This window comes from Achroia grisella, unplaced genomic scaffold (assembly GCF_030625045.1).
Source record: "Achroia grisella isolate CSIRO2021 unplaced genomic scaffold, CSIRO_AGI_Agris_v1 utg971, whole genome shotgun sequence".
NCBI lineage: Eukaryota > Metazoa > Arthropoda > Insecta > Lepidoptera > Pyralidae > Achroia > Achroia grisella.
In genome coordinates this window covers 46754-190932 of record NW_026713077.1, presented here as the reverse complement: position 1 = coordinate 190932, position 144179 = coordinate 46754, and the positions used below count along the sequence as shown (strand labels likewise).

The 144179-nt window shown below is 31.7% G+C and overlaps 7 protein-coding genes, 1 long non-coding RNA gene, 1 other non-coding gene and 1 pseudogene across 9 annotated transcripts; 6 read left to right on the top strand and 4 right to left on the bottom strand.

Annotated features, from left to right (window-relative positions):
- Positions 1 to 21273: 21273 nt before the first annotated feature.
- On the bottom strand, positions 21274 to 21346 carry Trnav-aac (transfer RNA valine (anticodon AAC)). The gene has a single exon. It is a non-coding gene; the product is annotated as a tRNA-Val (tRNA).
- Positions 21347 to 23304: 1958 nt separating this feature from the next.
- On the top strand, positions 23305 to 23745 carry LOC131854192 (uncharacterized; the record flags this gene model as incomplete). Its single annotated transcript, XM_059205320.1, has 1 exon — positions 23305 to 23745. A coding segment is annotated over exon 1 (441 nt), but the record flags the coding sequence as incomplete, so codon positions are not given.
- A 6736-nt stretch (positions 23746 to 30481) lies between these two features.
- On the top strand, positions 30482 to 33375 carry LOC131854247 (uncharacterized). The gene is made up of 4 exons (XM_059205378.1): positions 30482 to 30714; positions 31223 to 31318; positions 31889 to 32045; positions 33142 to 33375. The coding sequence occupies exons 1-4, from the start codon at positions 30649 to 30651 to the stop codon at positions 33303 to 33305; spliced, it is 483 nt and encodes a 160-aa protein (XP_059061361.1). The 5' UTR covers positions 30482 to 30648; the 3' UTR covers positions 33306 to 33375.
- Positions 33376 to 69328: 35953 nt separating this feature from the next.
- On the top strand, positions 69329 to 69790 carry LOC131854191 (uncharacterized; the record flags this gene model as incomplete). The annotated part of the gene is made up of 1 exon (XM_059205319.1): positions 69329 to 69790. A coding segment is annotated over exon 1 (462 nt), but the record flags the coding sequence as incomplete, so codon positions are not given.
- Positions 69791 to 72725: 2935 nt separating this feature from the next.
- Positions 72726 to 73187, top strand: LOC131854190 (uncharacterized; the record flags this gene model as incomplete). The annotated part of the gene is made up of 2 exons (XM_059205318.1): positions 72726 to 72909; positions 73066 to 73187. Coding segments are annotated over exons 1-2 (306 nt in total), but the record flags the coding sequence as incomplete, so codon positions are not given.
- Positions 73188 to 74110: 923 nt separating this feature from the next.
- LOC131854235 (uncharacterized) lies at positions 74111 to 75484 on the bottom strand. The gene is made up of 2 exons (XM_059205368.1): positions 74241 to 75484; positions 74111 to 74157 (listed from the first exon to the last, which is right to left on the bottom strand). The coding sequence occupies exon 1, from the start codon at positions 75373 to 75375 to the stop codon at positions 74515 to 74517; it is 861 nt and encodes a 286-aa protein (XP_059061351.1). The 5' UTR covers positions 75376 to 75484; the 3' UTR covers positions 74111 to 74157; positions 74241 to 74514.
- Positions 75485 to 78539: 3055 nt separating this feature from the next.
- On the bottom strand, positions 78540 to 79096 carry LOC131854237 (uncharacterized). Its single transcript, XR_009358025.1, has 2 exons — positions 78896 to 79096; positions 78540 to 78812 (listed from the first exon to the last, which is right to left on the bottom strand). It is a non-coding gene; the product is annotated as an uncharacterized LOC131854237 (long non-coding RNA).
- Positions 79097 to 79358: 262 nt separating this feature from the next.
- On the top strand, positions 79359 to 80716 carry LOC131854188 (uncharacterized; annotated as a pseudogene).
- Positions 80717 to 91705: 10989 nt separating this feature from the next.
- LOC131854220 (uncharacterized) lies at positions 91706 to 112894 on the top strand. The gene is made up of 12 exons (XM_059205352.1): positions 91706 to 91941; positions 93108 to 93295; positions 95627 to 95717; positions 99221 to 99334; positions 100881 to 100984; positions 102982 to 103175; positions 104630 to 104750; positions 106579 to 106714; positions 108027 to 108672; positions 110336 to 110467; positions 111525 to 111706; positions 112705 to 112894. The coding sequence occupies exons 1-12, from the start codon at positions 91813 to 91815 to the stop codon at positions 112885 to 112887; spliced, it is 2220 nt and encodes a 739-aa protein (XP_059061335.1). The 5' UTR covers positions 91706 to 91812; the 3' UTR covers positions 112888 to 112894.
- An 11370-nt stretch (positions 112895 to 124264) lies between these two features.
- LOC131854187 (uncharacterized) lies at positions 124265 to 132008 on the bottom strand. The gene is made up of 4 exons (XM_059205317.1): positions 131858 to 132008; positions 126623 to 126712; positions 125659 to 125812; positions 124265 to 124473 (listed from the first exon to the last, which is right to left on the bottom strand). The coding sequence occupies exons 2-4, from the start codon at positions 126656 to 126658 to the stop codon at positions 124265 to 124267; spliced, it is 399 nt and encodes a 132-aa protein (XP_059061300.1). The 5' UTR covers positions 126659 to 126712; positions 131858 to 132008.
- Between the last annotated feature and the right edge of the window lie 12171 nt (positions 132009 to 144179).

Genomic DNA, 144179 nt, shown 5'->3' with positions numbered 1-144179 from the left:
AGACAAAAATTGTTCATATGCATGTAGTAAAAAACGGTTATTTCAATATTATAAACAGATACTTCAATTTTATTTATATGTATAGATAATATAATCTTTTTATTAATACGTGAAGCACAAACTTTATAGAGTTAAGTAGAGTTTTCAACAACGGGGTTGCAAACTCTATGCTTATTCATTATTTTTGTACCAAATTTTGAATGTATTTTCTTTACAGTTTTTAAAATTGACATATTTTGACACTTTTGCATTGTGACTGTTTGTACCTTCATTATAAGTATATATCATTTTCTATCCATTGTTTAACCAATCGTCTATTCTTTCTATCGCCCACACCCCATTTATACGAAAATTGCGCGGTCGGAGGAAAATGAAATTTCGCACACTTATAGTTTACATAGAGGAGTGCGGAATGCAAACATATATTTTTTAATTATATATTACTTTGAATAAAAAAAAACATTACGCACACTACCCTGTACTCGACACACACACATTATATCTACTCTTTAGTTTATTATAAAATTCTGGTCAAGTTTGAGTAGATTAATATTATTTTTCTTTAATATTAAAATTCAAATTCAAAATATCTTTATTCATGTAGGTCTATTACAGACTCTTATGATATATCAAATCTACCGTCAGTTCGGAATGATATCGAGATGAGAAGAACTGACAAGAAACTCAGCTTGTATTTTTTTCAAATAATAGTGGAATATGTTTATAATATACACAGTCATTAAAATTCAAATTTGGGAGAATAGAGTGACCAATGTCTATGACCAATCGAGGCCTATGTCCAGCAGTGGACGTCTTCCGGGCTGCGATGATGATGATGATGATGAGTGACCACCAGCATATGCTATCGCAAAGAACAAAAAATTTAATCAGTGTTCACAACCTGAACAGACCAGTCCCCACAAGCAGCACCCGTTCACGAGTATATCATTTATATATAGTCTTACTGAATGTCAAATATAATCATTATATTTATTTTTGAAAGTACAGTCTTCAACAACAGAACCTTAATAAGGTTCAAGCATATAATTTAAATTAATGACCACTGGGCGATCACTAGTTTTTATAAATTTATGTTTATCAGTTATAATAATAATAGTAAGAACACAATGGCGAGCTGATACTGTACATACTGTACCTGTACTTTCTTCTACGGGTATTGTACCCAAAACACTTCAATATAGTCTGCAAATATTAAATATTCATCCTTCCAAAACATATCTCCTACAGAAAGCTACAATATTAAATACATGTCGCATAACCAGAAAATTCTTAACCTCCTCAACAATATCTTCACCCAGCACAACCTCTCCCACACTTGGCCAAGGCCCGTGTAGGTGAGTATTACCTTATTTTAAATCTATAAAAGAAGAGAAAAAAAAGGAAAAAAGAATAATAATAATATTTATTCATGATACACATTTACATTTTAATTTACTGTAGTTCTACACTAGGCTCGCAGGCCTGTATTGTAGAGACTGGAGTGACTTATTATTGTGTACATTTTACATGTTTACCCTTTGTATTAATAGCTATTTGAAAAATGGAACTTGTGTGTAAAATGTAGGGAATACATTTGTGGATGTATAATCGAAAAGGTGAGTTATGAGTTGACAATTTCTTTCTTTATTTTATTTTTATATATGAATATAAATGTGATAGTTTATTTATAGTCTATTTTAGTTTTAGACTGATCTTAATCAGGAAAATAACAATATAAAATCGGGGTTCAACAACAAAGACTGTCGATGGGGTTTCATAACAGCTAAACGTGAATCCGTCATAAGGCTCCAAATCTCTCTTGGCGGAACAACCAAGCATTTTATATCACTATAAAAGGTTATATATCAACCGTATAACACAAAACAATACGCACTTTAAAAATATAGATTGAGATCATATTGTTGCATACGTTAAAATTGTTACATACGACTTTTTACGACTACAATTTATCTTTCGACAAAGTTCCATCTGAACTTTAATAATTCAATGCAAATTCAGTTTTACAACATGTAACACGAAGGTAGGAATTCGAACGAGGAGTTTTGTATCAGATGGAACGGTGTGACAGTAAATTGTTTGCCCTACAACAGAAAGTGAAAGTATGCCCGCGCAGTCAAGGGGCAGGCTGGTGGGGATACCACGAGCTGAATGTAAACTTGATGTTGGTTCTTTGATGACCCGATCCACGTACCATTCATCATAAAGTATTATTAAATATATATGTATTATAATGTTAATTATTATTCCAAGATACATATATATAATGTAAATTAAATACATATCTATATATGTATCTTGAAATAATAATTGAAATAATAATATTGTATCTTCACGATTATTATCCAAATGTGGTCATTATCAACTCACTTAACATGTTCATATTTCAATGTGCATATCCCGTCTAACCTAAGAACCTCGGTAATTACGGTATTTCTGTAAGCTAGAAGTAATTTTTTATTCATTTTAATTCCGGTAAGTTACCGGAATTAAAATTAATATTATTTATATAAGAATATTGACCGATATTATATATATCTTACAAATTATATATTGGTATCTTAAGGACTTACCTATAGTTTGAATATTTACCATCGCACCGCTGGCCATCGACGGGAATTCATGCCCACATGCTGGAACCTAAGTGGTCTCGGACAGTGCGGTTTCAGAGGAGCTACCTCCCGTGTATACTTACATTGTGGAATGAACTACTTGCCGAGGTTTTCTCCCAAGACTTCAGCATGGGGTTATCCAAGAAGGATTAAGGTTTCTTAAGGGTCGGCAACGCGCCATAGGTAACGGAAACCGTTTACCATCAGATGGGCCGTATGCTTGTTTGCCACTGTCGTAATATAAATAAATTGAATAAAGTAATAAATACCAATACAAGTGCCATGCGAATCATTACATTATTTCGATCAATCTTCTGGCCCATTCCAACGGGCTATTGAAATTATGAAGTTCAAACCTGTAGTGATGCCTTCAAACTAAAGTTCTATATCAGAGAGGATTCGTTATCTTTAAAATCCTTGTGTGGGTTCGGAGTGCCCTCTGCACTTGTCCCTATTTTCGTGGTGAAGTTGTAGTATGTGAGATATGGCCTTTAAACCGGATCAGCTTACGAAACAAGCTAGAGCTTGTTGACTTGTAGCATTAGAAATAATAAAAATATCCCTGGATTCACACAGCGCCATCAAATCCCAAGCTGAACTTGTAGATTTTTTGTAAATACATACATAATATACATAGAATAGAAAACAGACAAACAACCATACTTATGAATACAAAATATTTGTACCATACGAGGAATCGAACCCGCTACCGTCAGAAGTAAAGCAGTGTGCTAAACCGCTTTTTTATGATAAACAAAATGCAGTTGTAATTTTTTATAATAATAATTATAAATTGTTTTTATTTAAGATTGGCCATGCATAAAGAGTAGGTACACAAAAATGATGTTGAATTTAATATTAATTAACAAAGTTAACTGCTAAATGGTTGATTTGTATTCGATAAAATGCAAATATATTGAAACTAATGCAAATCTATGTCTGGATGAAAGTAAAACCTGATTGTAAGATGGCAGATTTCCCAATGGATTTTAATAGAATGTTGGGTACTAACTGACCCTCGAAACTTCATCTGCACACTTACTTGACATTTATCATTATATTTTCCCCAATTTATATAATATCTTTTTAAATTATAGCCTATTTGTTATATATACATATGTTTAAGCTATACAACAAAGTTAATAGATTAAACATATGCATATATTTTGATGAAAGTTCAGTACTTTTTGCGTGAAAGACTAACAAACATCCATTCATCCATACTCATAAATTTTTGCGTTCATAATATTAGTAAGATATTATATACATATGTCATTCGACGAAAAACTATTTTTCTTTATTACATGCTAGTATTACATCTATATGTTTTTTAAATATAACACAGCCAATGATATTCATTAATAAAAATAACTTGGCAGAAAAGACGACTGTCCACCTGATGGTGAGTGGTAATGTATTATACAAAACCGCCGCTTTCAGAGGACTAAGTAATAATGATATCATAAGATATAATATAAATTTATATATAAGTTTCATGTTAATTTTTTTATGTAAGCGAAATAGAAGCTGGTCCCGTCTGACGGTAAGTGTTACCATTTACCATCGTTGCCGTCGCCTAAATAATACTCAGAACAGCATCCAACAGTCAAAAACTTTTTTTTTACATTATGTAATTAAATTAAACTAAAACATTCTAAATCATAGTACTAGGCAAGCATAATATGTTAGAAACATTTCTTTTGACTACCAACTTGGGAACAGTCCCACGAGATCTGTGATCAAGCCATTGTTATTGGAAACCAAGCTTTTTACATTTAAATGCAGCCTTGCACTGTGGTAATAGTTTTTACCACAGTATATTTATGTGACATTTCATTTCAATTGGAATGCATTTTCAATGTTAATTCTATGAAGTATTAAATATATTGCGAACAAGTGATTCGGGTCTTCTTTGCTCGGGTAGAATGCCAAAAAAGAATTGTAATAAATTTCTAGTTCTTTTGTGTCATTTTAGGGTTAAGTTCGAATCAAATCTAAAATAATTTATTCATGTAGGATATTTTAGCGTTTTATGAACGTCTGTTCAGTTAGGCTAATTACACTAAAATAAATATAAAATCGGTTTAGTAGAAGTCAAATATCAAAAATCAATAACTTTAAATTTTTAATTTTAATTGTAATATATTTTAATAACTTAATTTTAAATCAAAGATTTAAATAAAAAATGATTCGAAAGATCGAATAGTCGAAATGTGTGGAGCTCATAAATAACATTATTGTAGAAAATAATAATTACAATAAACCAGTACAATTTACACAGTGCCACCTAGACCTAAGCCAAGAATAGCAAGTGTTATGGATACTGGACAACTGGTAGAATATCTATTAGTTGTCTAGTAACCATAACATAGGCTCTGCTTGGCTTAAGTATATTACTTAAAGATTATTATAAAAGACATCCAAATAATACTCATGACTACAAATACTATATTTGTACGGTGCGAAGAATCAGACCCGCGACCGTTGTAGTTGAAGCGGTGTGCTAAACCACTAGATCGTCGGCCGACAACAATATCTAGTTTATATAATGTGTAATTTACCTCTTTATATTATATTAATATTTATGAATATTGATGGTGCAACACCATTCCGTTCCATGGTACACATAGTGACATTCACCTCAACATAGAATTGTAAATACAAGCGGAAACAAATGAAGACACCACACCATTACCAGTCAAGGATACAGTTTACTTCCTGAAAGGAAAAAAAATATAATTTCATGATAAACATAGTAAATAATTGATACTTAATTGTTGAACAGTTATTGTCTGTAAACATTCGTTTTTAATCGTAAATTTTTATCTTCTAGCAGTTACACTTAGATGGTCTTATATATAACTAGTGAGCCGTCCCGGCTTCGCACGCATGCATTACAAATCTTTGAATTTCTCGGCCAGTTCCATACTATAACACGCATGTATTATACATATAGACCTTACTCTTGAATTGCTTTATTCATTGCTGAAAACTGCATTAAAATCGATCGCAAATAGACAACGGGAGCGACTTTGTTTTATACTATGCAAAGACTAACAATTCGCCCCGGTTATACTCATGTGTAAGTATTGTTGGGGTCTATAATGTCTATTGTTATAAAAGACCAAAACATTACTATTATAATTAAATACCTTCAGCCAACTAGTATCCCACCACATTGCTACCAACTGACAATTTTATTTATTCAAAATAACATATAAACTAATATTTGACAAACTTTGAAGTGAGAGAAAGTTAGAGATAGATATTTTATCATGTTTTCGAGGGTGCTACTCCTCAACACACCCTCGACATCACGTCACGATGATAAAGCGTCATACCATGCACCATATAAATCACTGACATAACTCTCATAAAACAAAACCTAATCGAAAACAAAATCGAATACCTAATTCGATTTCGATTGACGTCTCGATTATTCGATTTTTATTTATAGAATAAACGTCACTATTACAATCGTATTTACATACATATTAATGAAGAGAGAAACTCAATTCCTAAATATAGAAGATCGCGTTACGTGACCGCGCTAGTGACACGATAGTTTAATTATACACCGATATAGGAAGAACATTGTTTCAAGACGGTTAGAGATCCTTGATAGTTATGCTATCCTAGTATTAATCTAGTGATCAACTCAAAAATATTGGAAGGAACGTCTGTATCTGATCTGCAGGTCTTCTATGAAAGAATAAAGAAGCAAAGAAGAGAATTTTAGTGTGACAATAACACACATAAGTTCGTTAAGACATAAATTTATAAAATAACAATACATAATTATATAATTGGCAATACTATACGTTATTAATTGGCAATATGGACCTGTGAGAGTATGAGAGTGGGACTACCTCCGTATAAAGTACTAAAATGTTTGTTATCAGTGTTTTTTTTAATTGACCATGATATGGTGCACCAGTAGAGGATGATAAGATGAGAATGAGATCAAGTCAGTTAGCCCATCGTTATGAAATCACATGAGATCGACCTGACATGGTGGATTACTAGCATTGGTCTTAGCCCCGATTACTAACAATACCCTTCCCTTGTTATCAGTGTTTCCATCACCGGAAATTTAATATAGTTATATTATTTACTAGCTTTTCTCGCGACTAAGTCCGCGTAGAATATAACTACTTTTCTTAAATGAAAGTAGCCTAAGTTACTCTATATTACATCAGCTACCTGCCAAAAAAAGTCCTGTCAAAATTGGTCCAGCCATTTCAGAGATTAGCCGGAAGAAACAGACAGACAAAAATTGTAAAATATGTTATTTTAGTGTATGTACCATATTTATATGCATATGCATGTAGTAAAAACTGTTATTTCAATATTTTTACATATGTACATAGATAAATATATTTTTTTATATGTATAATATAGATATATATAGTTTTTTACCACAAAATACCGCTCTATATGGCAATGAATCACAGCAAATTATAGATTTTATCATCACAGCCTCCTATTACATAGATTGATGGCGGTTGATCACTCACTAATGATGAAAAGATCATTGTCTCTTACGTCAGAAGTATCCTTAGACCTTGGCAATGATTAATCTGATTATCACAATTATGAAAATAAGGACAGATTACACTTAGATTATAGAATGAACTACCTGCCGAGGTTTTCTCACAAGACTACAGCGTGGGGTTTTTCAAGAAGAATGTGTTAAGGTTTCTTTAGGGTCGGCAACGCGCACGTGATCCCTGGTGTCTCAGGCATCCATAGGCTACGGTAACCGCTTACTACTTACTACGGTTATCATTTCTGAGATTTAAAGTATTATGCCTTAATTCTGTGATTTTACTGCCTTATCTCAACTTCCAACTAAAGTACATGTTACAAAGTAAGACGCTTTGTAGGGAAGGGAGAAGCTTTATCACGTGGGCTGTCAATTACAAGCGGGTGAAGCCACGGGCACAGCTAGTCTAGCCTAAAAATCATTACCGCATAAACAAAACAAAACCATAAACAAGTATTTTGTTTCTTTTTATCAAATATGAATAATGTAATAGTGCACGTTTCGTACATGCATAAAGAATTTAAAAAAGGAACAAAACGAATCGAAGAGAGAGAAAGTACGCTCCGGGATGATGGATGAGGCAGGATATCACTTTCAAAATTATTCAGCTGACTGTGTTGTTACGGTCGATCGAATTTATTAATTTTTGCTGCCTCGCTGACTGGCCATACACAAATTAAAAAAAGTTATGTATTTATTAAAAAAAAAAGAAAAACTAATACATTTTTATACACGTACTTCTTTTTAAATTTGTATTTAGAATTTTAGAATAGAAATAAGCGTGTTGTATTATTTATCCGTAATACTAATTAAAAAATTTAATAACTTTTTAATAATTAAAAATAAAGTATTCTATAAATATTCCAAATCACTACAATCAGAAAATTACGCTTCAATAACAGAATAAATTTGAAAATACTACAAAAATAAATGTAAAATTTCTTTTTAATTATTTTTATCTTACACAGATTTAACAACAACAGTAAAAATTATCTTCTATTTAAATATTTCAGTATATTAAAGCAAAAACAAAATTAGGCAAGCGAGCATGTAAATTTTCTTGCAAGTGTTGCGACTAGAGACATTTCTTATTCATATTTTTTTCTTAATCATTAATATTTCGACTGGTAAAATTTACTTTGTCGAAGCCTTAGGCTGTTTTTCTGAACTGAAGGCATTGCACTTCCCCCCGCTGTCGCCCTGTGAGGAAAGGGGGAGGGGAGTGATGCGCGGAGCGAGCATTCCACTATCGCTTTTCGAGCTTTCTTCCGCCTCCTCCAGCCTTGAAAATTTGGAACAAAATATTCCACAGAGATGTCAATACGAAAACATTTTTATTTTCAAATATTTTATTTTTCATTTATAAATAAATAATGTTTTCGTAGTTTGTTTCTGTTTTGTTATTTATTTTCTGTTTTAATATTTATAAAAACTAAAACGTTCCTGGAAGAATAGTATTTTCTTTAAAATTTCTAAAAGATTAATAAAGATAAAACAGATTTATTAAACATTTGATGTTTCTATGATTAAATAGAAAATTATTGTACTTACTGAATTAATTATTATATATTTTTAAATGTTTATAGTATTTATAATATTATAAATGAGGCAATAAAAAGTAATAAATGTTTATCTGTTTCTTATAAAAACAATTGGATCAAGTATTCATAACACTTGATTATTATTATTATGAATACTGAATTCATTAATTACAGAGTTAATTTATAATTTACAGTGGCCTTTAATAATGAGAATGACCAAATTATAAAACTATATACTATAGTAAAATTTATAATAAAGACAATAACTAAAATAAACTCATTTGAAGGAGTGGACGTGAGACGTGAAGGCTTCTTAACTTCTCAAACTTGTAAAAATTAACAATATTTAGTATGTACGAATATGTTTATACACATTTATACATCATACGCTCAATAATAAATAAATATTACCAACTTTCGATAATCGACTTTAATGTCAAAAACTTAATTATATCTTTTGAGTTAAAACAGTTCATTATTAGGCGATATTTGTATCTGAGAATAACTCTTCACCATCTTAAAAGTGACTAATATAGTCAATAATTAAATTAAAAAATACAAACAGTACCGATCAATGCATGCGCTGTTCTATCCAAAAGTGAATGAACTAAATAAGCGAGATGCTCCCAAACTCGTACTTTCTCCGAGGTTAAGGCCCTACGGACGTAGGCTCTTGCCCTTAGGACGATGCACTTATCTGCACCATAAAAAAAGAATGATAGAAACAATAAAATGCATATACGTTTATTACCTTACCAGTCATAAATTATTTATACTACTACTGTTACTCGCAGCTTTGTTTGCATAGATTCTCAGCCCTTATTTCGCCATTAATACTAAACTAAAATGGTAGTTTAAAAAGTCGTCTGCCTCATCTCAGTCTCATCTATTTCAGCCGCGAAACAGCTTGCTTTGTAAGCTGTATTTCAATTGTAGAGTGCAGATTAGACAGAGGAATTTCAAAATAGGCTGCATGACATCGTATTCCTCTGCAATGACGCATGAGTGGCATCTACATGTGAGTCACATGATACCGTGATGTCCGTAGTGCTGTTCATGTACAACCGACGTTAGCGATTACCATCAGATGGATCTTGTTTACCATTCAATTACATAAAAAAACACAAACCCTCTTCCAAATTGTTCTGATGTAAGATACCAATACATTCTAAATTTCATTAAACTCCGTACAGACTTCAACTGTGAAAAGAAATAAATAAATCGACAGACAGACAGACTTTCGTGTTAATAGTATTAGTATGTAATATAAATTTAACAAGAAAGCTTCCTCCCGCGTCCCTCTCCCTCTCCTTCCTTCAGATTGTGGAATGACCTGGCGAAGTTTCCTCGTGAGACTACAGCATGGGGTTTTTCAAGAAGGGGTATATTAAGGTTTCTTATGGGTCGGCAACGAGCAGGTGACACACCTGGTGTTTCATACGTCTATAGGCAACCGTAACCTTTTATCATCAGATGGGCGGTACGATTGTTGGCCATTATCATAGTTAAAAAAAATCGAAAAAGATTTTGTAAAACCAGTTCAAAACCCAATTCAGCCACTAAGAAGTTTGCTTAATAAGCAATGTTTCAGTTTGAACCGCGGAGTATGACTGTAATATTACGGATTATAAAAATACTAGATGTGCTCGCGACTTCGTCCGCGTAAATAGTCGATACTGCCATATGAGCTTTCATTTCCCCTTTCAACCCCTTACAACCCTTTATTCGGATTAAAAAGTAGCCTATGTCCTTCCTCAGGTTCTAGACTATCTGTGTAACAAATTAAATTTAAATCGGTTCAATAGTTTTGACGTGAAAGCGAGACCGACAGACAGACAGAGTTACTTTTGCATTTATAATATTAGTAACATTTTAGTTCTCCGGAATGGCAACACATTGTTTTTTATCGATGATAGATAATGATTTGATACATCCGCCTTCGCTGACGGTACACGCTGGCACCAGTGGAGGACGATAAGATGAACATGAGGTCAGGTCAGTTAGCACATATTGGTAAATGGCAATTTACCAATATGGCTTCCAAGGGGAATCGCGAACCTAACATAGTGTAAAACTGAGAGACTGACCTGACCTCACGCATATCTTGTCATCCTCCATTGGTGTCCCGCCAGCGTAAACGGTTGGCGCTATTGTTATTGTCCTGGGTAATAATAATATAAAACGATGATGATCACATAAAAAAAAACAGAAAATGAAGCCATATATTGAAGCAAAAGCAAAGCAATTGTTAGATATATGGCTAGTGTCTTTTCAATCCTAGTTCTTAAATTACCCTCTTGGTACTGATAAGTTATAAAATAAGGTAAGTAACAAAATATGTGTTTTAGGGAAACTTAGTGCTTACTTAGTTTTCCAAGTAACTTGAGAGGAGGCTGTGCAGCGGCCGTTGACCCAGCGGCCTTGCACGTGCTGGCTGTACACACACAGGACATATTCGACGGCGTCGGTGGGTTAGCGATTTAGCACACTGCCTAACTTTTGATCGCGGGTTCGATTTCTCACAGAATGCATTGGTCTGGTGTTTTATTTTTGTATCAAAAAATATATTACTATATTTATGTCTGTCTGTTGTCTAGTACCCATAACACAAGCGATGTCTACCTGGGGACTAGATATTATTATTATATATTTGACCGACATGATTGGAGAGAATTAAAATAATGGGATCGTGTGAAGGTCAGCCTAATATGTCATATGATTAGCATTCCATACCATTCTTAACTTTAAGCATCTTAATATCATCCTCATTTCCCTCCTCTCACATAATTATAGTCCCATATCCTTCTACTCGTCTACGATTGACATTCTTCTGAGCTAAATAAACTACAAAAACATGTCTAATTCTCAAATATGTATAACTATGTATGTATAAATAATATATAAACATGTACCTATTGTAAGTAGATAAGAGAGAACTACGGGCCTGTACACAAACTCCGACAGGAGTTTTGCAGGATAGTAGAATAATAACATGTAAAATTTGAAAAGTAAAGCTATTTATCTATCTATCTATCTATATCTCCGCAAAATAACGGCTGTTCTCATTACCATTATTCATATTTTGTTGAACATATCTCTTGACTGGGTTTCGCTTGCGGATAACAGTGGCTTTTGTTTATTATAAGCGAATTTTGTTGCTGCAAGGGCAATTTGCTCACTGGTAAAGCGATTTAATTATTAGTTTTAGGGTTCTATGGTCTGGCATGTATTTATCGTTCCTACAAGTTCCTAAATTTCGAAGAAATAAATAGTAAAGTGCGAGTTTGTCGTGCGTGTGTACTGCGCTATGCTTTACATAGTACGTTGACACTCGTCTATGCAGTTTCGGTGATGAACCGGGCATAGCTGAGGAATGGAGCGGAAGGAGAGAAATTTTAGCGTAGATTATTTTTTATTTTGGGTTTTGGGGTATTGTCATCTGACAATTATTTTTTTTTATTTATTTATTTATTTAATTCAGGCTACATGGCCCATATTATAAATACCTTATAGATTAAAATACATAAGAAATAATAATAAAATATGTAAAATAAAATTGTCTCTATGGTCACGGCACTGACGACGGCAATCTGCCACGGTAGCGCCGATAGACCACCCCCTTCGCCCAGTAATCCTCCTTCATGAAGGTGGGCAGCATATTGGTGGGGACCAGGGTCACGAACGCTTTGAAGCTCGCGTTGTGGCTCGATTCCAACTGCGTCACCCTCAATGTCAGCTTGCTATTGGGCTAAGACCTGTTATACTGTATAGATCTATTGTTCTCGCCCTTTTTCAAAGTTCACTACATAGACCGGTGAGGGACAAGAATTGAAGGATATTATTAGGAGCGATGCTTTTTATCTCCTTAAGATAGAGGAGTGTAAACTTTCCAAAGGAGATATTTCGTTGATGCATGATAGGGCTATAACCACATAGGATGTGTAGTGGCGTTTCCTCTTTTGGTAAGCAACATCTGCAGATAGCGTTGATAAGATATTAAACCTTAATAGAATAGATTAGAAAATTATGTATTCTAATAAACTTACATTGAGGCACTTTTAGATAGTCATCATTTATTTTTTAATTTTTAAAATACCACTCATTCGGAAAGCTGATCACAAGAAGAACGAAAACAAAACTTCCGTAGTGCTCTTTTAAATAATTGTTATAACTTTACATTTTTAAACTAGCACTAATTTATTAGATTACGAGTAAAATTTGTGAGTTTGATTTCCCACAGGTATCCGAAATGAAAAATAATTTTAGTGTGGGATAACCTATTTATCGAGGAAGGCTAATCACACTACGACCTGAAGGTGGAGGAACTGAACTGCGTTGAAAACTATTACATTAATCGGGGAATACTCAATGTTATTTTTGAGTGCAATAAATAAAATCAAATAAAAATCATTTATCATTGCAGCGCTTAGGAATGTCAAATTTTTTATATATTTGTATTTTTTCCCTACCGTGTAGTTCAGTTCAGTATACAGATTCAATTGAGAAGAATTGGAAAGAAACTCAACTGATTATCTATTATTTTAAAACCAGTTTATTTACTTTGTATACTTATATAAGTGTCTATGTCTAACATTAAATGAAATCCCGTGCATGAACAACTATTACCATGCACGTTAGTTATTTAAGTAATCGTTTAGTGAATTAATATGCTTTTCTCAATAAATATGATATGACAGAATTTTTAAAATTAATTTAAAGTTAAAATTTTAAAAAAATATAAATTGTGACGCAGGCAAAGTTGCGCTGGCCAATTAGTCATCTTTACGTAATATAAAATAAAATATAGTTAGTATAAAATAAAGTTGCTTCCACTGACTGTTCGCTTAGATTTTAAACTACGCAACGGATTTTAATGCAGTTTTCAGCGATGGATAGTGATTCAAGAGGAAGGTTTATATGTAAAATACATGTACACCCGTGTAAAACCGGGGCGGACAGCTAGTAGTATATTAAGCAAACGACATTCTAACTACGCAGTAACATTCATTTAATATTAAGTACCTACTTGCGGGCAAAGGAAATTCATTGAACTTATAAAATCGTTTGGTCAGCTAAATATTTGGCCGCCATTGCATTCGGTGCCATTGTACGATTCCCAGAAATAATGTAATTGTTGTAAATTATACAATGAATGAAAGAATGTTTTCTGTATAAATTAATCATCGACCACCTACTGTTTATGTTCGCCTGGTACTGTTCTTTGATATTATGGTAATATGCGAAATTGAGTCAGGTTTTTTTTATTCCGAAAGAATGAAAATATTATGTTTTAGCAGAGTTTTTTTAGTCATATAAGAAAGAAATCTATTTCCACCCTTACGGCAAGAATTGACATTGCGTAGGGTTGATTTTATTTAATTTTGCATATAACTAACAATCAACCCTCAAGGAGGGGGTAAGTTACAAGCTGTATACTTGGGTATCAGCTATTTCACCTAGAATCGCACGTCGCTTTGTACTGCTTATCACTAAATGCATATATTTGTACATAACTAGTATATACGGTCCCTACATCCAACAATTAATTACAGGAATATGTATGTCTGTTTGTTCTTGCTAATCTCTGAAACTGAAAGAGTTTCACTTGCAGATAGCTAATGTTATAAGGAGTAATTTAGCCTAAATCACTGATTTGAATACATCAGTGTCACCTATTTCATCCGACTAGCATCTTGTTTATGTTGCAGGGTCAGATAAGGCAGTGAAATTTAGGAACGCAGATGCAAAACATGTTCGTTTTATAAAATGGTAATACAAACGATGTCTCCAAGATTTTTCCGGTATATACCACCACCGAAACTGCCATAAAAGAAAAGAAAATTTAAAGTTCTTAATTTATTAAAGTTAAAAGTTACCTGGAATAATTACAACTGATCATTCTCAATAACACTATATTTTATAAAAAAAAATAATAATAATAATCTCATGACAATTTACTCAGCGCCATCTGAACCCAAGTTAAGCTAGCTAAAGCTTGTGTTATGGGTACTAGATAACTGATACAATACATATATAATTTTTTTTTCGGAAAAACATACATATTATACAAAGAAAACAAAGTCAAAGACTTATACAAACAATCATATTCATGAAAACAAATGTTTGTGCCGTGCGAGCAATCGAACCCGCGACCATCGGACGTAAAGCGGTGTGCTAGACCGCTAGACTACAGAGGACGTCATATAAAGAAAAGAGAATATAAAGTTGTTTACTTATTTTAAGTTAAAAGTGAACTGGAATAATTACGACTAACTGTCGACAATAACGTTGTTTTTTTAAGTTTTACTTTTAATTTAAAATGTTTTCGTTGGCGATTTGTTACGCTATAGAGTCAATATTGTATTCTTAATAAAAATATCATTCAATATTTGTTGTCAATGGATGGCAATAAAGGTGTTGCTACAGGGTGTTACATAAACCGAAACCGGCCAACTGTGTAAGTAGACCGGAACACTCGCCTAACTGGTCTACAGAGTGTTCACACTTTTTTTTATTTACAATTTAATTGTAAGGTTGCATAGCTCTGATTTTGTAGATAGATAGATTCAAAAATTAATCTGTATTTTTGTAATAATGGATAAGCTCATTTGAATAGAATAAGAGATGAGTTTCTTGTCAAATTTTCTTGGCCAGAAAGGAATCCGAACCGACGGTAGACTCGACATATCGTAAAAATCTATAATAGAATATCTACATGAATAAAGATATTTAAATTTGATGTCATTAAAATAATTATTTTTTAGGTGCTACATTATTTTTATGGCATATGGGTCAAACGAGCTTGCAAGCACCCTAGCCAGGCAAGCTACACTTGATAAATTGCAATTGCGTTGCCAGCTTTTTAAGAAGAAATAAGCCCTTATCTTGAAGGTTTCTTGAATATCGTATTGGTTCGGAAATACCGTTAATGGAAAGTTATTACACAATGTGGTTGTGCGTGGCAAAAAATCTGGAAAAACACACGATAAAGAACCGCCATTCATCCGATGATCAGGTTAGTATTTTAGTTTCGTGTTTGTGTATGTCAAATATATGGTAGTGTGTGTATAACGCATATTTTATGGATAATTAAAAAAAAAATATTATTTTTCAATTCTTAATATAAACTACTACTTTTTAATACTAAATAGGTATATGAGCAGACCCGGCAAATGCTGTTTTGTCATATAAATAGATTTTTGGTCGGCAACGCGCACGTGGCACCCCTAGTGCTTCAGGCGTCCATAGGCTACAGTAACCATTTACCATCAGATGGACCGTATGCTTGATGCCACCATAGTAGTATAAAAAAAAATTTACTAATATCGCTTTATAAAATAGGGGTTGATTGTAGAATAGTAAAAAATGTTGGATTACATGTATAATTAATGCCGAAAATGAAGGTGAAAAAAAATTTATATGGACCCTTATCACGTAGGGGTATAGAAAATATTATAGTTTACGTCCTATTCTCAGACCTCCTGAATATACACACATACTCTTTTGTTTATTGTTAGTTTGTGAGGTCAAATAAGTAATATTTTTAAAGAATATTAGTAATCTTCAGTCCTTCTCTGATAAACTGTAAGTGTATAATCCTTCGTCCGTACAATTATAAGTGTGCTAAATTCCATACGCCTCCGTCACGCAATATTCGTAAAAAAAAGAAAGTTTTTACTTCTAATATTAATAATAATTTAACCCTGGACAATTAACACAGCGCCATCTAGACAACTAATATAAATACTTAGATATAGTTTTGGTAAATAAATACATATATAATATACATGGGAAACACCCAGACCGATACAAACATAAAACTGACTACAAATGTTTGCTTCACGTATTATACTCGTATATATATATATATATAGCATATATATACTGAAGTCAATAAATGCTATATGCATGAAAATATACCTACGTAAAAGATAAGACATATGCAGATGGTTAAAAAGTCAGAGAACTTGATTGCAAAGTTTGTCGACTTATAGATAGTAGATAACAAATCTGTCGACCTCGGTGGTGCAGTGGTTTAGCACAGCGTATTACTTCCGATGGTCGCCGGTGCGATTCCTCGATGCAAACATTTATATTTGTGAGTTCGTATCGATATAGGTTTCTCTGTATATTATGTATGCATTTACAAAATGAATGTATCTAAGCATTTATATCAGTTGTCTATTACCTACCAATAACACAAGCTCTACTTAGCTTGAGATTAGAGGCGCTTGTAAGTGTTATAAAATATTATTATAAGGCAATTTCAATTGGCAATTCATTTATTGAATTTGAATAGAAATTTGACCGTAATTACCACCTATTAATATATTTTTTATTTTTTTTTATATACAATTGATTTAAAATATTATATCACGTACAGTTGAATTACTTGCGAGTTCTTCTCAACTGTAGTATCCACCCGAATTGTATGGTAGTGATCAATATTATGACATACATACGTATGATCCATAATGCGTACTATATTACTAAATATTTTCTACTTATATTTGATATTACTGAATCGATTATGGTGAAATTTATGAGCTATAGGTCTTAAAGTAACAAAAAAATCTAAACTCATTTTTGCGTACTATATTACTAAATATTTTCTACTTATATTTGATATTACTGACTCGATTATGGTGAAATTTATGAGCTATACAAAAAAAAAAAATCTAAACTCATTTTTGTAAAATATTATAAATCATCATATTATGATTAGATACGTATAAAAATATACAATATTTAGGCAATTAAAATCGTTTGTCTATTATTTAAAATTATTTTATTTATTTGTAATTTTTTCTTACTAATTTCAACTCCATGATTGTAATAATAACGAAATGCGCAAAAAGTAAGAAAATAAATAAATTATTATTTATTATTATAAAATAAACATCAACAAAACGGAACCGCCTGTAGCGCGGATCTTAAAAGTGCAACCAGTTTCACGCAACCGAGCAAAATGAGAAGAATCAAAGCCATTGTGATCACTTCCTGGTCGCCATTATATCACGCGACCCAGTTTATTTTTTTCTAAAACCCTGTTGTTTATGGAAAATTAATTATCACCAATAAATTATAACCAACTTAACAAAAAGTGGAGAGTAATGGTACAGCTCTTAGATATATCTAGTATAGAAAATTATTTATTTAAATAAACTTAATTTAAGCACTTTCGAACAGTCATAGTAATATTTTTTTTAATCTACCGCTCATTCGGAAAGCTGTCTCATCACAAGAAGAACGAGCAAGAGAGCAATTCTCTTGCTCGTTCTTGTGAATCGTGTTGCTCTTTTAAATAATCATTGTAATTTTACACCCAATTAAATTTAATATCTAATGTAATATATAAAATCCCATTTTTTAAATTTTGTCTATATGTTCAATATTATTTATACTTCTAAGTGATAAGTGTGGTTCCTTTTTTTTATTGTCGGTTGTGAAACAATAATCATTTTTTTAAAAGCAATATAAGTACTTTAATCATTTTCTATTCTTTCTTAGTTTTTGGACAATTTAATATTTTTTTATGATTTGGCATTAACAATATATGCATCCTTAAAGTTTCATCCTTCTTATAACTTTCTCTCTTTTGGTCGATAACTGATTAATTTACATAGCAAAACAATATTTGCCCTGTTAGATAGTAATGTTTTTATCAAATAAAGAAAGTATAACAATACTCAGTGTAATTACTCATTTTCAGCCCCCCATATATAGACGCATAGGTAGTCGAGATGCGGCGCAAATGTTGCCGCCATCTCAATAACTTCTTTTTTAAGAAGATGATATTCATATGACTATCCCGCTTACGCTAAAGGCATAAAGGTACTGACAAAACTGTTACCAGTTGAAGATTTGAAAATTTGGTAATGGTAAATCGTGGTATCTGGTCTTACCATTCAAGAGAAGTCAGGTGATACCCTTACATATCCTGTAATTTAACTATCCTTGCTCACCCTTAAAACTGCTTGACGGCAAAAAAATAGTAAATGTTATAAACTGTATCACTTCTAAGTTACAATGACTGTCATCCTGTTTATGCATTACTCACAAAAAGATAATATTTTCTAAGCAAATAGATTATAAATAAACTATCACACAATACTACGTAGGTATGATTTTTATAAAAATTACAGCGAATCAAGATCAGAGTACGATAAAAAAAATGCAACGACTGATAAAAAGTGCAATGCATTTATGTTACAGTGGGTTCATTCAACTGCAACTCTGATAATAGATATATAAAGATTATCTGGAATTCTTTATGTGTGAACAAAGTGGGTGACCCACACAGATTTGTCTGCGTCACATAGAAGGAGGAAACTTACGAATTACTCTTATAAATAAATGTTATTCAGCATTATGTATTTAATATTTTAAGTGAATAGAAACTGTCAAATAGCAAGATAGATAAAAGTAAATAAATATAATAGTTATTTGAGTAATAAAATAAATAAGTCATAGTTATCAGAGCAGACAAGTCTCTACAAGCAGCACCCGTTCACGAGTATAACAGTGAGCCAGCCAAGATTAGAATAGAACAGAAAATCATTTATTCAAATAAACTTACATTGAAGTTCTTTTGAATAGTCATCACTTTTTTTTTAATCTATCGCCCATTCGGAAAGCGGTCTCATCACAAGAAGAACGAGCAAGAAACTTGCGTGTTGCTCTTTTCAATAATTTAGTTGTATCCATTTTGAAATGTGTGTATACAGAAACTAGCAAGTTAAAAAAATACTAAAATAAATATCTATACTAGCTACTTCAATAACACAATAAATCAGTCATTGCTATCAGAGTAGACAAGTCTCTATAAGCGGGGGGAAAGGGGATTGGTAACGTGAGACTTATAATCTTAAGATTGGTTGATAGCGAATGCACCATGTCATGGTATCCACTCATTTGTTGACATTTTCGTGATAAATTCATTGGCTTTGTCACCGTAATTACACATGCATATGTCCTCAACCATCTTATCATCCTTCTAGCTGTTTAGCGTCTAAATTAGGTGAGACTGTGGTGAGTGTGTGGTGTGACCAGACAAACGAATAAATAAAATTATCATCGTTACCACTGCTATGCACCCGTTCACATGATTATAACGGTAAGCCCAAAAAAAAGATTGTTTGATAAATTAAACTTGCGCAACATCACTCATTTGTTCATCTTTTGGGATTTAAAATGTCATGTCAGTTTTCGTTCCCGTAATTACCGACACGCATATATCATTCTCAACGAAAACATGTGAGCTTTCTAGGTGTTTAGAATCGTCTAAATTATTTTTCATGGTAAATGTGTGGTGTGACCAGACAAACGAATTTAAACAAAATTATCATCATTTTTATGATATGGTTATATAAAAATACATGATTATGGCGGTAAATTTTCACCCTTCTAAAAAAACAACCCCAATTTTTTTAATAATTAATTTATATGGCAAAACAACGTTTGCCGGGACAGCTAATTATACATATAAATAAAAACTTTGTCAATTTAAAATAAAAGTATGTATTGAAATTTTAATTCACTATTTTAATAACTGTGATAACGGTATACTCTGGCGGGGCACCATTCAATGATAAAATGATGAAGTCAGACCAGTCAATCTATTATGGTGAATTCACTAGTCACCACTATTTAGTATGGTTTGCAAGGGGGATTATACTACGTAATTATGAATAATTCGAAAAAAGTAGAGTGAATAGTACGTATATTAAAATTGTTCAAATTATTTTAAGAATATAAACGCAATTACAAATATTCATAAAATGTTTATTTACCGGTAGGTACAGCGCCATCTAGCGGGCAGTAGTGATATTTCTATGACAAAACTGTATTGTAGTTACAGTTGAGTTATTTAGTGTCACGTTTTACGTATAGATGGGGCTATTATGTAAGTTATATTATCTTACATTGGATTTTTTATTTTTTTATACGATTTATTTCATTGATCTTTTGTATAATTATATTACACAAAAGTTGCATTTATATGAATTTTTATATAAATATAATAAGTGATATATTAAATATTCATTAGTATTTGTTCTGACATAGGTAGGTAAATACCAAATCATTCAACATGTTTCAATAGATTTATAAAACTAACTGTGCTTTCACGTGCGTGAAACTTACAGCTTGTGTCATTCTGATGTATAAACTATTACTGTAAAGTGTATTTAAAATCCATTCAGTAGCTTTTGCATGAAAGAGGAACAAACATTCATCCATCCATTCACACTAACAAACTTACGCATTAATAATGTTAGTAAGATTTTATAATTTCACCCATACGTCCAATAAAAACAATATTTTTATTACTGATTCTTCTAATTATCTCTTACTGGATTTTATGTGAAAATAGAAAACATAAAACGATACCTCAGCAATTCAATTAGGTATAAAAAGTAAACAATAATTTTCTCTACTTTTGCACGCTTTATTGGGAAAAAAATAATCTAATTCATTACAGAAAGAAATAAACCGCTAAGTTTAATGCAAAAAAATAATTAATTAAGTAATAAAAGAAAAATCGGAACAAAACAATTGTTTCCGCCCGGGATCGAACCGGGGGCCTTCTGCGTGTTAGGCAGATGTGATAACCGCTACACCACGGAAACGGATAACATTTATTATGAAAATAGTAGTTATAAACAGTATACTTATTGCAGAGTGAATTTTAAATGTTTTGACCTGAGTAAATAGATGACATATGGAATGGTGCACTCGCCTACGCTATCGGTATACACTGGCGGGGTATCCGTAGAGGATGATAAAATGATTATGAAGTTAGATTAGTTACACGAACAATTTTAAGAACTCAGTTTTACCACTCCATGTTAATTCTCCTCTTCTGTTGTCCTTCTTATTATTTCAATTATAGTATATATAAATATACTATACTTTGTACTTATATTTTGTGTAGGTATTTAAATATTTATATGTTATTTTCTAATATTCATTTGAAATAGTATTCTGTCTATATATATATATAGGTATATTCTAACGTGTTATTCATGCGTTACATATCACTTTTTTGTTTGTTCTCTACCTAAAGGTTGTCTGGAAGGGTTGAAAATGGGTTGCGTATGTTAAGATCGCCTTTTGTGCATCAGAATCTATTGTCAGTATAATTCTTGGATTAGATGTTTTGTGCATTAAAAATATTATAAAAAAAATATGTTTTCCAGGGCGACCATGTGTACATCATACTTTCATAATTTGAAAGTAAATATTTCTTTATAATATTATTGATCATATTATTATTACAAAGTCATAGGATAATTTTATTACTACTTATACTTTTTCTATGAGTTACAAAGCTACCAGAGCAAAGACCAGACGAGTCTGGCTTTCATAAAGTATTATACATTTTATATTTTTACTCATACATGATGTTTCTTATGTGTAATTGGTATATAGCAACCTATTTTGGAAATTAACTGAAAGTTAGAGTAAAAGGCTATTTTTATTCATATAGAGGACATTTTTGGCCGCTTGTGTCTGTAATTTTTTTATCACTATTAATTATGAAGGTACATTATATAATTGCTGATTGTATCAGCGTTTATTTTAGGGATCTGCAAACAAATTCTAATATGAGAATATTTATTGTCTGTTTCTATATTCACAGTAAAATAATAGTAAAACAGTCTACGGAGGTAGACTTTTTGAAAAGTTGTCAGCGTGTGCTACATGTGTACATTAGTAGGTACCTATTTAAGTCTCCAATCATCTTGAATTATAAGCTGTGTATTGGTTGAAGATAGGTAAGAAGTGTAATTATATAGGATAAAAGCATACCATCACATCCAGAATGGCAATGAGTGGTGTCCGTAGTGCTGTTCATGTATAGGTGACGGTTACTACGTATAGTCTAGTCAGCTTATCTGCCATTCCAATTATTAAAATGAATACAGGATAGAAGCATGAGATGACTTTTTTTTTTATAGATGATAATAGTATGGTGCATCCGCCTGCGCTAACGGTTTACGCTGGCGGGGCACCAGTGGACGATGATAAGATGAGAACATATTTAGCAGAAATTTATCACGATGGTTTTCAGGGTAAACCGCGTGGAGGTCAAGTTGGTACATTGCTAGTAACGGGGTATCTCCACATTACTAACAATCCCTTTCCCCCATGAGATGACGTTGTATTTAATATTTTAAATCCAATGAAATTTTTTGTGTTCCCCTCGACAAGTTTTCGTAATATCTCTGACTACTCTGTATGGGATTACAATAAACAAAAGATAAAACCAACAACAAAGAAGAATAACTCTAAGAAAAAATAAAAAATAAAATACTAACATTTTAATTTATTAATTAGTTATTAAAAGATGACCTACATAGTGAAAGTAACTCGAGGGTGGTTGCCCATGTATGTCGGAAGCTTGTTTGCCCCCTACGATATAAAAAAACCAATATCCATCGTTATCAACTGAAGAAATTCCGACTCTAACTTGCCGCCTACACTCACTCTAATTAACGTAACACCAACCTGTAATAATAACTAATTTAATTCAATTACTACTCCCCAACAAACTCTTTAGTGTTCAAACATAACAAACCGAGACATGACAGTGAAACGTGTTTCATTATCAAAATCTGAGATATTACTCAACAATGTACTATCAAACAATATACAAACAATGCTTCTACCATTGTATACATTTCAACAATTGTCATTTCTACCAAATTATTACATACGCGACAATTTCATAACACCAAAGGGAGTGATTTCAAATATTATATCGGCAATTGGCACATTTCTATTCTCATCAATGAATTTAATGCGCATGTCTATATCTTTTATTAATAACGATCTGAATATAGATTTGATCGTATCAAATTTTTTGGATGGCGGATTGTACGCAATCGGGTATATGCTGATATTTATCGTAAATATAACGCAAAGTACAAACAATGTGCAGTTGATTGTAACGATACAGAAAGTCCACGATTCGTTAATGTTAAACGATAAAATGTCTAAACGTATTGCTTTGCAGAATTGGATCTATATTATTATATTGATGACGTATTTTTTTATGTTTTTTTTTATTTTCCGCATATACGGCCGTACTTATATTTTGGAGTCTATATGCATGTTTGTGTCTATGTTATTTGATTTTCCAATAATTCATGCAACGCAAATTTTAAAGTACATAACTTATGAATTAGAATTGTGGAATATACAAATGGAGTTGAACACTAATAAAGCGATAAAATATGAGAATAGCTATTGGAATAAGATGTTTATGATATATATAGACGTAATGAAAGCGTATAATTTAAATAAAACATGTCATCAAACATTGGTAAGTACATGCAAATAAATATATATAATACAAACATAATGACCAGTAAAATGAACATTGCACAACAATAATTTAATTAATTTTAATAATTTATTTAATCAAAGATTAGTAAGACTTGAAATTAAATAAATTTTATAATAAAGAAGCAACCGTTCCTATTGAATAAGGAAGTACAGTAAAAAGATTCATTATCAAATAATGAGATCCAATCAAAAACAAACTTATTATGTAGTAACAGGCTTTAGTGTTTTCAATCTACTACTAGCTCTAAAAATGATATGTCAATACTGTTTTTATTTTCAGATACTTTATAAAGCGCTGTTGTTTTTCAGTCACGGTCTTTTATATATCTATAAAATTGTCTGGGGATTTCGTATTATAATAAAAACTGAATACATAGTAAGTTACTTAAGAAATAAACAATTAAATCGTAAGTAATTTAGTAGAATTCTGACACGAGCCTATGGCATCAGACATACAGTATATGTTTTTTTGTGGGTAAGAATCCTACATTCCCCACATACACCTTTAAATATTTTTGTTGAAAAATCTTATAATAACCCACTAAAAGTGCGCATTTTGGAGGGTTTTAGTAGTTTAGTATCTTAGAAAAACTACTTAAACCCACTAAAAGCCGCACTTTTAGTAGTTTTTCCATGAAATAATTTAAAGAATACTTATTATTTGTATATATAAATAGTGAAAATAGTTATATATTTAGTAATTTGTTGTTGCTGTGTTGCAGTAATATTACGTGCAACAAATAAGGAATACCATAACCACGTGGTACATATACATATTGCTATTTATGTTGACGGTTACCACTTGCTATGCAATATTAAACCTTATATTCCATTATTTTAGATATTAAATTATTCAGGAGTAATACTGATTGCAATATGGATTTTTAAAAATATTTACTTATATATAAATTTATGCACTGCGTATGAAAACTTTTACTTGGCTGTCAACGAAGCTCAGTCTGATTGCATATTACTTATAACCTCCAAAGGACATTCAGGTACAGTTCTATGATGAATAGATTTTAATATAGATACAGTTGTTATTATTAAAAAATGTTATGACCGTAGCTCATATTAAATGTTAATTATTAAATATTTTGTTTGTATCTAATTCGCAACAACGCATTTGTAAAGCTTTTGAATTTGTTACATAATAGCAGTGGCACTCAATGAGGAAATAGCCATTATTATTGCTAAAAGTTGCATATAGATGGCGTGATTGGTATCGATGGAATTCTTCATAGTTTTGCAAACGTTTTAAAAAACAAAACTGTGTTTTCAAAATAGTTTAATCCATTTTTAAAAATATATATACATGTTAAAATGAAATAATGCGTTTAGAAAAGTAATTTTCATATATTTACTCATTTTGTTATTTTCCAGTACTTAATTACACTTTAATCAGTGCTAATACGGGGCTCAATGTTTTCAAAATGCTTTCATAGATGGCATTGTTGTCATTTGTATCGGCCTAATTAAATGTCTTTTTTATATTTTCCAATAATAAGCACTTAATATATTATTATTGTAAATTAAACATATAAAAAAAGTTTAAGTAAATTAAAAATAGCCGAACAAGCAAATAATACTATTTCCAATAATACTTATGTATGAAGTGTTGTCATATTAAAAATAAATACATGTATTATCGATTTTTTTAATAATCGATAACAGGATTTTATTACAGCGCATTATTCGATGATGCTTTTAATGAGTCGTTGTGAACAGTAAATTTTCATTATTTTGTATTAAGTATAGCAGTATTCCGTTTCAAAGAACGGAATATAGTAGTACATTATTAGTGTCGTTGGTTATTTACATTTGTACTGAAAAATCGATTACATAATAATTTAAAATATCGAGTACGAATCGTAGCTGTCTTCGAATACTGGCAACTGGTAAGATTAAAATAGTTAAAAAAAAAAGAGAGAAATCGACCCTAACTCGAATACCATAAAGTTTATTTTCCTTTCTCATTAATATCATAGCAGTTTGTTTTTAACTTGCGTATGACTCTGTGGTATGATGTTTAACGTGTATTGTTATTGTACGGTGCATACATTTCAAAAATTATATTTTAATGTAGGTACAAACATTTCTTTCATACATTTCATACATGTCAAAAATTATCTTTTAATGTAGGTACATACATTTCTTTCATACATTTCATACATGTCAAAAATATCTTTTAATGTAGGTACATACATTTATTTCATACATTTCATACATTTCAAAAATGAACTTTTTATGTAGGTACATACATTGTTTTCATACATCTCATACATTTCAAAAATTATATTTTAATGTACATACATTTCTTTCATACATTTCATACATTTCAAAAATGAACTTTTTATGTAGGTACATACATTTCTTTCATACATCTCATACATTTCAAAAATTATATTTTAATGTAGGTACATACATTACTTTCATACATTTCAAAAATTATATTTTAATGTAGGTACATACATTTCTTTCATACATTTCATACATGTCAAAAATTATCTTTTAATGTAGGTACATACATTTCTTTCATACATTTCATACATGTCAAAAATTATCTTTTAATGTAGGTACATACATTTCTTTCATACATTTCATACATTTCAAAATTGAACTTTTTATGTAGGTACATACATTGTTTTCATACATCTCATACATTTCAAAAATTATATTTTAATGTAGGTACATACATTTCTTTCATACATTTCATACATTTCAAAAATGAACTTTTTATGTAGGTACATACATTTCTTTCATACATTTCATACATGTCAAAAATTATCTTTTAATGTAGGTCCTTACATTTCATACATTTCAAAAATTTCATACAATACATTTCTTTCATACATTTCAAAAATTATCTTTTAATGTAGATGCATACATTTCACACATTTCAAAAATTTCATACAATACGTTTCTTTCATACATTTCAAAAAGTATTTTTTAATGTAGGTACATAACACCCCATGTCAGACCCCTTATATTTGGAAGAAACTTAAAAATAATGCCAAAAATATTAGATGAATATATTTTTAATACGAATATTGTTTTATTTTTGTTCATCAACTTTATCCCTCACTAACAATACTAGTAGTAGTACATAACCTGGTTTATACCGCTAAAGATATTGAAAGATATACGAGTAATTCAGAATGTTATCAAGTTCAAAATAAGCACACATTACTTGCTTAGATAACAGAGTAATATTACTAGTAATAAAAACATTTGTAATACCCATATGTATACTACGTATGTATAGTAAGTACTTACGCTGCGGCGCCGTGAGACTCGTCTAAGTACTATCTACTGCATCTACGCGCGGTATAGGATAGCGCCTCTCGTGTTTCCAGAAAGTTCGCTCCTAACGGACGATATAGTAGTAAGGCAATGAGTGTCCCAGTGATATCATTATAATATTTTCTCGTTAAATTTTATTGTAATATACACAATTTCGCACTAAATAACGTGTTACCCCGTTACACATTTCTAATAATGAAAAACCTAGACCGACCCTGTTCACTTAATCTTACAAGATCTGACTTTAAAAATTACGATATCCTCATATAGCCTTTCATTTCCCCTTTCAATACTTTTTCGCATTAAAAAGTAGCCTTTCTCAGGGTCTACATTATCTGTCTACCAAATTTCAATTAAATCAGTTCAGTAGTTTTGGCGTGAAAGCGAGACAAACAGACAGACTGAGTTACATTAGCATTTATAATATTTGTAAGAATATCGCTATTAAAAATAGGGGTTGGTGAAAGACGGGTGAAAATTTAGGCGTGTATGTATTTTCAATGTAACATTATAAATAAATAAAAAATTGTCCATAATACAAAAAAATATTTTTTCGGGGTAGGCCACCCCTATGACTTAGGGGTATAAAAAATAGATAACAACCCTACCTCAGACCTGGGAAGTATACATATCAAATTTCATCAAAATGTGGGAGAAATATGGCAACTAACACTGTGATACAAAATTTATATATAAGATATAGCGGAATTCTCATTAGGTAAAAGAGGGGTACATCGTAGAATACATGAGGTATATACCAGTAAATTAATTGTAGCTAAAATCAGTCTCATACATATAACGATTGAAATAAAAAATCGTATAGCCCGATTTTGATACGTACGAGTATAAATGTATCAAAATCAGGCTATACGTATAGCGCAGACGCGTTACAACATATCAAAAAAAATAGGCATGGAATGTAAAATAAACCATAACACAATAGGTATATACATTGGCACATAAGCCATATCTGCAGAGTGTCGGCTAACGATATTATACCTACACATTTACATTGAATCTTGAATCGTCCCTAATGAGGTACACGATACAGTTACCTACATATCTATTATATACATATCTTTGCAAAACAGATGTCATGTAGACTGAATTCACTGCCATCTATTTTCATGCTTTGTTACTAAGCACCCACTAGTAATCCGAACTGCTTCAGATCTAGCGACATCTAGCGGCTACGGTGGCGAAATAAAATAGCCCGAAGAATTGCCCGAGTTAGGAAGGAACCATTTTCTTGTATGGCCATCCCATACAAGAAAATGGTATCTGTATGTAATATTATGTTATCTGTGATAATAGTTTGCCGAATATACGAAAGTATATAATTAGTCTTCTCCTAATCATTAGCTATTCTCCTTCATTCTTATATCTACTCTTCAAACAGGAAGATAGATAGAAGCTATCAACTGAAATACTTAAGAAAGAGTTATCCACGCACAATTTTTATAAAGGTAATAGTATTTATTACAAAGACTGTCTACGCACTAATTACCTAATATATCTGTTGAAAATATGTTACAGAAGAAAGGAAGAAAATGTGTAAAAATATACAACGAGTTAATCGATCGGTGTTTTGTAAAATGAGTGCATGTAGCATGTTAACTGTGGACGGGAAGCTGCCTTTGAAACTGCTTAGTCTACTTTCTACGTATGTTATAGTGATACTGCAGTTTGGATTTTTACATTAAAGAATTACTAAAGGAGATAACTGATAACAGACATCGATAGAAAGGTATAAGAGACTAACTCATTATTACCAACCTTTAAATTGTTTCTTCTTGTTTCCTCAAATTATTTATGTCCTTCATTTCTTTTAAATTGATTTTAACTTACTTGAAATAGAAGTATAATAAATATCTACACTATTGTACCTACTTGTTTATTATTTTATTCTTTTCAGATCTTAATAAAGTAATCCTTCTATTGTTTTTATGACATGAACCAGTGACCATATTCATATATAACAAGTAGTTACTCGCCCCGGCTTCGCACAGGTGTACATGTATTATATATAATAATATGTATAAAACTTCCTCTAGAACCACTCTATCTATTAAAAAAACCGCTACAAAATACGTTGCGTAATTTTAAGTAATTAAGCATACATAGGGACGGACAGCGACAGCGACTTTGTTTTATACTATGTAATGGTGATAATGATAAGTACGCTTTGTGAGTATAAAGTCGTTTTAGTACTTCTGTCTGCCGTATTGCAACCGCAAACATGTTACTTCGCAAGCTATTTTTTTCAGCTTCCAACTTGAAGTGTACAAAAAAAGGGGTAAAAAATCGAATTTATAGTTCAAAACTAAATCGATTTACTTTTATTGGGTTACTATCAGCAAATTAATTCGCTGATTTATAAGAATTATTTATGATATATAATAATCATAAATAATTTTCCACGTGTAAAGGTTTCCTTAAAAAAAACAATGGATATAACGTCATCATATTTATTAACTGATGGATCTTATTACTTTATTTTGTCTATTTCGTCAAATGTGCTTTTTCATTATTGTAATAGTAACATATAATGTAATTAATGTTTCCTCGCTTGACCCCTAACGATATACACATTATTCCTAACCGAGACATGACAGTGAAACGTGTTTCATTATCAAAATCTGAGATATTACTCAACAATGCACTATCAAACAATATACAAACAATGCTTCTACCATTCTATACATTTCAACAATTGTCATTTCTACCAAATTATTACATACGCGACAATTTCATAACACCAAAGGGAGTGATTTCAAATATCATATCCATAATTGGCACATTTCTATACTTGTCTTTGTATTTTATACGCGTTTATTTATATTTCGTAGAATATGATCAGAACATACAGTTTATAAATTTAATAGACACCGGTTTTTATTCTGTGGCATTTGTTTTATTTCTTATTGTAAATATAACACAGAGCACAAACAATGTACAGTTAATTGTAATGATACAGAAAATCCACGATTCGTTAATGTCAAACGATAAAATGCTCAAACACATGGCTATGCAGAACTGGTTGTGCATTTTCATATTATTATTTTTTTTCACGTCATTTTTCATTATTTTTCAAAAAGCGAATCCTTTTTTTCTGAATCCAGTGTGCACGTTTATTTTAATTGTATTCGATTATCCATTAATTTACACGACACAAATATTGAAATATATATTATATGAATTAAAATTGTGGAGTTATCAAGTTAAATGGAATGAATATAATAATGAACTGAAGTATGTCGGTGGTTACTGGGACAAAATGCTTATGACATACGTGGACATAATAGAAGCTTACAAATTAAACAATACATGTCATCAAACAGTGGTGAGTATGAATTTAGAGTAGTATCTAAATTAGATAATAGTATTTGTTTTTTCATTATTAAACATCAATAATTAATATACCTTTTTATAAAGTGGTTGGTACTTTATAAAAAGGTACATTACTAACGTACTTGGTACGCTTAATTCAAGAATATAACTTTCTTCATTTCAAAAGAAGTGGAAAACATTAAAAAAATAATTAATATGACTTATTAGAGGTTTCTGTTCTAAGAAACAATTGACAGGATGCATACAGCAACATGCATCCTGCATAGAAATTGTGCCCACTTTTTCAGAAAAAGTATGTAGAAAATGTAGGCAAATCTGGAAATAAATTTAGAATTTTTCATACTGCATTGTTAATGTGGTCGTGCAGTTTTTTTAATGGTTTTCTTTTCAATTTTCCACTTTGCTTCATTTTCATGAATTCTATTTTTATGGTTGTGGTTTTTAACTCAACACTATTTAACCCTATTTATAGAAATAATAAATATTAACTTTAACTTCAGATACTGTACAAAGAATTCTTAAACTTCAGTCACGGTCTGGTATATACATATAGAGTGGTCTGGTCATTGCATTCCACAATGTCATCTGATGATAAGGTAAGCAAGCTACCATCTTATATTGTTATGACGTCGTAAGTTTGTGAGTATTGAGGAATGGATGTTTGTACTCTTTCACGCAAAAACTACTGAACGGATTTTGATGAAACTTTACAGCAAAATAGATTAAACATCACAATTTTACATAGGCTATAATTTTATACCATATTATGTAAATTTGGCGAAATATAATGTGATACAGGCGACTTTGCGCGCGGGTCAACTGTGTTTAAATAATAATGAACAAAGAAATCAAAATAAAAGTGAATTATACTGATATTTTAGAGATTTTAATATCTTCGGAATTTTTTCTGTAATTTCCGAAGATATTACAGATTTAAAATGCAAGGACATAGCGGTGCGGCGGTACTGGCCCTGCCGGCGGCGCTAAACAGAACATGTTCGTATTGTCTAGTAACAAAAATGCTGTAAACGTTGTTTATAAGGACATTCTGTAGTAGGAACCCGTGCGAAGCCGGGGCGGATCCCTAGTAATTAATGAAACCAAAATAAAGATTACAATTGAAAATGTGTAATATATTAAATAATATTTGTAACGTTCTATTTCAGTTATTTAGTTACCTAACAATTCTCCTTACTATGTTATGGATTGGGAAAAACGTGTTTCTATATGTGAATCTATGCAGCATATATGAAAAGTTTTATTTGGCTGTAAATGACGTCCAATTACAGTGCATACTACTCATAACCTCCAAAGGACAGTCAGGTTAGTTTTAGTAACCTCATAACTACTCTCTTTTCTTCTTCTTTACACTCTCTATCTTTATATGGGGTCGATTCTTCTAATTTTACGGCACCAGGACAATCTGTCCTCGCTTGGTTGACCTCAAAAGAACAGTTTTTTTAAATAAAAAGGCCTTTGATATGTGAAAGAAGAGGGTGCAAAGGTAATGAAATAAGGGGCCGCGTGGTGATCAATTATTTATGTGTATTATTGCTCTTTCCTTTCACCTTTACGGGACGGAATAACGGATGAAGTTTTATACAGAGGAATTCAGCTAAGGTAGGGATTTATATTATTTTCTTTACTATGCTATTGCCATTAGCGTATGTAAGACTACAAATATTCAGTGCCGAAACCTGATCACCGATACTGGAATCATTACGACTTTCGCTATTGGTGATCAAATTCCGACCGTTATTAGAGTCTACACAGAGTAGTATAGACTTATTAAACAAAGTATAAATTAATTATGTAATAAATTTGTACTTTGTTTAATAAGTCTAATTGAATAATAAAAATTAAATAATGAAATGGGCTAAAATGATACCTAACCAGTGATCGCCCAGTGCTCGAAATTCATAATTAATTTAAATTATAAGTTTGTACCTTATTAAGGTTCTATTAGTTAAGACACTAGCAGTTGTATAAGCAATAAACAAAAGGGTATATACAACGTTTGTGTATGACAAATACTTGGTAGTTAGTATAATATATATATATTTTTTTTTAATTATTTTTATACAAATATTAAAGAAATAGTAGTGTAATTTACTCGTTCTCCATATAAACTATAACTGTGCGAAATTGGATACTCCTCCATCCGCGTAATTGTCGTAAACAGGTGTACAAAGTTTTAGCTTCATCACCATCTTAATAATAAACGCGAAATCTTGTAAGTATGGATGTTTGTTACTCCTTCATGCTATGTAAAACCACCCGAAACTATACAGTAATATACCTTGCTTGCATCAGAATAACATATAGGCTATATTTTTTATCGAAATTTAACGTGAAATTGCGGGCACAACTAGTTAATATATACATTTGATAAAATAACTAGTGTAAATTAAAACTTCAGATGAAAGAAAAAGAATGTGCAAAAACGTACAACGAGTAAATCGTACGGTGTTCTGTAAAATGAGAGCGTGCCGTATATTTACTGTGGATGGGAAGCTGCCGTTGAAGCAGATGAGTCTACTCTCTACATACATCATAGTTTTATTGCAGTTTGCATTCTTGTAATTAAAAAAAACTAACCCGGCAAACATTGCTTATGACATAATTGAAGTAACATCGCTAGAAAAATTAAGATTGTATGTATTTTTTATATAATAAAAAATAAAATATTTTCTCAAATTTTGTTGGGTTGAGCTTCATTTATCTCTCAGGGTTATAAAAATAGATAACAACCTATTCTCAAACCGAGTATAAATATAAAATTTCATCAAAATCGGACAAGTATGGCAACTAACAATGACACTAACTTTTATATATAAATATACATATATAATATAGATTTTTATATATGAAAGAAAAATTGAATTGAAAAAAATTTTAATGTACAAAAGAAAACAATTCCGACGACAGTGTCTGACGAAACTTTTTTGGTCCTATTCGTCTGGAATGTAGGTACTTTTAATTTTGAATGTGATACCTATCTTTGACTAAATAATTTAGAGCAGGATGAGATAAAATTACAAAAAATATACATCATAAAATCTAAAAAAGAGATAGATGTAATAATACATGATAATACATAATAATACATGGAATGCTAAGAAGCATTCCATGTATTCACGTTGCGGGTGCCGGGTCCATCGTGGCAGAGAAGAGAAACTGGGAGCAGTATCTGTGACTTGTGACACGGGTGTAGGTTTAAGAGGCCCGTTGTACCCTCATCTTCATCTCTCACCTTCAGCGTGTTTCTGTCCCTGCTCAGCCAAATCTTGTAGGAGCCTATCTTTAGATAAACAATGTAACAAAGTGTATGTAATGTATGAATATACAGTTGTTTTCAAACTTTCCTTAATTTAATATACGTTTAATATACATTATTTATATTATTAACAGTGTGTTAACACGAATAATTTTATGGCAAATAAAGGTATCTCCCTCTCTTGTCGAGGTAAATAATATAAATAATGAATATATTGTGATTTAGAGTTTTAATAAAAAAATAATCCAAAAGCAATAGTGCTTTTGGAATATTTTTTTAAACGTCAGATGCTTTGACCTCTCTACGATCTATTTCAGCTTACAATTTATTGGTATGGAGAAAGGACGTCATATTCCTCTGGAATGACAACACATGAGTGGTAGCACGGATGTCACATGATAACGTGATGTTCCTGGTGATGTTCATATATACAGGCGATTGATAATTACAAAAAGAAAACCTATGATTGATAGAGTAGAGATTATTTTTATAATATAAAAGAGAGTCAGATTTAGTTACACCACAGACAGAATATTACATAGTTATACGAATACTTAATTCAATAAGTAATTTAGGAGAATAATTTATTGTTTTAAAGATACATTTAAAAGTGACAGTAACATACCCTACGTATTAATGAATGATAATAGAATGGTGCACCCGCCTGCACTAACGGTTTTGTCGGGGCAAGAGTGGCGGTTGATAAGATGAACATGAGGTCAGGTCAGTTAGCTCATCGTGTCAATTTCAGCGACAGTTGTTTACCTTCATTATGGTTTCCAGGGGGAATCACTTGGAGATCAGTCTGTAATGGTACATTGCTGGCAATGGGCTCAACACTCCACATTAAATTCCATAAAGTTATGAACACTTAGTGAAACTAGAGAGGGGAGGCGGACAGTAGTAAATTGTAAATTAATAAAAGCAATAAAATTTCAGTCATTATTAGTACTAGAACATAAAAGTGTTAATGACATATGTATCATTATTTATATGACAATATATACAATAATGACAGCGTACATATTATAATGATTATATGAGATTACTGTAAACAAATTGAACAGTAATGCTAGAGCTAGTACAGATAGTCGAATGGCGTTACTGCTACATATTAAATATCATTAAATACTTGTTACTTCTCAAACATGTCTGAACATTCAATTTTTAAGATAATCAAACCAATCTATTACATTCAAACGTGTCTATGTCATAGGAAATTTAACTACAACTATAATTTTAGTATAATCTCTAATAAAAACACAGTTCTCATGTTGACATCAAATATCTTTTTCCTTGTGGCATTTTATTATACAATTATAAATAGTTCTGTACGGTTATGGACATTGTTCTTTGTTTATTTCTCAACTAGTTTCCAATATATATTACAATTTGCTTCTGTTAGTATTCTAAATGTAGTTTTGTATAAAGAACTGAATACACAACTAGTACGTTTGCTTCAAGAAATAAATAAGTCTTTGTATGTTGAAAGACAAGAGAGTATTCTCATTAATATATCAAGAATGTTGAGTTGTACAGTTATTTGCTTTTACACAATGTGGATTATACTGAAACTGTATTTTACTCAACCGTTAAATATAGCGCGAATGATATTCATGATAAACAGATTGATACTAGATATAGAAATCATTTACTATGTAGTGATTGCGAACTTTCTGACATACAAAATAAAAAGGTGGATAGTGATTGTTGAGAAAATGAAATTTCTGGTTGTAAATAGTAGAATTAAAATGAATGAAGAGAACAAGATGTCTCGAATATTCCAGAATATTTTATGTGCAACGAAATTGATGTGTATAACTGCTCAGAGTGGCGTAAGTATATTTTAATGTATCTATATCTTTACAGAGTATAAAATGAAGTCGCTTCCACTGTCTGTTCGTTTAGATCTTTTAAACTACACAACGGATGTTAGTGTAGAGGTATGTGGTGTGACAAGAATGGATAAGATAAAGAATGAATACATTAGAGGAAGTATGAAAGTGGCGCCGGTGTCGGAGAGTTTAAAGAGTAACCGTCTGTCGTGGTATGGGCATGTAATGCGTAGGAATGAAGATAATATCTTAAGGAAGGTATTACATATGAATGTAGATGGTTATAAGGTCTGCCCTTAGGAAGACCAAATGAGAGGTGGATGGACTGTGTGAAAGATGATATGGTAAGAAAGGGAGTAAATAACGAGATGACTGTGAACAGGGATGAATTGAATATAAAAACATATTACGCCGACCCCAACTAAATGGGATAAATAAGAAGTAGATGATGATGATGATGATGATGAAGCTATAGATAGAGTGATTCAAGAGTAAGCTTTATATGTATAGAACAAGCCGAGAAATTAAAAGATTTGTAATGCATCCGTCTGAAGTCGGGACGGGTCGCTAGTGTATTATAAAATAAAGTTTCTCACCGCGTCTTTAATCTATTCGGAATAATCTCAAAATTACTAGTTTTGTTTTGCGTGATTTCTTAGAAAGATTATACGAAATTAATTTAAATGTCCTTACAAATGATTTACATTCGCAGATAGCTAATTTTATTCTGGATATCTTACTAATATTATAAACACGGAAGTGAATGTGTATGGATGGATGTTTGTTACTATTTCATGCAAAAACTGCTGAATGCATTTTAATGAAACTTTACAATACTATAGCTTATACATTCATATAATATAATACAACTGTTAGCACCGTGCAAGGAATCGAACCCGAGATTATCGCATGGAAAGCGGTGTGCTAAGCGTCTAAACCACCGAGGCTGTCAAAAATGTGTGGGTAGGTAGAAAGAAATTAATAATTTATGTACCGTATATAGTATTTTTAAATGAATTCTATGGTAGTTGTGATATACTGTGATATATATTTTTTTCTAATCTACTCTTATGTCCGTAGATACTTGTTTACTTCATAACGACTTTTGTTCAAACTTTGTCATTTCTGCAATTTATTTTAAACCATTTTAAGGAACATTTGGTACGTATCCGTTTTTTATTTAGCAAAACCAATAAAATTAATATAAATAATAACACAAAAGCAAGGATATTTATATACAAACTAACAAAACAAACCAAATGAAAAGAAATTACAGACACATATAGTACAATCTGTGTTGTCTTTTTTTATATCTCTGAACAAATTACAACGACATCTATTCTACATATATCTGTTCCCAAGGTAAGCAGAGCTTGTGTTATGGATACTGGTATATAGATGCATTTTTTTGTAAATACATACATGATAAACTCCCAGACCGATACAAACAATAATATTCATGAATGTTTGTGCCGTACGTAGAATCGAACCGGCTACCATCGGAAGTAAGGTGGCGCGCTAAACATCTAGACACCGAGGTCGTCAACAAATAAAACCTAATTTTTATTTTTTATGATTAGTGGCCTATACTAATTGAATTATATTTGTTCATAACAAATATATTTGAAAATGTTAGGACACTTGATACGGCACAAATATTTAAGAAAATTATTATTGAGGGAAAAATAGAAGGAAATAAGGGGAGGGGACACTAAGGCACAGATACTTTAAAAGCAAATTAAAAACAAAATTGGAGTCTTGTCGTATCAACATTTAAAGAGGATGACGGAAGATCGTGGAAAGAGGTAAGAGTTTGACCGACAAGAGTGTGGCTCTTAAATTATTTATCAATGAATGAATAAAAATTTGTACAATTGTTTGTACAGCTACTATTTTTTACAAAATTATATTTTTATACTAGCTGTCCCGGCAAACGTTGTTTTGCCATATAAATTAATAACGCTATAAAAAAATAGGGGTTGATGATAGAAGGGTGAAAATTTAGAATTGTATGTATTTTTATATGTTGTATCATAAAAGTATAGAAACTAAAAATTTTGCCTAAAAAATAAAAAAAAAATTTGGTGTGGACTACCCCTAACATTTAGGGGGATGAAAAATAAATGTTGACCGATTCTCAGACCTACTCAATACGCTCACAAAATTTCATGAGAATCGGTCAAGCCGATTCGGAGGAGTATGGGAACGAAAACTGTGACACGAGAATTTTATATATAAGATACTTAAAATAAATTTAACATATTTTTTTAATTGAATGGTTTGGGCTATTGTCATGTGCTTAGACCTGTGGCACTGCGACCTACAAATCTATTGTGCTCGCCCTTTTTCAAAGTTAGACCCGTCAGGGACAAGAATTGAAGGATTTTCTTAGGAGCTATGGATTTTATATCCTCAGGATAGAGTGTGTACATTCCGATGGAGAGATTTCGTTTATACATGAGTGGGCTACAGCCACATCGTCTGTGTAGTGGCGTTTCCACTTAAATATAGCAAAATCTGCAGATCTTTTTATATTTATATATTATATATATGATAAACGGCCCTGTGTAGCTATATGCGCAGCTATCCTGCTTTTTATTACACAGTAATAATAATAATAATAATTTAACTCATTATTATGCTCAGAAAAATATTTTCAAAATAAATGAATTTTATATAAATGTGCTTAACAAAAGGCGGCCTTATCACTTAAAGCAATCTCTTACAGACAACCTGGAAGATCGAACCTTTAAGTAAAAAAAATATTTTACATTCAAATATTTTCGATGTCGTTCTTAATAAAAAAGATTTATTTATTTATTTTATTTATTTATTTATTCTTTTGCACACAAAAATGTATACATTTAATGCCTTATGGCATTCTCTACCAGTCAAATATTAATTAATTGAAAAAAAAAAGAAAAACAAAAATTATAACAAATAGATACAGAAAAATAGTACATATATATACAGATGCAAATATATAAAAATATTAGTATTTTTATATAAAATATATACCAATATAAAATATATAAGTTTATGGATTACATATAAATAAATATAAATTTAAACTACATATAATAAAAAAGATTTATATGTAATTTCCAGGCGAAATCAATGTCAATATCGCATTTAACATTTGAACTCTTCATGTGGTTCTTAAAACAGACTCTAATAGGGCTGTCACTTTGTGTATCATATGAAAAATTGGATCAGAGCATATCAGATGTCAAGTTTACTGTTTGCCTTAAATCGCAAGATTCTAGTAAGTGTTTTTTTAATTCAATAGTTAAGCGCTGCCGAGGTTTTCTTGATAGTTTGCAGCATGGGGTCTTTCAAGAAGGTTATGTTAAGGTTTCTTAAGCGGCAACACGCACGTGACACCCCTGGTGTTTCAGGCGTCCATAGGCTACAGTAACCGTTTACCATCAGATGGGCCGTATGCTTGTTTGCCATCATCGTAGCATGCATGAGTTCAATTTTTGCTGACACCACAAAATAAAAGAATCTATGTGTATCAATTAATATTTATAAATGTCTCCCCGATGATAGAAACACCGATAACAATTTGCCAGACGGCGGTAAACTTGCCACTTACAACGTTGGATTCAAATATATCTAGCGTCAAACGTCAAGACACGTCTCTGTGGTACCCCATCTGGTATTATAGTCGTGATTGTATGTTTGTTTGTTATAATAGTTTTTGTAATAACGTTGTTGATTTAATATACCCCTTTTTAATATCGATATTTTTTTATAATAATATATTGTTTTATATATGTGATATATTGTTTTATACATCAGCGCCTTTTCTATTTCAGTCGCAGCTCGCCGTTTCACGAAGAACATACTGCGGTTACATGAAAATTACAATAAACTGACTGTTTTCCGTCTGTTTACAGTGGATGGAAAGTTACCACTGCGTATGGGTGCACTCATTGCATCGTATATTGTTGTATTATTGCAATTTGCTTTCTTGCATTAGTCGTCAATTAAACGCTATTTATAAATATATCCTTTTTTTTATAATAATAATATTAATTGTTCTCAAATTTTTGTCATTCATTTAAAAATCCTAATAGAATAGAAATAATCGTTACTCAAATAACTATTCAATATATATATTTATTCAATATGTATATATTGAATAAAGATTATTTCTTTTAAATAGTTTTTTTACTCTACCAATCATTCGGAACGCAGACTTATGACAAGAAGAATGAGTAAGAAACTTGCGTGTTGCTCTTTTAAATACATTTTATCAGAATGTCATTTTTTAGAATTGCGTGTCTATACAAACTGCCTAATAGCAAAATTACCATACATAAATAAATAGTTACTTCAGTAACAAAATAAATTAGTCAGTGATCAGAGCAGACCAGCTCCTACCAGCTGCATCCGTTCACGAGTATAACGTCATAAATATATCTTTTGTAGTTGTCATAGTTTGGTGATTTTCACCCGTAAAGACAATTCTATCACCCCATCAAAAAGAGAATAATAATAATAACCTTGAACAATTCACACAGCGCCATGCAGTCCTAATCTAAGCTCAGAGCCAGTGCTCTACTAGAAACTTAGATACATTTTTTATCTACGACGACCTGTTATAGTCTATCTCGGTGTGTGTGTTTCTCAACGATAAGGTTTATTAGGTGTTGTTTTTTTAGCATTTTTAACCCCTCCCTTCCCTTAATGATACGTGGTGAAGTTTAAGTCTAACAATAGAGATTCCGATTTTAACCGGACAGTCGGTTCTAGATCGTGTCGTACGAAGACCCTTCGTCAAATCCAATTATTTTAGGTATATTTATGATGAGTGAATGTAATTACGATGCATTAAATGAAGAATATTTGACAGTAAAGCAACAAATCATACTGTCAACATCATCTTTCTGAATTACTTTAATGGTTTATTATCGATCAGTAACATTCGTTTTCACGTTGAAGACGTTACTTCTCATATTTCAATGAAAATGTCGGATACATTATTCGGAATTATTAAGCCGATACATTATATTCAAACATGTTTTTGCCAACGCAAATTCAACTTCAGCAATAATACATTTTGTAAAATCACAGTGAAAAATATAATTTTGCTACTCGTAGCTAATATTATTTTTCTGGAAGCTTTCTACTTCGCTGTAAAGCATACGTTTACTCAAATGTCGTCATTCGTTGTGTATTTCATAATAAGTTCCCAGTATGCGGTACAATTTCTTACGATGGGCATACTAAATATTTTGTATAGGAAACAGAATATTCAACTATTGTTTATGCTGCAAGATATAAATAAATGGCTGTACGTGGAGAGACAAGAAAGGCTGCTGATAATGATGTCGTGGTCATCATGCATCGCTATAATCTTATTCTACATAATGTGGTTTCTCATAAAACTATATCTAGACCCATTCTCCAACCCGGGAAGGTTGATATTTGTGACATCAAAACTGATATTCGACATAGAGATAATTTATAACATCGTTTTAATAAATTTTCTAGCCTTAAAAATAAAGAGATGGGTCGAGATTTTGGAACTAATGAAGCTCCTGTTTATGCAAAATAAAATAAAATGTAATGGGGTTAAAATGTTTCAAATATTTCAAAAAATTTTGCGCGCTACCAAACTGATGAGTGAAGTTTCACAGAGTGGTGTAAGTATTTATTTAGTTGATAGAAAACTAGTGTTGCATTACTCGATTATATTAATTTACATTATTGATGGAATTAATGTAAAATTCATTAGTAAATTTTAGTTCTCAAAACAAAATATTTGAAATAGCAGTCAAATTTATTTTGAGTCCACATTGACAACTTTTTTATGTATGTGTAAGTGGCGACGGTGTCAGAGGAGTTGAAGAGTAATTTGTTAATGTATGAGCGTGTAATGCGTAGGAATGTGAGTGTAATACTACTAATGTCGATGATCATAAGGGCAGGGAAAAGCCGAAGAGGAGATGGATGGACTGTGTGAAACATTATATGGCAAAACAGGGAGTGAATAACCAGATGACTGCGAAAAGGATGAATGAAAGAGACAAATATTACGCCGAACCTCAATGAAAGTACATATTTAAAACTACACTATTTTAAAATAGTATATTTAAATGGGCTTTTTTTGTTGTAGATACTCATATTTTTCATGATAGCTTTCATGCAGACTATAGCTTACGTACAAATTATTATACTTTGGCTTAAAAATCAATTGGTACGTACCATTTATTTATTGTTCTTAATTAATATTACAAATGCAAAATTGACATTAATTATATGTTTGTTATTTAAACTTCTACTTAAAAAGGTTATTATAAAATTGTAAAGATTATAAATAATAATAATGTTTTTGTAGAAAAACTACCTTAAAATTCGTGTTGTAATCGTGTTACCAGGGGATCGAACCTTGGCGCAATCTAAAAGCATATTTGTTAGGCAAGTGTTGGCACTCAGCCGTCCCATAAATCCTTCCATAGTCTATGTGTTATTCTGACGCATAAACTATATTATTGTAAAGTGTCATTAAAATACAGTTAGTAGTTTTTACGTGACAGAGTAACAAACATCCATCCATCCATCCAACCACACTCGCAATTTTCCAAGTTTATAATATTAGTTTTTTTTCCGACTATTCTAATGCTGTTGGCCGCAGCTGGCCTTTAAAGCTTCATCAGACTATTAGGGGCGAGTGCAGACGGCACTGTAAACTCGCAGGATGACTTATGGAGCGGCTGAAGGCCAACTCCCGCCAGATAGATACGACTTTAGTCTGAGGGTACCGCTAGGGGTTCCAACCTTGGAGGGGATGGACACCTCCCCTCCCAGCGATCAAGGAGGCAGGGGCGGCCCAGGCCGCCCCTAGATCGCTACCGGGCCGCGGTGACGACCGCGGGGGCGGTCCCACCCCACCACACTAGGCCCGAAGAAGTCGCGCGCATGTCCCCGCGCGCCTTCCCCAGGGAAGACGGGGGAAGTGGTGGGTTCCAAAGGGAACCCGCAGAGATGGGGCCCGCTGTAGAGTGGGCCACCGCCGTCGGAGTCGCGGTTGACTGTTATCGATCCCGCGACTCCGGCATACGGCGTTGGGTGAGGGACTTTGGTTTTTAGTGAGTAGGAGTCTCACAGTACCCGCGGGCTTCCCCCGGGGCCGGCGGGTCTCCATGAGGGATATTCTCCAAGTAAAAAAAAAAGGGGTTCCAACCTTGGCTCGACGTAATTATTAGACCGTCGTAATTTTGATCCTCGTTTGAATTGGACGGGGTATTGTGCACTAACCGTCACTTTAATTGCAGGCCGATTCAGAGTCACTGTATTATTTCATATTTGGAGTATTAATATGGTTCTCAAAACATTCAATATTGGGTATAGCCCTCTGTATATCACTTGAAATACTAAATCAGTGCATATCGACGGTAAAGTTCAATGTCTGCCAAGAAGCACACGGCAATTACAGTAAGTGTTTTTTAAATAAATATAATTCATTAATTTACATTTATTTCTTTATTCTCATTGAGTGGTCACTGTTTAGTTTTTTCTTAAATATGCAACCTTATGTTATAACAATTTTAAACATAAAAGACATATTTTTGTACTGGATGAAAAAAAACAAATTGTACAAAATTTGTTGGTTGGTAATTTAATAGTGTAAATATATGTACGGAAGACTACTCCTAAAGGAGAATTTTGTTCATAATTGAAAACTTATAGAAATAACGTATTTATATGAACAAGGGTTAATAAGCTGTTTATAAAAACAGCTTCACATATAATGCATTATTTTAGATGATATTTGATTATCATAAAAAAGGTTATAGTGAGTTAACCTTAAGATAGACATATGATGGTCGTGAATTTTTTTAAGAACTTAAAGAAGCACAATTTCGTCATACATATTTTAGCGTAACTTTAACTGTTTACTTTAGCGCACGCAGCAGAAGCACTCATGAAAACGATGATGCCACCTTTATCATTGCTGCTTCACCTTTTTCATTTCTATTGATAGTAGCGTTATGTTATATAGTCCAGTCACTCGGGTATAATATACTTTACTAACAGTGAAAGAATTCTTATAATCGGATCAGCAGAACCGGATATTCTAGAACAAACAAATATACAAACTTTACCTTTACTATAATTACCGTATAAAGTTTCATATATCTACATTTAATTTGAAATTATAAACAGACACTTCAATTTTATTTATGTATATATACACAACCCAATTGTAACCTACAACGGAGAGAGCAAGCTGCTTGCCGGTTGAAATTGGTTATATATATATACTATAAACAATATCCCATCAAAAACATAAATGTGAAATGATAGCCGAGTTTAATATTATGATATATGCCTTGATTGTTGACTTCTACGACAAAAGAGATGAGATCTAAATGGGTGCCAAGTTCAATGGTCTGTCCTGAAATGTATTTATAACAATACAAAATATCATTTCTTCTTATAACTTAGGATAATATACTGTAGCCTAAGGTCTGACTTGGCTAGTTCTCATATACCAATTATTACTTTCGATTGCTAGTTACTACTAATAATAAAATAGGAACCGACAAGTAACATGTTTAGAACTTGCGAAGGCTACAGTATATTTCGTATATGAAAACTACTTTATCTACTTTAAACTACGTAATCAGTTTACCCGTGTTCATTGAAATACTGCCGAAAAATCGGGAACTCAATAAAAATAAAATGTGGAAAGATCCCGTGATTTTTACTAATTATACGTATAAATATATACTATCGAATAGAAATTAACCATTTTTTCTTCAGTTTCAGCCCGCCGTTTCTCAAAGAACATACTTCGGTCACAAGACATAAACTTCAATAAATTCACTGCGTTTGGATTGTTTACAGTCGATGGAAAGCTGCCACTACGCATAGGGGCACTTATCGCATCTTATATTGTTGTATTACTACAATTCGCTTTCTTGCATTAATCAAATCATTAGAAATTATATAAATAAAATAAAATAAGCCTATTTTGTAGTTTATTCCTTTATTTTATTGCTTTACAATTCAGTTAAACTGAATTGTAAAGCAATAAAACCATATTAAGTTTTCTATTTGTTGTTGCAGTATTATGTTAATACATCTTCAGCAATAATCACCTCTGAGGTATAGGTATTCCCTAAACTGCTCAATACGTTCCTTTTCTGTCGCGCTTACAATTCAAAAATGTACCGATTTAAATAAAGGATGCACAGACCTGAGAAAGAACATACAATTATAGTTTAACTGGCTATATTTTTCCCCATATATTCTATATGTACTGTACTGTACTGTAGTTTTATCAAGATCTGTTCCGTCGTATTTGCTTGAAAGAGTAAGAGTATATCCATCGATCCATCCATCCATACACACAAACTTTCGCGATTATAATATTAGTAAGAAGAAAAATATAGACTACTAACCCCTGCTTCGTACTGATATACAAATATACATGTGTGTGTTGCGTAGTTTAAAACATCTAATATTTTAAACTATGAAATGATTATCATCATCATCATCATTGAATCCCCAAAGATCTCCATGACGATCTCTATCTATTGCTAAAAACTGCATTAAAATCCGTTGCGTAGTTTAAAACATCTAAGCGAACAGACAGCGAAAGCAACTTCATTTTATAGTATGAAATGATTATACAATATAATTAATAACCTTATGTCATTTATGTTTGTCTTCATTATTACAAGGCACTCTAAGAAAATTAATAGAGCTCGTCCAGTTTAGAAGCATTTCAATTTTGTTCATTAGATTCTATATTTCAATGTGTATATTACAGGAGAAATATGAATCCGCGTTTTAATTCCAAATCTGAAATATTATTGAATAATGTCGTTGAAGAAAAACTTCAAGCCATCCTCCTTCCGACTAATATACTACATAATATTTTCTTAATGTCAAATTATCATATCCGCGACAATTTTATAACGCCTAAAGGAACTTTATCAAATATTTTAACATTATGCAGCACTATTGTATTAAGTTTAATACATTTATATCGATGTTCGTTGCATTTAGAATACAATTTGTATGCTATCGTGTACTATACATTTAATTCTGCATCTTACATTGTCGGATTCGGCATTAATTTATATATAAGTGTAACAAAAAGTGTTAATGCTGTAGAAATGATTATAAAGCTGCAAAATATAATTAATATATTGCCTTATGACAAAAAAGGAATGGATAAAATTATTTGGTCGAATTGGAGTCATACTTTAGCAACCATTTTCTGGTACGGTCTTGTTACTGTATTTTTGTTGACAATGAAATTGGAAAAAATCGATAACATTTCATATGTTGTTTTAATAATATTCGATTTTAATATTATATCAGCAAGTCGTAACCTAAGATTTATTAGAATCAAATTATCTGTTTGGATATCGGAAATACGGTTGAATAGAGAAACAAATATGAAAATTTCTAATTATTGCGATGATATGTTTACAGTGTATGATGATTTGATTAAATCTTATAATGTGTTAATAAAAATATTTGAAATTCCTGTAAGTAATTACCACGGTTTCAAGTAATTCCGCACGTTTTTTTGTGATAACTTCCAACTTGTATTCATATAAGTAAATTTATGTTTTTACAATACTTCAGGCTTCGCACAGATTCAATACAAATCTTTGAATTTTTGACATGTAATGGAGGTATTAAATATAATAGATACATGTTATAGTGTGAACTTTCCTCTTGAATAGCTCTATTCTGAAAACTGCATTAAAATCCGTTGCGTAATTTAAAAGACAGAGAACAGACAGCGGTGGCGACTGTTTTGTACTATTTTCATAAAAAAGGCTACAAAGTTTTGCTTCACGTATTAATATAACGATTACTGTTAATAAGAATTAAAACTTTAAATTTTAAGTATTAAAGTTGATTTTCAAAGATTTATAACTATTGAACAAATGCACCTGATTTTAAATTAATGAACTAATAAAAACAGTGAAATGCTTACAATTGCAGGTTCTGTACTACACTTGGTTGACATTGATTCACGCACTTATATACATTGAAGACATAATAATGATGTCCAAACTAATATACGTAAATGACCCTGAATATTATCACTATGTAAGTACCATAAAACACAAATAAAAACAATATAACCTATAGTTATATTATGTATTGCAGCGATTCATTTAGATAATGATAGTTCAAAACAGTTCTTTTGAATGGACAAAATGGAATTCTCTTATTCACGCTTAAGGTATACGCTGAGCACTAGTGGAGGATGATAAGATGACAATTTGGTTAAGACAGTATTTATTGTAGCATAACAAAGCTATTTGTAGCGATCTTGTGGCTCACCTTAGATTAGTTAGCCCATCGTGGTGAATTTACAAGGATTTAACCATGATTAAGATTGTTTGTATCGCTCTGCGTATATTCTATGTATATTGGTATGGATTTATGATAAAAAAACTGTATCTAAGTATATATTACAGTTGTCTAGTATAACCACACCCGGAACACAAGTTCTGCTTAGCTTGGGACTAGATGGCGTGTTTTTAATTGTTCAGGGTTGTCATACCATATCATATCGTATTGTATCGTATCGTATCGTATCGAACCGTGTCGTATCGTATCGTATTGTACAGTGTCGTATCGTATCGTATCGTATCATATCATATCGTATCGTATCGTCTCCTTAATTACCTTTTTGTTGCAGTACGATAACGTGATAATGGCTATAATTATTACCGGTTGGATACTGAAGAACTTTACAGTACTCTCAGTGTTTTGTTTCGAATGTGACCGTTTTTACACAGCAGTCCACGCCGCTGACTTTACTTGCATTATGTTAATGACATCGAGCAAACATTCAGGTAATCAAAAAGGAACGGCCAATAGCATTATGTTAATGACATCATGAGAATATAAATACAAACATTCATTTATATCTGTCTGTAATCAAATGGCTGGACCGATTTTGACAGGACTTTTTTTACAGGTAACTGATGTAATAAGAACGTCAACAGCCAACATCTATATTCGTGTGAATCTATTACTACTCTTATGATATGTCAAATCTACCTACTGTCAATGTGGAGTGCTTTCGAGATAAAAAGAATTGAGAGTGAGACTCAACTCTTATGGTATATATATTTACATCGAAATAGATATCTACCCCAAATTTATATGCCGACTGGATTAGAACTCCAGGATCTTTGTAGCAACATCTAGGCCATAATTGTAGATTGTTTTTATATAATTAATATATGAATTAGTAGCAAAACATCAGACTCCAAAAATATATATAATTTTTTTTTAGAACAAGAAAGAAGAATGGTCAAGAATGTTCGTCGAATTAATCGTTCTGTGTTCGCTGAAATGAGAGCCTGCTGTGCATTCGTTGTTAACGGTAGATTACCTTTACAGTTGTTTAGTTTACTAACTACATACACTATAGTATTGTTGCAATTTATATTTTTATAATAAATACGATCGCAATCTAAATCATACTTCATATTTCTCCGTATACGTTAACGTTATACTGTGCATAATGGTGTTGTTCTTTTATGATTTACTTATTTTTAATTAACACCAAGGAGCAGGACATTGTCGACTGCATACAGACCAGGAGTAATCTGACATCGAGGGTAAGGCAGGTAATCGAACCACAACGCGAGTTTCAAGGCGTTTATGGCGAGTTCCCATCAACATGCTGACCACTTTCATGAAGGGGGACTAGCCGTAAGGTGTGGTGAATTCGAACCACAACGCGAATTATTCACAACACAATTCATATATTTTTTCTATTATTTAAATCATTCATATGTATATTAAGTGTGTAAAGTATTTATAATATGGATCATTAGTAGCCTGAATTAAATAAATAAATACGCAAGTCATACTGCGACATTCCATCAAAAAAAGCCTGTGAGTAGAAAGAAGTGGTAGTGGTGGGGGAGTGGGAGGGATTATGCCAGGCAGAAATAATTTTATTGATGAACGAAATGTATTAAATTTTACTTATTTATATTTCTATAACTACGTGTATATCCACTTAAAATAATTGGATAAGTTTTCTAGAATAATTTGTTTACAATAACTACTGACTACCCACTAGTGATTGACATTTGGTCCTAACATTTCCACGCGTTCTTTCAAAAATCATCCACAAAAATGGTTGTACGCAATATAGAGTCTTACAGTGAAATAATAATAAATAAAAAATTGGATAAGAGCACACAATCAATGCTTCTACCTATGGATTTACTACATAATATGTTTCTCTTCCCAAAATATTACATGAAAGATAATTATATAAACCCTAAAGGTATAATTTCAAATATTATATCAATATGTAGTACAATTGTAATTGTGCAAGTACTGGCTTTTAATATTACATTTAAAGCTGACGTTTATGAAGTATCAAATGTGTTTGATATGGGATCAAGTATTATTGGTTACATTATAAATTTAGCTGTAAACGTAAGCCGAACGGGAGACATTGTAGATCTGATTTTAATGATACAAAACGTATTGAAAACTCTTGATAGTGGCAATAAAGTAATTAGTACGACTACTGTACACAATTGGTTTAATACAATAAGTTTGATATTATCTTACGTTGGTAACGTATTTACTATTTATTTTTATTTCTATGAAACTTCTGATATTTATTGGTTATTGACGTTAATTGCGCTTATTGTTTTCGATTCAAATAATATATGTGCAAGTCGATATATGAATATGATAAGACAGGCGCTACATTTATGGGTATTGGAAATACGATCCAAAGATGTTATCCCGAGTGATGATGGTAGACATTACTGGAAAAACATGTTAACAATATATCAGGATATACTAGAAATGTATTGGACACATAGTAAAATATTTGGACCACTAGTAAGTTTATTTTGTCACTTTTTATTAACATAAATTGAAATCTAAATATATATAACTCAAAAGTGATATCGTCAGTGATCTATCAATGCACAACTCAAACCACTGGACGTTACGGGTACTGAAACTGTTAGAAGGTAGATGTTATACATCCGCTTTTTTTAAATACTACTTACATAAAATAGGGGATGAAAGTCTGTAAAACTTTGTCAATTTAAAACCGATCGGAATGAGACTTTGCATGCATAAAGTACTATGAAAAAAACATCTGCACTTGCCCCATATCATTCAGTGAAGCTGTAAACAGCTGGCTGCGGCCATTACAATAATTTAAAAAAAATAAGGCGTATTTTTCACGTAATTCCCAAAAAAGCCTCTCTACATTGTAATTTTATATCACGCGCTAAAATAGCTTATAAAGCAACAACTTGGCGGAAGAAATAAATAAAACGATGTCCCAGAGTATGTTTTTATTCGATTTAAAAAATACCTTAATAAGCTTTAGTAAATGAGTGTGAATTTAATAATTTCAGGTTCTGTTTAATGTTGCCGTTTTTTTAATTCACGCAATTATATACATAGAAGATATAATTGAGACATTGCAGGGCAATACAAAAGGGAATAAATCAGTAAGTGATTTAGACAGATAAATTAAATTAAATTGTCTGTTTGTGATTTCTACACACACACGCTATTGCAAAAAAAATATGTAATATTATTTTATTAGATAAATTTAAAAAAGACATTAGGATCTATTTCCCATTCGCCTACGGCTCGGCTGCTGAAATTCCGCTTCATTACATGTAATTGCCATAACGTACTTATATCGTAATTTACAATTAAATGGTCTGGATTATAAAAATTAAAAAAGTATTTTTTTTTATTATTCCATTTATTTCGGATATTGATCCGTCCATATTATGTTAGTAAACAAGTTATAAACTATGTTAGTAAATTACAATTTTATACCTTTAATTCATATATTTATATTTATGTCTTTGTCCATTCCAAATGGTCTGGATATAAAAATGCAGCAATTTGAGACCCTAGCCTTCGTAAAACCTTTTTTTAGTATTACTAGCTCACCTTGCAAATGTTGATTGTCCACATAATTTAAAATCGCTATTAAAAAATAAGGATTGATGGTGGAAGGGTTAATTATAAAAATATAAAAAAATGTCCAAAAAATAAAAAAAAATGTTAGGGGTGGACAAATTTTATTACTTGGAAGTATGAAAAATACATAGTAGCCGATTCTCAGACCTACTGAATATGCATATAAAATTTCATAAAAATCGATCAAGCCGTTTCGGAGGAGTATGGTATGAGAATTTTTATATATAATATTATTATATATTTTTCAGTACATGTCATTAATGCTGCTACTTACCTGCGCTTTTATATTGAAGGATCTCTTGCTTATTGTTATTTTTAGTGCTGAGTGCGAAATGTTTTATTCAAAAATTAACGATGTTCAGTGCACATGCGTTGAACTTTTGGAAGCAAATGAATATTCAGGTATGTAAGAAAACACTTATTACTATTTTTCAATGTAATATAAACATTGTATGGGCTATGTTATATAAAGTGATTGAGTCTATTATAGACTCTTATATGTCAAATCTACCGTCTACTATGCTTTCGAGCTAAGAAGAACGGACAAGAAACTCAACTCTTATTCATTTAAAATGATATTGTACATGATTACAGAAATATATTTTTATATTCAATTAGGAAGGATATAGGGACCACCATCATATGCTATTGCGTTTTTGTCGAAATGAAATAATCTAATCAGTAGCCGTAACCCGAACAGGCCAGTCCCACAAGCAGCATCCGTTCACGAGTATGTCGTAGAAATATATTCTTCAATTTCGTGTACAGAAATCTTACTGCATAATCTAAACGAACTTGCTCTTTCATTTGTGATACGGAAGATGTTTGACTAGAATATAAGATGTTTAACAGAAGAATAAAATATATTTATTTTATTACACGCAACAAAAAAAAAGTTATCAGATAATTTGGAGAACTAATGTTATGTATCAAATAGGTCTATCTAATAATAATAATCCAGAAGAATTCACACAGCTTCTTCCAACAATCTAGTCCCAAGCTAAGTGTAGCTTGTGTTATGGTATTAGACAACTGATATAAATAATTAAATATTTTTTTATAAATACATACATAATATACACAGGAAAAACCCGGACCCACATGAGCAATCATACTAATGTATACAAATTTGTGCCATGCGAGGATTCGAAACCACGACAATCGGAAGTAAGTCGGTGTGCTAAACCGCTACACCAACGTGACCGTCAAAATGCCTCTGATTACTTCTAGTGTAACACTCGTAGAAGAATAATTGAAGATTGTTATTTATTTATTTACAGAAGAAGAAAAAAGAACACTGAAAAACGTGCAACGAATCAATAAGTCAGTTTTTCAAAAGACTAGACATTGCTGTATTTTCATTGTGGACGTGAAATCTACATTAGGAGTTTTAAGTTTATTTGCGACGTACATTATAATATTATTACAATTCGCAATTATGTATAATGTAATTAAAAAATGAATAAAACAATTTGTAAATAAATTTGTTTGTCTTTGGAACATAGTTGAGCATTATAGTTATGGGTAGAAGCGACTCACACATTTCAACTTAAAAATGTAAAGTTTATCTTATTGTTTATTGTCGGCGCAGTATGTCATCTACTTCCACTGATCCCTATCAGCCGTCACACCTGAGCTTACTCTCCTTTTGTACATATCATCTTTCACACAATCCATCTTATTTTTTCTGTCACCCTCTCCCTTTCCATCCTGGGTGGATAGAAAGAAAGATACATGTTAAATACTTTCTTTATGACATGGTCATCGATCCTCCGCATAATGCCTTCTGTAACTTATATTATATATTGGTTTAAGTACCTAATTATTTTTCCTGTGAGAGGAATACTGAAGAGTCTTTCGTTTACTCATTTTTGTTTTTTGTGTTACACATCTAGATGCACTCAATCTACGTCGAACGAACGAATTAATCACAATTTATAAATGAGCATGGTTCTCAAAAAAACTCTGGTCACCCATCCAATAGATAAGCGCACTTAACATCGTTTAACCTCATTAATTGATAGCAATCAACAAGCACAAATGTTGTCACCGCTTCTTTCAAAACTATTAATGAAAACAAATCTTTTCGGAATTGTTTGAAGATCAAATATAGTTATTAAATACTTCGCTAAAGCATTCGAAGGCCTCGAGGGTTTGCTTCTCACACGGTACAAACATTTGAATTCATGAGTATGATTATTTGTATTGGTCTAGGTGCTTTTATATACATATATAAAGCGACCACCTTGGTATAACACACTGCTTTACGTCTGATGGTTCGATTCCTCGCACGGCACAAACATTTGTATTCACAATTTGTATGATTGTTTGTATCGGTCTGGGTATTTTCTATGTATTTGTACCAGTTATCTAGTGCCCATAACACAAGCTTTAGCTAGCTTAACTTGGGTCTAGATGGCGCTGTGTGAATTGTCCTGACATTATTCTTTTTTTTATTATATATATTATAAAAAAAATGTTTCCATAGTACAAGTTTTGTGTAGTTTGGGGCTAGGTAGCGCTGTGTGAGTAATCCTGGCTTATTATTTATTGATTTACTAGACGTTACGAAATTTTTCTTCCGTGTGGAATGAAAGTTCTAAAATAAATGTAGCTTTAGTTACTCCTTATAAAATTAGTTAAGTACGAGTAAAAGTCCCGTCAAAATTGATTCAGAGATTAGTAAGAACAAACACATAGATAGACTTCAAAGTTCTATTATTTTTTTGATATATGTAAATACCGAATAGCTTTTCAGTACTACACCCTATAGAAAAAGTGTTAGTTTTTTATTTATTTGTATAATACACAAATTATTTAAAAATAGGTACTCTTATAAAGTTTCAATGTATAAATACTATCAGTAACTACATATTATAATATTAGTATAGGTACTTATTTTTAAATTGTCACCGTTGTTTGTTCACAAAGTAATTCAATGTCGTTACGATTAATCAACTGATTGTCTAAAAAGCTTTCAATATTTTCAATATCTAATTCAATGATATTGTGTCATAACAAACGATACTGTAGTATTTATTTATTTATTCATTTAATTCAGGTTACATGGACCATATCTACACAAAATGGCGGCAAAGTATTCACAATCGCGTAGTGAAGTGTTGATACACAATGTGCTAGATAAAGATTTCCAAAAGATGTTGTTACCATTAGATCTTGTACAAAACATATTTTTTCTACCGAAATATTATATACGTGATAATTTTATTACGCCCAAAGGAGTTGTTTCAAATTTGATTTCCGTCTGCAGCACTGTTGTGTTGCTACAAATTTTTATTATAAATTTCTTGTACGAAATCGATTTTGGATCTAAATTTATTATGCCATATGCAATCGATTTTTTCTCTCGTCTCTTTCGTTTTATATTGAATTTAATAATTAACATAATCCAAGCTTCGAATATGGCGAATTTAATTATAATATTACAAAACACTATCAGAGCTCTTGATCATAAAAATGAGTTGATAAAAAAAGCTATATTTTGGAACTGGGTTTCAGTCATTGGAATATTATTTTTTTATATGATACCTATAATTTTTTTATACAGTTTTAACTTTCTGAATGCACTGGAGGCGATGACTTTCTTAGCTTTAATAATTTTTGATATGAACACCATTTGTGCAAGTCGGTATATGACCATGATTACTCATGTGATAACTCTGTGGGTCTCCGAAATAGGATATAATAATAAATTGAACTTAAACAAACCTAATTATTGGAGGAATATGCTATCAATTTACGAAGATATATTGGAAATGTATAATATACACGGCAAAGTATTTGGGATTATGGTATGTACCTACTTATATTTTTACAAATAGTATAATCTTGACTGATTTGTAAACACAAAATTACATCAAATATCAACACCATCTGTACAATTAAATGAGAGAGAACTACTAGTTTATTTTTATTCGTATTTCAGATTGAGTGAGAATTGATATAAACAAATGTTTTTTTATATATATATTATTGTGTATAAAACAACAATTGTGGAAATATTTCTGTACTTTTATTTATTACATCCATCGTAGTACACCCATAGGAATCCGTAGATAAGCTTATTCATCCATTATAAATATTAACATTACCATCTACAATCTCTATAAATATAATAATGTAAATGATCGCTGCCTATTCTATTTTTCCTCTCAGTTCTAGACCAAACTTAATTCTTCCCTATTCCCACAGATAACATAGTATTACACTATTACTATTAGATTTGTGTTTGATCTATTTATATTCTAATACTTCTATAAGAGATAAGATAAATAAAAATCGTGTTTATTATTTTCAGATATTGTTTAATATTGTCGTATTTTTATTTCACGAACTTGTGTACGTTCAAAATCTTATATCAATACTCAAAAGTATCATGAAGGATAAAGAATATGTAAGTTAATTATGGGTTCAGATATCATTATGGCTAATATATTCATAAGGAAGTAGTTCTTTTCCATGATTTCGTCTGCATAATAATAGTCGTAAAACGTCTGCCTAGAAATTTTACCTTTTAATAAAAATAGTAGTTGATAGCTTGTAAGGAAATTCGTCATTTTTCATAAAAAAAATCTTGTCCTTTTTGGGATACATTATTAAATATTTCTAAAAATTATTTATGTGGTGAAAGTCACTAACTAGTTCACAATATTTAAATCTTAAACAAATTTAATTCTTTCCAGGCTTTGGAGCTATCCTTATCGATTTTAATTTGTATTTGGATACTAAAAGATTATTCACTCATAGTTGCATTTTGCATCGCATGTGAAAACTTTTACTCAAAAATTAATGAAGCTGATCGTATTAATTACCTTTTAATAACCAATACACAAACAGGTAAACAAAAATCTCATTATACTATACAATAGAATTAATAATTATTTATTAAACAAGCACCGTAACACATGCATTATACATACATATATATGTATACATATATTCAAGGAATATGATTGTATCGGTCTGTTTTTTATATTGTGAGTCGAGTATTTATAACACAAGCTCAGCTTAGCATGGACTAGATGACGTTATCTGAATTGTCCAGGGTTATTATTATTAATTCAAATATTTTTTTTATATTTTACAGACGAAAAAAGAAGAATGTTCAAAAATGTAAAACGAATTAACAGCACAGTTTTTCAGAAACAGAATATCTTGTGTATGTTCGTTATGGATGCTAATTCGACATTGGAGTTACTAAGTCTGTTTAGTACATACGCCATTGTATTGTTACAATTTTCATTATCATGAGTTATTGTGTACATTTTCAATAAGACATTTGTAAATAAATATATACGAGTATACTTTATCGAATTAGGTGTTATTTTGTATGTTTGCGAAAGACCATTTCTAGCAAAGTCTTATATTTTGCCACAAATATTCAGTGCAGAAACCTGACCACTGAAGCATTGGAATATGTAGTGCAAAGTAAGTTAAAATTAATAAACTTACTTCGCAATAAAAGTAGGACAAAGTTCTTCATACTTACTACACATCAGAAGATTACTTTTGTAATAAAATTTTATTAAATAATATTTTGGATAAGGAATTCGTGAGATTAGATATAAGATCAATTTGAAACAATATAACTGTGTTGTTTCCACTTGATCTTATATATATCGGCGCTGGCATGATTCGGGAATTGTACTGTCGCAAGATCTTTGAAAATGAGTTTTAATTATAATGGTTGCTATTGCTGTGAAATGTAATTGTAGAATTAATATTTATAGAAGCTATTATGATTAATTTGAATTAATAATTTTAGATCGAATAATAACTAATTAATTATTATTCGATCAAGTTATCAATTAACTAGGCACTTAATTGATAACTTGATAACACGATGTAATATTTACCATTGCTAGGATTATTTTAAAGCTATTTTGTTAAATCGTAGTTACTTTCAAATGTTGAGTAAGAGTGAATCAAAGCCGCAAAATTAACACTGTATAGTTTCTATTACTCGAATAATTTACTGAATTTATAAACAGAAATTAAGGCACTCAATTGTCTGCCATAATTTATTACAGAAATACAGTAAATAATTTATTACAGAGGTTTATAGAAAATTGGATTAAAAATTTTTTTTTTGTATATTTTGGTAAAATGGCCAGCCAAATACCAAAAGAGGTACACATCCGCCGTTGCATGCGTTTTGAGTTTCGCAAAGGAAGTAACGCAACAGATGCTACCAAAAACATTTGTGATGTTTATCCGAATGCATTGGACATAATGCCAAAGGTAGTTTTCCAAGTTCTAAACGGATAATTTTAATCTTCAGGAAGACCATCAACGTTTGACAACGACGTGTTAAGGGCGGAAGTGGAAGCAAATCTGTGTTAGTCGATCGAGAAATTTTCAATAAGCCTAAACCAACCTTGGTCGACCATCCAGGAACATTTTAAGCAGATTAGGAAAGTGAGGAGAAGAGGTTTTTGGGTCCCGCATAATCTGTCCGAACAGAACGAGGCCAACCGATTAATCACATGCAACTTTCTGCTCCAAACACAGAACCGTTTCTTGATCGCATGATCACAGAAGATGAGAAATGGGTCCTGTATGATAATCCGAAACGCAAAAGGCTCTATTCAAAGTCTGAAACTGATGTTTTAGGCTGTTGATTAAATATAAATAAAGAAAAACGGGTTGTAAGGAATTTAAAGGAGAGTTAAATATTTATATGGAAATATTGTCATTTATAAAGCTAGAAGCTTGAGGTTTAATTAGTAGCCTATTTATTAAATATATATTAAGAAAAAGAGTTATAAGGGGTTGAAAGAGTTATGTAAGATTGTATGGAAGTTGTGAGTGAAGTTAAAACCATGAAACTTTCTCATTTGGCTTTCTATTGGGTTAGGTCATAACATTTTTTTTCGTTATTTGGTTAAGGTCACTATTTTACGCGGACGAAGTCGCGGGTACAGCTAGTTACTTACATATATGCTTCATTTATCGCAAGTATCTTATATATAAAATTCTCGTGTCACAATGTTAGCTTCATATTCAGTAGGTCTGAGAATCTGCTACTATCTATTTTTCATACCCCTAATAATAAGGATTGTCCACGCCTAATATCTTTTTTTCATATTTTTTATAAAATGATGAATATGAAATTAATAAATACATACTACCCTAAATTTTCACCCTTCTCTTAGTATACCTTTTTTTTAATTATGACATCTATTTGTACACAAAGTAATTAAATTACGATTAATCAACTAAATACCAACTGCTGTCAACATTTTCAATACCTAATTGGATTACAAAATAACGAATGATATTGTGGTCTTTACACAAAATGGCGGCAAAGTATTCACAATCGCGTAGTGAAGTGTTGATACACAATGTGCTAGATAAAGATTTCCAAAAGATGTTGTTACCATTAGATCTTGTACAAAACATATTTTTTCTACCGAAATATTATATACGTGATAATTTTATTACGCCCAAAGGAGTTGTTTCAAATTTGATTTCCGTCTGCAGCACTGTTGTGTTGCTACAAATTTTTATTATAAATTTCTTGTTCGAAATCTCTCCAAATTTAATATGTCTCTTTTTTTCTCTCGGGTTTGTATTGAATTTAATAATTAACTTAATCCAAGCTTCGAATATGGCGAATTTAATTATAATATTACAAAGCACTATAAGAACTCTTGATCATAAAAAAGAGTTGATAAAAACAGCTACATTCTGGAATTGGGTTTCAGTTATAGGAATATTCATTTTTTATATTATACCTATAATATTTTTATATAATTTTAACTTTCTGACTGCACTGGAGACGATGACTTTTTTAGCTTTAATAATTTTTGATATGAACACCATTTGTGCAAGTCGGTACATGAGAATGATTACGCAAGTGATAACTCTATGGGTAGCAGAAATAGGATATAATAATAAATTGTACATAGATAAACCCAACTATTGGTGGAATATGCAATCAATTTACGAAGATATAATAAAAATGTATAATATACACGGCAAAGTATTTGGAATATTGGTAAGTACGTTGTAAAAATTTAACAAATATATAATAGTATAATTTTGACTGATTTATAAACTCAAAATTACATTAAATTTCATCACCATACAATCATATGAGAGAGAACAATTAGTGTATTTTATTTTACTTTTCGTGTTCTAGGATGTCTGCGAAAATCGAATTAAACATTTTTTTTTATACAATGCATATTGCGGAAATATTTCTGTAGTTTAATTTGCTACCCTAATTGTAGTGCAGCCTTGCACATCCGCGAATAAGCTTAATCACCATCTATCTACATATGTCTATATAACTCTAATAAAATTATAACTGATCGCCTATTCTAATATTCCTCTCAGTTCTTGGCTCAAACTTAATTCTTCCCTATTAATATTAGATATGTCTTTGATCAATTCTAAATCTATAAGACATAAAAGAAATAAAAATCTTGTTCATTCATTTCAGGTATTGTTTAATATTCTCGAATTTTTATTTCACGAACTTGTGTACATTAAAACTCTTGTATCAATATTCAAAAGTATTATGAAGGATAACGAATATGTAAGTATAATTGTTGCTTATACATTATGGCTAATATATTCGTAAGAAACTAGTTCTTTTCCACGACTTCGTCTGCTTTTTATTCATAATAGATACCTTATGTCCGGTCAATAAGATTCGTTTTGTCATGAATAGGACGCATATTAAAGAATTTTAATATGAATTCAGGATGAACATTAATTTATCTTGTAATTATTTATAATATATATTTATCCTTACGAATATCACAGATAAGATATTATTATAAATACAAAAACAACTCTGTCTGTCTGTCGCGCTTTCACGGTAAAACTACTGAACTGATTTGAATTAATTTGGTATTTAAAGGAATTGGTACACACATAGTCTAAACCCTGAAAAAGGCTTTTTAATGCCAAAAAGGGTTTTAAGGGGTTGAAACACGAACGATTGTACGGAAATTCGTCGTCAATTTTGATAATTTCTACGAGATTAATAAAACGATGAAACTTATAACTTTGCTATTTTAGGTTAGATTATAGATTAAATATTTTTGTTTATTTCCTCAAGGTTCACAATATTTAAAACTTAAACCAAGTTAATATTTTCCAGGCTTTGGATCTATCCTTATCGATTCTAATTTGCATTTGGATTATAAAGGACTATTTACTCATAGTTGCATTTTGTATCGCATGTGAAAACTTCTATTCAAAAATTAATGAAACTCAACTTATTAATATAAGTCTTTTGGTAACCAATACACACATAGGTAAACAAAAATTTCATTATATTATAGAATAGAATAGATATTTACATAAACTTAAAGCACTTTTGATATTTTTAACAGCCTCGGTGGCCTAACGATTTGGAACACTGCTTTACTTCCGATAGTCGCGGGTTCGAAACCTCGCACGCAATATTTGTTTTCATAAGTATGATTATCCGTCTGGGTGTTTTCTATGTATAATATACATAGAACACACATTTATTTACAAAAAAATATATATCAGTAGTCTAGTACCTCTAACACAAGCTCTGCTTACCGTGAGACTAGATAGGTACGCTCATTCGGAAAGCTGTCTCATCACAAGAAGAAATCAGTTACTGCAAGAAGAAATAAAAATACATACTGTAGCGGTGATAAATATTTCAACTCAACATTTCGACTTTAACTATGAAAAATATATTCCAAAATCCAATTCTCAGAATGGCAGAAATATGTAAATGTAGGGTTGAATGTATTTTGAATGGAAAATAACAAAAATTTGAAATATTTATTTTTTAATAAAATTTGGAGTGAGCTCCCTTATCACTTGAGGGTATAAAAAATAGATAACAAACTATTCCGAGATTTGCCGAGTTACATAAAATTTCATGGATTTTCCAAGAAAATTATTATTATTATTACACTTTCATTATTAATTAAAATAAACTCTTTATATTTTGCAGAACAAAAAAGAAGAATGTTCAAAAATGTAAAACGAATTAACGGCATAGTTTTTCAGAAACAGAATATCTTGTGCATGTTCGTTATGGATGCTAATTCAACATTGGAGTTACTAAGTCTGTTTAGTACATACGCCATTGTATTGTTACAATTTTCATTATCATGAGTTATTGTGTACATTTTCAATAAGACATTTGTAAATAAATATATACAAGTATACTTTATCGAATTAGGTGTTCTTTTGTATCTTTGCGAAAGACCATTTCATTATAGTAACGAAGTGGTCTTATGTATATTGTAGCACAAATATTCAGTGCAGATACCTGACCACTGCTACTGGATGCGCTGGAGTATGTGATGCAAAGTAAGTTAAAAGTAATAAACTTACTTCGCAATAAAAGTAGAACAAAGTTCTTTATACTTACTACACATTAAAAGATTACATTGAAAGGTTCAAATTCATTAACTCCATGTGGGACCCTGTCATTATACGAAAAGGTTGTTAAGTATTCTAACTTTTGTAATGAAATTTCATTAAATAATATGTTGGATATGGAATTCGTGAGATTGTTACACGTTGACATATAAGATCAATTTGAAACAATATAACTGCGTTGTTACCACTTGATCTTATATATATATAACATTATTCTCCTCCCTAAATATTATTGGCTATAATCACAGAGAACATAATACTATAATTATATAACACCCAAAGGACTTAGGTATTTCCAATTCCATTTCATTTTGCTTCTCTATTTTCAATACAAATATACATATATTGTGATTTACATATACGATATTGATTTTTGGAAATCATTTTAAAATCCAATACGCCTTTTATTCATATCTAGATTTATTATCAACTAGCTGTAACCGCGACTTCGTCCGCGTAAAATAGTGACCTTGACAAAATAATGAAAAAAATATTTAATGACCTTACCCAATAAAAGCCAAATGGACACGTCAATCGCTACCTATATACAACACGTTAAAAGTCGTCTTTATACGACACGTCAATAGCTACCTGTAAATGACATGTCAATGGCTATCTATATCTGGCACGTCAATGGCTACCTTTATCTGACACGTCAATAGCTGTCTTTATACGACACGTCAATAGCTGTATTTATCGACACATCGGCAGCTACCTTTATAAGACACGTCACTAGCTACCTATATACACATCAATAGCTACCTTTAAATGATATGTCAATGGCTACCTTATCTGACACGGCGATAGCAATAGAATGTCATCTACCATTTCAACGCCCTTAAAACCTCTCTCTAAAAGCTTTCTCAGGATCTAGACTAATTGTGTACGAAATGTCACTTAAATCTGTTCAGTAGTGTAGTGTATGTGGAAACACTAGCAGTTTATTATCTATCGTCTCGAGCCGAGCGTACACGGACCGCCGTGCGCAAGAGGGAAGGGATTCCCTGCGCAAGCGCCGCGGAGTAAAGACGTGGAGCTATGGCTAACGAGCCGATATTACGTCGATAACAACTTACATACAAGAAGACATAAATAACAAATAAGTGAACACTATATGTGGCGACGAGGCAAAATGGATATAAATAAAGATAAGTACAAAATCATTTAATAAGATATACATATACCTACGGGTACGGAGTAATTACAAATTTAGAAGGATTATGGTGGGGCCGCACGGGGAGCGAATTATATAGACCTATACAGAAAAAACAATAGCTGGGTAACATCGGTTTACGATCGATTTGCGCCAAGTAAGTAGGTACCTAATTATAAATTGTACTTGCTATACCTATAGTGTCTCTAGCTGGTAGGAATAGTCGTATTAATAATCATTATAGTAATATGTTTACGTATATCCGTGATTTATTATTTTTAATGTATGATAATGGTGTACTGCCTGCGCTGGCGTGGCACTGATGGAGTATGGTAGAATGAGCGGGGGGATAGGATCGGTTGGCCCGTCGTGGTGGGTTCGTGTTAATTTGTCGCGATGGTTTCTGGTGGGAGCCGCGTGGAGGTCCCTCTGGCGTCATATATTGTTAGCAGTGGGATTATTTTAACAATCCCATTCCCCCTTCCGTATTTCCGTGTTGAAATAAAAAAATCGGTAATGATTGTTGTTGCCGCTGCATGTTCGTTTCATAAGGGGACGGTGACGGTGAGATGTTTAGTGGGACATCATATTACGTGATGCAATAGACCTGTGGGTATGAAGTATAATAGAGCACTGTGCGGGCGACACGTTTGTTTTGCTTTATCTTTTCTAGGTGTCGATGCACTTTAATTACTTTTGGCAATAGGGCCGCCTTATTGTATTTATACAGAGGTGGTGACTAGTGTTCAAATGTCACTATTTTCTTTTAGAGTATTGCTGCAAATGGAAGTGGTCTAAAGTTCCTCTTTCTAACTGTAATGATCACATGATAACCTAATATTACATTTTGTACAATATATTATATTACGATGTAAATAAAAAAAAAAAAAAAAATATTACGATGTTGTCGGGTGATACGATATTATTACAAATGATGGTGAGCTGACAATTGTACCTGCATTATAGTACTGATGTTGGGTATTATATACAAAACAACAATAGTAAAATCTAAGGTGGGGTGACACACACGGTTTGAGCAGTACTTGGTGAACAATATTTATATTTGCCTTAATTGATTGCAAGTGTTGAAGTATCTGGGTAACAGTGTCCCATACATTTCGATGCGGATGAGTTGTTCGGAATACCTGCAGACTATTTTATTCTGGTATTCGAGCAGAGCCGCGAAGTAGTGTGGTTAAAATGTTTTTATTTGGATTGGATTTGGCTTTTGGATTATATAATTTATAAATAATAATTATTAGTGAGCATTCCAATGGATGCCGGTGGGAATTGCAATTGTTTTGCATAGGAAGGTTTTAAATGTAGATTAATTATTAGTTTGATATATTATGTTGGGGTCTACTATACATGTCGTATAGTGCAAGGTGCCTATCTACTTGTCTGGCATATTTTTACCAATTTGTGCTTTGTGTTAAAATGAAGCGCGCATCTACACTTGCGACCTAGAAGGCAATCTTTTGGTTTGGTGAATTTAGTGTCTAATGAATTTGTTGAAGAAAAACAAAAAACAACGTAGTCAAGAGGTTGAGATGCCGACTATTATATTGCGAGGAAGTGTGTCGCTAGTTATGGTCGGATGTAAGGTACAGGAGTGCTGTTTCTGTATGCGGTGTGTGGTTTCTATAGTCAGTAACACTGGAACGAGAAAAATGATACCTAATTATGTATATAGAATTATTCTATTATTTTTACAGCAATGACAGTGATTAACTTTTAATAATAAGCTATAGTATAGTACAGTGGTGGTGAGTATGTCTTTATGGAATCATATTTAAGATTCTCTCTAATTTAAAAATACCAGTAAATTAGAAATTGCACAATAATGGTTACATGAAATAGAACTACTATTAAGTTCTGAATTATTGTACCTACTCGCCTAATGCATTATGCGGATGAGTGAAGGGGTTATTAGAGTGGAAAAAAAAAATGTTTTTTACATTCTTTGAAGTTTCGGGAACATGGAATAGAATATGAATATTCTTTATTTAAAGAAGCTTGAATAAATAATAGGAATAATAGCCATAATTGCATTAATGTACCGCATTTAGTAGCTGTGGAATGGAGTTAGAATTTGTTTTGTGATCACATGCAGACAGCGCTGACAGCTGTTTTATATGAATGTGACGGGGATGTTGGAGCGATGGGGAGTCATTTTTAATTGACAGTTAATCCAGTTGCGGCTGGAGTTGTGTAGTGTCGCGATACGCGAAATAAGTGTATTAATGTGGTTTTGAGTTTTGAGATAGCTAATAGGAAATGATACCTGCTTCCTCCCGCGTACACTTAAATCGTGGAATGAACTTCCTGCCGAGGTTTTCTCACGAGACTACAGCATGGGGTTTTTCAAAAAGGGTATATTAAGGTTTCTTAAGTGTCGGCAACGCGCACGTGACACCCCTGATGCTTCAGGCGTCCATAGGCTACGGTAACCATTTACCATCAAATGGGCCGTAGGCTTGTTTGCCACCATAGTAGTATAAAAAAAAAAAAGTAGTTGTAAAATATATACATGTATTTGTTTATCGTCATAGTACTGGTGTTGGTCGCTCTCTAAATACTTTGGCCGCATTGCAGGGTAGCTTAGACAAATTAGCGTGTTTTAACTTTTACATACGTACTACAGTGCAACCTCGATAAAACAAATCGAAAAAAATATATATATATATATATAGTATATCAAGTAATTCGTTGAACTGAGATTTATTATGTTGAAGGTACGTTGGTCTAAACTTCGTTATAAAAAGGTAAAAAAAACTGTCGTAAGCTATTTCAACTTGAATCTTTAATAATAGTGACGAGCAGCAGTGTTTACAAAACTTTACATTACTTTCCATCGAACAACAATTATTGTTCTACGAACATAAGTACGTCGAAACATGTCCTGACATGAATCACATTTTATGAGATAAGAGATAAGTAGAGTTAGAGTCATACCATTGGTGGGAACATTATATAAAGGTTTTGGGTTAAGAAAATTCCTTAGAAAGAGGTGTTTTTCCAAATTAAAAAAAAATAATAATAATAATGTCGCAATGTAAAGGTATATTTTACATCGATTCTTATGGAAAATCCAAGGGATTACAAAGAATTAGTTAAATCAAGGAAGTCGTTATATACGAGGTATATTATTGTGAATGAGGTGCGTTATATTATGGCTGCACAATTATTATTATTATTATTACTAGATAATAATGTAAACCATGATGCATGACAGTAACAATTACTAACGATACATTATTGGAAAAAAGTGGTTCTGAGGATACTATTAGTATTCCTATACTTTAGATTAGAATTATTTACTGGACATTCTTGTGGAGTAAATAAATCTGAAATATGTTTAATATTAGTAGTCATAAATGTATATATTGTGAAAATTAAATGGATAAGAGTGGCGTTTAATTGTCTTATAATTATAAAATTTGGTGTTTTGCAGGAGTCCATGATTTGCTTATAAATTGACTATTGGCTCGGATGACCTTAAAGAAATTAGCAAAGGAAGAAAAACAATGAGCATAATACTAATAACCAATACTTAAAGAGGATGAATTAAGAAGTTCAATGGAGTTATAATGACGGTGACAATGGCATTGATATTCTAAAAAGGAGCTACAGAGGTAAGGTAGACTGGGCCGTCAAGCATTAAATTGCGTATTGACGGACAGGTTGCATTAAATTGCGTTGGCTGGGCCATCAGGCATTAAATTGCGAACTGATGGACAGATTGCATTAAATTGCGTTGGCTGGGCCATCAGGCATTAAATTGCGAACTGATGGACAGATTGCATTAAATTGCGTTGGCTGGGCCATCAGGCATTAAATTGCGAACTGATGGACAGATTGCATTAAATTGCGTTGGACTGGGCCGTCAAGCATTAAATTGCGTATTGGCGGACAGGTTGCATTAAATTGCGTTGGCTGGGTCGTTAAGCATTCAATTGCGTATTAACGTCCAGTTTGTGTTAAATTGTCTTTGGCGGGGTCATCAAGCATTGTATTGTGTATTGATGAATGGTGTCCTATTCATTAAAGGTAAATTGATAGAATGTTGCATTAAATTGCGGTTGAATATAAGTAATAAAAAATTGCCAGTTTTAATGCATATTAATTATCGGAGTGAAATGGAGCGGATTCAGTAAAATATAATAAGTCAAAAGTCATAGGACACACATTAATTTTGGTCGAAAATATAATTTCTATAACTAATATAATTGACGATTGCTGGAGTACGTAGAGTCGCTGTGGTGATATATGTGGTATATGTGGTATATGTCGATCGCTCAAAGACTGGTCTGACAACCTTTCCTAATATTTTAGCACTGAATTAATGCAGGTGATAAGAGAGATAATTTTGGTACGATGAAGAATGGTTATAGTTATACCCAATTAATACTATATGGACTGATATCAGATGTGTAGACAGAATATAGTGGAAAGTCGTTTGCAATTGTTGATGCAACTCTTGATATAATAATAATATTCTGATATACCACCACAGGACCCATCAATATTTTATGGAATGATAATAATAAATAGTGGGGAGTTTTGAAGAAATTCCAGATTGTGTTTTAGATAATCAGTTTTCAAATGTACATGATAAAGAAAAATACTACATGTAAATAACACATTGCATGAGACAGATAGAATGAAAAAAATATAAGTATTTACCTTAAACCTACAAAATATAAAGTAGTGACTACTATGATAGAGATATTCTGGTCATAAACATACAACATTTTTTCAGAAGTGCTTTATACTAATCTTACATAATATTACACAATAACAAAGTGGAATAACGATTATATGAAAACAAATATAAAAGAAGAAAGGTGAAGTATGTGAAACACAGAGTAAATTGGAGTTAATATATAAATGTAATTTATATTCGAAAGAGGAGGAAAAATCACGGTGCTGGTTACGCTGGAAAGGCCAATCGCACTAGAGGCATTCGGCTTATGTGTGGCAGTATAGTGTCAAAATGAGTCCACCATCGGTGTAACGTAGCACACATGCCTCCAAGGAACAAATACCTAATAGAGTGGATTGATTCATGCTTGAAAAGAAAATAAACTTAAAAAGGAGAGAGATGTAGTGTATGTGGAAACACTAGCAGTTTATTATCTATCGTCTCGAGCCGAGCGTACACGGACCGCCGTGCGCAAGAGGGAAGGGATTCCCTGCGCAAGCGCCGCGGAGTAAAGACGTGGAGCTATGGCTAACGAGCCGATATTACGTCGATAACAACTTACATACAAGAAGACATAAATAACAAATAAGTGAACACTATAAGTAGTTTTGGCTTGTAAGTGAGACAGATAGATAGACAGAGTTACTTTCACAGTTATAATATTAGTAAGGTATTTAATAAACTAACTCAAAAAGCCAATGAAAAAATGTTCATGCTTTTAGCTTCAAAAATAACGAACTTATATAAAAACTTTTATCCCCTATTCTATTGTACCCCCTTAAGTATAACATTTTTACAAACTTTAATGACCTATTTATTTATATTTAATCAACAGCCTCAAAAATAAGTTTCAAACTTCTAGCTTCTAAAATTACGAATGTACATAAAAACTTTTATCCCCTATTTTATTTTACCCCCTTAAGGATAACAATTTTACAAACTTTGGTGGCCTATTTATTTATATTTAATCAACAGTCTCAAAAATCAGTTTCTAGCTTCAAAAATGACGAATTTACATAAAAACTTTCATCCCCTAATTTATTTGACCCCCCAAGGGTAAAAATCATTTCTTCTTATAACATAACTTCTTCTTATAAAAAATATAATTTCTTCTTATAACTTAGGATAATGTACCGTAGCCTAAGGTCTAACTTGGCTAGTTTTCATATACGAAATATACTGTAGCCTTCGCAAGTTCTAAACATGTTACTTGTCGGTTCCTTTTTTATTAGTAGTAACTAACAATCGAAAGTAATAATTGATATATGAGAACTGGCCAAGTCAGACCTTACACTACAGTATATTATCCTAAGTTATAAGAAGAAATGATATTTTATATTGTTATAAATACATTTCAGGACAGACCATTGAACTTGGCACCCATTTAGATCTCCTCTCTTTTGTCGTAGAAGTCAACAATCAAGGCATATATCATAATATTAAACTCGGCTATCATTTCACATTTATGTTTTTGATGGGATATATTTTAGCGGCTAGATTGTTACCGCTATTATTTATGTTTGTGTTCGTCTGGTATGGGCAGCGACAGGTGGAGGAAAATGAAATAACGGGTCCAGTAGTGGCTAATGTACAAATGTAAAAAATGTTCTTGCGTTATTTACAATAGTTGCATGGTTTAATTATCTAAATATATGTATATAATTCAAACGTGACTGACGTAGTGATCTATCAACGCACAGCCCAAACCACTGGACGGATCGCGCTGAAATTTGGCATGCAGGTAGATGTTATGACGTAGACATCCGCTAAGAAATGATTTTGATTAATTCTTCCCCCAAAGGGATAAAATAGGGGATGACAGTTAGTATGAAACTTTGTCAATTTTTATCCGACCAGTTTGAGACTTTGTATGCATAAAGCTACTATGACGTAGGCATCCCCTAAGAAAAGATTTTGATAAATTCCACCCCTAAGGACGGCAAGCGAGCGAAGCCGCGGGCAAAAGCTAGTAATATATAAAACGTATGTGAACAGAGGCGATTAGGTCCCAATCTGACAGGCCGCCGCTAGGTTGCCGCGCGCTATCCGTAGAATCGTCACAATATAATGTATAATTCACAATTTCAGTGAATAAATAATAAGTAGCACTTTGTATAATTAGTATTTATTTATACCATTTTCTACATCAAATAACAAAAACGGTACATAATGTATCAGCTTATTATATTAAAAGCTACCCTAGTTTTTACTACGACTCACACCAAATTTGTTTGCTCTCTGTACAAAATGGTTTTAAGCCAACATAAACATGTTACTGAAGTATTATTGAGTAACAAATTAGATAAAGACTTTCAGTCAATGCTATTACCACTGGAACTCGCGAATAACTTTATTCTATTACCAAAATATTACATCCGTGATGATTTCATAACGCCCAAAGGAACTATTTCGAATTTCATCTCATTTTTCAGTACTTTCATAATAGTGATTGTGTATATTATTAATTATTTATACGGTATAGAATTTGGTTATGATTTTAATATATATTTCACGTTCGATTTTATCGCGTGCGTGTCTGGTTTTATTATTAATTTAATAATTAACATATATCAAACTTCAAACTCAGTACATTTGAATGTAAAATTACAAAATATTTTTAATATTCTCGACACTAATAAGACGGTATTAAAAAAGATTACACTCCTGAATTGGGTATACATGTTGAGTCTTTCTATTTTTTATTTGATTTATCTTAATATTTTGTATTTTTATGATATTGTCGATCGACTGGAGGTTATGACTTATTTAATATTAATAATTTTCGATTTGAATAATATATGTGCGAATCAGTACATGAATATGATTACCCAAGTACTGAATTTATGGCTGTCCGAAATACGGTGCAGTACATCCCACCATTTGAAGGATGTATTGAGAAACTACGAAGATATGATTGCAATGTATGAAATGCATTATAAAATATTTGGAGTACTGGTAAGTAAAACTGTTGTATTACAGTTAGTAATTTATATAATATCATATTAATACGTGAAACAATTCTTAAACCCTTTTTTTTTATGCGGATATCGTATTATGAATTTTCGCACACTTACAGTGAAACCTTCCTTTTGAATCACTCTACCTATTCCTAAAAACTACATTAAAATCCGTTGCGTAGTTTAAAAGATCGAATCGAAGAACAGCGAAAACTGTTCTTTAGACTGTGTAAAGATATAGAGAAGAAGTGCAGAATGCTAATATTATTTTTATTATACATAGAAAAACAATATTTTTCTTTTCTATTTTCAGGCGCTATATAATATTTTGACATTTCTACTTCATGAACTTTTATACGTGGACGATGTGATTTCAATATTCAAATATCTAATGGAAAATAAAAACTACGTAAGTTTTTTTTCTATTTCTACTTATTGCTGTTAATACATCATAACATACTGTTACTAAATAATAAAAAAAATAAATGGGTCCACCAGCACCTCAGTGGTCCAGCGGTTTAGCACACTGCCTTACTTCCGCTGGTCGCGGGTTCGATTCCTCGCACGGCACAAATATTTGTATTCATGAGTATGATGAAAAAAGAAAAATCAGAGGATATTTTTGAGTTTTGGTTATAAATTAAATTAATTCAATAATTCTCAGGTAGCGGACTGGGTCTTTGCCATTTCTATCTGCGTGTGGATTTTGAAGAACTATATCTTAATTGTTGCTCTTTGCATACAGTGCGAGAACTTTTATTCAACAATTATTGATGTTCAACTCTTCTGTGTCAGTCTTTTGAGGGAACATAATGGACAAACAGGTAAGAAAAAATGTACTATGATTATATATAAATGCGAGTGTCTCTATGTGCGTGTTAGTTATCTTTATAGTGATCATCATCATCATCATCATCATCATCTTATATATAAAATTCACATGTCATAATGTTAGGTGTCATACTCCTCCGAAACGGCTTAATTGATTTTATGAAATTTATATGAATTTCAGTAAGTCTAAGAATCGGCTACTATCCATTTTTCATACCCTTATCTCTTAAGGGTTCAGCCCTAAAATTTATTTTTATTTTTCAAACAATTTTTTTTATTATGTGATATTAAAGAATAAACATAACCCCAAATTTTCACTCTTTTACCATCAATCCCTATTTTTTATAATTGCAATTTATATGGCAAAACAAGATTTCCAGGGTCAGCTAGTATATCGATGTAAAAATAGGAGTTGAGGGTAATAATTTAGAGTTGCAAGTAATTTTTTGTGCCGAATCATAAAAAAAACTTTGTTTAAAAAAGTCGGAGTGGGGTCGCTATTATCACCATAAAATATATGCTATCCTATAATTAGTCCTTTCAGTACTACTGTAACTTCAGGCAGAGTCAGTCAAACCGTTTCAGAGAAATTTTGTTACAAACACAAGCACGAGAATCTAAATTCAATAGATTTCTTCATACCATAAACTACTAACAGTTAACGATATTTATATAACATAATATTCTTTTATTTTACAGATGAAGAAAGAAGAATTTTAAAGAATATCAAACGAATCAACGATACGGTTTTTCAAAAAGTTAACCTCTGCTGTATTTTTGTAATGGATGCCAAATCGATATTGCAGTTGCTTACCCTGTTTACTACATATACTATTGTCTTATTGCAGTTTGCTTTTCCATAAAGCGCAAGTAGAATAGACATTTCTTTTAAATGAACTACCTGCTAAGATTTACTATTCATTCATAATTTAAGAGCTACGCTCTTGTCGGTGGAGGTTTACTATACAGACTACAAAATGGGATTTTTCAAGAAGGGTACACTCCTAGTGTTTCAGTTATCTATAGGCTACGGTAACCGTTTATATCAGAATATCAGATTCATAACAAGTATACAAATATAATTTAAAAAAAATGCATTCTGCAGTCGTTCTCTTTATAAACTGTATGCGTGCGAAATTTCATACTAGTCCGTCCGCGCAGTTTTCGCATAGAGTAATTTTTTTTTTTGCTTTACGTATTAATATACAGATACTTTACTAATACATGTACTATGTATATGTACATCTTACTAGTATTATAATTGCGAAAGTTGTGAGTATAGATTGATGTATGGTTAGTACTCTTTAACGCAAATACTACTGAAAGGATTTTGATGAATTCTTACAGTAATATGGCTTCTAGTAATAAATAATCCCATCAAAAACATAAATGTGAAATGTTAGCCGAGTTCAATATTATGATATATGCCTTGTTGACTTCGACAGGTGGAGGAAAATGTAATAACGTGTCCAGTGGTGGTGGTGTATATAGAAATGTATATTCTTGCGTTATTTACAATAGTTGCATGATTTAATTATAATATATAAACCATATATTAAACGTATGAGAACAGAGGCGATTAGGTCCCAATCTAACAGGCAAGTTATATTTCGTCTCACAACGTCGCTAGGCAACGGTGTTGCCGCGAGCTATCCGTCGAATCGTCACACTATAATGTATAATTCACAATTTCAATATTTGTTAATAATAAGTAGCACTTTGTATTATTATTATTTATTTATACCATTTTCTACATCAAATAACAAAAACGGTACATAATGTATCACCTTATTATATTAAAAGCTACCCTAGTTTTTACTACGACTCACACCAAATTTGTTTGCTCTCTGTACAAAATGGTTTTAAGCCAACATAAACATGTTACTGAAGTATTATTGAGTAACAAATTAGATAAAGACTTTCAGTCAATGCTATTACCACTGGAACTCGCGAATAACTTTATTCTATTACCAAAATATTACATCCGTGATGATTTCATAACGCCCAAAGGAACTATTTCGAATTTCATCTCATTTTTCAGTACTTTCATAATAGTGATTGTGTATATTATTAATTATTTATACGATATAGAATTTGGTTATGATATTGATATATATTTCACGTATGATTTAATCACGTGCGTGTCTGGTTTTATTATTAATTTAATAATTAACATATATCAAACTTCAAACGCAGTACATTTGAATGTAAAATTACAAAATATTTTTAATATTCTCGATACTAATAAGACGGTATTAAAAAAGATTACACTCCTGAATTGGGTATACATGTTGAGTATTTCTATTTTTTATTTAATTTATCTTAACATTATGTATTTTTATAATGTTAGCGATCGACTGGAGGTTATGGCTTGTTTAATATTAATAATTTTCGATTTGAATAATATATGTGCGAATCAGTACATGAATATGATTACCCAAGTACTGAATTTATGGCTGTCCGAAATACGATGCAGTACATCCTACCATTTGAAGGATGTATTGAGAAACTACGAAGATATAATTGCAATGTACGATATGCATTATAAAATATTTGGAGTACCGGTAAGTAAAACTGTTGTATTACAGTTAGTAATTTATATAATACTAGCTGTCCCGGCAAACGTTGTTTTGCCTTAAAATAAAAAAAAAATTTAGGGCTGGACTACCCCTAACATTTAGGGGGATGAAAAATAGATGTTGGCCAATTCTCAGACCTACTTAATACGCTCACAAAATTTCATGAGAATCGGTCAAGCTGTTTCGGAGGTGTATGGGAACGAAAACTGTGACACGAGAATTTTATATATAAGATCATATTAATACGTGAAACAAAAACTGTGTACAGCTTATTTATTTGCGCGAATATCGTATTATGAATTTTCGCACACTTACAGTTAAACCTTCCTTTTGAATCACTCTACCTATTCCTAAAAACTACATTAAAATCCGTTGCGTAGTTTAAAAGATCGAAACGAACAGACAGCGAAAGCGACTGTTCTTTAGACTGTGTAAAGATATAGAGAAGAAGTGCAGAATGCTAATATTATTTTTATTATACATAGAAAAACAATATTTTTTTCTTTTTTAATTTTCAGACGCTATATAATATTTTGACATTTCTACTTCATGAACTTATATCCGTGGACGATGTGATTTTAATATTCAAATATCTAATGGACGATAATGACTACGTAAGTTCTTTTTTTCTATTATTATTGCTGTTAATCTAAATATATATAATGATATTTTCAGGGTTTCTTTATAAAATAAACTAAAATTTGTTTCTCTGTAAACAAAGAAATGTTTTATTTAATTTTAAACCACTACAATTATTTAACACTGTAATAATGAATCACACATATAACTCACCTGTAAACAAAGAAACGACATTTAAAGTTTATTACAATTATTATTTAACTATTACTGTCTTTTTATAATATATTTTATATAACCTTATTCACGCACACTTGTTTTTGCACGATCCATTTTTATGTTATTTCTATTGACAGCTCCCTTTGACACTCCTTGCAATCAACAGCGCGGAACGCGCCAAAATTTGAATTGTTGAAATATTTAATTATATTATTATAAAGAATTTCTTTATATCTCCCCCACCAGGGGTGAAAATTTCTCATAGAATTTTTTATAATGTATTGTCTTCATCATGTGCTTCACTATCTGTTTGAATAGGTTGTAATTTTGTTATATGAAATAAAGTAGATTCAGCTTTCTTGTTTCCAGTGTTAATTCTGTAAATTGAGTTTGAAATTTTTTCCACTATTTCAAAAGGACCAATTTTCAATTCATCTAATTTCTTTCTGTTTAATTTGTTTCCGTTTTCTACATATACTCTGTCTCCTATATTAAATTCACATGGCTTTCGGTTTTTATCAAATATTTTCTTATTGTAATCATGTGATCTTTTGGTGTTCTCTAATGCTAGTTTTTTGTCTTCAATCCACTGATCTTCTTTTTTTAGAACCTTCAGTTCATTTGGTAGGATGGTAACATTTGTGCCATCTAGTAAATATTTCGGAGCAAATCCTGTAACTGAATGTTCTGTCTCATTATATTTATCTATACATTCTCTAGCTACTGTAGTCCAAGTTTTTTTATTCTTTTTTTCATTTATTCTACACCTTATTTTATTCACTATGGTTTGATTTAATCTTTCATTCAGTCCATTCGAAAATGGTGTATTTACCGCAGTAAATACTAATTTAATATTATTTTCCTCAAGGTACTGTTTAAATTCTCTAGAGTTAATTCCAGGATATTGATCTGTTAGAATCATTCCAATTTCATCTGTTTCCAGTACATACTTCACTAATTTTATAAAGTCACATGCACTCTGTGTTTTTGATGTTACAATAAATGCAAATCTTGTAAAATGATCTACCAAAAGATGTAGATATTTTTTTGTAGATCTGGATCCCCCAAAACCACCAATTGTATCTATAGACATGATTTCAAATGGTTTCGTTGCTGGTCCCAGATGTGACATATATCCAAATTTTCCTTGTCCTCTTGATTTGTTTTTTATACAGGTTTCACAGTTTTTACAAATATTTATTATGTTTCTTGTTAAATGTTTCGCTGTATATATTGGGCTTACTTTCCTTTGTAACTGCCTTATTCCAAGATGGCATAAATCTTCATGTATTTGTTTTATAAGTTTCTTGCTAAATTCTTCAGAGAGAATAATTTTATACTGTTTTTTAATTTTTTTGTAATATATTTGATTTTTCTGTATAAAATTCTGTTTATTTATTTTTATTATTTCATTTTTATCTTGATCTGTCATTATTTCTTCTATTTTGATTAAATTCACTATTTTTAAAATCTCTTCTTTGTTAGATTCTGATTCTAATACAGGGTTTCTGCTTAAGGCGTCTGCTTCTAAATTTTCTTTACCAGGTATATATTTTATTACAAAATCATATTGAGATAAATAGTATGTTAGGTCCCCTAATTCTTCATCTGTTCTAGCCTTTATATTCATATTTTCAAGAGGTTTGTGGTCTGAGTAAATAATAAACTTTTTTCCAATAAGCCAGTGTTGCCAGTATTTCACAGCTTCTTTTATCGCTAAACACTCTAGGTATATTGCCTTTTTTCTTTTTTGAACTTCATTTAGCTTTTTTGAGAAATATGCCACTGGCTTATCTTTACCATCTGGTTGTGTTTGTTTCAGTATTGCACCAATACCTTCTAAAGATACATCTGTAAATATTTTTATTGGTAAACTCTTGTCATATATTTCTAATACTGGTTGACAGCATAAATACTCTTTTATCTGTTTAAATGAATTTTCACATGTTTCTGACCAAACAAACTTCTCGTTTTTTCTTAATAATTTATGTAATGGATCTAAAATTATTGCGCTTCTCGGTATATATTCATGATAAAAATTTATTTTCCCTAGGAATTGTCTAATATTTTTCTGGGTTTTAGGTGTTGGAAAATCTCTTACTGACGTTAAATTATCCTTTAGCGGTGTTACAGAATTATTTTGAATTATGTGGCCCAGATATTTCACTGAATTTGAAGCAAATGTACATTTCTTAAATTTCAATCTAAAACCTTCTTCTATTATTGCATCTAATACATATCTTATATGCCTTATATGTTCTTGAAAAGTTGATGAGTATATTAAAATATCATCAATGTAATTAACAGCATAGCTTGTCAGATTGTGTTTTCGTAGTATATTGCTAAGAATTCTTTGGAAAATAGCTGGTGATGTTTTTAATCCAAATGGTAGACAGGTCCACTGGAAGTGTCCATCTTGTGTTACAAATCCTGTCTTACTTCTATCTTCAATCCGTAATGGTATTGACCAGAATGCTGAATTTATGTCTAATGTAGTAAAGTATTTGCAATTTCTAGTCTTTATTATCAAATCATCTATCAATGGAAATGGTTGGGCTTGTGGCATAATAATTTTGTTTAGTTCTCTAAAATCTATACATAATCTTGATCTTTTATTTTCATCTTTTTTAAATGCTAGTGTCACCGGAGCTGCAAAGGGACTGTATGATTCTTCTATTAACTTATTCTTTAGTAACATTGATATCTGTTTTTCTATTTCTATTTTATCATCAATTGTGCATCGATATGGCCTTTTACTACAGTATCTATCTACTAGTAAATCTATGTGAGCTTCATAATCTTTAACCATACCAACATCATATTTATCTTTTGCAAAGACTGTTTTGTATTCTTTAATTATTTTCTCTATTTCTATTTTCTTTTTGTTGTCTAAATGATTTATTTTAATTTTAAAGTCTTCTACTTCTATGTGTTCGTTAAAATTTATTGAATATGTTTCTTTCATCTTGTCTTGACTTTCTTTATCTTTAGAGATTTTATCAATTTTATTCTGTTTTTCATTTATATCTTTTCTTTTCATTTGTTCTATTTTTAGGTTTTCATTTTGGGTCAATCTAAATTTCTGTATCATATCTAACCCGATTATGAAATCATCAAATTCTTCATTTTCAACTATGTATACATCCACCTCTTCTTCTAGTTCAAAAATCTTTATCTTAATTGTTATCAAACCCTCTGTTTTCTTTACACCATTAACCGTTCTCATGTATGCTGTATTCATGTTGTGTTTATTTTCTTTTACTTTGATTAGTCTTGAATTTATTAAAGAGATTTGTGAGCCTGAATCATAAATGCCACATACTTCTAATCTATCTTCTAATACAATATTGATCTTGATTAATGGTGTACTTACTAGTTTTTTTGCTCAGTATTTAAGTCTACTTCTATAATAGAGTTACTATTTACATTTTTTGTTCTAAGTATTTTCTCTTGTTCATTTTTTTTTATATTGAACCAACACGCTTCCTCTGGATGATATCTAATTCCTTTATTTAGTTCTTCACATGTTTTACATGACTTTCTTTCCATGGTTTTCATTTTAAAATTTAATTTACTATTTTTTATTACCGTAGTATTTTTTCTGTATATCATACTTTCATATTTTCTAATTTCATTGAATAAATCAGTGCTGTCTTTGATTTCTTCTCTGTTTATTTTGTTTAGGATAAAACCTGGGAGACCTGTTGCAATAAGATCTATCAATGTTCTGGAGTCTATAGATTTGTTAATGTCTAATATAAGGTGTTCCTTTTTCATCGCATAATCAATTAATAATCCTTCTTTATATCTGAATACAAATGCATATGTTACCGTATCCCATCCTCTATTCTTAAATGTTTCCAAAAATTTTTCTTTCCACTCTGTCCAATATGAATTTACTGTCAGTTTTGTGACCATAGAACTATACCAGTCTAAACAAGTTTTTTCTAAAAATAATCTTAATATTTCTATTTTTGTTTCATCTTTTATTATATTAAACCTCACACATTCCTTCTCAAAAGTCTCCATCCATTGAGTTGCATTTGAGTTCCTGCTTGTGAATTTTTCTATAATAAATTTCTCGGATATATTTTTTTAAATTGTGATGTTCTTTTTTTTCTGTGGATTCCACTAATCTATCCAGAATTTGTTGCAGATTGTTATCTTTTCCTGTTGGTTGTTCTATAGAAATTTCTTCTAAATATTGATCTAAAAATTGGATATTTCCGTCTTCGTCAACATAGGTTTGTTTTTGTTCTTCATTTAATGTTATCCATATTTTCCTAGTCTGATGTCTTTTCTTTAGGCTATTTTTAATCTTTATATAAGTACTCGTCTTTGTAATTTCTTTATGGTTATTTATTGGTTTCAACTCGTCTGGTATCGCAAAACATTTTCCGTCTTCTGTAGTTAGAGAGGTTATGGCTAGTACATTAGATTTGCCATCACTTGATGCTATCACTGTAAATTCAAATTGTAGCCGGTTCATTTTGTTTTTTGTAACAACAAATGTCGTTTTATAATGATATTTTCAGGGTTTCTTTATAAAATAAACTAAAATTTGTTTCTCTGTAAACAAAGAAATGTTTTATTTAATTTTAAACCACTACAATTATTTAACACTGTAATAATGAATCACACATATAACTCACCTGTAAACAAAGAAACGACATTTAAAGTTTATTACAATTATTATTCAAGTATTACTGTCTTTTTATAATATATTTTATATAACCTTATTCACGCACACTTGTTTTTGCACGATCCATTTTTATGTTATTTCTATTGACAGCTCCCTTTGACACTCCTTGCAATCAACAGCGCGGAACGCGCCAAAATTTGAATTGTTGAAATATTTAATTATATTATTATAAAGAATTTCTTTATATATATATAACTCAAAGGTGACTGACATAGTGATCTATCAACGCACAGCCCAAACCACTGGACGGATCGGGCTGAAATTTGGTATGCAGGTAGATGTTATGACGTAGGCATAAGAAAGGATTTTGATTAATTCTACCCCCAAGGGGATAAAATATGGGATGAAAGTTTATATGAAACTTCGTCAATTTTAAACCGATCGGGCTGAGACTTTGCTTGCACAAAGCTACTATGACGTAACCATGTCCTAAGAAACGATTTTGATAAATTCCACCCCTAAAGGGATAAATTAACGCGAGCGAAGCCGCAAGCAAAAGCTAGTACATCATAAGATACTGTTAATAAATGATAATAATAAAAGAATTAAATGGGGCCAACGGGAAGCACATCATCCATTACACAAGCTTAAGCTAGCTTAACCTGGGACTAGATGGCGATGTGTGAATTGTCCTGATATTATTATTATGATAAAAGCCTCTAAACGACTAAATATTAAAAAGAAGAAAAAATCTGTGAAATTTTTTGAGTTTTGGTTATAAATTAAATGAATTCAATAATTCCCAGGAAGCGGACTTGGTCTATGCCATTTCTATGTGCGTGTGGATTTTGAAGAACTATATCTTAATTGTTGTTCTTTGCATACAGTGCGAGAACTTTTATTCAACAATTATTGATGTCCAACTCTTCTGTGTCAGTCTTTTGAAGGAACGTAATGGACAATCAGGTAAGAAAAAATGTACTATGATTATGTATAAATGCGTCTCTATGTGTGTGTTAGTTATCTTTATAGTGATCATCATCATCATCATCATCTTATATATAAAATTCACATGTCATAATGTTAGGTGTCATACTCCTCCGAAACGGCTTAATTGAAATTATAAAAATTTTATATGAATTTCAGTAAGTCTAAGAATCGGCTACTATCCATTTTTCATACCCTTAAGAGATAAGGGTTGTCCAGCCCTAAAATTTATTTTTATTTATCAAACAATTTTTTTTATTATGTGATATTAAAGAATAAACATAACCCCAAATTTTCACTCTTTTACCATCAATCCCTATTTTTTATAATTGCAATTTATATGGCAAAACAACATTTCCAGGGTCAGCTAGTATATCGATATAAAAATAGGAGTTGAGGGTAATAATTTAGAGTTGCAAGTAATTTTTTGTGCCGAATCATGAAAAAAACTTTGTTTAAAAAAGTCGGAGTGGGGTCGCTATTATCACTATAAAATATATGCTATCCTATAATTAGTCCTTTCAGTACTACTGTAACTTCAGGCAAAGTCAGTCAAGCCATTTCAGAGAAATTTTGTTACAAACACAAGCACGAGAATCTAAATCCAATAGATTTCTTCATACCATAAACTACTAACAGTTAACGATATTTATATAACATAATATTCTTTTATTCTACAGATGAAGAAAGAAGAATTTTAAAGAATATCAAACGAATCAACGATACGGTTTTTCAAAAAGTTAACCTCTGTTGTATTTTTGTAATGGATGCCAAATCGATATTGCAGTTGCTTACCCTGTTTACTACATATACTATTGTGTTATTGCAGTTTGCTTTTCCATAAAGCGCAAGTAGAATAGACATTTTTTTTTAAATGAACTATCTGCTAAGGTTTACTCTAGAGACTACAAAATGCAGTTTTTCAAGAAGAGTACATCTCTGGTGTTTCAGATATCTATAGGCTATGGTAACCATTTACTATCAGAACACCGTATGCTTATGTGCCAACATCGTAGCATGAATAAAACATACAAAACATCGTAGTGTAGTCGCCAAACAGTCAACACTAGGCTTCCAAACTTTACTCAAACTCTATTTATTGCCTGAAGATTCTTGGTTTAGAAGCAAAACAAGTTTTTTTCGGCCTACTAAAATGCTGCTGATCCCAGTTGGCCTTTACGGCTTCACCAGACGATAGTGGGCGACTGCAGATGGACACTTTAAACATAGGGAAGGAAATGTGGAGCGGCTAATAGCCAACTGCCGCCTGACCAATACGACTTTAGTCTGAGGGCACCGCTAGGGGGTTCGAACCTCGGCTCAGGCCGTCGTAACCCCGTTTGAATTGGACGGGGGATCGGTCGTAGGAGTGCACGACAAAAGTATAATTGAATAAGAATTACTACTATACGAAACAGATAAACACTTCTCATAATGGATGTCTGTAGATCCAACAACGGTCGGATTTTTATCACTAACCTATACCTACATGTAAATAAAATTGGAGTGTCTGTTTGTAATGTTGAAATAACCGTTTTTTACTACATGCATATGAATATAAATACGGTACTTACACGAAAATAACATTTTTTAATATTTTTGTCTGTCTGTCCGTCTGTTTGTTCCGGCTAATCTCTGAAAAGGCTGAACCGATATATATAAATAAAATTAGAGTGTCTCTTTGTGATGTTGAAATAACCTTTTTTATATGATTGTAATATTAATATTCATTCATAACAAGTACACAAATATTTGGAATCACTGCATTTTACAAAAATTTTGAATCGATTGCCTTGGTCTAGCGGTTTAGCACTGGGCTTTACTTCCGATGGTCGCGGGTTCGATTCCACACACTGCACAAACATTTGTATTCATGAGTATGATTATTTGTATCGATGTGGGTGTTTTCTATGTATATTACGTATGTATTTATAATAAAAACAGATATCTAGTACCCGTAACGCAGGTTTACCGTGGGACTAGACGGTGCTGTGTTATTAGTCTAGGGTTATTTAGTTATTATTATTTGATTACCAAACTGATGAAATGCTGTAAACAGCTTACATATCATACTGCTTAACGGCTGAAATAAGTAATTCACTAAAATACACGTGACTGCATTGTATTCTTAATCTATCACTTTACATTTCACTAAACGTCCTCGGCGTAACTGCAATCAGAGTTTAAAATTAGTAGAAATCCGACATACATATCACAATATTTATACTGAATACTAAAACACATGTGGATTGAATACTAAATTCATACGGGAACAAGGCGTTAGAAATATAACAAATGATATTGCATATTGATGAATACTAGTGGTCGCGAAATGGTCGATATTCCATTCCGAAAGACCATAATTAATTTAAATTAAAACATATATATTGAGCGAGCGGTATTTCACTAATAATATATATGTTTTTATTTTAATAAATGAATTTATTATAGTCGTGTTTGACATTCAGTAATATCGATCTGTGTTCAAATTGAGAATAGATTCATATTATCGACAAATAATATGAATCTGTTCTCAATTTGACCACAGACTTTAACAATAAACAAAAGAGCATATATGCCTATGAGTAACAAACAGTTATATGGTAGTATGCGTAATGGTTTTTTATTGATTTCATTCATTTTTTATGCATAATTAAAAAAAAATGCATTCTGCAGTCGTTCCCTTTATAAACTGTATGCGTGCGAAATTTCATACTTGTCCATCCGCGCAGTTTTCATATAGAGTCAAAATCTTTTGTTTTACGTATTAATATATAGATACTTTACTAATACATGTACTATGTATATGTACATAGTACATGTATTAGTGTATTATAATTGCGAAAGTTGTGAGTATAGATGGATGTATGGTTATTACTCTTTAACGCAAATACTACTGAACAAATTTTGATGAATACTTACAGTAATATAGCTTATAGTAATAAATAATGATCTCATGACATTTCACACAAATCTAGCTAGTCTCAAGTTAAACGCAGCTTGTGTTATATGTACTAGACTACTAGAAAACTGTTGACCAGCGTGAAATTTATAACCTATATGTTATTCTGATATCTATACATATACATAAAATTGGAGTCTGTTTGTAATATTGAAATAAACGTTTCTTACTAAATGCATGTGAATAAAAAATGATACATACACCAAATTAACATTGTTTGCAGTTTTTGTCAGTCTGTTTGTTCCGGCTAATCTCTGAAATGGCTGGACCGATTTTGACGATACTTTTTTTGGCAGGTAGCTGATATAATGAGTAACGAAGGCTACTTCTATTTTAGAAAAAAAAATTTAGAAGCGCGGCCGAATTCGCTGGAACTTCTAGTCTGATGTATATCCGTTGAGTAGAGTAGTTTTTGCGTGCCAGTATTTATTTATTTATTTAATTAACACAATATAAACTTACAGCTAATTGCCAACACGTTTATATTTTAAAACTATTTATACTACTTAAAATTATATGATGATAAATATATTCTTATTTTAGTAATTATGGATTATTATATTATAACAAATATCCATCCATACTCACAAACTGTCGCGTTTATAATATTAATAAGATATGCAAGTAAATTCATAACACAGTTAGTTTATAATAAGTACAATTGCGTGTATGAGTATTTAGTAACAGGTGTGACCAGTGTTTGACGCATGCGCGGCGGAGCATACGAGGTCTCTACAGGCAATGGCGCGGAACAATTGATCAATTTATTATTATGTTAATGTCAGGACATAGTGACCTATTAGTTTACTAACTCAGACAGTTTGATACTACCAAATGGAATGGAATGAAATGGAAAATCTTTTTGTACGTACATCTATACATATAAATAAAATTGGAATGCCTGTTTGTAATATCGAAATATCCATTTATTACTACATGCATATGAATATAAATACGGTACATATACCAAAAAACCACTTTTTTTAATTTATGTTTGTCTGTCTGTCGGTCTCTTTGCTCTGGCTAAACTTTTTAATGGCTGGACCGATTTTGACGGGGATTTTTTTGGCAGGTAGCTGATGTAATAAGGAGTAACTTAGGCTACTTTTATTTTATAAAAATTGGTTTATTATATTTTATTTAATGTGTGTGTATAAATATATAGATAACCCTGGACAAGTTACACTGCGTTATCCAGTTCTAAACCAAGCAGAGCTTGTGTTATAGATACTAGATAACTAATATAAATACTTATATACATTTTCTTGTAAATATATATACTTACTAGAATATATATATATTTACTAGAAAATGTATAATACTTAGAAAACACCCAGTTACATACATACAATCATATTCATGACCACATCATAACAAATCTTTGTACCGTGTTAGGAATAAAACCCGCGACCTTCGAAAGTAAGGCGGTGTGCTATTTACGTGGTAACTGCAATAAAATATGTAGATATGTAGCCCAGGTATATAATAGAGGAAAAATGTACCGTAACGTGCGCATCGATTGGTTAATGGCAAGCAAATTGTTTATAATTGGAGCCTCGTTACTGAATTGTTTGCGGTGACATTCTCCTGTTGTATTTGCAGGTGGAAATACCACACCGAACAGCATTAGACTTTAAAAATACCAACTCTAAAGAAATTGGACCAATCTGATAGTAAACTCTTCCAAATAAAAAAGCAACATTTATATAAAAGAGCTACACGCAAGTTTCTTGCTCATTCTTCTTGTGATTCGTCTGCGTTCCGAATTAGTGGTAGAATAAAAAAACTATTCTAAAGTTCTTATATTAAGTGCATTTGAATAAAGAATATTGCGGGGTAAACTCCAGAAACAATAATCTGAATATGAAAATTCTTTAATGTTGGATAGCCCAATAACTGGAGGAGATATATAACATCACGCTTCGACTAACAAGAGCGGAGCTTGCATGAAAATGTTACAAATATGGAAAATATGACGCAAACAAAGTTGCTTGTTTTACCTAGAATATCATAAAATTATTCAAGTTAAGATGATAACCACCAAAATACGCACCTGTTTGCGATATACTTCATAGACGTCCAATTTATCTGAGGACGCCTATAGGCAGAGTGCAGAAGCATTTTATTGTCCGACGACGGATAAAAAATTGTTTCTGCCTACCCCATCTGATATATCAGCCGTGAACACATATTATTATAAGAGCAACCTTTGTATCTAGGGTCCCCACTATTAGGTCAATTGTCTCGCCGCACCCAACTATTTAAACATCCTGATTCGACTGCCCGCAACGTCTTATATTGTTGGATTTATTATATTGACCGAGTTATGTTTTCCCATTGCTATGTAATGTGTAATTTATGGAATAAGATGGCGTAACTCTGTTATCAATAGTTTCCATTTTTTGACGCTAGATGGCGTTAGTAAATATTTTAAATGACGCTGTTAAGATTTATTGTAAATTTTATATAAACAAAAGGAATGTTTAAATGTTCATTTTATTCTGCTAAGAATACACATAAATTCACGTAATATCAATTGTGTTTCATATACTAAACCAATTTTTATTACAATCTTCCATTTCCATCTGGTGTTCTGAATAATTAGCTTTAAGATAAACATTTTTTAAAACTATAAGAATATTTTTTTATTTTATATAACTTGAATAGTAAACAAACTTACAGCCCCGCTGATGGTAGATGGTAATCTTTGGCTTCCTCCGAAATACGTTACCATGTGATATCATTCCGGAGGGCTAAGATGTTAGCCTACGTACGCTGTAATTTAGGCCGATCCGCGGTACCAATCGAGACCAAAATTTCATCGAAGATCGACTTTCGCCTCCATCAATTACTACTCAAAAAATTCCAATTGGTCAAATCGATGGAGACCCGCCGGCCACCAGTAACAAACCTATTTTATATCAGTTGTCTCGGGAGAAAATCCCTCATGGAACCCACGCCTGCGGGTACTGTGAGACTCCTACTCGCTAAAAACTCCAAGGTATCCCGACGAAGCCTATAGCCGGAGTCGCGAGATCGAATGTCAGTCCACCGCAACTCTGGCGGCGTCGGCCCTCTGTAGTTTGCGCCCCTTCGCTTTTATTTTGGGGTGTCCACACCACCTCTGAATTGTCCTCAGATATTATTATATAGGCATGTAGTTAGTTTCTCTACTTAGCGTATAAGGTACCTAGCATAATGATACGTAATATATAAACATATAAATTGAATTGAAATGCTTGTTTTCTTAACACTGAATGAACTTATGTTATCTACATATATAACCTATATGTTATCTGTAACAAACAGTAGTGGATTATATATAGAAACTTCCTAAAAGACAACCCAAATAAACAAATAGCCAATTATATTAGAAAATAAATAGATAAATGATCTTGATACAAAAAGAACGTATATATTATTTATATTTACAATGTTACTCTCAGATAAATGGATCTAACTTTTATATAGATACAGCACACACATTCACACATCTCCATGTAGTTTAAAGTTAAGCAGAGCTTGTGTTAGGTTTATTAACTGATAGAAATACTAAAATACATATATTTTTTAACCTAATAGAATCAAAATAAAAAATCATTTATACATGTAGGACATTTTAGCCGCTTATGAACGCCAGGTTTTTTGTATTATTATATTTCTCTACCGTCCAGTTCAGTATACAGATTCAATTGAGAAGAGAATCTGCTAATCACTACAACTTATTTAATTTTATTTAGATACCTAACCAGTTGATTGTGTATTTAATATTTTGACTCTAATGAATTAGTGCAAATAGGAAGTTTGTATTCACATCTCAACTTAAAAATGTGAAATTGCAACAATTATTTAAAAGACCAACATGCAAGTTTCTTTTTCATTCTTCTTGTACTTATTACAAGAAGAACGAGCAAGAAACTTGCGTGCAGGAAACAGCTTTCTGAATAAGCGATAGATAAAAATAATATGTAAGTATTACAATATTATGTTATCTGTGGTATTACTATGTAATATTATGTTATCTGTGGTATTACTATTCAAAAGTGCTTAAATTTAAGCTTATTTCAATAAATAATTTGATATTCCATTCTAAATGTTTGCATCGTGGGAGGAACGAATGGTTTTCACTTTGTACAAAACCTACTTAGATATTCTTAATTCGTTACTTTAAGGATCTACATAAATAGCATAACTATTTATCGTGAAACTTGTGTTGTAACTATTATCAGTCTAGCAAATAACAATCTGTGATCCGGCATCTCTATATCTTATCAACCCACCCAGATTTGGAATTTGATTATAAATATAATTAACTATCTGACCCGACAGACGTTGTACTGTCTTGATTATGAATAAATTGCGTTATAATAATAAAGATGACTGTAACATCATTTTTTATATACTTTTTAACGGCGGTTTAACATACCGCGTAACTTCCGATGATCGCGGGTTCGATTCCTCGCGAACATTTGCTTTCATGAGTATGATTGCTTGTATCGGTCTGGGTGTTTTCTATGTATAATACGTATGTATTTATGGAAAAAATATGTATGTATTTGTATCAGTAATCTAATTCCCATTATACAAGCTTTAGCCAGCTTCACTTGGGTCTACATAACTGGAGCTGTGTGCTGAGATTAGTTACGATGTAACTACGTCATTTATAACTTTCATTATTTTGAAAGAGTGGATTGATTTCCCATTGGATTAGTCCCATTTGTTTATTTGTCGGTATTTATAAAGTAAATTGTCTTTGTATAAAGTCCAAAGCTGCCCAGTGGTGTATTTCCATGTTATTCTGACAAACCTGTAAATTGCAATATAGATTCCCATTAAATAAAACGCCGAGCGAAGCCAACTAGTCCAGGTACTTAAGATTATAATAATACGTATAAGCTATTATTGGCTTGGGGTCATATAACGTGCAGACAAACAGAACCCAGCAGACCTCTGTTTCCTTATCACTAACGTACTTCACTGTTTACGCACGCGAGATTGTGTATCATGTCTACGTGAACTATATGTTTACTGTTTTGCATTAGAAGTAGACTTTGTTCAAAGTGGTTTGCATGGATACAGTCACGTTTGCTGTGAACGACTCTCGTGGTAATATTATGACTGAAAGAAAGCAAGAAAGCAATAAAGAATTTTATTCGATTTACAATACAAGCAATAATAATAATCTTATATATAAATTTCTCGTGTCATAATGTTAGTTACCATACTCCACACAACCGGCTTAATCGATTTTCATGAAATTTTAAAATAAAATGAATACGCATATAATATATTTATATTCAGTAGGTCTGAGAATCGGCTACTATCTATTTTTCATAAGTGATTTATTTTTTGGTATTTTTTTTATAAAGTGGCATTAAAAATACTAAACTATCACCCTTCTATCCCCAACCCCTATTTTTTAATAACGATTTTAATTTATATTTAAAAACAACTTTTGCGTGGTCAACTGGTAATAAACAAAGTTAAACACAATCTAAGCTCTAAGCTCAGCATATGCCGTGACGAATTGCCATGACGCTGGTACTCTGCGGATGCCCTTATAATTTGTTGGAGTGCTTTCCTGCCAAGAAACTTATCAAATAAGCTTATAATTACCAAAATACAGATGTATTTTGAAATCCTTATCTAGCCTTTCAAAGGGGGAACGCTGCTAGTATCTTCGGAACTTTGCCTAAAGGGACTCCTTTTAATAATATATTTTAGTTATTATATTTATATCTTTTAAGGTTTTAATTTTAAGATCTTAGTTGTACAATTAAATTATATAAGTAAATAAATTATATTGTAATTTATAGTTACATTCCTAAGTAAATTTGTTCACTTTCATGAATGTGATTACTGAACTATAACTTGGACCTTTTTTTGGACCTAATTGAGAGACCATGAGTATATCTATTGCATTTTTGTGAAATCAGGGCTCTTTAGTTGCATCTCATTGAGGTTGTGCTTATATCAGCAACAACTGAGGCAGCTCCTGTTGCGAACTTCGTATATTTTTCTTCTTACTCCTGTTAGTTCGTTAATATTGGCTATAATTTGGTTATAATTTATTCACTTTTTTTAATGGATGATAACGGTATTGTGCATCGCCTAAGGTTACCGTTTACGCAGTCGGGGCAGCAGTGGCTGATGATAAGATGAGCATGAGGTCAGGTCAATTAGCATATTCACCAGGATTTTATCACGATCATTTCCAGGGGGACCCGCGTGTAGGTCGACCTGACCGGGTACATTGATAGCAATGGGGTCATTAGTTAGTGATTGTAGTGACCACTAGTATATGCTATATAAAAGAGCAACACACAAGTTTCTTGCTCGTTCTTCTAGTGATGAGACAGCTTTCCGAACGAGTGGTAGATAAAAAACAAATTGTTATGACTATTCAAAAGTGTTTAAATTAAGTTTATTTGAATAAATGATTTTCTATTCTATTCTATTCTATTGCATTATTATGAACTTGAAATAATTTAATAAGTGACCGTATTCTTTATTGAAATAAATTATAGCTTATTTCTATTTGTCTTCTGTACAACTAAATTTATAATTATACTAGCTGTGCGTACGGATTCACCCGCATTGAATTTATAACCTATGTGTTATTCGATGTATAAACTATATTACTTTAAAGTTAATAAGTAACAAGCATCCATCCATCCACCTATCCATCCATACGCACAAACTTTCGCATTTATAATATTAATAAGATATATGTGAGTAGACGATAATATACAAACTAGCAAAAAGAGCAATTTCATAAATATTAAAATACTTATTGTACTTAAAATTCTTAACCCAGTCATATGGAAACTAGTTAAGAATTTGTGATATTTTGATAAAGAATTGTAATCTAATCTTTGTTACTATAATTATTAAACTGATTTAATTATATTGATATAACTGTTAACTATTGTGATTCATAGATTATTTTCGAATCAATTCAAAATATCTTGTTTTTACAAAATTTAAGTCATTTACTTATGACAAATGAAATCTACTGTCGCCGATTCGGAATGTGGTTTGAGACGAGACGTAATGATAAGATAAGATACAATAGATGGACAATGAGGGGAAGGCACTGCTTTTTTTATGGATGACTAGCTGTTCCCGCGACTTAGTCCGCGTGGAATTTTACTTTACTTTTCTAAAATAAAAGTAGCCTAAGTTACTCCTTATTACATCAGCTACCTGCCAAAAAAAATCCCGTCAAAATCGGTTCAGCCATTTCAGAGATTAGCCGGAACAAACTGACCGACAGACAGACAGACAAAAATTTTTAAAAGTTATTTATTGGTGTATGAACCGTATTTATATTTATATGCATGTAGTAAAAAACGGTTATTTCAATATTACAAACAGATACTCCAATTTTATTTATATGTATAGATAATGGAATGGTCTACCCGCCTACGCTAACGGTTTACACTGGCGCCCAGTGGAGGATTATAGGATGAGCATGATGAAGATCAAGTCTACATTATGCAATAGCGTCAACAGCCTACATTATTAACAGTCCCCTTCCAACCTTCCCCCACTCCCCGAAGGGGACTAAGGGAATGGTGATAAGATGAGCATGAGGTCAGGTCAGTTAGCCCATCATGACATATTCACCACGACGAAAAATTCATGGTGGTTTCCAGGGGGACATTGCTGGCTATAGGGTCAACAGTCTATTACTAATAGTCCCCTTGTGTGTGGACTTATGTATACTTTTTACCATCACTAAATTGTATTACTTTTTCTCTTTATTGCACACAAACATAGGAAAACAACAGTGATACAATAAATGTAATGTACAAAGGCGAGCTTATCTCTAAAAAGATATTTCTTCCAGCAAACCCAGAAAATGTTATAGGATAATGTATTAACTCGATCAGCCATACATATGTGTAAGAAAAATAGAAGATTAAGATATTGTTGTAATAATAATAACTATAAGAATGAATAGACAGTCTCTGAGATAATCTCACTGAGATCAGAAGGGGACTACCCTTCGATCAATCCCCCGTCTAATTCAAATGGCGATCGAAATTATGATGGCCTGAGGTTCGAACCCCTAGCCATGCCCTCACGCTAAAGTTCTATCCGTTAGAATAGGAGTTGGCCTTCAGCCAGCCGCTCCATAAGTCCTTACGCGGGTTTTTTTTTATTTCAATTAAAAAAAAGCATAAAACAAAGTTGTTCCCTCTGTCTGTACGCTTAGATCTTTTAAACTACGCAACGAATTTTAATGCAAATTTCAGTAATATAGACTTATTGAAGAGAACGTAATAATACACGTGCCTGCACTCGTGCAAAGCCAGGGCGGAGAGCTAGTGTAGTATAACGCGACGATATCAAATGCTTTAATAAAACTGCATCGTACTCAAATATCAAACGGTCGGTTTATAATCTATGACAATTGTTTAGTTTGTAGCGACGTATAGTTTAGTATTAGACCAGGCCGGCCAATGAACGGACAAGTGCGACGATATACCAACATTATTCAATATAGTCGTACAATAATGTTTAAATAATAATATACGAATAATACAGTGAACATATTATAAAGTTTGTTTATCGTTTTTACGCAGTGCGTGCATCTTTATAAAAATACATCTATGAACGAAAAGTTTTCATTCCTTTTTAAAAATAAATTGTATAAATATTCTTTTTGATATTCTAAGTAGTTATTATAGTTAAATAAAAAAATTACATTAAATTACAAGTGTTTTACAAAACAAATTAACGTGTAACTAATTAAAACTTGGTATCGTTTTTTGAAAATAGTTGTATGTGTCGTAAATAAAACTTAATATTTCTTTATAATGTGACTGAAATATGTATACTCGTGTGAATTTAATTAAAACAAAATAATACAGTTATAAATATATTTAACTCTGTTAAAATGTATGTAATACAAATGTTACATTATGGACTTGTGTATCCAATGTCTATGCCAATAATTCTAAGGTGACGACATGACTTGGACCACGGAATTGGACGAGGCTGCCATACTTGCCACAAAGAGGGGCTGGTGGCATGTATTTCTGTTTTATTTACTGTGCGGATTGGCGGCAATACCTACCTCTTTCTTAATTTTCTCTCAGGTGTTTTATTTTTTCTTTAACTTTATTGTTTTAAAAGTACATTCTGTTTTTAATTGTATAACGAAGCATTATCAGGTATACTAGTAGGTACCTCCTATGCACTTATCTACTTAGGATAAAGGACTATACTTCTACCTTAAAATATGTTATTAAAACTAAGTTTGTTGCTGCTAAGGTCGTAATAGCCTTACGACCTACAAAAAGGTCGTATGTAGCAATGGAATGGCAAACAAACTGAGGCCCACTTGGTAAGTGGTAATCGTCAATAGAATTACAGACATCATGTTATCATAGAACAACCTTAATACCATTTCTGTGTTGCAATTCCAGAGGACTAAGATATCATGCTTGTTCTTTAATTAAACAGTGCCTAATTTGATCCTACAATCAAAACACAGGTTACAAAGCAGCAATGCTTATCCGATGAAAAATGTAGATGAGACTTAAGTAGTTGATTTGGAACTATTTACTAAGTATTGGAGCTCGGAACTAATGGAGCTCAATATGGACAATAAATTGGATAGCAAAAGTTACCAAGACACCATTTACTTAGGAAAATAGTTGTGTGGTTAAATATTTAAATGAATTTAATATTAAATAGATATAAATTGTAAATTGTTCAGTGAGCAAATCTTTCAATATATCTAACTCTCAGGAGATGGAAATGAACGGCAATATACCGAATTAATTCCAGAGACAGTGGTGGTCTAACGACAGATACAAAGATAAAGAAGAGATAGTGTTGCTTTTTCTTCAATTTTGAGACTTCCAATAATTTTTACTATCCCTTAAAGTATTATAATAGCATGAAGTTTTACGGTAAATAAATAACTTTACTATTAGCTACTAGTTGTTACTCGTGACTGCGTCCCCGTAGACACATCAATCAACAAAATTATGCGTCCAATACGATTAATAAAAATACCGAGGTTACTTTAAAATAAAAGTAGCTTAAGTCACTTCATTACCATTAGTTATCTGCCAGTGAAAGTCCCGTCAAAATCGTCCAGCCATTTCAGAGATTAGCAATAACAAACAGACAGATAGATCAAAAAAAATTATTAAATTATTTTTTAATTTAAGTAATATGTACATTCATATGAAAATTATTAATTCGAAATTACAAACAGTCACTTAAATATAATTAATTGTATAGATTATTTCAGGTTTTCACAAATGCCTCACCAGAACATTGGTGTGCTCCTCCACAAGAGCTGGAGGCTTTGGGGCTGCCGGATGGTCAGCTCCGTTCTCTCATAATACCAAGGCAGCATGACATATACGAAGGTTGCAAAGCATACAGCATCGACACGAAGGCATTGTATGAAGAACTCAGTGACTATGTTCAAGAAAGGTAAAGGTTAAACTAAGATAGACATTTAATAAATACATGTTCATGGGTGGGTGTGTCATCTATTTCTACTGACAAGCAGCTTGCTGTATAAATAGATAAATTTATTATATAATAACTTTATTCACCAATTGCAAACATACACCATACATGAGGCACAAAACAAAGATGAATAACCAACCAACTCAGAACAGAAGAAAAACAAATATAAAAACAATAAAAAATAAATGACTTTTTTTTATATATAACTTTGCCACCAAAGTTATATATACGTAACTTCAACAACAACAACATTATTACTGTGATGTATTATTAGGTATGCGTTATTAAACTACTATACTACAAGAATAATAAGAAATAACTAGTGATTGAAACTCATAATGAATTTTAATTATAACTTTGAACGATATTAATAATCTCAGGACAATTCACACAGCGCCATCTAGACCCAAGTTAGGCTAGCTAAAGCTTGTGTTATGGGTACTAGATTACTGATACAAATATAAATACATACATATTATATATAGAAAATACCGATACAAACAATCATACTCATGAATACAAATGTTTGTGCCGTGCGAGGAATCGAACCCGCGACCATCGGTCGTAAAACGGTGTGCTAGACCGCTAGTCCACCGAGGTCGTCAATATGTAGGTACAGGCACGGGCGGTCGTACAGACAATAAACAAAAGAGTATATGCAAGTGTGTGACAAACACATGGTAGTGTAATGTTTTTTTTATTTATTTAATGTTTTTATATGCACAATTTTTAACAAACATTAGCAGCATTCTGCACTCCATTGTATCTTACATATATGGGTAGATGGATGGATGGATGGATGTTTTATGAAACTATACCATAACATAGCTTGTACATCAGAATAACTCATAGGTACAGCTGGTAATCTAGTAAGTGCACTCTCAACTTTAAAACTCCTCCGTCCGCACTTTTCATAAAAAGGAGGACAAAGTTTTCACTTTATTATTATGAATATATAGATTACTGACTTTGCAAGTCAAAAAGTAACCAATTATTGAATTTAGTTTTGACCATTGCACTCATGTAGACCGTAATTAAAAAAAATGGGAGTGTTAACTGATACTGCCATGTACATTTATGAAACAGGTATATTCGTAAAAAAAAAACCCATATTTATATGACAAAATAAACAATAATAGCAAATTTACACAAAAAGACCCTACTAAATTAAAAATGGCACCGTGTAGAACTAACTTGCAAAAAATTAAGTCACACTTCAGTTCCATACAAATATATAATAAAATACCACACGTAATTCGAGAGATGCCGTTAAATAGATTTAAAAAAGAATTACACCAATGGCTCCTTAAAAAATGCTGTTACTCTTTGCGGGAATTGACCTGACATCTGATATTCTTATTTATAATGTAATTTAATTGTAATTGTTATGAATTGTAATTTGCATGCCCCCTGAATATGAGGCGAACATTTGTACTATTGTTGTAAATGTTGAAGCAAATAAATTATCTATCTAGTTTCTATTTTAATCCGGTTTCTATTGCGTACTTGTTCATATAGACTGGACACGTGTAATTACACGGCTAGCTGTTTTCTCAATCTCGTCATTGTTTATTTCAAGTGTAGTCATAATATTTACTAAGTTATTAACTGATATATGCATTTTATCTACAGTATAGTACACAACGCAATAATGTACAATGATTAATGATGTTGCTATATAATCGGTAATCACATAGCAATATCGTTAATCACTTTAATGCAATCGAATGCATCTCCTACTTAGATATTTGAAGGATTCTGTGGCCCAGCAGTTTAGCATACCGTCTTACCGATGGTCGCAGGTTTGATTTCTTGCTCGGCACAAACATTTGTATGCATGAGTATGATTGTTTGTATTGGTCTAGGTGTTATCTACGTATAATATATGTATATATTTATGATAAAAGTTCAGTCTAGTACCTATAACACAAGCTGTAGGTAGTTAACTTGGGGCTATGTTAATTATCATGAGATTATTATTATTTGTATATTCTTTGCATATATACCGCGCCGGTAAAATTCGGCAACGAATTTTATACACTTTTTTCACTTCGGCATTACATTATAGGTAGTAAATAGTAATTCAAGAGGGAGATTCACACGAAATTTCATAAGAATTAGTCAAGCCTCTTCGGAGGTGTTTTATTTATAACATCTACACGGGAATTATAAATAATACATGAATTTATTAATTTAAATTAATAAATATTTTTATTTATCCAACAATAATATATAATGAGAACAATACTAAATTATCAATTTAAGTTATCATAATATTATTATAATTTTCAGTACAAAATATGTGTACGAAGGCGAAGGGATGCGGCTGGTTACAATTCGCCAGCTGTTGCCAGCCAAAGACGAAGATAAACGCAGAATTCAAGTAAGTGAGTTTTCTAAATACATCTTACTAATATTATAAATGCGAAAGTTTATGATTACTGATTTTGATGAAACTTTACAGTAATATAACTTATACATATATCACAATAATATAATACATAGGTTATAATTTAAAAAGATATTATGTAAATTGGTCAAAAGTTACGCGGCTCAGCTACTACATAATATATCCGAGTCCTTTTCTGACCTATTTCAGACACCAGTTTTTTATACGAACTGTTCGTAATAGTTATTTTTGCATATTTTCTTATGGATGATAAAGTAATGGTGCACCCGCCTGCGCTAACGGTTTACGCTGGCGGGGCACCAGTGGAAGATGATAAGATGAGCGTGAGATCAGGTCATTATGGTTTCCAGGAACCGCGTGACGTTCAACCTGACGTGGTATATTGATAGCAATGGGGTTATTAATCCACGTTACTGACAATCCCTTTCCCCCTAATATTTTTTGCATTATATTACTTAATGCTTCACGTATTTGAACACATTCAAGTTTGGTGGAACTTTTTTTTTAATTATTATCATCTCCTACCTCATAGAATGGAATAGAAAAATTCTTTATTCAATTAAACTTAATTTCAGCACATTTGAATAATCGTAATTTATTTTTTAATCTACAGATCATTCCCAATATGGGCACCAGTAGATACGTTGATAGTCCCACAATAATAGTTTCAATCATATATCGATCGATCAATTACTATTTCAATACACGCTTACAAGAGTTACAGAAAAAATATTTAATTATTTCTATCAGTTGTTTAGTACACATATCAATCCTGTTAGTTCCTGAATAAACAGAACTTAATACTATTAAGTTCTGTTTAGTTACATGTTTTTTACACAAGCTGTGTAAAAAAACATAATAATATGTAGATTATACAAATTGTAAGTATGAATATATATGACGGACTTAATACCTTCGAATCGTTATGTATTAAGGTCAACTAGTAGATAATCAATAATATTGATCATTACCAGTCGACCATGAGTAGTGCAAATAATATATTTATGCTTCGCAATTAGAAAGTTCTGTAGAAAAGAAAGTAGCATGCAAGATATTAAAGTTCTTTATGTACATTAATCACAATAACAATAATAATTCTTAATATTTCAATCCTTGCGAACCTATACTCCTCCTTATAAATGCGAAAGTACCTAACTCTGTCAGTCTCGCTTTCACCCCAAAACTACTCCACCGATTTAAATGAAATTTGACACACAAATAGTCTAGATAGACCCTGAGAAAGGACAGTTGCTAGTTGAAAGTAAAGATAAAAAGTTATATGGAAATATCGTTTTTTTTCAAAGCTGGGAGCTTAACCTTTTTTCTTAATCTATTAAATATAAATAAATATGACATACATACAAAATTTGTAAACATTTTACCCTTAAGGGGGTAAAATAAAATGAAATTTTGTATTGCATGGAATGGAATATTATGCATTTTTTATTTGTAGAATAATTAAAATTTGTCTCCAAGGTCACTATTGTACGCGGATGAAGTCGCGGCCACAGCTATTGTTATAGTGATATTTAATGATGATAAAAATATCAAATACATATCGCCTCATGTTTATTACGATTGAACATGATGACTAATTATAAATATCAAAGATTAAAAATCGTCTAGTGTGTAATATCGTCGATAGAATCGCATATCGTAATACGGCTCCTGAAATGTATCCGTATATTTAATCGTAATAATATAATGCCTGTGATTGTATTTATGAAACTAAAGAAATTCAAAGAAACATAGTGAAAATATGCAAATATCTAATATTTAAAAACTATACATCTATACATATAAATAAAATTGGAGTGTCTGTTTGTAATATTGAAATAACCGTTTCTTAGTACATGCATATGAATATAAATACAGTACATAAACCAAAAATAACATTTTTAAAATTTTTGTCTGTCTGCCGGTCTGTTTGTTCCGGCTAATCTCTGAAATGGCTGGACCGATTTTGACGGGACTTTTTTGGCAGGTAGCTGATGTAATAAGGAATAATTTAGGCTACTTTTATTTTAGAAAAAATATTTCCTTTTAGAAAAAGAATGACAGCCTAAGTGGTTTAGTGGTTTAGCACACCGCTTTACTATCCGATGGTCGTGGGTTCGATTCCTCGCACGGTACAAACATATGTATTCATGAGTATGATTGTTTGTATCGGTCTGGGTGTTTTCTATGTATAATATGTATTTATTTACAATAAAAAATGTATCCATGTATTTATATCAGTTGTCTAGTATCCATAACACAAGCTCTGCTTAGCTTGGGACTAGATGGCGCTGTGTGAATTGTCCTGAGATATTATTATTATTAAATAAAGTTAAATTCCACGCGGACGTAGTAGCCGGTACAGCTAGTTTCAAATTGCGTGATCACGTGACCAATTTAATAATAAAAATTTGAACATATATTTTCGGATTACCGCTTTATTTCTTGTAGAGAAAGTTTTCATCAAAATCATAAGTATTCAGTCTTACTTACCATTTCAATACTTATAATTTATGTATACCTATCTATTTCCACCACTCCACAATTCCCTTCAGTCATTCAAAGGTTGACTGGAAGATATACCTCACTTGTAATAAGTCCGTCATTGTAAACTTATAATAATAATATTCTTTGGACAATTCACACACCGAACCGAAGTTCAGCTAGCTAATTTTATGGATAGATAACTGATATAAATACATAAATATATTTTTTTTTCGTAAATACATACATATCATACCTACTTACATAGAAAACCCAGACCGATACAAACAATCATAATGAATACAACGTTTGTGCCGTGCGAGGAATCGAATCTGCGACCATCAGAAGGCGCTGTGACAAAAAGATGTAACAACTTATTTCTTAAGATTGTTACATCCTGTCATTTTAAATGTATTTCCTGTACAATAAAGTGTTACAAACAAACCCTTTAGGACTTGCCTTGTAGATACTTGGTAAAAGGATGGTATAACGTGGATAGATAATAATTATAATAATATCTCAGTATAATTCACACAGAATCACCTAGTCCCAAGTTAAGTAAAGCTTATTTTATGTGTATGAAACCACTGTTATAAAAATTCAGATAATTTTTTTTTTGTAAATACACAAATAATATCTTATACTTATATAAAATTCTCGGGTCACAATGTTAGTTACCATACTCCTCCCAAACGGCTCGATTGATTTTTATGAAATTTTACATGCATATTCAGTAGGTCTGGGAATCGGCTATTATCACCAACCCCTATTTTTATATAGCGTTATTAATTTATATGACAAAACAACGTTTACTGGGCCAACTAGTGTTATGTAATATGCACTCAGACACAAACAATCATACTCATGACTCCAAATGTTATTACCGTGCAAGGAATCAAACCCATAAACGGCGATGTGGTAAACTTTGGTGATTGATGAAATCCCATCGTCAACTATATTATAATAATTAAAATGATGTTTTAAATTGTACATAGATATCTGACATAGAAGATTCAATATTAAAGTTAAGAAGCGAGAATTCTACTACAGTATGCACGAATGGTTGGCGGTACAGCACTGAGCATTACCAAAGGACCTTAGTTACTGAGGTACGTAATATCACGTTATTTATTTAATAATATTAATCAAGTAATATCAAATAAAACCATGCACCATGCATGGTTAGTCAAGATGCATAATGAAGGAATTAGCAGGGCATAGATAATTGACCAATTAAATACCAAGTAATCACAGCCAATGCTTCATCTTCACTATTATTAAGAAAAAGTAATACCTAAAGGAAACCACATCAGGATAATATTTATTTACCTATTGCTGGAAAAACCAGAGCGAAAATGGTTAATCACGTAATGATCATCACAACTTAGAACTCTAAAATCCAAAACAATCCATATTTATAAATGTCATTATCAGCCTATGACAAAATGGCCTAAATAATTAAGTATTCCACTTATACTTATACTCCCTTTCCCTGAAACGAGAAAAACCGAAACAAAAAAAAATCCATACTACAAAAGACAATGGCTGTATAGGACGTATCCTTTTGCCTTTTCCTGTGACGGAAAAGACTGAACAAAAAAAATAATTACTAATATTTTCAAATGCGCTTACTTCGCGCCGAACCATTATGGAAATGCAATTACTTCGTTCAAATATTATTGTTTATTTATTATAATTAGTGAGTTTAAAGTATAAAAAGTAGAAGTTGTTTGGGTGCATTTTTATGCAGTCCCAAAATCGATGCAAGAATTTACATACCGGTATCTATAAAAATGTGTAATAAATAAATATTTACATTAATTTTGTGCATGTTATCGTTAAATTATTATACTTTTCCTTAACACAATATGTGGTGCTTGTAGGGACTGATCTGCTCCGGTAACTATGCCTGATTTGTTATTATTATTTGCTTTGATAGTCAAGTAACTATTTATTCACTATGTCAACAGGTATTTGGCAGTTTATATTCACACAAAGTGTTAAAAATGTAATATTGAACATTTAAACAAGCAACACCCAAGTTTTTGCTAATTCTTACTGTTAATGAGTCTGTGTTCCAAATGAGTGGTAGATTAAAAAATATATGACTATTAGAAAGTCAGATAAGTCCAACTAAGTCTGCAATTATGTTATATATTATTGATGATTTGTAACTGCTTTCACCTATGAAAGAAGTCTAAGTTTATTATATATATGTAATAAGTATTAGTAGTATAAATACAGGAGCCAACAGAATATCAGCACTGCAGGTTTATGCTGAGTTGGTTGCCTCTTCACCTTTGTGGCACATAAAGTCACCTCCATATGTATATTTTATTTTTTCATGTATTTTTACTTTACCTCATGAATGCTATGCTTCATGAAGGCTGTTATTATTAGCAGTTTTATGAAGACATAAATGTAATATATTATTTATATATTAAATAATACATTATATTATTTATTTATTTATTTTGCACCATTTACTAAACAAAAAAAATAGTAAATATATCTTAACTGATATAAAAGGCAGTCTTATTGCTAAACAGTCTCTTCCAGACTACCTTTGTGTTGATAGAAAGAGTAACAATAAGATACTAACTACTACTAACTGTGAGAACTATGTTCATGTATTGTTTTTTGTTAATTTTCCAGTTTTCCTTAGTCTGTGATAAAGACTGGTTACCAAGAACAGCAAATACTTTATTCTGGGTTGGTTCAATATTTGGCAATTTAATATTTGGATGGATGTCGGACAGGTAAGCTGACTTTTTTACTTTAATCAGAGATATTTGCTAGAATATAACTCAAATTGCAGTGGGAATTTTAAACACCTACCAATCTATGGTACACAGTAGCATGTTTGTGGTAAAAGTTGTGTTGCCTAAATAAAGAGAATTTGATTTGGAATTGTGTCACACCACTCTACCGAGGGGGAAGGGTATTTTTAATAATGTGGACTAATGAACACATTCCTACCAATGTACCATACATTGGTAGCAGTGGGTTCATTAGGCTTCCATCTATATGGTCTCCTGAAAATCATCAAGATAAATTACTGGTAAAAAAATGTCACAAGGGTGTAACTAATCTGACCTCATATTAATTTTAAAATGCTCCACTGGTGCCCCAGCAGCATAAACCGTTACTAGAGGTGGGTGGACAATTCCATTATCATCAGAATAGTATATTTCAGTTTGAAGTATACAGAATTGAGCAGCTAAATTATTGAATAGACGTGGAATATTGTGATTTAAGATTTGATTCATATTAGTAAGTGTTTAACGAAAAAAAATAAAATTACTAAATTATATACTAACAGGACCACAGTTACTGCTGTAAATTTGTAATGTTAACAGCAAATAAAGGGTATTATTATATTATATTATAAGCATTTAATGATACTAGTGGTTGAAATTTGACCTTTACTAATTTATTCTCAATTTGACAAAAAGGGCTATATACTCTTTGTTTATTGTTAAAGATTTAACATATATATATACATATATACTGTGTGTCAAATAATCAATAATCTCAGGACAATTCACACAGCGTCATCTAGACCCAAGTTAACCTAGCTAAAGCTTGTGTTATGGGTACTAGACAACTGATATAAATACATAGATATATTTGTTTTGTAAATACACACATAATGTACATAGAAAACAGCCAGACCGATGCAAACAATCATACTCATGAATACAAATGTTTGTGCCGTGCAAGGAATCGAACCCGCGACCATCGGACGTAAAGCGGTGTGCTAGACCGCTAGACCACCGAGGTCGTCGAAATACATGATAGTGTGTTTAATGTTTTTTATTGATTTGATGTATTTTTATAGTACTAGCATTCTGCACTCCTCTGTATGAATAGTGTCTGAAATTTTATATTCTTCTGTTAATGCTATATTTTCGTAGTAAGGGTTACAAAGTTTTTGCTTCAATTATCAATGAATAATGCATTATTCACTAATCAATTTAAGATATGTATTGCAGACTCGTTATAATTCATAAACATCCAATATAGCAAAATTCAAAAATCATTTATTCATGTAGGACACTTTAGCCACTTATGAATGTCAAATTTTTACATTATAATTTTATTTTTTCATCCAATATATAGATCCATTAATAGCTCATTAGCTTAATAGTCATGCTTGATCCTTTGATCCTTTAGTTATATTTCTGTAGAATAGTACTTAGACGCATGAAATTGAGAAATTTTAATTTTAGAGAACCCTGTATATCTCGCATTTCATGTATAGCAGAGATGCAAATGTAATTTATTATATCAATAATTTATGTGGTAGATCTTATTAGAAATCCTACATCATCATCATCATCTCAGCCCGGATGAGGTACACTGCTGAACAAAGGCCTCCCAAATATCTCCATGAAATAGAGAAATTCTTATATGTTAAAAATCATTCACAAATCTAGAGTTCTCAAACAAGAATATATCTCTAATATAAACAATTTTTTTTTGTTCTTTTCCTATGAACAAACAATATAATCTGAAGCAAGAGTATTTCCTAAGCAAGAGTATGTCTAATATAAATAAAATTTCTTTCTTTGCCTGTGAACAAACAATATATTTCATATCAACAAATATTCTTTTCCTTTCTTATGATTAAGCAATATAATCATATCTCATAGATAAACCACCTATTCTAAAAATAAAGTCTAAATTTCCCTCATCACACTAAACAATTTGTTTCAAACACTTATTTATCTTAAATACTTATGTGACGTTCCAGGTATGGTCGGCGACCTACAATATTACTTATGATCTATTTAGAAGTTCCTCTGGCGATTGCAGCATCTTTCCCAACATCATATTGGAGCTATATAGCTGTAAGGGTTGTCAGTGGACTATTCTTTCCGGCACTGTATCAGCTTCCATTTGTATTGGCCCTGGAACTTATGCCGACTCCTAGAAGGACTTACACTGGTAAGAAAACTTTAAACTAGGATATATAATAATAATAGCTCAGGACAATTCAGACAGCGCCATCTAGTACCAAGCTAAGCAGAGTTTGTGTTATGGGTACTAAATCTATACATATGTATAAATAAAATTGGAGTGTCTGTTTGTAATATTAAAATAACCAGTTTTTACTACATGCATATGAATACAAATACGGTACATACATCAAAATATTTTTTTTACAATTTTTGTCTGTTTGTTCTGGCTAATCTCTGAAATGGCTGGACCCATTTTGACGGGACTTTTTTGACAGGTAGCTCATGAATAAGGAGTAACTTAGGCTATACTTTTATTTTAGAAAAATAAAGTTAAATACCACGCGGACGAAGTCGCGGGAACAGCTAATAACAAATAGAAATACATACATATTTTTCGTGCGAGGAATCGGACCCGCAACCATCGCAAGTAGTTTGACCAGCATGGCTAATCTAGAGATCAAAAAGTTTGCAAATTAAAGCCGCAGATTTAGAATAATTCACAATCTATATAGGAAGCCCGGAAGGGGATTGTTAATAATGTGGACTAACCCCATTACTAGCAATGTACCAGATATACAACACGGTACCCCTGAAAACAATCGTGATAAATGTACATTTGCCAAAATGACCTCATGCCCATCCTTCCATCCATTATTCTCCACTGGCGCCCCGCCAAAATATACCGTTAGCACAGACGGGAGCAACATTCCATTGTCATACATGAAAAACCGTATATAGAAAAAATTATCAAGTAGTACTTCCTATGAGAGAAACTGTGTTGGATGTTTTAGCACCCGATAGAATACCTTCGCTATATCAAGGCTAATAACTGCTAACGCCTCACCTTTACTGTCGATGGCAAAGGCCCAACCGTGTCTGAGATACACAAAAAGATCACAAGTTGAGCGATTATGGCGAAAACCAATGTTGACGATTGCAATTCAACAAAAGAGGGTGACTCAGGACAATATCTTCATCTTCGTGGAATAGTGGCTTTGCCCAAAGAAAAAAAATAATAATCTAATCAAATAAACCCAAAGAAAAAAGTTTCATCGTAATAGTTTAAGAAATGACAAATTTCCGCCCAAACTTTCATCCCCAATTTTTATATTTTAAGGGTATTTTCTTTACAAAGTTTGATTGTCTTATTTATTTATATTTAATCAATAGCATAAAAAATAGGTTTGAAGCTTCTAGATTTAAAAATGCCGATATTATATACAACCTTTCATCTCCCCTTTCTACCCTTAAAATTTTCTTCGCGTTAAAAAGTAGCCTATGTTCTTTCTCAGGGTTTAGACTACACAAATGTACCAAATTTAATTTATATCGTTCCAGTAGTTGCGTTGTGAAACCGCAACGGACAGTTAGTTACTTTCGCATTTATAATATTAGTATTTTTGTACTGAAACAAGTGTTAAATATTTTTGTATGTTTCAGGTATCGTTGTTGGGATGTTGTTCGCCAGCGGCATGTGTTTACTGTCGCTATTAGCGTATACATTCAGAGACTGGTTCTACTTATCACTTGCCACGAGTTTACCATTTGTGGTTTTATATGGGTACGTTATACAATTTCGTTAATTAGTTGTAACTACAAGATTTTCTACAACTAAAAATTGAAATATGACATTCAAACATCTGAATTCATGAGTATCTCAATACAAGCACAGCAGCTGATACAGCGCTGCTGCTCCAATTACAAGACACGGCTAGTAAATCATTCGTAGGTCGCAGTGCTACAGGTGCTACACATCTGACAATAGCCCAAACATCCCAAATAAAAAAAAAAAATAGTAAATCATCTCAATGTGCTGACCGACCAACTATAGTCCCCGTCAGCATACGTTGTCTTAAAAGGCGTAGGTTACTGGAATCTGATGTCTAATCAGGACCCTCCGCAGAGACGATAACATCACACTGTACCGGTGACTAAAATATTACATCTGCTCATGAAAAAGAATTTACTGTAAATATTAATTCAAATTCAAATTAAAAAAATTTTTTATGTAGGGCATAGTAGCCGCTTATGAACGTCAATTTTTTTACATTATAATTTTAATTTTTTTCTACCATCCAGTTCAGTATATGGATCCAATTGAAAAGAACTGGCAAGAAACTCAATTGAATATTTTATTTTATTTTTTTAAAAGCCAGTTTATTTACAATCTAAATATATATAACTCTAAGGTGACTGACATAGTGATCTATCGACGCACAGCCCAAACCACTGGACGGATCGGGCTGAAATTTGGCATGCAGGTAGATGTTATGACGTAGGCATCCGCTAAGAAAGGATTTTGATTAATTCCACCCTAAGGGGATAAAATAGGGGATGAAAGTTTGTAAAAATGAAGCCGCAAAAACTACACCTAATTAATAATAATACTTACTACTTCGCGAGCGAAGCCGCGGGCAAAAGCTAGTGTATATATATAGGTGTGTATGCCTAACATTAAATGAAATTAATCCCGTGCATGAACAACTATTGCCATGCTCGTCATTCAAGTAATCGTTTAGTGAGTTTTGCTTAGTACGTGAGGCTTTGCTCAGTAAATATGATTTAACAGTTGTTTTGAATTTATTTAAGGGTAATTCCAGTATATTCTTTTTCTATTGTAAATTTTTATACCTATTCCCATAAAAGACCTATTGACTGATTTTCTAAACGATACTTGGGGACAGCAAGTTTGTCTTTAAATCTAGTATTAATATTATGAATATTGCTGTCTTTTGGAAATAAGTCAAGATTTTTATGAACATATAGGATATTTGAATATATAAATTGAGAAGCAACGGTGAGAATATTTGCCTCTTTGAATTTCTCTCTTAATGAGTCACGACTCCTCATACAGTAGATCGCTACTACTTCACAAAAAAAATTATATATTTATATCAGTTATCTAGTACTTATAACACAAGCTCTACTTGTACTTATGATAGGACAACATGGCGCATTTTTTAATTTATTTATTTACTTAATACAGAAAAAAATTGTACTAATTTACTGAAGAAACAATGATATTCACAGAAGTATAAAACTGTGTTGCTAATATCGACGTCCTCCACCTAGTATATATAATTCCAGAAAATAAAAAAATACTTGCAATGTCTTTACCCATCACGTATTGTCTAATAAAATTTGCAAAATATTTAAATTTACCAAAACAAAGAAAATTTAACTTATAAACAAAAAGAAAGAAACCACAAAAAAGGTACAAAACAAAAAGAACCTATGCCTGTATTTGATATGTATATGTGTAAGCATTAGGCGTATATGTGTGTGTGTGTGTGTATGTGTGAGAGAGAGAGGATGGTCTATGATTACTGAGACTAATTGAGAACATTATTTTCCAGAACTGGTATTAATTATGAAATCTTCTGCTCCAGGTATTATTGGCTTATACCAGAATCTCCAAGATGGCTTGTAAGCAGAGGTCGTATAGCGGAAGCAGAGAAAGTTCTAAGGCATCTTGCTAAAAAGAACGGCATAACGTTGCATCGAGGCTTCCTTATTGAAATACATGTAGTTATTGACAGATTTATTTATTAATTTAAGCTTTGCATTCCATAACTTTTACAATAAGCAGTAGGCTGTTAAATTCAAAGTAGATCAATTATGGACCCAGTTGGGCACAGCAAGCTGAAGAGAAAAGAGATTTATTTCTGCTGTTCACATTATATTACATTTTTGTGGCTATTTTTGTAGCTTGCATGCTTGTAATGTAAAAGGACCTACTTCGATTTTCACTGGACTAATTATTATAGAGATCTCGAACTTTTTTAAATAAAATACATCATATATAACTCAGTACTAATGTAGAATTACACAGAAGAAAGTTTTTCTTAAATTTCGTTTAAGGCATTTGCTAATAAAATTTAAGTGTCTGTAAAAATTCAAATTAACCGCTTTTCATTAAATGCACTTAAAAGTATATATGGTAGGGCAAAAAAATAATTTGTTTTTGCAAGAAAAACCTGTACAGAAAGGTATGAATTTGAGAATTTCAAAATTAACCTCGGAATTGTACGTTTACTTCGTATTGGATACTTAATTTTGTTGAATGATGTATAGTTTACACGTGTATTTAGAACTGGTCCAAAATAACCAATATTGAACTAAATAACAGTACAATAGCGAGTTTTGTATAAATATATATTAAAATAGATTTTCCAGAAATAATCCAATGTTATTTTGTCTGAGTATTTTTTCACATTCACAGAAACAATGTTATAATAATGTATTTACTACATGATCATGACGTGGGTTAGATTTAAATTATTAATGTTATCTATACATATAAATAAAATTGGAGTGTCTATTTGTAACATTGAAATAACCGTTTTTTACTACGTGCATATGAATATAAATACCGTACATACACCAACTTACCATTTTTTACAATTTTTGTCTGTCTGTCTGTTTGTTCCAACTAATCTCTGAAATGGCTAGACCGAATTTGACGGGAGTTTTTTTGGCAGGTAGCTGATGTAATAAGGAGTTACTTAGGCTACTTTTATTTTAGAACAATTTATTTTATTTTCAAAAAAAAGTTAAATTCGGACGATGTCGCGAGAATATACCATATAAATATAGTATAGTATAAAAAAAAATATAGTTCAAAAATCCAAAATGTTTTTTTTGGGTGGAGCATCCTTATCACTTCGAGCAATAAAAATATATAACAACCTAGGCGTATGGCAACTAACACTGTGACATGAGAACTTTGTACATTAGAATGATATTATTAAAAAATAAAATAACAACAATTTGACAATGTTGAGAATACTAAGTTTTTTATATAAATAATATATAAATGATTACTGTGTACTTTCAGAAAAGAATAAAGGCAGAAGAGAATGCGGCAGAAGAACTTACAATTACCTCCAATGCAAACGGATATATTGCAAATTATCAAGACTATCCCGATAAAGATGAATATATAGACAGAAGAATTAGTAATATGCTTTCGTTTAGACAAGATTTTACTAGAATTACAGAAGCAGAGTTAAGTATTAAAGGAGACAGCATGGAAAGAATGATAGCTCTTGAAGTTGCAGAAATAGTGAATAAAAAGGCAAGATTAAAAAACAGAGTAAGTGTCAAAGAGGAAGAAGTAAAAGATGAAATTGTAAATGAAGAATCTCAAATCAATTCTGAATCAAAACAAAAGTCCACGCAGACTGATGAATATGTGAAATCTCCGGCGAGTACGCTAAGAAGGAAGTCAATACAACTTATGAATAAAATTTTAGTAAGGGATGGGTATGCAGAAGAAGACATTATTGAGAATAAACGCCTGGACGAACAGAACTCTGAGGGGGACTGTAAAGCGTCCCTCTTGGATATATTCAGATATCCCAACATCAGAAAGAAGTTTTTTATTTTGACTTTCAATTGGGTCGTGTTAGGTGTTGTTTATAATAGTTTAAGTTATAATACTCCTAATTTAGGAGTGGATGATTACTTAGCATTTTTTATAGGTTGGTATACTTTATTAATTGTATTGCTATATATTTTTTTTTATTAGTTGATAATGAAATGGTGCACCCGTCTGCGTAAATGGTTTACGCTGGCGGGGCATCAGTGGAGTATGATAGGATGAGCATCAGGTCAGGTCTAGTTAACCCATCGTGACAAATTCACCAGGCATTTATCACGAAGATTTCCAGGTGGAAGCTCATGGATGTCAACCTAACATGGTATATTAGTAACAGTCCACTTCCGCCCTTCTATAAATATTCGTATCTATAAAGGAAACTTATTGTTATATGTTGTGAACAGTCTTATTTATCTATAACAATATTAATAATATCTGAGGACAATTCAGTGCCATCTATTCTCAAATTAAGCATAACTTGTGTTATGTGTACTACACAACAGATATAAATACTTTGTTTTTTTTGTGTAAATACATAGTATACATTGAAAACACACAGACCTATACAAACAATCAAACCCTCAACCATAGCAATATACCAAGTTAGGTTGACCTCCATGCGGTTTCCCTTGGAAACTATAGTTATAAATTCCTGGTGAATTTAACACGATAGATCAACTGACCTGACCTTATGTTTATCTTATCGTCCTCCACTGGTGCCAGCGTATACTGTTGGCACAGGCGGGTGCATCATTCTTTAATCATCCATAAAAAGAACCTCGACCATCAGAAAGTAAGGCGGTGTGCTCAATCGGCAGATCACCCCTAGACCGTCAATATCTATATAACAAAAAATCTCATTTGGTTATTTATAGACAGGATTTTTGAATGGAATGGCAAACAAGCTCACGACCTACATAATTGTAAGAACTAACCATCAGTGGACCCGCGGTAATCCGGCCCCCCTTGTAATCCTACATGGTCTATTATTTATTATTGAATATTTTTTTGACAATCTTCGCTAATACATGACTGAACAAGTTTGAACATGTACGTATCACTGTTGTACTCGACACGTAGCGTATTGTTTTGATTATGATTGCTTAGTTTGAATTTCACTACTTACATGTGATGAAGATAGCGGTGCAGTATAGCATGTGTATATTGTTTACTGTTTATTCACACGTATAAGTATCAGCTCAGAAGCGAAAGCACAAAACACAACAATTAAAGAAAAATGTGATATTTTAGACCGCCTAAATCGTAACGAATCTTTTAGTAGTTGACATACATAATGAAGTAAGATTTGTACTTAGAGGTACTTAAGAGAGTGCATATACATACATACATATATATCACTGGATCTGTATCCAGTGATACGATTCTATGTTATATATGTATGTATGCATATTACAGAATCTGCCAGATTACATGGTACTCTTTTGTAAAAAAAATCCGAACTGCAGGGTTCCCTTAGGCCTCCAGTAAAAAACAGTTATTTCAATATTACAAACAGACACTCCAATTTTGTTTATATGTATAGATTAGCTATTCGACCGGCTTCACACGAGTGTACATGTATCATATATATAAACCTTTCTCTAGAATCACTCTATCTATTAAAATATATTCGCTACAAAATCCGTTGCGTAGTTTTAAAGATTTAAGCATACATAGGGATAAACAGCGACAGCGACTTTGTTTTATACAAAGTAATAATAATGATGATTATTAAGAATTCTGAATGTTATTTTTTTTAATTTCAGGTGGAGCTGTAGAATTGCCATCGTATATCATTGCCTGGGTCTGTATGGAACGATTTGGTCGACGATGGGTCCTCTGTATCTTTATGAGTATAGGCGGCGTGGCCTGTCTCAGCTGTGGATTAGTACCAGAAGGTTATTAATTAATAATAATTTTATTATTAACTGGCTTTTCACCGATATTATATAACCAATTTATACTTGGGGGAAGGGAATTGTTAGTAAAATGGACTGTTGCCACCTGAAAACTATCGTGTTAAGGTCTTGATGAATTTATGACGATATGCTGACTGAGTTGACCTCATCTTATCATCCTCCACTGGTGCCCCGCCAGCGTAAACCGTTAGCGCAGGCGGGTGCACCATTCTATTACACATTTTCACGTAACTAAATTCGACTTAGCCGCCCGGTAGCTGGATTAACCAATTGGCATGAGATAATTTTAAATAGATATATATATACATTTATAATAGCTGTGCCCGCGACTTCGTCCGCGTGGAATAGTCACTTTGACCACAGATAACATAATATTACATACTTTGACTAAATAAAGGAAAAGTATTTAGTAAGCAAACCCAAAAATGTTTATTTATATTTAATCAATAGCCTAAAATATAAGTTTCAATCTACTAACTTCAAAAATGGCTATATTTCTATACAAACTTGCACCTCCTCTGTAAACCCTTTGCATTAAAAAGTAGTTTATGTCCTTTCACAGATACTAGGCTATTTGTATACTAAATTTCATTTAAATCAGTTCAGTAGTTTTGGAGTGAGAGCGCGACAAATATACAGCATTAACATTTATAATATAAGTAAGGATGTTGTAACTATACTTCATTGTGCATGACAATAGTTGTTCATGCACGGAATTTCATTTAATGTTAGATATAGACACATATATAAGTACACATTGTAAAAAACTAGCTTTAAAAAAATCAATTAAGTTTCTTGCCAGTTCTTCTCAATCGAATCTGCGTACTGAACTAGACGGATGGGGAAAACATATTATTCCAAAAAATTTGAAGTTCATAAGTGACTAAAATGTCCTCCTTGAATAAAAGATTTGTGATTTCATTTGATTTTGATGTACATTTCTTGATAAATTCTTTATTCGTTTTGTGTGAGCTATTATTTACAAATTTATTCTATTTGGTGCAATAAAGTATATATTTTTTCTTTTACTTTCCAGCCTGGCCTTGGATAACAGTAACGCTTGCAATGTTAGGACGTCTGTGTATAGCGGCCTCGTTCGCTGTTTTTTACGTACAAATAGGGGAGCTTCTACCGACAGTATTAAGGTCACAAGCGATGGGAGCTGCGTCTTTTATAGCAGGCCTGGGATTGCTGGCCTGTCCATACATAGTGTATTTGGTGAGAATATTTTTAGAAATAGAAATAATCTTTATTCAAATAAACTTAATATAAGCACTTTTGAATAGTCAAGTTTTTTTTATTCTACCGCTTATTCGGAATGCAGATTCATCACAAGAAGAATAAGCAAGAAACTTGTGTGTTGCTCTTTTAAATAAATATTGATGATTAAATAATAATAGTGCTCTCAGGACAATTCACACAGCGCCACCTAGGCCCACGCTAAGCAGACCTTGTGTTATGGGTACTGGATGACTGATAGAAAATAGCATATCACGCGTGAAGGAGCGTAGGTGTAATAGCAGCTAATATATCTGTATTATTTTGTTTAATTCCGCTACTGTTGGCATGTGTGAGACCACATATCAGTACGAAACCTGACCACCGCTACGGGAAGCAACATGATTGTTGATAAGTTAATTGTTGAGGCTCAAGATCCAGTTGACAATACTATGCTGTGATGTTGGTAGACGGTAATCAACAGCTGTATAGGTTTAAATTGTGCCTTCCCTATATTATTATTTCCATAATTCCATCTCTTTTTAAATGACAGGCAAAGATTCTTAGACCGTACAGCCTAGTCTACATTTAAACTTCTTCATATTTGTATAAGTGATGGCCAAAGGCCAATTCTTATGTAAATTTATATATTATTGCTTTGATTGAATAAATCTATTCATATAAATAAAATTGGAGTGTCTGTTTGTAATATTGTAATAACCGTTTTTTACTACATGCAAATAAATATAAATACGGTACATATACCAAAATGACACTTTTTACAATTTTTGTTAGTTTGTTCCGACTAATCTCTGAAATGGCTGGACTATTTTTTTGTAGGTAGCTGATGTAATAAGGAGTAACTTAGGCTACTTTTATTTTAGAAAAATAAAATTTAAATCCACGCCGGGCGTAATCGCGGGAGCAGCTAGTGAATTATTTAATTATAAACTTGTTGAAGGTATAGTTTTTAAATTAATTTTTTTGTTATCTTTCAGTCCATTTACACGAAGGCCCTACCGCTTATTTTAATGGGCATACTGAGCGTCATGGGAGGCGTCACTTCATTGTTGTTACCTGAAACATTGAACCAGCCACTGCCGCAGACACTGGGCGACGGCGAAATATTTGGAAGGGACTTCAAATTGCTCAGTTGTGTGGAAACTCCTGATGCTGTCTAAAACTTACTAATATTATAGACATGGAAGTTTTGTGATAGTTAAGTGGATAGATGGATGGATGTTTGTTACTCTTTCAATCATACTGAATATTAAAAAAAAACTACAATAGTATATATTCAAATTCAAATTCAAAAATCATTTATTCATGTAGGACTTTTAGCCGCTTATGAACGTCAAGTTTTTACATTATAATTTTTTTTCCCTACCGTCCAGTTCGGTATATAGATCCAATTGAGAGGAACTGGCAAGAAACTCAATTGAATTACTTTTTTTTTATAAGCCATGTATAGGTTTCTATGTCTAACATTAAATGAAAATCCCGAACATGAAAACTATTGCCATGCACGCTCGTCATTCAAGTAATCGTTTAGTGAATAATAGGCCTTGCTCAGTAAATATGATTTAACAGATGGTTTGAATTTATTTAAGGGTAATTCCAGTATATTCTTTGGTATCTTATTGTAAATATTTATACCTATTCCCATAAAAGACCTATTGACTTTTTCTAATCGATACTTGGGGACAGCAAGTTTGTCTTTAAATCTAGTATTAATATTATGAATATTGCTGTTTTTTGAAATATCCTATATGCCTATATGTTGCAGTTTATTCATGTAGTAAGAAAAAAGACTAGGTAAACGGAGAAAAATATATGTTAATATAGACTACTGACAATGGAACAAGAAGGAAAAAGAAATTGAAGTATCAAAAACAAGAATGTTATATAAAAGAACTATAAATTCAAATACAAATTTATAATATAAAATACATATCTGATTAGCCAGTTACAACACTATACACCAGAATAACACATAGGCATACATTATACAACAGAATAATTTCATGAGAGTGAAATCGTGGATACAGCTAGTTTATATTATTGATGGCCTTGGTAAGCTAGCGGTTTAGAGATGGCTTTACTTCCGACGGTCGCATGTTCTATTCCTCGCTCGGTACAAACATTTGTATTCATGAATACGATTGTTTTTATCGGTCTGAGTGTTTTCTATGTATTTACAAGAAATATATGTATGTAGCTATATAGTTGTCTAATATCCATAACACAAGCTCTACTTAGGTTGGGACTAGATGGCGCTGTGTGAGTTTGTCTGTGATAGTTTTATTTGTAAATATTTTATTTATAGGCACTAAAAAGTCAACCTAAAAATATTTGCTTTTATATCATAAAAACAAATAGTTTAATACATATATCAGAATATATATATTATATATACTTTTTTTACACCTGTTGTATCACTTAATTCCACCTAAAGGACTGCACCAATTTGGATGCAATTCTGTGTTTATAATTTACACATAGTTATAATTCCAAGGACCTATTATTATCAATGTTTGTAAACAGTTAGATGCTACTTTTGCTTGTATTTTAAATAAAAATGCTATATGTCTTAAAATGATTTCGCTATTGAGTTAATAAAAAATATACAAAAATAATGACTGGACGGTGTGACGATTTCAAACGCACTGCCGTAGTTGGGTGCAGTAGGCACGCTGGATGTATTTGTGTGAACATCAATACGAAGCGTTAACATGTTTCCGCCCCAGGAACGTTAGGGTTCTCGCTCATCAGTACACAAAGAAGAAGAAACATCTTGGGTTCCGCCCGTTGGCACTGGGTGTGGTAGTATTGGTAGCGGACACAGTCTGTTGAATGCTCGTCGAAGAGTTCCTGTAGCAGTACGTACATCAGCAACACGGGTGACGCCATCTGAGCCAGGATAAAGAGTGGTCACTCGTCCGAGTAACCAGCGACTTGGTGGCAAACGGTCATCTTTGATTAGTACCATTTCACCTATACTCAGTCGTCCGTTAGCACGCTTCCACTTGTGTCTGGTCTGCAGTTCTGAAATATATTCTTTATAAAATCTATTCCAAAAATGAGCCTTCAGCTCTTGTATTCTCACATAACGTGAAAGTGTGCATATCTTAGCAGGGTCAGTTATCGAGACCTGTGGAGAAGGCAACAGAGTGAGTGTACGTCCGATAAGAAAGTGAGAAGGAGTGATGGCTTCGAGATCGGAGGGATCTGAGGAGATAGGAGTGAGAGGCCTAGAGTTTAAGATAGCTTCAATCTGTATTAATAATGTATTAATTTCTTCATATGACAAATGTGCAAAGGAAACTATTCTCTTTAAATGGTATTTTACGGCCTTAACTGTACTTTCAACTAACCCATTGAAGTGGGGACTGTATGCTGGGGAAAATTTGAAATTTATCATAGAATTTGCAAAGTGAGAACTAATATAATTAGAATTATGTTTTAGAAATTTATTTAGTTCATTACATGCACCTACGAAACACGTTCCGTTATCTGAAAATATATTGACGGGTTTGCCCCTGCGACCGATGAAACGGTTCAGTGCAGCAATAAATGCATCTTTAGATAGATCGGTTACTAGTTCTATGTGCACCGCTTTGACTGCCAAGCATACAAATATACATATATATGATTTAACTAATTTACATCCTCTACCCTTTCGATTCACTATCAGGACTGGACCGGCATAGTCAACTATTGTGTTAATGAATGGATAGTCTGCATGTAAGCGTTGTTCAGGCAAATTCCCCATTATAGGTTGTATGCTACGACCTGAAAACCTACAACATGTAATACAATTGTGTACTATTTTTCTAGATAGATTACGTGCGCCTATCGTCCAATATTTATGACGTGTGCTTGCTGTGAGTAACTGTGGACCGGCATGAATTAAGGTTTTATGATAGTGACGGAATATTAGGTGAGTGATGTGATGTGATGCATGTAGCATGATAGGATGTTTGGTGTCATAACTATAGTATGAGTTTAATAGTCTGCCTCCCACGCGAATCAAACCATCTGTGTGTAAAAAAGGATTTAAATGTAATAATTTATTTTTACTTGGTAATGGTTTATTTTTGTTTAAGATATCGTATTCAAATTTAAATGACTCATATTGTGCAATTTTACACAACACATTATGAGCGTTTCTAAGTTCATGTATTTGTAAATAACCTATTTGTTTTGTATGAGTATGTTTGCAATTATGAATGAATCTTAAAATGTATGCTGTAACACGTTGTAATTTACAGAAATCAGAAAATCGTTGTATAAAGGAAGAAAACTGTGATAATGATGTATTGACATGACATTGAATCTTAGTTTCAGGTAAGTCGTGTTCATGTATTTGTGTAGGCTGTGTAGGCCATGTGGACTCGTCATTACGCAAGAATGAAGGCCCGGACCACCACAGATCGCAACGTTGCAGTTGTACAGCATCTAAACCACGTGACCCTATGTCAGCTGGGTTTAAATTTGTGGGGATGTAATTCCAATTGCATGGGTTTGAAATTTCTGTTATTTCGCTTACTCGGTTATTAACGAATGGTTTAAACAATTGATTTTTATCGGATTTTAACCAGCTCAAAACAATTGTAGAATCACACCAATATATACAACTAGATATATGTAACCGAAGAGATAATTTAACCTTCTCTGCAAGCCGCGCAGAGAGAAGAGCACCGCACAACTCTAAGCGGGGCGTAGTCATCGGTTTTAAGGGTGAAACTCTGCTTTTTGCTGTCAACAAATGAACAGAAATTACTTTATTTTGAGTTATGGATCTGACATAAATACATGCGCTATAGGCATGTAAAGATGCGTCACTGAATGCATGTATTTCTATTGTTTTTGGATTATGGCAGATAACGTGTCTAGGAATTTTAATATTGCTTATATGGAACAAGTTATTTATGATTACTAGCCAATTTGATTTGATTTTATCAGGTATATCTTCATCCCATGATAATTTTGATGCCCATAATTTCTGTAAAATTATTTTAGCTTCTAACACACAAGGATTTATTAAACCTAATGGGTCGAAGATTTGTGAAATTAGGGACAGAACAGTACGTTTTGTAATCTGTTTAGGTTGTGTTATATTGAATGAAAATATAAGCACATCATCCTTGCAACCCCAAAGTAATCCTAAAGTTTTAGAGGATTCATTTTTAGTTATATTAAGTAATGAGTCATTGCCGGTTTCACCGACGATTTGATTAATGATTAATGGATTATTGGAATTCCATTTTCGTAGGTGAAACTGACCTTTTTCTAACTGTTGTTTTACACCCTTACAGTTGGTTACGAGTTGTGTTTCCGAGTCTGCACCTGTGATCATGTCATCGACATAAAAGTCGTGATTAATGACAACAGCTACAGACTTGTCTGAACATTCGTTCGCTAATTGTTTAATGCATCTCGTAGCCAGGTAAGGTGCAGAAGCTGTACCGTATGTTACCGTATTGAGTTTATATTGTTTTAACTCATCTGTTGGCTCAAAACGCCACAGTATTTGTTGCAATGTTCGTTGACTTTCAGTGACATTAATCATACGGTACATCTTCTCGACATCCGCAGTGACAACGTATTTATGTTGGCGAAATCTAATTAATATGCTTATGAGATCATCTTGTACCGTTGGGCCAACTAACTGAATGTCATTAAAGGATAAGCCAGAGGTCGTCACTGCAGACGCGTTGAAAACTACACGTAACTTAGTAGTAAGGCTTGTGTCGCGCATTACCCCATGATGTGGTAATATGTACGCGTTTGTATCTTTGTGTGAATGTGTATTTTCGGTCATGTGTCCTAATTCAATGTATTCCTTCATGAATTCTGTATATAAAGATTTGAATATTGAATCTCGTTGAAATCTGCGTTCTAAAGACAGAAATCGTGATAAAGCGATATTGTATTAATTACCTAATGATTTTTGTGTTGCTTTTAATGGAATGTTTACAATAAAACGACCGTCCTTTTGACGTGAAGTCGTTTCCATAAAGATTTGTTCACACAATTGCTCTTCCTTAGACAATGAAGTGTGAGTCTGTATAGTTTCAAGTTCAAAGAACTTGGTAAGTTTTTGTTGTAAGTATTCATCATCGATAGTGTTATTAAAATGACAGTGGACTGTATTCTGCGATTGTTGATTAGATGAATGTATAGTGCCAGATACTAACCAACCCAGTTTAGTTTCTCTGAGTGTTGGTTTGTTTCTGCCTAATGTAATGCTTCTAGAACATAAGACGTTCCAGAAAACATCCGCTCCCAGCAGCATGTCTATCTGAGAGGGGGTGTAAAAGGTGGGATCAGCTAATGTAATGTCTGATGGTATGTGTAATGATGTGTAATCAATTTGTGTAAGTGGTAAGTGTTGTGTAATGCGTGGCACAACAAAACAATTAATGTTACTTGTATATGTATTTATGCGTGATAATATAAAGACGTTACAACGTTTAAGAATATAAGATGATTGTAAATTCAACCCTTCAACTAATGTTGATGTCGAATAGGTTGATAACGCGAGTTTAGAGATTAAGTTTTGTGTTATAAAGCTTGTCGTGCTACCGTTATCTAGTAAGGCACGTACTTTATATTTGTGACCGTTTCTATCTACAACATCAATTACGACTGTGGATAATAGAACAATATTTTGAGTGTTGTTCACAGAAGAAAGAACAATGTTGTTGTTCTGTGTGCATAAAGATTCTGACTGTGTGTCAACTGCTTGTGCCTCTTGGTGTGAAGTAGCCAAGACGACACTGCTATTTGTTGTAGACGGAATGTTTGATGACTGATGCATGTGTGATGATTGATTGAGATGTAGTAATGTGTTATGTGGTTTAGAACAAATTCTGCAAGGACCTAGCCTACATATGTTTTCGTTATGTCCGTGACGCAAACAATTAATGCATAATTTTAATGATTTTACCTTTTGTATTCTCATCTCGACTGATAATGATTTAAACTTTGTACATTGATATATAGCATGGCTCTGTTTGCATAATGGACATACATATGAATGAGTGGGAGGTGAGTGTGAGTTCGCTATGAAAGATTTTTGACGTGTATATGTAGTATCACTATGTCTACGTTTTGGTTGTGATTCCTCCATACTCTCAAGTAAATCGGCGCGATTTTTTAAAAATGTGTGGAAATCCTGAATTGAGGGAATATCCTTCAGACTATTACGATGCGTTTCCCATTCGCGGGTTGTAATAAAATCTAGTTTACTCGAGACTATGTATATGATCAAAATGTCCCAATGATCAGTAGGTAATTTAAGTGTCTTAAGAGCTCTGAGATTTTTATTGACAGTATCTATAATATTACGTAATGCCTTTGCTGACTCCTTTTGTATACATTCAATAGTGAAAATAGCCTGTATGTGATTATTAATTAGTAATCTTTTATTGTTATAGCGTTCACACAGCAGTTGCCATGCAACGTCGTAATTTTCAGATGAGAAATCAAGTGAACTAATGATTAATGCAGCACTATCTTTTAAGGCAGCACGCAAATAATGAAACTTATTTATTTTAGGAATTGAATTGTCTGTATGTATGAGTGTGGTGTATGTGTCATGGAATTCCAACCAGTCCTGGTAGCGTCCTGTGTAGGTAGGTATATTAATAACGGGAAGCTTCAGCATTGAACAACCCCTAGATACCGAACCAGCAACCGAACCTGTACCCGTCTCAGCAATCGCAGGCGCAGAACGTGTGAGTAGGTCTCGAGCGGTAGCAATCACGCCGAAGTATTGTGTTTCAAATGTCTCGCGGTCTTTGTACTGGTCATCTGGAATTTCAGATAAGTTTTCTATTTCAATTTGCGTGCAATCAAAGTCGGAATAAAGTTCTTCAATTTTGGATAATCTCAAATTAAGCTCATTAATTTGTAAATTAGAAAGAGAATCACATGATTGAATGACATTTAAGTATGAGGAAAATTGCGTGAGTCTAGCTTTATAGCTGCCACGCTTTTTTATTAAAGATTTTAAATCCATTGGATACTATTTAGAGGTGTATTTACTATTGATAAAGTAATTTAAAGTTAATAAAAATAAAGACACAATATGTAATTGATTAGAATGTGAAAGTTGAAAGATACAGGTTAGTACGTAAAAATAATGCAATACTTAAATTTATAAAACCAAAGGGTAGTTAGCGGTGACGCGTGAGTCACGGCTAATGCCGCCAGGTAACTGATAAGCGGGTCGACGACGCAACACTGCAATGAGTAAAAAATAGTTAAACATTAATAGGTATCTATGTAACAAACAAGCATCCTATTAAGTACTTTAAACTTTAATGACTCTGTAGAAATGTATATAAATATGATAAATGATATCTAAAATCTGTAACTAAAGACAAATTCTAGGCCAGTAATGATTTAATAATAATATTACTACAAATTATGTTTGACTAATGATGATTTTACTATTTTCATTTACACCTACGTGCAAAATGATACGATTATAGTGAAACGAAATGATATTTATGTAAAATGGTTAAATAATTACGTTATTTATATACTGAGATGATTTAATTAAATGTTTAAATTATTAACTTAATGGATATGTAACAATTTAAAGCAATTTTCTCAAAAACTAAGAATAAAATGGATACGGGTGGGTATTATGAATATTGGAACGAACTCACTGATCACTCTGTTACACTTCTTACGTATGTATTGATCCCTTTGATGATGATCCCTGTGCTTATTTGTTGAATGCGCATGAGTGCTAGACCGTCCTCTTCTTAATGTTATGCAATCCAAGTAAAGTATGCATTCTTTTGTTCTGCTTGACTGGTTCCGAATGTCGCCTCGCCACGCGGTCAATGCTTGATGCGTAGATGCGCAGATGCACGATCTCGGTGATTAATGATATTTAATGATGATATCCGTCGATGAAGGTCCAAAAATGGGCAGTTAGATGCTACTTTTGCTTGTATTTTAAATAAAAATGCTATATGTCTTAAAATGATTTCGCTATTGAGTTAATAAAAAATATACAAAAATAATGACTGGACGGTGTGACGATTTCAAACGCACTGCCGTAGTTGGGTGCAGTAGGCACGCTGGATGTATTTGTGTGAACATCAATACGAAGCGTTAACACAGACCAAGAATATAAAATTGAATATAATACAGTTATTTTATTTTTATTTATTTAGTACTCTTTATTACACATGAAATAATTACAAATCTAATTTATATACTACTAGCAGACCCGGCCACGTCTTGCTGTGTCTAAGGTTCTTGAATAAAATAATATTGCAACTATAAATCGAGATGTAAGTTATCCTATATTTCAAGTTGGATCAAATTGCACACAATGTGCAAATCAAAGTTGCAGTAGTTTTAGAGTCCATCGCGGACAAACAGCGTGATACGTAATTTTTCAGGTAAGATCATCTTTTGTGCCTTTTATATATAGAAAAATTACGTGCCAATTTTTCTATATATAAAGATAAAGGCACAAAAGATGATCTTACCTTCTCTTTCAGACAGTCTTTGGGTAGTGTAATAAAGACAAGATGGTGGTAGGTAGCGCATGAATGAAGGAACCATATACATATAATAATAATATTAATTTTTATGTACATTTCCATAATCCTTATACCTATTGTTATATATTGTACTATAAACTATATATGTGTATATCTCAATATGACAAAGGCATGGTTACTATATTTCTAAACAAAACGAAACCCTCTCTGAAAAAACTTTAAAAGATGGATAAATCTTTTAGAGTTACTTCTCTAAAATCACAACGGATTTTTATAAGGTTTTCACTATCTATACATATAATAAAACAGTAGGGGTCGAAGTCTGTACAAGAAAACGCCCAAAACCGAGTCAGAGGGATGTTAGAAGTGAAATAGAACATTTAGATTTTTCACAAATTTATTGTTTGTCTCTCCGTTTGTCGGTTCGTCTGTTGGAATAGGCTGATATCCGAAACCGCTGGACCGATTTAAATGAAATTTGCATGGATGTAGCTCACATCCCACGTCAACATCTTAGATACTTTTAATCCCGGAAAATTAAGAAGTTCCCGTGGGATAGTAAAAAAAATTTTTATATAGTAACTATTATTTATTTTCGTACACAACCTACTTAAAGGAATTTTGATCTAATGCAAAAAGTGAGAACAACACGTCATTTGGTAATTTTAGTCCAAAGTCTAGATAGATACATATATCAATACATACTAAATAAGTTTAATAGTTTGTAAGACAAACCCGTGAAAATTTGCTGGCTTTCTCAAAAAATGAGACTTTACATTATAATAATAACATTCAGTTTTGTTTAGTTTAAAGCAAAGGCTTTAGCAGCTTTAGAGACTCAGAAACTGTATTCACTCTCTAAAAAATCAATAGATGGCGCTATTCGTTAATGTAATGAACTTAAATGTTTCGACTTTGTCATGAACATTTTCTGATTTATTGCTAAAAATTGACCAAGGAACGTATTCGGAAGAAGAAGGGCAAAGAGTTTTATTTGATATGTTATAAATATAGGGTACTTGAATTAATAATCAGCGTTTTTTTTTTCGAAGTTTACGGATTCGTTTTCAAATAATAGTTCCAAATATATTAATCGAAGAATTGTCTATCGCTGGCCACTACCTTTTTCCATCTTTCTGGTAATTTTCGGATGCCAGCTCGAAAAAAATATTCGTCTTATGAGGCAATGCAATCATTGACCCATTTTTTGGATTGTTCATATGAAGTGAACTTCTGCTGGGTCAGACCCATGTGTCATCGACTGGAATAAGTAATAGTCAGAAAGAGCAATGTCTGGAGATTACAGCGGGTGAGGTAGGACTTCCCGTTTCAGAGTTTCTAGGTAGATTTGCTGCAAAATCACTTTGTTGTGCCTTTCTTCGAATTTTAGCCGATTTTGTTTCAGTATGACGCTTATTCGCATGAGTTGAGTCTGATAGCATCATCATCATCATCATCGCAGCCCGGAAGACGTCCACTGCTGGACATAGGCCTCCCCCAAAGATCTCCACGACGATCGGTCCTGCGCTGCTCGCATCCAATGCCTTCCAGCGATCTTGACCAGATCGTCGGTCCACCTTGCTGGAGGCCTTCCCACGTCTGATATAATATATAATGCAAGTCTGATAGCATTCCCCCGTAATTTTATCATTCGGTTTGAACAGCTCAGTAGTAGATGACGCTGCTGGTCCCACCAAATACAGAGCATAAGCTTCATGCCATGAATATTCGGCTTTGCGAAGAATGTTGATGACTGTCCGGGCAGTCCCATGACTTTTTGCTCTTGAGTTATCATAACGAATCCACTTTTCATCGCCAGTGATAATGCGATTCAAAAAGCCCTTCCTTTTTTGGCATGAAGAAGAACTCCCCGCAAAAACACTTTATCTGGTACATAATTGGTCATGTTCGAAACAATATTTAGTATATATAATAGTTGTATACGTTTCAACCAAATGATACTAGCTATTTAGACAACCACAGAGTATAGGTTTTAGCGGGAAGACATTACAAACTGGAATATTGAAACGTACACTAGTGGCGGCCTCTTGATCGAAACGCTCATTATTAATTCAAGTACCCTATAAGTATTCTATGTACCTGAGGATATTCAGTTATAGGTATATACAAATCCTATATATAATATTATAAATGCGAAAATAACTATGTTTGTCTGTTTGACGCGATTTCACACCGAAACTACTGAATCGATTTAAATAAAATTTGAAAACAAAGATGAAAGTTGTATAAAAATATCGTCATTTTTTAAGTTGAACGATGAAACTTTTTTGGGTTATAATCTAATATTTCCTTTATTTGGCGAGGTCACTATTCCACGCGGAGAAAGTCGCGGGCACAGCTAGTAACTGAATAATAATGTTCAAGTAGAATGTTTCACATAAAAAAAACACTTAACATCTATACATTATTTTTATTCTAACCCCCTTATTCATAAAAAGCAATACGTTCTATAATCCCATTGTATCTCTTGACTTTTACTAGTAGATAACTAAAGTTATAGTAGAGTCGTTCAGGCTACATTTATTTTGAAATTTTATTAAATAAAAGTTAAATGTCAGGTGGACGAAGTCACAGGTAACAGCTAGTTACAAATAAAAGGACAACACAGTCAATAGTTAAATAAGTTTATCAGAGGTGTGATTTTTTCTAAATAAAACTTTTAAATGTATAAAGAAATTCAAATAATCTTTCATATTCAAATAATAATCTTAATGTAAGCACATTTTTTAATCTACCACTCATTCGGAACACAGACTCATCACATGAAGCCAAGAAATTAGCCAGAAATTTATTTGTTGCCGTTTTTTTTTAAATTCGTTGTAATGTCGTTCAGAATTACTTTTTTAAGAATTTTCTGTAAATACAAACAATCGAATAGCAAAGTTGAAATAAATAGTTATTTCGGTATCAAAATAATTCAGACATATTTATCAGAGCAGACCAGTAGCTACAAGCAGTACCCGTTCACGAGTATGACGGGCCAGACAGCTAGAAAATTCTTATATTATGTCACAGGAATGTTTACAGTTGCTTGGAAAATGTTATTGACATTTCTCTGAAAGAACTGCAGTATTATAATGGTGTACGAAGTAAGACTGAAGAGCAGTTTGAAAGGCAACTTAGAACCAACGTCGAACACGCCGCAGGCACTCAGTCTACTGAACATAGAGGTAGTAAATACTTGTACGTCCTTGCACATTTTTTTTGTTTCTGCTGTAAATAAGTTGGTGTATTAGTACAATTAGTAAAAAAAATTAAATTATCTGTTTGTAATTGCAAATTAACAGCTTTTAGTAAAAGCATATGAAAGTATATATATATATACAGTAATATACACGGTCTTTACAAAAATAATATTTTATAAATATCGGTCTATCTATTTGTTCTTGCTTAGCTCTAAAACGGTTGGACCTATTTTGACGGGATTTTAAATTGCAAATATAAATAGTAACTTAGGCTACTTTAATTTTAGAAATTTTGTTTATTTTTAAGGAAAGATAAATTCCACGCGTACAATTCGTTGGTAACAGCTAGTATGTAAATAGTATAATTTAAAGTCACAGTTTTTGTCTGTCTGTCTCACCAGTTACTTCTAAAACACGTAACGGATTTTGATTTTCACAAATTTTCACAATCATTATGATAATTTCTTGTGGAAGTTTTTGCTATATAAATGTATATAATTATAACTATTTAGTTGGAGAAAGCGTTTGTTAATTATAAAACCAACAATGTACCATATCTTTTACTTTAAACTAATCTCATTTATTATTACTAGCTAACCCTGCAAACGTTGTTTTGCCATATAAATTAAAATCACTGTTAAAAAATAGGAGTTGGTGATAGACGGGAGAAAATTTTGTACTGTATGTATTTTTAAATCAAAATTATAAAAAAAAATTTACCAAAAAATAAAAAATTAATGTTAGACAACCCTTATCACTTAGGGGCATGAAAAATACATGGTAGCCGATTCTCAGACCTACTGAATATGCATATAAAATTTCATAAAAATCGGTCCAGCCGTTTCGGAGGAGTATCATAACCTACCCAACATTATGACACGAAAATTTTATATATACTATACTATTATAAAAAAAGAACTTTTTTTTGTGGTTTATTATAATTAAGAAACCGAAATAGACTGTACAAAGTTGCAAATGTGAGTACTTCTCTCTCGTCTAGATTAGACACAGATACAGAGAATAGACACTCTACAGAGTGTTATATGATGACGTGATGGTCATTGTGCTGCTATAGGCGACGGGTGCAAGCAGATGACCCGTCAGTTATCTGCCATTCAAATTCAAATTCAAAATATCTTTATTCATGTAGGTCTATTACAGACTCTTATGATATATTTATTAAAATAGTAAAAGACTTCACAAAGATCGATACCTGTGACTTTCTTGGATTTCATAATGATACAGTTGGCGTGTACATCGCTTATAGCCGAATAAAACCTTTCAAATGTTACACACATATATGAGAAAATGAGGAAATTCTTCAACAGCCATATAGCAACAGATGCTATTGCCATTTGCTGGATTATCTGAAAAAAAAAATGTTTTATAACAATGTCAATAGAAATAGAAATAATCTTTATTCAAATAAACTTAATATAAGCATTCTTGAATACTCATATTTTTTTGATCCTGCCATTTATTGGAACGCAGACTCTTAGATAATAATTTCAAATAAATTGTATATGTTGATTTGTTCTTCCTGATCTCTGAAAATGCTTTGGACCGATTTTGACGGAACTTTCACTCTCAGTTAACTAAAGAAGTAACTTAAGCTTACTTATAGTATATAATTATTTATTATAGAAATGTTAATTATTATTGTTATAAAAAGATTAAAATTATATATGAGTAAGTACTTTTAATCTATCTGATTGTTTACTTAGTTATAATTATAACTTCAAATTGATCTAATTAATTGATATAAATATATTTTTTGTATGACTATTTGCACTGAATTATTACAATAATTATATATAATATGGATGTAATCTATATATATATAAATAAAATTGAAGTGTCTGTTTGTAATATTGAAATAACCGTTTTTTACTACGTGCATATGAATATAAATACGGTATATACACCAAAATAACATTTTTTTAAATTTTTGTCTGTCTGTTTGTTCCGACTAATCTCTGAAATGTCTGGACCGATTTTGACGGGACTTTTATTAATAATAAAATTAAATTGTAAATATTTTCGTAACATGATTTTTTATGATATGTTATAGTTTTTTTTGAGTGTTTTGTACTATTGTCAGGTGCTTAGGTCTATAGCACTGCGGCCTTCTAAATGTCAGTTGTTTATAAAAAAAATCTTTTTATAAGTATACTCACTGTGCTATTTGTTAAATTCTCGCATAGAAGTATCATTTTATAACTAAACAGAAGAGTGTGAAGAAATATTACACAAGCCTTGTAAAATATCTGAAATTGAAGATCTATAATTATTTTCTTATTAAAAATATAAATAAAATACACGATCGTGATATCTTTATATATATATAATATATATATATTACTTTTAAATTATTCAAAGGATTTTAATTCAATTTTCAGCAATAGATAGAGCTATTCTAGAGAAAGGTTTATATGTATAATACATGCATGTTACATGTTATAGTATAGAACAAGTCGAGGAATTCAATCATTTGTATGATCATAATGCATCCTTGCAAAGCTTTATAAATAGTCGTCTCCTTGAGTAACTCAATATTAATAACCTATTTCGGCCACTAAGAATGCTTTGTTAACTGTGTTTCGGTTGAACGAGGATATGGCAGTGAAATTACAGGGTATGGAGATGTGATTAGAATGGCAACTTATGACAGATACCACAGATATTACATGATAACGTGGTATACGTGTTGTTCAGGTATATAAACCACAGATACTATTTCAGTTATCAAATAAATAAAATTCTCGTGTCACAATGTCAGTTGCCATACTTCTTCGAAACAGTTTAACCGATTTTTATGAATTTTTATATGTATATACGGTAGGTCTGATAATGGGTTGTTATGTATTTTCTTTCACGACACGGTGGCCCAACCAAAAATGTTAATATACATAACTTCTACGATTCGGCAATAAACTTACATAAAACCCTAAATTATCAGTTTTCTACTATCAACCCTTATTTTTAAAAGCGTAAACGTTATTTTACCCTATAAATTAATACATTAATACATTTCTTATATATATATTTTTTAAGATCGTTGTATCTTTAGTTAATTTAAATGTATTTATTGTGCAATAAAGTGTTACAAACAAACAAACAAACAAACAAACAAACAAACAAACAAACAAACATTTATATGTTTAATATAGGTGTAAAGTTTGTCGGGTAAGCTGTGTATAAAATAAAAAATCTAATAAAATAAATAAAATATACAATTAAACAATCTTACCAAAACTTGATAAACTTTTTTAATTAGATTATATGCCACAATTATATCTGCGTAGATTAAGAACATTCTGTGCCAATAGTTCAAGTCCTTCACATTAGATACTTTTGTATGAAAAATTGTGGAGGACCATAGATTTAATTCACATGTTAGTATAGACACAACTTGCGTAATAAAAACGGGTATAAAATCAAAGAGAGTCAGCATATACAAACTTATAGTGTCAAATACAGATATATACCCAATTGCATATATTATTAGAGCGGGCATATAACAAATTAGTATTATTATTACATATAACCAATTTAGTACAACGAATTTTTTCAGTACTGTATTTTCAGGTGACAGTACATTATCTACTTTTTGTAGTGTTAATATTAAATTGACATTGTTTACACTATTACACAAATTAATTATAAAGTTAATAATGAACCCTATACCATATATAATTAAATCTATACATCTCGAGGTATATCTGTTACTATCCTCTTGATTTATCTCCAATACGCGTATCACATAAACCAAAATGAACATTATAGTGGCTTTAAATGATATGGTATTTAAAATAATTCCCGTAGGTGTAATAAAATTGTCCTTTATATAATATTTCTGGAAGAACAACATGCTTTGAAACATGTCTAGCGGTAGAATCATCACTTGAAAGTGTTTACTCAAACCATTGTTAATGAGTATTTCAGAATTTGTTACAAAATACGATTTGGAAGTCATAACTAAATTTTAACGTTAACTTTTAAGGTTGAATTTTCAACTTAAGTTCAATCGCATAAAACTTTATATATATTTTTTCTCCTTATTTTTTTTTACTTTGTAAGTTTAAATAGTTTCTTTCGCGTACTTTCACTAGCGCACTGATAAATACACATATAACTTAGTCGTCATATATTACCAATATTATCTACTATTATATAAACGCAAAATTCTTATCTTCTCTGATCGTCGTACCAATGTTACTTTGACTGTTAAACTTGCTTTGACATCTACGATACAGGCATAGCCTAATGTCAGATTATAGATAAAATGTTACTTAAGTTAAGTTTTCCGAAATAAAAGTATTTATTATTATAAAACACAATTGAATAAACAAAACTATTAAAATATTGGTTAGTTCATTCAATGATCACAAAATAACGCGCCAAATTATACAATTCAATGTCGACCGATCGGAATTGTTATGAAGAATATATTATAATAAATATCTACTACGGTCATTATACAAATAATATAATTTATTACTCATCTATGAAATATGAAAGTTTCTGACATGTTAAGTTTTAGATAATAATAGAAGCTTTAATGTTTAAGTACATTGTGTAAATTGTGTACTAAATTCACCCCATAGCAACATTTTTAATGGTATTTCAATTTTTAATGATATACCTATGTATATATGAAAGTACTAATATCATAAAAGCGGAAGTTTGTGAGTGTGTATGGATGGATGTTTATTACTCTGTCAGGTAGAAAGGACTAAATGGATTTTAATGAAACTTAACAATAACCTAAATATATATATATAACTCAAAGGTAACTGACTGACATAGTGATCTATCAACGCACATCCCAAACCACTGGACTGATCGGGCTGAAATTTGGCATGCAGGTAGATGTTATGACGTAGGCATCCCCTAAGATTTTTGATTAATTCTACCCCCAAGGGGATAAAATTGGGGAAGAAAGTTTGTATGAAACTTTGTCAATTTTAAACCGATCGGGCTGAGACTTTGCATGCATAAAGCTACTATGACGTAGGCATCCCCTAAAAAGGGATTTTGATAAATTCAACCCCTAAAGTAATAAATTAACGCGAGCGAAGCCGCGGGCAAAAGCTAGTATAGCTTATACATCAGAATAACAAATAGGCTACAATATTCAGTCGCGTGAAATCGCGGACAGAGCTAGTATGTATATAATTGACATCTTTGATAAATGAATCATAGGAAAAGATAGTTGTATTTTAGTATATTAAACAAAAGCTTTTTATTTTAAAAGCGCCGTGGTTTAGTGGATTACATTCCCGACTTCGATCCCAAAGGTCGAGAGTTCAAATACGGGCAACACAAAAGAAACTTGCGTGCATTTTATGTTACTGATTAACTATCCGATGATGGAAACACAGATAAACCAAATTGAGATTTGTATGGGCAGTGAATTTAAAAATCACATACAATGTAAAAAGAACTATATTCTATTATATTAAGCATACATAAATATTAAACATGTCCATAATCATAATATTTACATTATCATGGTAAATATATTATTTATATAATACTAGCGATCTGTCCCGGCTTCACATGGATGCATTACAAATGTTTAAAGTTCTCTGCTTGTTCTATACTATAACACGCATTATACAATTGCTGATAACTGCATTAAAATCCGTTGTGTAATTTAAAAGATACAAGCGAAGAAAGAGCGGCGCCTCGGCGTTTTTGATTTATACTACTCGTACTTACAGACGTATCTTTATAAGCTACTACTTATGTTATTATTTACTTTAACATTAAGAATTTTCTTAACATGTGACTGAAAGAACTGTAGTAATACAATAGTATAAGTAGTAAGTATGTACAGCAAGTGTAGGGGTAACTTAGAATCGATTACTATGAGGCCGGCGGCTTTTAATTTACTGTACATAGACCAAGTAAACCTCTGTACGTCTTTGCACATTCTTCTTAACCCATCTGAAAAAAAATAATAGATATATATATCGTTTCATACTACAATCAATATAATAACAATTATACACATTTATTTAGCAAATATATTATAATAGATACTATAGTGAGTATTACAATAATATACTTATTAAACTATAACTATCTTATATATAAAATTCTCGTGTCACAGTTTTCGTTCCCATACTTCTCCGAAACGGCTTGAACGACTCTCAATGTTGTGAGCGTATTGAGTAGGTCTGAGAATCGGCCAACATCTATTTTTCATCCCCCTAAATGTTAGGGGTAGTACACACCTAATTTTTTTTTTATTTTATGGCAAAACAACGTTTGTCGGGACAGCTAGTTATTTAAATATTATTCTTCATGAAAAATCACATGCTTCAGTACTTAAAGAATTCCTTAGCAGATTCTCTTAAAAACAGAGCTTACAAGAAAATTCTTTGAAATCGCACTATAAGTGACCATTTTATAAATAGTTTTTTTTATTATTTTAAAAGCGCCGTGCCTATAGGTTGTCTTGAATGTGATATGTAGTGTAAAAAAACTAACTATTTCACAACACAACTAGATTACAATTACATTTAATCTTGTAACAGCAAAAATGACAACATTACATATTTGAGACTAATATTGTTCATATGCTGTTTTAAGTTTGACGCGGTCATTATTTATAAGTATAATTAGTAAATCACGGGATCTTAACACGTTTTATTTTTGTTGAGTTCCCGATATTTCGGCAGTGTTTCAACGGCCGTGATCACGGGTAAACTGAAGAGCAGCGGGTAGATGGTAAATAAATCTTTTATGGGCAGACATATTCGTCTACCTTCACACGTCTTCGTTTGTTGTTACTATTGGAACTCGCTCGATATTCATCTCGGCAAACTGTACCCACAGTATCTTCACGTCTTAATACACTTTGTGATCGCGTTTTATGTTTTTGTTTAGTTAAACCAATCACTAGATTCCAAGCATTAGAGAGTTTATAGCCATCTTCCCGGTTGAAATTTTTATATTTCTGTATTTCAATCGGCTCTCTAACCATTCTTGGGATGTAATGTAGTTCTGATGCCAATACCTTCGGTTGGTGTTAGTTAGTAGTTCAATACAGTGATTGGGTCCCGATCCTAACAAATGATCCGCTATAGCTTTACGCAGATCGTTGTTTTTAACAACTTTTATGTATTCATTAATGCGACGGGCTATTGTTCTTTTTGTCTGTCCGATGTATGTATGAGCTTCCACAGCTGCAATCCACTTTTAACAAAAATAAAACGTGGTAAGATCCCGTGATTTACTAATTATACTTATAAATAATATTATTCAACCAAATATGAATGGGGAGCGATACATCTTACATTATCATATGGTTTGAGTATTCAGTAACAGAACGTAGAAGTAGAAATAGTTACATGTTACATGTTATGTATCAATATCAGTATAGTATCATGATAGATACCTACTTGAAAGTCTGTCTGAATTTAAAATCACGGTGCATGCAGTTTCTGCATCGGTTACAGCCAAGTAAAATCTTTCAAATGTCATACACATGCATGCAAAAATAAGGAAATCTTTCATCAGCCACGCAAAAAACGATGCTATTATTGCATACTCCAAAACCTGAAATTGAAGTATTCGTTTCTATATATAAACTTTATTTTGAGAAAGTCCACGTCATTACGTAATTAATTTGTATTAATTCGTTTAATTCCTCTAACATTAGTATGGTGAGATCACATATATTCAGTAAGGAAACCTGGCCACCGCTACTGGAAGCGTTACGTTAAATATTTGTCACTCACTCACGCTATAGATAACGAAAATAAACAAAAACTGGATTTAAATAACCGACGGTACCACATTTTCATGAATTAAAATGGAAAATTGAATATAATTTTGCATTCCCACAACCTAACCGATCATATCGACGACCTCGGTGGTCTAGTGGTTTAGCACACCGCTTTACGTCCGATGGTCGCGGGTTCGATTCCTCGCACGGCACAAACATTTGTATTCATGAGTATAATTGTTTGTGTCGGTCTGGGTGTTTTCTATATATAATATGTATGTATTTACGAAAAAAAAATCTATGTATTTGTATCAGTTGTCTAGTACCCATAACACAAGCTTTAGCTAGCTTAACTTGGTTCTAGATGGCGCTGTGTGAATTGTCCTGAGATTATTATTATTATTATATAATAAATTTCTCAATATTTCTAGAATTCCACTTTGTTTCATGGTGAATATGGTTCGAATTCATAAATGTCTTTTCGGCTTGAGTGACCATAGATAGGCAACATAATTTCTCTACTTACTGAACCTTTTGTAATTTCTCCACATCGAAGAATTGCTTTATAAATGTACAAAATAGTATGCACGAAAATTGCACATACCTTATATAATATCTGAAAAAAAAAAACACTATGTAATTATAAAAATATTTTTATTTTTCACTTATTTAGCACACCGCTTAACTTCCGATGCTCTAGGATTCCTTGCACGGCACAAATATTTGTATTCATGAGTATGATTGTTTGCATCGATATGAGTGTTTTCTACATCTTACCAGATGGCGGTGTACAAAATATATGTTAAGTAACATTTTTGCAAACATTACTTAACACTAAAACGTTTAAAGAAAGTACTCTTACCATGCTTTGATAAACAGTTTTAATCAGCCCATAGGCATGTATTATCCTTACTAATATTATAAATGCGAAAGTAACTCTGTCTGTCTGTCTGTCTGTCTGTCTCGCTTTCACGCCAAAACTACTGAACCGATTTAAATGAAATTTAGTACGCAGATAGTCTAGACACAGAGGAAGGACATAGGCTACTTTTTAATGCGTAAAAAGGGTTGTAAGGGGTTCAAAATGGAAATACAAGGTTATCTTTATGCGGTTGAATCCTTATTCGTCATCTTTTCATTACTATTCACTAGCTAAAAACCAATCAACACATCGCGTGCGTTTGCGCCATTCGCCATCTTTTCATTTCACTAGCTAACAACCAATCAACACATCGCGTGCGTTTGCGCCAATAAGGTATCCATCACAGAGAACAAAACCACAGATAACATAATGTAAAACGAAAGATCTTGCCGGAAACATGACGTTGACGTTTAGTGAAAATATTGTTTTTTGACACTTTTTTATGATAAAATCGTATATCCTGTGTATGTGTTTTTCTTTAAACCTGAAATTGGCCGATTGCGAGACAAATTTGGCGATTTTTTTTATTAATTTATTTTACGGCTCTGGATACAAGCCCAGTTTAGCCCAACTTAAAGTTTTACAATATAAATTACAAAAATTAAAGTCAATGTCCAATGTTAAATAATAATAAATGTCAAATGTTGTTTCCCTGTTCTGACAAACTTAAAAAAAAAAAAAAACTTAATAACAATCACAATTTCTTCACATTTTATTATTTACATTTTTTAAAGAATGTTGTGGTGTGGCACTATCCGAAATTAAATTATTTACCCATTTTTGTAGGTTATACAGAAATAATGTGTGGGTGTTTATTTAAAAAGCATCAACACAAAATTAATAAAGTATAGGTATTAATAACTATATGGTTGTTGTATCAAAATAGAATTTTCTTATTTTTCACTAAAATAAAAACTAACTGTCTCTTTTATAAAATAAATGACCTTTTCATTGTGCCATATATTATGGAACTATTTAAATTATTTAGCTGATTGTAAGAAACAAAATGTTGGTTTGTAGATTAATACTGTAAAATTATTATTTGTACGGAAACGATAAAAATATATTTTTGTGCTGCGACAAAAACTAATATTATAAATGTGAAAGTAACTCTGTCTGTCTGTCTCGCTTTCACGCCAAAACTACTGAACCGATTTGAATGAAATTTGGTATACAGATAGTCTACCCTGAGAATGGACATAGGCTACTTTTTAATGCGAAAAAAGTGTTTTAAGAGGTTAAAAGGGGGTTTGAAAGGTTGTATGGAAGAATCGTCATTTTTGAAGCTAGAAGCTTGAAACTTTTTGAGACTGTTGATTAAATATAAATACATATGACATTCAATGTTTGTAAAAAATTACCCTTAAGGGGGTAAAATAAAATAGGGGATGCAAGTTTTTATGTAAATTCGTCATATTTGAAGCTAGAAGCTTAAAGTTATTGTTGAGACTGTTGATTAAATATAAATACATATGACATTCATTGTTTGTAAAAAAATTAGCCTTAAGGGGGTAAAATAAAATAGGGGATGCAAGTTTTTATGTAAACACGTTATTTTTGAAGCTAGAAGCTTGAATCTTATTGTTGAGACTGTTGATTAAATATAAATACATATGACATTCATTGTTTGAAAAAAAATACCCTTAAGGGGGTAAAATAAAATAGGGGATGCAAGTTTTTATGTAAAATCGTCATTTTTGAAGCTAGAAGCTTGAAACTTATTTTTGAGGCTGTTGATTAAATATAAATACATATGAAATTCATTTTTTGTAAAAAAATTACCCTTAAGGGGATAAAATAAAATAGGGGATGCAAGTTTTTATGTAAAATCGTCATTTTTGAAGCTAGAAGCTTGAAACTTATTTTTGAGGCTGTTGATTAAATATAAATAAATATGACATTCATTGTTTGTAAAAAAATTACTCTTAAGGGGGTAAAATAAAATAGGGGATGATAGTTATTATGTAAATTCGTAATTTTTGAAACTAGAACGATGAAACTATTTTCATTGGTTCTTTTGGGGTAGATTTTTAAATACCCCACTAATGCTATAACTATGAAAGTAACTCTGTCTTTCTGTCAGTCTTACGCTCCAAAACAAAATAAAAATTTAAATGAAATTTGGTACACAGTTAGTTCACACCCGGACAAAGAATATAGGGTACTTTTGAATGTGAAAAAAGGATTGTAAGGGGGTTGCAATGGTACGCTGTATGGAAGAATCGTCATTTTTTAAAACTAGAAGTTTGAGACTCATTTTTAGGCTGTTGTTTAAATATCAATAAATATGACATTCAATGTTTGTAAAATTTTTACTCTTACCCCCCCTGGGTAGTAAAATAAAATAGGGAATGAAAGTTATTGTGGAAATTTGCTGTTTGTGTGGTTGTGGAAGCTAGAACGATTAAACTTTTTTCTTTGTCTTTTTAGGGTTAGTTTATTAAATACCTTACTGATATTATAAATGTGAAAGTAACTTTGTCTATTTGTCTCGCTTACACGCCAAAAATACTGAACCGATTTAAATTGAAATTTGAAACAGACATAGACAGACTAGATCCTGAGAAAGGACATAGGTTACTTTTTAATGTGAAAAAGGGTTGCAAGAGGATTGAAAGGGTAGATCCAAGGTTATATAGATGTATCGTCATGTTTAAAGCTAGAAGCTTGAAATTTCTTTTTTAGCCTATTGATTAAATATTTATTTTTATTTTTTATAATTTTTTAAGCTAAAATGATTAAACTTATTTATTTGACTTATATTGTGTTAATTGAGTTAAATATTTTTTCATTATTTACGCGGACGAAGTCGCGGGTACAGCTAGTTTGTTTATAAATTAAAAACAATTTATTCCAATTAAATTCATCAGACGCCGACAATTTGTTTCGAACTTTTACTATTGACGTCCACACATTCAATTCCGATTTTAAAAATGATATGATTTGAGTTATATAAATGAGTATTAAATCAAAAATGATCATACCGAAGAAACTTATTACATCCATGAAACTAAGAATACCAAAGAGTAATGATAGCAATGTGGGAATGTGTAAAGAAAATGCAATTGATGTAAATATCCAATTTAGAATTGTATACTTTTTTAACGTTGATTTGTCATGTATTAATGTATTTACGTTTTGTAATGTTAAAATTAATTTAACATTATTTTTACTATTAATTACATTACCAAGTAAATTAATGAGATACCCTGTGTTGTATATGACGGTATCTATACATCTCGACGTGTATCTAAATCTCTCTTTATCTCTGTCTATTTGTCCTGCACGTACAAAACAAGATGTAGCAAATACTAGAGTTACATATAGAGATATTAAGTTTAAAACAATTCCGGTTGGTGTTATGTAATTGTCTTTAATATAATATTTGGGAAGGAGTAATATGTTTTGATAAAAATCTAATGGCAGAAGCATGGCTTGAAAGTCTTTGTTTAGTCTGTTGTTTATGAGAACTTCGCAGTTAGATGGAAAATATGATGGTTTAGTGATCATTATTTCGTTTTTTATTTATATATAAGCAAATATTTGTATATTTGTATTAACTTTCCAAATATTGGAATTTTTTTCTCACAGGAAATATTTGTAGAGTATGTTTATAATCAACCTTCTTATTGACTCTTAAAATATAAATGACGAAAATAGTTCAATAATAACTGACGCTTTAATGATAATGTTTCTGAATAATATTTATTTGTAAATAATGTAAGCATATTAAATATGTAAATGGTACTACCCTCAAAAGTTATGTATGTAGGTGTAATTAAGTTATTTCTTTGTTTGTATATAAACTTGTCTACTTTGTTGAATTGACGGTTTACCTTGATGTGAGTAACATAATATTAAATACCTATTAGAGAAAACGCTCTATAAGAAGAATTGAAGTGTACATCGTCATAATGTTTACTTTATTTTCATAACTAGCTGTTAGCCGCGACTTCGTCTACGTGGAATTAACTTGGTTTTTATTAATATATAAAATTTCTAAAATAAAAGTAGGTACTTACTTCTTACAATATTTGTTATCTGCAAGTGTAAGTTCCGGCATAATCTGTCCTGCCGTTTCAGAGATTAGCAAGAAGATATAGACAGACGATGAGATAAAAATATATTAATTATTTTTTATGCAAACACTTGCATATTGTAGTGTGGCACAAGATGGCGCCCTATTAATAGTGACTCAAACAAAAAGAAACCACTCCGTCCCGACCACTCTTTTACACACAAACACGACACCGTCCTCGACGGCGATGACGACGACGTTACAGGCACAATTATATAGTTTATAACGTCTAATTAGTAACAATCGATGAATACAACACTCGACATGTCCTTTTTAATAATAATAACAGGGAATTCAACCCCACTCACTGGGACCTAAGTGGTCTCGGACAGGGGGGTTTCAGAGGTGCTTCCTCCCGCGTACACTTATATTGTGGAATGAACTACCTGCCGAGGTTTTGTATATAGACTACTATTACAGACAATTAGGGGTTTTTCAAGATGGGTATATAAGGTTTCTTAAGGTTCTGCAGTGCGCATGTGATACACCTAGTGCTGTAAGCGTTCACAGGCTACAGTAACCGTTTACCATCATATAGGCCGTATTATTGTCGATGTAGTTGTATAAAAAAAACCATTTCCACAGCGTCATCTAGTCCCAACCTAAACGGAACTTGTGTTATGCATACCAGACAACTTTTATTTATATCAATAATAATACTAATGACATTGATCGCATCGTGTCATAATTATTGATAGATCGATTTTTCTAGTTTGTACAGTTCTTACCTCTTTCCTTGCTAACATGTTGCATAATAGTATTATTTTATGAACCAACATAAGAGAATGAAAGAATATTAGACAAGCCTTATATAATATCTGAAATGTTATGTTTTTATTATATCATATCATCATCTGCTGCTACCTTATCCCATTTATTTGTGGTCGTCGTAATTTGTTTTTCGCTTCCATTCATCCCTGTTCGCAGTCATCACGTTATATTATATTATATTACATTATATCATATATATGAATAAAAATATGTATTAAATAGTAAACAAGCTGATGATAAATGGTAACAGAGGTCTATATGCATGAATAATCCTGAACTTGCCGTCCTCATATTGTAACGCCCGTAGTACGCTTCAAGCGTTGCCATTCGGGAAGACTATGTTCTATTTCCATATTCTGTAGTTCAATAGAGACGCAGCTAAAAAAGCAGCATCACCAAGCAACTTGCTTGGTGACTGAATTAAATGTAAAAACGGCGACCTTGCTCCCCCTGCAATAAATCCCCACCCAATTCAAACGGGGATTGAAATTACAATTAAATTACTATGGCCAGAGCCGAGGTTCAAACCTTTATCGGTGGTCTCAGGCTAAAGTCGTATCAGTTAGGCAAGAGTTGGCCTTCAGCCGCTCAATAAGTCCTTCCTGTTTGAAGTGCCGTCTGCAATCGTTCGGTAAACCTGCAAAAGTTAGCTGCGGCCAACTGCGTACCAATAGTTTATAAAAAATTTTTCCATAATAAAACATGAAGTATCTGCCGCTGCTTCGTCGCTTAGATCTTTTCAACTACTAAACGGATTGTAATACAGTTATCAGCAATAGATATAGTCTTTTATGAAGAAGAATTATGTGTATAATATATAGGTACATATAGTACAGAAATCTGAAATAATTTTCACGCGAGTGAAACCGCGGTCGCAGCTATTTTTTTATAAAATAATCTTACCAGCATTTGATTCATTCACTTCAACAATTAAATTGTAGATTTCAATTATTTCTGTATACATTAAGAACATTTTATTCAAATAATCATTATTACTACAGGGTTTTCTGTGCTGTTTAATTTTAGAAGACCACACATTTAATTCAGACTTTAAGAAATATATTATCTGCGCAATATAGCATAGAGTCGAATACAAACATTATATAGTAATTTATTCCTTCAGATAACTTAATTACTCCAATACAACCGAGTCCTAATGGCAGAAGGTAGTAAAAAAAGATCATTGCATTCCATATCCAATTCAGGATTATGAACTTTTTTAACACAACATTATCATGTACAATTGCATTCACTTTTTGTAGTTTCAATATTATATTCACGTTATTAACCCGTTGGGTTATGTTGACGAATAAGTAAATTAGGAAACCAATGCCATATATAACCAAGTCCAAATATCTCGTTATATATTTAGAGATGTGTGTCTTTATGTTTCTTGTTATTAATGTTAACCAGTAAGTCATAATGCAAGCAATAATAATGTTAAATGATAGAGTATTTAATAAAACCCCCAATGGCCTGATGCAGTTTTCTTTAATTTGATATTTTGGTAGAATTATTATATTGAATAATATATTTAACGGTAAAAGCATAGATGGAAAGTCTTTTTTCAATAAATTATTACCGACCGATTCGGTGTCCATCTTATTTTTTTATCTTATTTATTTAATGTACGTAGTTAATTATTTTATTCGTTTTAATTAATTATTTATAGAGTATTTAATGTAGTCACTTATTTTATTTTGTTTTAATTATTTATTTAATTACTGTTTAATGTAGTTAATTATTTTATTTTGCTAGTTGCAACTAGCCAAAACTATTGAAATATTTAAAATAAAATTGTTCGTATTAAGACTGAATACTATATTAATAAATAACATGTGTAATGTACGTCAGTATGTATGCTTACATTGACATTGTGACAAGAAATATCGTTATAAAAGCTAATTTCCTATTCGTACTTGAAAAATGAATAACTATAATAATTGTGGTTTTAATAGTAATGTTTAAGTCAATTCTGTAAGTAATTGTCCGAATCGAGTACTGCCGATCTCGGTGGCCACATCTCTACTTACGATGGTCGCGGATTCGACTCCTTACACAGTCAAACATTTGTATTCATTAGTATGATTGTTTATTGGTCTGAGTATTGTCTATGTATTATGTGGGTATTTACAAAAAAAATGTTTAAGTGTTTATATCAGTTGTTTTCCCATAATACAAGCTCTGCTTAGCTTGGCACTAGATGACGCTGTGCTAATCTAATCATAATAACTGTAAATAATCTTAAAAAATATATTGTAAAAGAGTAAGTTTTGTGAGTATAAATGTTTGTTACTCTTTCATGCAAAAACTACTAAACGTATTTTGATGAAACTTTACAGTAATGTAGCTTATGTATCAGAATAACACATAGACTATTTATTTTTTTATATTGAAATTTGACGCGGGTGAATTCGCGGCCATAACTAGGACATACATACCGTATGCTATCAAAAAATTATTAAATATGTTTTGAGTACAATAATTAATGGAAACATATAATATATTTATTTTTATATTTTTGTACATACTATTATTATTACAGAGTAAACACCTAGATATAGCTATACAAAAAAAAATACCGTCATGTAGTAACGTATTTATTTAATTATGCGTAAAAATGTATTCAATTTAAAATAAATTCAATAAAAAATACACATTTTAGATAGGTATCTATTTGTATATCATATTTTTATTTGAATATACAAACTGTAACATTACAACAGTGTAGGTGGTGAGAAGACTCAGCAGTTTCAACGGCAACTGAGAGTCAACGACGAAAACATCGCAGGCCGCTAATTTGTGAAACACAGAGTTGTTCATACGTTGTATATTCTTGCATGTTTTTCTTTGTTTATCTGAAAAATAATAAATAAGTAATATTTATTTGTATCATTCCAATAAATACAATATAGGGACTTTTGCACGTCATATTTAGGCATACATTCCTGGTGAAATTGTCAAGATGGGCTAACTGACGTGACTTCATATGCAACTTACCCTATACGTCATAATAGTGGTGAATAGAGGTGGTGCCTCGCCAACGTAAGTCGTTAGCACAGGCGGGTGTACCATTCCATTATCATCCATTATAAAAATATATTACATATATATATACCTAGAAAACGCTCGGTCCAATACAAACTACCATACTCATGAATGCATAACTACTACTAACTCACTACTACTTGTATAAGCATCACAATTTATTTAACTTATATCACATTTCGGTCGGGGGGCTGGTAATCTGTATTAAAGGTTATACCTATTTCAGACACCAGCTCCTCAGCATATCGACTACAATAATAAATTTAAATAATACTACATGTATTTTTGCATTGCATATTTGTGAGGAGAAATAAATAAATAAATGTTTACATCGTGCCTAGAAACAAACCCGCGACCTTCAAGAGTGAGGTGTATAAGACTGCCGGACCACTAGACTGCCGGGGCTTTCAACTATGATAATAACATTTTTAATAGTATTCTTACCTGAACAGATCTGTTTCTTCAGCAGTAGCAAACAAATTAGTTGAGCATCATTTACATTTGTGTAAAACTTTTCATGTTCATAACAAAGTACGCTGAGGAGTATGAAATTCTTCAGCATCCAAGTTGCAATAACAATATCTGACACTATTAATATGTACTGGAAACAAAAAGATTTGTCATATATTACATTTTGTACATTTGAGCTTATTACTCATGTGAAACTCGAAAGAGAGGGGAAAGTTTTCGACAAACATCACGAAATATTACAACATAACCTGTTGTAAAAATACACATGACTTTTTGGCGCATTAGCTTTAAACATCAAAATATTTTTTTCTACTCTAATACTGTTTGAATTGAACTCTAATTAATGAATTTCCATGCAATTTTGAATGTCATACAAGTATATTTATATTTAATCAACAGTATAATAAAATATAGTTTCGGATATATTCTGCTTTAAAAATGATAACACTTCCATCCAACCTTTAATCTCCCCTTTCAACCCTTTTTTCGCATGTCATTTCATAGTGCCTTTCCTTTCTAGACTATCTGTGTACCAAAAATCCATTTATATCGATTCAATAGTCATGGCATAAAAGCGCGACAGAGTAACTTCGCATTCATAATATCAGTAAGTATAGTGTAGGAACTTACTTGTTGTTTGTGATCGCTGTAGTTGTTTAGTGCTTTGCTTAGATATATAATTTTGTAGACATATAAAAGAGCATGCATAAATATCACCCACGCACTGTACACAATCTGAAAGGATTTAAAAGTTGGGAGCTATGAAATTACAAACATACACTTCAATTTTATTTACGTGGTATTTAAAAATATTGAACCAAACATGTATAATGCATACCCAACTTTGAAACCCGTTTCTGAACATATCATACACATCCATAATATCATTGTAAATATAACAGATTGTATCCCAAAATTCATTTCCAAATGTTATTTTAGACATGTTGCTGAAAATGTGATTATTATCGAGGCGGTCGATCCACAAACGGAATTCATAATTAATTAGTGTCAATATTCTCGTGGCGTGATTAATATTTAAGTCAAACGACATCAATGTTAGCAATGCAATATATATTTTAACTGAAAATATATTATACTTGAACATAACACACATTGTGAACCCATAATACGACATCAGTATTAATAAACTGACCCAATTCCACTTAGTTATACAGAATATGCCACTATTTTTATCCAAAATCGTATTCATGTCTTGTATTTTTAATATCATTTTGACATTATTCTCAGTTTGAGATAAATTTACTATTAAATTGACAGTGAACCCTATCGTATAAGACACAACGTCTAATATAACCACGATGTTTAAAATGTAAAGTGTTTCTTTCATTTCTTGTAGCCTCATTGCATACAGCAGTATAAATAAAATAGTACCAAATATCAAAACGACATTTGAAATTTTTCCATTTGGAGTTATACGATTTTGACGAATGTGGTATTTCTGTTGGAAAAATATGTTTGATAAAATGTCTAATGGTAGAAGCATTTCTTGGAAATCTTTTTTTATTATATTATTTTGTAAAAAGGAATTCGAATTTGAATAAAATTCTATTATCATTTTGTTATTAATATTGAACCAATTTTTTTCTTTTTTTCTTTTGGCTCCGGCGAATTATTTTATTTTAGTAACACATTAACTGCAATTATAAATTTGAATAAATTGTTTTTATAATTTATAATTTTCTTTTTCAAATATACAATACGTTATCTTTGTAATAACTTCGTGTGAGACTAACTATTGGTATAATGTTATTATTAAATGAATTTATAAATTCAATATACGTTGGTATAAGTAATTACAAAAGTCAGTAATCAATTAATTTGCTTGACAATATATTACAATGTATACATGTGTAGACTTAAATAAATATAGTTGTATGTAGGCGATATGGTGTGCATATACACATGACAAATACAAAAGTTAATGAAGTGACCTATTAAAAATAGACAATACAACTACGTAGTACTACTGTGTATTTTGTGGTAAAATGCGGTAATTTTTAAGCTGTATATCCTTATAGATCGTAATGTAACTGGAAACGCACTTAACTACAGTTGAGAAATATAGATTCTAATGTATAATTCATCCAAAGCATGCTTTGGGAATTTTAATTAAAATTATAGTATATTTAATCGAATTAGGTGCTATTTTGCGTAAGTCTATGAAGAAAAAATGATTAAGTATTGAAATTAGGAATGGAAGGTTACACAAAATCTACCTCGATGAAATCTATATCTACAAAAAAAATACATGTAGACAGAAACGTCCTGTATTACACAAAAACTAACTTTGGTAGGGTATGCTTTTAATAAAAAAAAATGTATAGTACAACACAGTAGTCTAAGTCACTCTTTATAACAGTATATGTCTGCGAGTGAAATTGTCTCGAAATCGGTTAAACTGTTTCAGACGTTAGAAAATATTTTTTGTAGTTGAATTTATTGTAGTTTTAATTGCAATACAATTAAAACTATACTATATTGAAACTGTAACATTGTGCACTAGTTCGTCTTTAGGCGCGTGTAAGTTCTGCTCTTCAGCAGTTTTCGTTAAGTATGCACCGCTGGCTTATATATAAAATTCTGGTGTCACAGTTTTCGTTCTCATACTCCTCCGAAACGGCTTGACCGATTGTCATGAAAATTTGTTGAGCGTATTGAGTAGGTCTAACAATCGGCCAACATCTA

Excerpts from the sequence above, each read along its gene's own strand:
- LOC131854247 (XM_059205378.1), top strand. The coding sequence starts at position 30,649 with ATGCTTATGACATACGTGGACATAATAGAAGCTTACAAATTAAACAAT. Across the intron at positions 30,715-31,222 it reads ATACATGTCATCAAACAGTG|ATACTGTACAAAGAATTCTT; the intron begins GTGAGTATGAAT and ends CTTTAACTTCAG. Across the intron at positions 31,319-31,888 it reads CAATGTCATCTGATGATAAG|TTATTTAGTTACCTAACAAT; the intron begins GTAAGCAAGCTA and ends GTTCTATTTCAG.
- LOC131854235 (XM_059205368.1), bottom strand. The coding sequence starts at position 75,375 with ATGTCACATCTGGGACCAGCAACGAAACCATTTGAAATCATGTCTATA.
- LOC131854220 (XM_059205352.1), top strand. The coding sequence starts at position 91,813 with ATGACTTGGACCACGGAATTGGACGAGGCTGCCATACTTGCCACAAAG. Across the intron at positions 103,176-104,629 it reads TCCTAGAAGGACTTACACTG|GTATCGTTGTTGGGATGTTG; the intron begins GTAAGAAAACTT and ends TGTATGTTTCAG. Across the intron at positions 106,715-108,026 it reads GCTTCCTTATTGAAATACAT|AAAAGAATAAAGGCAGAAGA; the intron begins GTAGTTATTGAC and ends GTGTACTTTCAG.
- LOC131854187 (XM_059205317.1), bottom strand. The coding sequence starts at position 126,658 with ATGATACTTCTATGCGAGAATTTAACAAATAGCACA. Across the intron at positions 125,813-126,622 it reads AGAATTTAACAAATAGCACA|ATAATCCAGCAAATGGCAAT; the intron begins GTGAGTATACTT and ends TTTTTTTTTCAG. Across the intron at positions 124,474-125,658 it reads GAAATCCAAGAAAGTCACAG|CAGAAACAAAAAAAATGTGC; the intron begins GTATCGATCTTT and ends ACTTATTTACAG.